The 144,179-nt window shown below is 43.3% G+C and overlaps 9 protein-coding genes across 9 annotated transcripts; 1 reads left to right on the top strand and 8 right to left on the bottom strand.

Annotated features, from left to right (window-relative positions):
* Positions 1–19,204: 19,204 nt before the first annotated feature.
* LOC311224625 (gamma-crystallin M3-like) lies at positions 19,205–20,059 on the top strand (the record flags this gene model as incomplete). The annotated part of the gene is made up of 3 exons (XM_084309665.1): positions 19,205–19,219; positions 19,359–19,598; positions 19,781–20,059. 3 exons carry the CDS (start codon positions 19,205–19,207, stop codon positions 20,057–20,059), a joined length of 534 nt encoding a protein of 177 aa, XP_084165791.1.
* Positions 20,060–70,880: 50,821 nt separating this feature from the next.
* On the bottom strand, positions 70,881–71,672 carry LOC311226171 (gamma-crystallin M1-like; the record flags this gene model as incomplete). Its single annotated transcript, XM_084311542.1, has 2 exons — positions 71,418–71,672; positions 70,881–71,162 (listed from the first exon to the last, which is right to left on the bottom strand). Exons 1-2 carry the CDS (start codon positions 71,619–71,621, stop codon positions 70,881–70,883), a joined length of 486 nt encoding a protein of 161 aa, XP_084167668.1. The 5' UTR covers positions 71,622–71,672.
* Positions 71,673–78,647: 6,975 nt separating this feature from the next.
* LOC311226072 (gamma-crystallin M2-like) lies at positions 78,648–79,998 on the bottom strand (the record flags this gene model as incomplete). Its single annotated transcript, XM_084311449.1, has 3 exons — positions 78,648–78,920; positions 79,516–79,764; positions 79,990–79,998. The coding sequence occupies 3 exons, from the start codon at positions 79,996–79,998 to the stop codon at positions 78,648–78,650; spliced, it is 531 nt and encodes a 176-aa protein (XP_084167575.1).
* Positions 79,999–83,347: 3,349 nt separating this feature from the next.
* LOC311226170 (gamma-crystallin M2-like) lies at positions 83,348–84,818 on the bottom strand (the record flags this gene model as incomplete). The annotated part of the gene is made up of 3 exons (XM_084311541.1): positions 83,348–83,623; positions 84,168–84,410; positions 84,804–84,818. The coding sequence occupies 3 exons, from the start codon at positions 84,816–84,818 to the stop codon at positions 83,348–83,350; spliced, it is 534 nt and encodes a 177-aa protein (XP_084167667.1).
* A 2,034-nt stretch (positions 84,819–86,852) lies between these two features.
* Positions 86,853–88,802, bottom strand: LOC311226071 (gamma-crystallin S-1; the record flags this gene model as incomplete). The annotated part of the gene is made up of 3 exons (XM_084311448.1): positions 86,853–87,122; positions 87,885–88,127; positions 88,794–88,802. The coding sequence occupies 3 exons, from the start codon at positions 88,800–88,802 to the stop codon at positions 86,853–86,855; spliced, it is 522 nt and encodes a 173-aa protein (XP_084167574.1).
* A 2,409-nt stretch (positions 88,803–91,211) lies between these two features.
* Positions 91,212–92,140, bottom strand: LOC311226172 (gamma-crystallin 1-like; the record flags this gene model as incomplete). Its single annotated transcript, XM_084311543.1, has 2 exons — positions 91,901–92,140; positions 91,212–91,484 (listed from the first exon to the last, which is right to left on the bottom strand). The coding sequence occupies exons 1-2, from the start codon at positions 92,093–92,095 to the stop codon at positions 91,212–91,214; spliced, it is 468 nt and encodes a 155-aa protein (XP_084167669.1). The 5' UTR covers positions 92,096–92,140.
* Positions 92,141–94,828: 2,688 nt separating this feature from the next.
* On the bottom strand, positions 94,829–99,843 carry LOC311226070 (gamma-crystallin M2-like; the record flags this gene model as incomplete). The annotated part of the gene is made up of 3 exons (XM_084311447.1): positions 94,829–95,107; positions 98,203–98,445; positions 99,832–99,843. 3 exons carry the CDS (start codon positions 99,841–99,843, stop codon positions 94,829–94,831), a joined length of 534 nt encoding a protein of 177 aa, XP_084167573.1.
* A 1,371-nt stretch (positions 99,844–101,214) lies between these two features.
* c9h2orf80 (chromosome 9 C2orf80 homolog) lies at positions 101,215–107,587 on the bottom strand (the record flags this gene model as incomplete). Its single annotated transcript, XM_084310513.1, has 8 exons — positions 101,215–101,348; positions 101,637–101,746; positions 102,320–102,407; positions 102,657–102,734; positions 102,888–102,978; positions 103,313–103,395; positions 104,081–104,162; positions 107,547–107,587. The coding sequence occupies 8 exons, from the start codon at positions 107,585–107,587 to the stop codon at positions 101,280–101,282; spliced, it is 642 nt and encodes a 213-aa protein (XP_084166639.1). The 3' UTR covers positions 101,215–101,279.
* Positions 107,588–109,191: 1,604 nt separating this feature from the next.
* Positions 109,192–132,557, bottom strand: LOC311226068 (uncharacterized protein; the record flags this gene model as incomplete). The annotated part of the gene is made up of 8 exons (XM_084311445.1): positions 132,191–132,557; positions 130,274–130,449; positions 126,502–126,579; positions 120,979–121,031; positions 120,703–120,761; positions 119,987–120,008; positions 118,644–119,008; positions 109,192–109,217 (listed from the first exon to the last, which is right to left on the bottom strand). Exons 1-8 carry the CDS (start codon positions 132,261–132,263, stop codon positions 109,192–109,194), a joined length of 852 nt encoding a protein of 283 aa, XP_084167571.1. The 5' UTR covers positions 132,264–132,557.
* Between the last annotated feature and the right edge of the window lie 11,622 nt (positions 132,558–144,179).

Here is a 144,179-nt window from a genome sequence, read left to right as displayed (position 1 = left end):
GCGATTATCAGCGCACGGCACGAGCGTGCGTGCGCACACATATACTATCGATCATCTAGCGTTTATTTGAAAACGATTCATAAATAGGCCGACAAATGACAACGTTCTGGAATATTCCAGTAAAAGGCGATTATCATAGGCATGGGTTGTTTTTCCCCGGAAAACGGGTGATTTTCAAAATGCTATCAAACGGAAATGAAGCGATAAAAATACAATCTGCCTTGCCAATGTTGACTGGAAAATTTGTCTTTGATAAGCGACATAATTTAAAACATAGATTAGGCGATATTAACGTTAACATTGGCCGTGGATGGTGGCATTCAACGGGGTAAAAAGGAAAACACAGCTGGCACTGAAAGTGTTAAGGGCAACTCGTAGTGGCATCTATATGACACACACATTCATGACATCAACCCCTGTGACGTCCGGCCCGCCCAGGCATTTTCCCCCCGGAAAAGCTCAGGGTCCTTCGGGGTACCAGAACTTGTCTTAAACTGATCCGGTCCGGCGCGACCAGGACAAGTCCCGTGCCCTTGTCACGCCGCCGCTCCCAGTCATAAGAGGGGGGTAGGTACGCGTGTCGATCCAAAACATCACAGAGGGCGCCACCAAGACGGTCAGTACGCAAACGCACCGCTCCCGGTGGCCCACCTAACAGGCGTGAAACCCCCCTGCCAATGTTTGATCTACTCCGTCATCTCCCCCTGGAGATGTACGCGAGTCCTCGAGTCTAACCTAGTGCACTGGTGCTCGGTAGAGACAGAAATCTCCTTCCCAGCCGACCGCATAAACCTAAAAACGTATTTCATGAAACACACACAACCCTCATCATACAATGAAGCTGTCAAGTTCACTCTTACCATGTAAGAAAAAACACTGGCTTAGGTAGAGAGAAAGGACATAAGCTCCTGGCTAAGTGCTAGAACACAGGCCTTGCAAGTTATACACAACAGCAACCAAGCATATTTCAGAGAAATCTGCACAAACTCCCAAGCAAGAAGGCGCCCCCAGCATTTGTAGCTGTGGGTTTATATAGCACACGTCGTATCCCCCAAAATACAGTGAAGTAAATACATGTTTAAAAAAAATATATAGAGCCGAGCTTAAAAACATACATATATACAAATAAAAATCCCCTACCCTTCCCTCCCACCGAGAGTCGTACAGGATTGTGTTCCATGAACACAACCTTTGCGTATGACTCCCTCCCTTGCACCACCGGATATCCCAGAATGATCCAATTATCCTTAACATTCCTATGTATACCATAGGATCTAACACTCTAAATTCTACCATAAGTAGAATGTCGACTGTGGCTTGGCCACTTTCCCGTAAAATAAAAATTTAAATAAGATAAAACTAAAAATAAAGACCAAAAATAAGCTTCAATTATCATGCCCTAATCACTTACATTTTATATGAACTTGTGTAATTTATAGTAATCCATGAATAATATGGAGGTATTGAACTGAAGAGAGAGCCTCAATAAATCAGAGAAAATGGATGAAAAAAACAAGTAAAAGGAAGAGAACATTAACTTAGATAAATACTTCCAATTAATAAAAAGCAGTTTTTAAATACGTATATGCAGCATTTCCCCTGACCGGGGTGGGCGATGATCCGTTGTGTAGAATGATATTTCAGCCGGCCGCTGCTATGATGGTTCTGTGGTTCTGCATCTAGATGCTGTTGATTATTCCCCCGAGGGGCTTCTGGTAGAATGACTGACCACGTATAGCTGTTATTCCAGAATGTTCCCTATATCAAAGAATGCTTTAGATGTTCTAGATTATTCCAATATGTCGTTTTTACATTGTTCGAATGTTCCAGTATGTTCTGGTGTGTTCCAATTTTGAATCCAATATGTCCGCAATAATAGAATCCCGACGGGGAAAGCATTCAATAACTCTGAGCACGTAGGTCTCTCTGTCCCAAATCCTCGGTTCATTAAAGATTATACTATATGGTGACCTTGCATAACAGAGATTAAAAGGCCATTTATACACTATCCTGCGTGTTGTGCAGACAAGTATTTGGCTGCATCTTCAGGCGAGTTGAGGAAAACCCTTGCTCCTTTTTTATCGACAATGCGAAGTATTGCAGGGTATGTTAATAGGGGTCTGTATTTCTCCAGATAGAGTTGAGACATCACCGTCTTGAACTTGGCACGCAGGTCCACTACATCACGACAATAATCTTCAAAGCAGTGTATTGGTACATCCATGTATTTCAGATTGCCTTTCATCCTGCGAGTTTCACGAATAATCATTTATTTTATTCTGACTTGGCGCAGGATTACCAATATCACTCTGGGTTTAGCGTTATTGCCACTGGATCGGGTCCCCAATCTGTAGCACTGTTCCACCTCTGGTACTTTAGGAAGGATCTCTGTTCCCAAGATTTTCTGTAATTCTGTGGCAAACTCTTCAGGGTGAGCACATCTCACTGACTCGTCCAGACCGACTATACGAATATTCAGCTTGCGTTTTTGATATTCCATCTCGAATATTTTGGCTTTCTGTTCTTCATTGATTCGCTTAAGCTCCATCGTTATATCGCTGAGCTCCGTATTGATTTCTTTGTAGTTTCCCTTCATCTCATCAGTTAGGTTAACGTTGATTTCCTCTACTTCTTTGTAGATTCTAACGAAATTTTTTTGGTGGGCTTCCATAACTGTTTCCAGAGCCTCGGTGCGTTTAATATGTGCATCAGCGTCCGCTCTCAGCGCTTCTATTTTGCCTTCAATAGATTCTTTAATAGCATCTACTTTTTGTGTTATTGTCTTCTCCATTTCCTCCATTCTCCGGATGATATATTCGGTGTCTGCGGAGGTATTTGAAGGGGTTGAACTTGAAGCGGCCACTGTCAAGTCTATATTTTCTGCTGTTTGCCGCACAAATCCTGCTTCCTGCGGCGGGACCTCTGCGACTGTTTTTGGTCTCGCTGTGTCTTTCCTTGTGTTTGGCATCTCGATTCTTTTGGTCAATATAGTTAGTTAATAATCTCAGTAGATATATACGTCAAGATTTAGACGCATTAATGGTTTATAAATATGTTTTTAAAACGAAAAAAAAATAACGGGTGAGCAGCTGTGTCACATGCGACTTACTCCATTCTAACGCTAAACCGGAAGGCTCTCAACGGGACCTCACTAGTGGGATGTATATCTATTATTGCCTCGCACTCTAGAAGCATTACCAAAAATTACACTACAACATGTATAGATTATGGCTAGTTTGAATATAATGATATGGATCACCGGGGGAATAAATAACCAACTCAAACGCAAAAGCGTGCTCACACTGATGAAAAAAGAACATGTGGACATTGCTCTGCTAAGCGAAACGCACATTCTAGAGAAAGACATAGATAAATTAGCGGACAACACATACCATAATATTAGTCACTCTTCTATTGGTACGAGAACTCGGGGTGTAGCAATAGTCGTTAAACGTAAGTTGAATATTGTACTAAAGGGAGTATGGTCTGATGTAGAAGGTCGGATAACTATAGCTAAGATTGAACATAAGAACAGGAAAATAGCGTTGGTAGCGGTATACGCCCCAAATTTGTACGAAGAAGATTTCTTCACTACACTAACCAATGCAATGTTAGACATTCCCGATTACTCATTTATAATAGGTGCGGATTTTAATGCCATCTGGAACCCAAGGATGGACAAATCTTACCTCGCCTTTTCCAGCGAACAAAAGAATTCATCGAAGGCATTAAAGGATTGGTCGAAGATTACAGGTGTAAATGACTTATGGCGGTTACTTAATCCCACGACCCGAAAGTACTCTTGTCGATCTGCGAGACATAATACATTATCCAGAATAGATTATGTCTTTGCATCACAGAGACTATTTGATAATTATGAAGTGGAAATGATACCCAACGCACTATCAGATCACTGTTATTTACTCCTTAAAGGTACATTTGGTATACTATCCTCCCGAGCCCCAAGATGGCGATTTAACTCGTTGCTGCTTAATAACAAGGAATTCATTACACAACTCAAAGAAGCTCTTATAGTATTCCAACGGGAGAATGCAAACTCGGTGCAAGACCCCAGAATATTATGGATGTCGGTAAAGGGAATGATCAAAGATTTCACGGATAGCTTTTCCTCCAAAATGCGCAAGAATCAATGCACAAAACTGGCTGAGCTGGAAACGCTTTACTCAACGTTATTTAATTCTCTAAAATACAACAACTCAACTCGACTAGAGAATCAAGTTAACGTACTAAAAATAGAGATCAATGCCATATACAGACAACAATCGGAAATACAAATACGCAGCACAAGACAACAGCAGTACTCCCATGGTTCCAAACCTAGTCACCTATTAGCCATGCGATACAGAATTAATGCAAAATTTGCAGATATAACTACCATTAGAGCACAACAAGTACTTGTAACAGATCCTGTAAAAATAAACGATACATTCAAAGAATTCTACTCCGACTTATATAAATCAGAAACGACCTTCGATCAAAACAAAATGGACACATATCTTAATCAAATTATTCTCCCTAAACTTTCAGAGGATGACGCTAAACAGTTAGAAACACCGATCACACTAGAGGAACTCAAGAAGGCCATAACCGCAATGCAAAGTGGTAAGGCTCCTGGAAGAGACGGTTTCCCATCAGAAATGTACCTTTCTTGTTGGGACATAATTGGTCCCTTATTACTAAATATGATCTTATACTCAGTCAAGGAGGGGAACTTCCATAAGAATGACAATATTGCACTCATAACAGTCCTCCTTAAAAAAGACAAAGACCCCAACGAGTGCGGTAGTTATAGACCTTTAAGCCTCCTCGGAACCGATATCAAACTGTACTCTAAGGTATTAGCCATCAGATTACAAAAGCATATGACGTCTTTAGTTCACCCGGACCAAACTGGCTTCATAAGAGGCCGCCTGATCTCTGATAACATAAGACGAATACTGCACGTACTAGAGGCCGACAAGGATGACAACATACCTAAGGCGATGCTGTCCCTGGATGCTATGAAAGCCTTTGACAGGCTGGAATGGTCGTATCTATGGGCAGTATTAGAAAGGATGGGGTTAGGAAAAGGATTCATTGATATGATTAAAGTATTATACAAAGACCCATCGGCTATGATTACAACAGGCACAATCATCTCCAAAATCTTTCCGGTATCACGCTCTGCCAGACAGGGTTGTCCTCTTAGTCCCGGACTATTCAATCTATCATTAGAGCCTTTAGCACAATATATAAGACAATCCCAATCCATAGAACCAATCGTAATCAAGGGCACACAACAAAAAATTTGTTTATATGCGGACGACGTAATATTGTTCATGCAAAACCCCAACACCACATTGCCTCATCTGCTCAAGTTGATTGAGGACTTTGGTGATTTATCGGGATTTAAGATAAATTGGCCGAAGTCGGCTTTCCTTCCACTTAACACCCCTGCAAAAAATGATATAACTCTCCCAGGAGAGATACCGATGGTAAAACATTTCAGATGCTTGGGAGTGGAAATATTCCCCACCATAAGACAAACGGTGAAGCACAATTACACAAAAATCCAAAACAAAATCAAAGACGACCTTGATAGATGGGCAAAACTTAAAAACACAGTACAAGCACGGATATCAATAGTTAAGATGGATGTACTACCTAGAATCAACTTCTTCAGTTCAATGCTACCGTTACCCCCTCCAGAGGGTTACTGGAAAAGATTACACTCCTCCACATACAAATTTATTTGGAATAACAAACCACCACGTATAAAAAGATCCACCGCACAGAGAAATAAAGCAGATGGTGGCATGGCATTTCCAGATTTTTTCCAATATTTTAAGGCGTACACATTAAGACCATTGACAACATGGTTTGACCCCCAAGCATTAGTATCCTGGAGAAAATTAGAAGAAAACATAGTAGCCCCACATAGACTGAAGGACATAGCATACACTAAACTATCAATCAAGCACTGTGAACGAAAATTTGGCCCCATAATTACTCATGCGATCCGGATATGGCGTGAAACACAAAAAGAAAAAATCCAAACCCACATAAATGGCACAATCATACTCCCTTATTCAATAACAATGCACTCTTAATTGAAAAACGACCTATAAGATTCCCTATATGGGAAGAGCAAGGCATACACTCATTAGGGGATGTTTTTAACAAACAGGGTTTTTGTAGTGATAAAGAAATACGCAAAAAATGTAATCTCACCAAGTCCACATGGCTTTTTTACAAACAGTTACAGCTATGTTTGAAGCAGTGGCGTCGTTAGCCCTGGGCTTCCGGGGCTTTAGCCCCGGATGTTTTTCTCCTAGCCCCGGATCCAAAAAAAAAATGTTTAAATTTTTTTTTTTTTTTTTATGTCAGCGTTCCCATTGTCTGTGCTGAATGTTTGTTAGTGTTTGGTATTTTTTGTTGGTTTTTAGTACTTTTAAACATCCATTTTTAGTAAGTAGTTTTCATTTGATCCTATAATTTTTTCATTCACCGATTTGTGGAATTTTCTTTAGTGTCCTGAAAGGCGCCTTATAAATCAAATACATTATTATTATTATTATTATTATTATTATTATTATTATTATTATTATTATTATTATTATTATTATTATTATTATTATTATTATCATCCAGGAGGGAAAAGTATTGTAAGTAAGTAAGTAGTATGTTCCTCAATCCAAAGGCCATTACATATGGCCTTTGTCCTGTCATACATGTCCACTGCCATCTCTGAGGTGCGATAACCTTTGAGTGTGTCCTGCACTGTGCTTTTAAATAGTACAGATATTGAAGATGTGCACTTTAATGCAGCAGCACCTGGAGCCATCCATACCCATGTCCAGTGTCCTATAATAAGCTTTAATCGAACCCTGGTTCATTTCCTCAGATAGTCCGGTTGGTTTGGGGTGGTGTGAAAGCTCATTCACTCTTGCAAGTGAACCCTGCTGCGGTTCATTTGAGATGTGAATGCAAAGCGGACCAAAGGCAGGAAAAGACCCAAAAATCGAATCTTTTTTTTATGAGAAGACTGAAACATATGTATATAATGAAACACACAATACAGTTTTTTTCGATTGCCTAAGCATGATTTTGAAAACGGGGCCCGGTGTTTCAAAACACACAATTAGCACAACCACACACACAATTATCAGAACACATCAGATCCTTTGCTAAATTAAACACTTGTCAAAACCATACACCAATTTATAAAAAACTACATTTTGTTACCATATGAAACACACGTTTCATACGACTTCATTCTGTTTGAACCAGTTACACACACTGCTGTGCTTAACCTAAAACACATTTAGCAATTCTACTTCTCAGTGATTAGAGTACTGTAAGTGAAGTACGCAGAGAATGTGCAAATATACAATAAATTCACCAAACACTACACAAGACCAATGCTGTGATGAAAATATAATTTATTTATCTACATATACCCAAATCAATGATGCAGACTGATGAAAAAAATTACATTTTCTCTCCATATACTCAAATCAATGATGCAGACTGATGAAAATATAAATGGTCTCTCCATATAACCAAATCAGTCAACATTTCAACATGGAGAATCACAACAATACATGTCCCAGTTTTCATGCTACTATGTGCATAACACTGTAAGCTCAGCAAATATCAGACAAACATAAAATACTGTATCCAGTACAGGTTAAAATTACAGTAAAACAATTTTTTTTTGAAAAAATGTAAACAGAAAATACTAGACATTATCTCTTTGCCTAGCTGGATCTGGCAAGATAATTTTTTGTTGTGATTCTCCATGTTGACTGATTTGGGAAAATGGGAGAAAATGTATATTTTCATCAGTCTGCATCATTGGTTGTCTTGTGTAGTGTTTGGTGGATGTATTGTATATTTTCACATTCTCTGTGTACAGTACTTCACTCTCCTTCCATTTTGGTTGAAAACAGGTGAACTCACCTGCTGCATTTTTATAGTGCTTAAACCTGATTGGTGTATCTACAATTAAGCAATGGTGTGTTTGTGCATCTGATGGCTGTGTTTAACCTATTGGCTCATATGTGTGGTAATTTGACATTCTGTGTCTAATGTAATGCAAGTGTGTTAATGTTTTGCAAATCACTGTGTATTGTTTTGCAAAAAGTGTGAGGCTGACATTGTAGGGGTGCAAATCTGGGCCTATATTTTGCTCCTTGAGTGTAAGGTTTTGATAATTGTGTAATACTTTTGATTTGAGTGTTTATGCAATTGAAGAAAACTGTAAAGACTAGAGATGAACTGTTTATTTATTTTGTACATAGGCTGTGCATATGTTTGTTTGTTTGTTTGTTTATTTGCTTATGTGTATGATTCTTAACTGTGTTTTTATTTTGTTATTGGTGTATATGTGTGTATGTATGTACAGTATATATATATATGTGTATATGTATATTTGTACTCCTGTTGGGGCTTCTTGGACCAGATCAATGTTTTATCTGGCTAAATAAAGGTTAAATAAATAAATAAGAAACTGATGATTTGGTCCTGTTAACTTTGAATTTTCTATGGGGACTGCCCAGATCCCTCACATGGACCTGGACCTCACTTTGAGAACCTCTAGTGATTCTAGTTATTCAGTATTCATCTCTAATTACTCTAAAATCGCGTATTTCTTTATTGAAAAAAAATATTGATGTAGCCTCCCCAGCATGCCACAGCATAGAAGAGGATGCTGGCCACAACAGACTGGTATAACAGATATATGAAGTAAGCATATTATGTGAATAGAATAGAAGTACTTAACCCAGCAATGAAACCACGTTGACAGACCACGGACAGAAGACTGTAAGGAGCTGATCCGTGGCCTCGGTGGTGCACGTAGAAAAACGTTCAACCACATGCACGCTCCTCACCTGCCTGGCCACGCCCACATCCGCTCACACATAAGTGAGGGGGTGGCCACCCCCTCAACCCCCCGGGCTGAAGCCCCCAATGTTTTCTAACCCTAAAAACGCCCCTGGTTTGAAGTCTCACGGTGTTCCATTATACAGACCAATTGAACACCACAGATACCACAAATTCTTCTACGAAAGAGAGACATCGAGAGGTTTTGTTTCAGAATTTTATCATCAATTACTAACGTCCTCGTATGAAACCCTCCAACTAGACTCTGTCTAGAGGAGGGATATACCAGACCTGGAAAATGACTTTGATTGGCAAGGAGCCTGGGCAAATGTCCGACTTACATCAAGGAACCCGGATCATCAACAAATCAATCTTAACTATATTCACAGGACATACTTGACTCCTATAAGACTGTGCCGAATGGGGCTTAAACAAGACTCCAAATGCTCCCAATGTACAAATGGGGAAGAAGGGACATATATGCACATGTATTGGGACTGCCCACCAGTTAAGGCATTCTGGAAAGATGTGACCCAACAATTATCAATACTCGTATCTTGGAATATACCTGTACACCCCTCGGTATTACTATTGAATGATGTTTTTGAGTTTGCAGTGAATCCACAGCTAAAGAGATTGGTTTTATCGGGTATCACTGTAGCTAAAAAGCTGATCGCATCACGCTGGTTTCAACCGGAAAAAATGTGCCGTAAAGTTTGGTTTCTTACATATCTCGATGTGATCTATCAAGAAATATCTACAGCAAGAATTCTGGGTCTCAATGAATCCAAAATGTCAATGTGGTTAGAAGTGGTGGAGAGAATAAAAGCTATCTTAAAATAGTAGTGTCTGGTTAGGTGCGAGGGATAGTGGAGGTACTTCTCAAGGTGGGGTCCGGGAGGGGGGGGGTTCGAGCTGGAGCATATGTGTGTAGGTTTTTTAGATAACAGGTATTAGGGGTATATCTTATATAAGACAATTAACTAAAATGTGATCTCATTGGATGTGCTCTGACAATTAATGCTTGTATATCTTATCGTGTGTTGTCATGTTTGTTTATGTGTTTGTTTAAAAAAAAAATACAAAAAAATACAAAAAAAATATATATATATATATATTTTGAACTTTTTTCCCTCTCCTTTTTCCTCAGTTTTTCGTTATGCCAATTCCCAATCCCCTTCCTGGTCGCTGCACACCTACCCCCTACAGTCGGTCTGGTAGAGTGGAGGCTATCACATGTGTAGCCAATCAAACGCTTCTTTTCACCTGGCAGCGCGGACTCTCACTGAGAGGGTGTAACGTGTGGAAGGATCACACTACCCCCCTTAGATCCTTTCCTCGCTGAGCAAGCGCCCCGACCGAACTGTAGGAGTCGCTGTTTACAGCGACCAGGACCCACCCACCGGCTTTCCCACCCTCTAACACTGCCAATTGTGTTAGTATGGCGGCCGGCCAAGCCGGAAGCAACGCAGAGAGCTGGGCTCGATACCAGTATCTCCTGCATTGGTGGCGAGCGCATTTCCCACTGCACCACCCAGCCGCCCGCAGTAAACACACGTTTTGTTAACCAAAAACATTCCCCCCTAGGAGGGACCAAAAACATTTGGGGGGGGGGGGAGGGAGAGTGGGGCATAAGTGGTAACATGTCCTACCTGACCCCCGGGTGCAGGACGATTGGCCGCAACAATGGCTGGTCCACCTCGTTGACGAGGCCTCTTGCTGGCGGGGCCAGTAGTGGCGACGGCTGGAGTCCTGCTCCGGCGTTTTGCCCACATCCTGCGGCCGGCCGTGGTGCAGGCTGACGACATCCTCTGCCAGAGATGACGCCGAATCAGAATGTCCAGGGCCCGCTAACTCCTCACGGCTATTGCTAACGGTTAGCAACAAGCTAACAGCTAACTCCAGGCTGACGGTTAGCAATCAAGCTAACGGCTATCCCTTAAAGGCCCACCGACCAACGGCCAGCTACCGGCTAACGGCTAGCTCTTACCGGCCCACCGTTAGCTACCGGCTAACGGCCAGCAACTGTACTACTACTGAAGCTGCGTAAAGATGGGGAATAGCGATGCAGACCTGGTCACTCCAGATAGCCGACTGCCTCTTCTTTAGCCCAAAGAAAAAAGGCAGACAACGCCCGCCTCCCTCACAGGACGGCGTTGCCAGAGATACAGTGAAGCCCTGTTTATGCGGGCCGCTGCCGCCTTAAGCTTGTGGATAAAAAACATGCAAGCTCGCATCCCTCGCGCCGGGAGGCCAACCCACTATCTTTTTGATAGGCGGGGGCCAACGTCCAGTGCGGATGGCAGTGGGCATCCCTCCTCAGAGGCGGGGACTTGAACCCAGACTCGGAATCGGGGCTCCCAGGAAGACAAAGCCTCTGTATTCGTGGGGCATCAAACAAGAACTCCCCGTCCCCTCCATGCAATACCAATTGTCCATAGGATGTTACCGGCTAACGGCTAGCTACAAGCTAACGGCCAGGCTACAGGCTAACGGCCGGCCATAGGCCAACGGTTTAGCTACCGGCTAATGGTTAGCTACAGGCTAACAGCCAGTTACTGTATCTCGGACGTGATGGAGAGGTAACAGAGGAATCCTCGCCTGGAGCCGGCTTTTCTGCGGGGCCGTATGCCTGAGCAGCCGACACAGCACAACTGACACATCTGTTTAGACCGTCCGCCCCCGCCGCTCACCGCTAATTGACGTGATCGAGCAGAAGCGGAGAGCCCGCGTTGCAAGACACCGCCCACCGCTGGCGGGGGAACTGCCCAGCGACGCTCACTCTTCTCCGGGCGCCACTGAGGCTCACCTGCCTGCCACAAACGTTGAGCAGGCAAGCGCCACTACGCCCCGAGGAAGCCCGAATGTGAAGCGCCGGTGGAGGTTAGTATAATCCTCTAGACTCTCCGGTGGTGACGACATTAACCTTTCTTTCTCCCGTAAATTAGTGAGAGAGGGAAAAACAAAAGACAACGCCAACACAGCTCCTATACCTAAACTAACTACTTAAAGCACTGAACTTGAAGAGGTGCTATACACGGACTTCACGTGGTGAAAGTAGGGAAGGAGCTGGTAGTATGGCCATGGCCCGCTTATGTGTGAGCGGATGTGGGCGTGGCCAGGCAGGTGAGGAGCGTGCATGTGGTTGAACGTTTTTCTACGTGCACCACCGAGGCCACGGATCAGCTCCTTACAGTCTTCTGTCCGTGGTCTGTCAACGTGGTTTCATTGCTGGGTTAAGTACTTCTATTCTATTCACATAATATGCTTACTTCATATATCTGTTATACCAGTCTGTTGTGGCCAGCATCCTCTTCTATGCTGTGGCATGCTGGGGAGGCTACATCAACTCAAGGGACACCAACAAGCTCAACAAGCTGGTGAGGAAGGCTAGCTCCGTGGTGGGAGTCGAGCTACCTAGACTTGAGGTGATGGCAGAGAGGGGGATGATAAGGAAGCTGGCTGCCATCATGGAGAACCCCTACCACCCCCTCTACGACGAGCTAGTCAAGATGAGAAGCTCGTTCAGCCACAGACTCATTCCCCCCCGACACTCAACTAACCGCCTCGGACAGTCCTTCATACCAGCGGCCATCAGGCTCCACAACAGTGGGCAGCGACTAGCAGCCTCCAGGCTCCACAACAGGGGGCAGCGACAGCGACTGCTACCTGACATTGACCTGGGACTTATAGGAACCCAAGGAGGACAACCTACACTACCTTAGGCTTACTGCACCCTATGTGGATACTGTGATACTGTGATACTGGGAATAATGTATATTTCAGTGGATACCGTGATACTGTGAATAATGTATACTCAGTAGATAGTAAATTATAACACTACCTCATGCATACTGCACCTTAAGTGACACTGTGAATAATGTGAATATTCCTCAGCTAGTCAGATAGTAAATTATATTGACCATATTGATCAAATTGTTTACACTGCCTGTGTTGTTTTTTACTACCTGTATACTGTGTTGTTTTACTACCTGTACCCCCCCCCCCCTCCCCCCCATGCTGCTATGATGCCTGAATTTCCCCAAGGGGATCAATAAAGGAATATCTTATCTTATCTACCAGTGGAGGTTTCTCTATGATAACACGTGAAACACAAATTCACTCATAATTCATAATTATTATTAATTTACATATATATATATATATATATATATATATTTATTTTTTTATTATTATTATAATTTTTTTTTATTAGAAATGTTTTCCTCTGTAAAAAAATGCCAGTGAATTCTTTTTTTTTCTTAAAAAATTGCCAAAATTGACAGCTCTGAGCAGGCCTGCACTGCAGTAATGACTGCAGTATATTCGTGCAGATGGCTGCACAGGTTGACCCAGGATTAAATAAATAATAAATAATAGCCAATCAAAATAGGCTATTAACGTCATCTAAGCACGGTCTGTGCAGTTAACCCTTAGGAGTCACGCTGGAGCTTTGAACCCGTCGGCGGACAACAAAAGAAATTCGAATCCCTCTTAAATACTCAAAAAGGACATCTTTTCAGAAATCGATAAAAATAGAAAAATTGCCATTTCTAGTGCTTTGACATGTAAGGTATACGTCCCCCAACTTGCTAAACCTAATACGACTTGTAAATACGTTTAATTCTTGCTAGATGGTATGCTTGTAATAATCTCCATTTGCGATAAAAACTACATCGCGCGTCACATCCATGGACGCGTGCACACACCAACAGCGCATAGGTGTTAATCACTGAGTGATCTAATATGCATATTCTTCAGCGCGAGAGGGGGGGGTTGTGTTTCTCACTGTCTGTCGTTGATAATATAATCTGGTCCTGCATTATTATTATTATTATCATTCTCTCTCGAGAATACACGGGACCCGACAGAATGTTAATTTATGTATTAAAAGTAGTCTTATGCTTTTCATCCTCGCCCGTGTATATACCCACGTCGCGCTAAAACAACATAAACTACTGTATGGCAGACAGAGTGCGTGTGTGTACGAGTTATGAGTTATCTCGCAGTTCATTCAAGCGCGCATCACGGTCATGACAGCTCTCTAGAGTAGAACGGTGCGCTCACAGGGGCGTAGCTGGAGATTCTGGGCCCCATGAAAGAAACAATTTGTGGGCCCCCCAATCTATTAAAAAATTTGGGGCCCCCAATCTATAAAAAAATTTGGGGCATTTGCTGGGCCCTTGGAATCATCCTAACCCCCCCCCCCCCCCCCCCCCCAGCTACTCCCTTGCATACACACACACACGCTCTCTCTCTCTCTCAAACAGAGAAATCAAAAGAAATCAGTACATTACAGAAGGAATTATACATATACTGTAGACACCATATCACTTAGTGTGATACAGAACAGGCAGATACAACCATGAGGAGACACCTATTTTTTTTTATACATGTGCATAATTTTATTTTTTTTGAGATTTTGCCTAAATTCATTGTGGTCGCGCTCTCTGCCAAATATCATATGAGGCACCTTGTATTACTATTGTAATCCAAAAGTGATATATAGGGTTGTTCATTGTACAATACAATTGATACAGTTGATGTTTCTTGTTGATTATTATTCTCTATGTGTTTTTAATAAAATTGTGTGATATTCTATTCCAGTTGTCTTTGGTCTTGTTTTCTCTGGTTATGATCATGTTATTAGTGTGTGTGTGTAAAAAAACTAATTAATAATATAATTATTATAAATGTCGCTCTCTCTCTCTCTCTCTCTCTTGAAATCTACAGTTACACATTGCTGTATTTAGTGAGGTAAATGAGTACAAGACATGTTTCACAGACACACACACACACATACACATACACAGACAGACAGACACACACACACATTTACATTTACACATTACATTTACATCTAGTCTAGTTTGCTTTTTTTTTTATATGGTACAGTACTGTAAATACAGACACAGACACACACACACAGAAACACACACACACACAGGCTAGGCCTCCTGCTGGGTCCATTCACTGGAATAACAAAGGAATGACTGGGCCTTTGCTCCAGGTGTGAAATGGTTCTAGTGACAATGATCACATTGAATTCTGGGAGTGTAGTTCTCTCATCAGATAGCTGAATGAACTTGGATCTACTTCAAGTCCTATACTGAAAAGGTGTTAGGATTTTACCAGAATGTTTGATAGGACATTGATTGAAAACTATCGTCTCAAATTTGACAATTGATGGCTTATTTTGAAGGTATGAATCTGTAATTTTATATTATGTAACAAAAAAAAGGGGGAAATTCTCAGGAGGAGGAGCTCTTTAGGTTAGACTCCTAAGGGCTCTTGCCATTGAATGGGGGATTGAATGATTGACAGCCCTTGACATCCAATACACGGATGTTGAATATGATTGGCAGCCTTGAAAATCCAATCAGAGGTTGCTGCATTGCACAGTCAAAACGGGTCCAGCTGCAGGTCCGTAGGTTAGGTTTAGCTGGGGCCAATCTCAAGTTTCTTTATTGTGAAAGAGCAAGCTAGTAGTTTAGTAAGCTGTACAGCTATAACAACACAGTAGGCTAAATTAAACTTTGCGCCAACATTAGGACCGAAGTATAAACCAGCAACTGAGCAACATGAAGAAGTGGACTTATGCATCTGGATCAGAAAAAAAGTTGTGGATGAAAAAGTAAGTAGGCTACAGTGTTTGTAAAAGCTCAACTCAAGTCAAGTCAAGAGTTTTAATTGTCACGGCATACAAGTATACAATGAAATGCGGGTGGTCTTGCCCGCAACGATGTGCAATACAGTGGTACAACATATAATAGAATCCAATAAAAAAAAAAACATTGTGCAATAAACAGGTAACAGGTAACATGGTGTGACATCTCGGTATCTGTACATAGTTATTTACAGAGCATATAGGACATGCTAGGTAGCTTTGGTAGTGCAATACACTGTTCCTGTTATTCTAATTTAAAGTGGCCTTTCCTTTTGGCCATAAGTGTGCGACATGAGTGTGTGCCCGCTCATTTTAAAGTGTTAAGTGGCTGCTAGTGTGTGTGCTAACAGTAGCTAGCCAGCTTAGCCTACATCACAATGATGATCACCAAGCTAACTTACTGTACACACTGTAGGGCTGGGCAATTAATCGAAACAGAATCGCGATATCGATTCATAGACCTATGCAATCTCATTTCTAAGTTATGACGATTTTTCTTTTATTAAAAAAAATGTTGTATTTTTTTTTTTTTTTTACTTTTTAAATTATTTTATCTGGGTTGAACATGATTTGTGGAACTCCCTCTGGTGTTGTGGTCGTGGTATTCACTGACCTTTGGGAAGTATTTCGACATGCACATGGGTATCTTAGTGGTGTAGTGTATCTTGTAGACCAGGCCCATTGCAAGTTGCTGTACTCTGTCGTCTACTCTAAGCCATCCTAGGTTGTCAAAGTGGGCAGGGGTGAGGTGGGTTTTAGGAGTAAGGTCAAGCAGTAGTCTGACCAGTTTGTTTTGTGATGTTTGTAATCTTGTTTTTAGTGCCTTTGAGGTGCTTTGGTACCATGAGGTGCAAGCATAGTCGTAGTACCCTTGAATGAGTGCTCCTGTTAGAATCTTCAAGGTATTCTAAAGACTAAATGTCGACTAAAGACCGTCAACTAAAGACTCACTTCTTCAACCATTATCTGAAATGATAAAAAAAAAAAAAAAAAAAAAATCTAACCCTGACTAACCTTACTGTCATGCACTTGTCCTAATAAACTAACCTACACTGTAACACGCAACACTTTGATGAACATTTTTACTCAGCTGATAGAGTTGTACCCTTCTTGCTGTCTTGTCGTACAGAACTTGTAAGTCGCTTTGGATAAAAGCGTCAGCTAAATTACTAAATGTAAATGTAAATGTAAATTCTTGTTTACCAGAGAGGAGATCCGGTACAGGAATCTAGTTCGTTGGTTGACTTAGTTTTATTACATTGGATCCCATTTTGTCACAGGAAAGATTTGCCTCTATAGGATGGAACCCAGGTAGGTAATTTCATCTTTCCTTTTAAGATAAGATAAGATATTCCTTTATTGATCCCCTTGGGGAAATTCAGGCATCATAGCAGCATGGGGGAAGGGGGGGGGGTACAGGTAGTGAAAACAACACAAGCGGTGTAAACAAATAGGTCAATATAATTTACTATCTAACTAACTGAAATATATTTTCACAGTGTCACATAAGGTGCAGTATGCATAAGGTAGTGTTATAATTTACTATCTAACTAACTAACTGAAATATACATTATTCATTATTCACAGTATCACAGTATCCACATAAGGTGCAGTATGCATAAGGTAGTGTTATTGTCCTACTTGGGTTCCTATTAGTTCTAGGTTGATGTCTGGCAGCAGTCCCTGCCCACTGTTGTGGAGCCTGATGGCCACTGGTATGAAGGACTGTCCGAGGCGGTTAGTTGAATGTCGGGGGGGTATGAGTCTGTGGCTTCCTTGTCACCTTCACCTAATATGTTTTGATCTGGTCAGGTGTGCTGTCACCTAATATGTTTTGATCTGGTCAGGTGTGCTGTCACCTAATATGTTTTGATCTGATCAGGTGCGCTGTCACCTAATATGTTTTGATCTGGTCAGGTGCGCTGTCACCTAATATGATTTCATCTGGTCAGGTGCGCTGTCACCTAATATGTTTTCATCTGGTCAGGTCCGCTGTCACCTAATGTTATTATGTTTTCATCTGTGTCCACTGACCACTGACACACAGTGGGGGATGTTTTAAAAATATAATTTAATATATAATATAATATAATAATTTGTGCTTCACCTAAAATTTTTGTCAGCAGCCTCCACTGATATCCACTCTATTCACACATATGCTTACCACTTGTATCTATTGCTATGTCCGCCCACTACAATCACGCAAGCTGTCTAACGCCTGTCCCGTCTCCCTGTCTCCCTGTGAGTTGCTGTCCCGGAGTGTTGACCGGAGTGTCGGACGTCCCGCGATGAAGGCCGGGAGGATGCGACCCTCTCTGCGTGCCCTCCTGTCTCCCTGTCTCCGGCGGTCTCGTAGTGGTGACCGGAGTGCTGGACATCCCGCGATGATGTCGGGGAGGTTGCGACCCTCTCTGCGCCGCCCCCCATCTCTCTGTCTCCGGCTGTCTCGGAGTGATGACCGGAGTGTTGAACGTCCCGTGATTAAGACGGGGAGGACGCGACCCTCTTTGCGTCGCCCCTGTGCCTCAAATAGATTCGCTATCAGCTCTATCTTTAATCTCCAAAATGTTCAGTTGCTATCGCTATCAGCTCTATCTTTAATTTTTCAAAATGTTCAGTTGATATTGCATGCACTCAACTGTGTTTCACTACACACATGAGTGCATGCTTACCAACTGTTAGTCTGCAACACTACTATCACCGACATCTAAGAAGGGAGATCCCCCCTTGAATGGCCCTTCTAAGGTTTCTCTCCTCCACACTGCCTGTGGAGCATTTTTTCTCTATTGTTAGGTTTTAGTGAGTTTTTCCTTACCTTCGCGTGGGGTATGTCTGGGAGTGCTTGCATTCTATTATTTATTTGCATTTATTTTTAATTTGTTGGACCTTATGGTGTTCTTGTTTTGTTCTTGACTTATTGTTATGTTTCTTCTTGACTTGTTTAAAGAAGACGTGTCCGGCCCATGGGGACATTAACGTGTGTTGTCGGATTTTATTTGATTTCATGATAGCATATGATTAAAGGGACAGATCCAATAGAGCAGAGCGGGTATGTGCTATGCTATTGGGTGCCTGCTGTATAACCACTCTGATTGATCTGGTGATACGTTCTTGACTTGTATTGTGTCTTGGGAGTAAAGCTGTGTGTCTCTCCCGTCCTCCCCAATTTTTTAACTCACAAGCCACCACTGACACACACATTGGGGGATGTTTTAAAAATATAATTTAATATATAATATAATATAATAATTTGTGCTTCACCAAAAGATTTGGTCAGCAGCCGCCACTGATGGACAGGTAGTCTAAAACTCTAAAAAGAAAATTGTATTTGGTCTGGATTCACTGGAAGCAATGTATATTTGTGGAGGTATCCAAAGAAAGGTACATTTATGAAAAATGCACCCTTCCCCTGTTATTCAATGACAGGAACAATACAAAGCTGGGCCTCTTCTCACAAATGCAAACAGCCGCAAATAATGACCGGTTGAAGGCCACTTTGTTCTGTACAGGGGCCTCTGTTCCATGGTGCTCTGTCAGGACTTTGAACAATAGGGCCTTGTATTCTTTTGGTGTCAGCTCAGGTATAAAAGAGACAGACATAGTCATAGAGACAACAGTGCAATCGTTTTTGACTAATACATAACCGCAATCATGACCATGGGAAAGGTGTGTGGAGCTTTTGAATAATTTCCAAGATGTTTAGCCTCATACACGTTTATCGTTAACAAATGGTATATTACACAATCCATACATTGTTAGATGTGCGGTTTTCAGTCGCCATAATGTTGTCCTATTGTATTTTCAGATCATCTTCTACGAGGACAGGAACTTCCAGGGTCGTTCCTATGAGACCAGCAGCGACTGCCCTGAGCTCACCTCCTACCTGAGCAGGTGCAACTCCTGCAGGGTGGAGAGCGGCTGCTTCATGGTGTACGATCGTTCTAACTTCCAGGGAAACCAGTACTTCGTCAGGAGGGGAGAGTACTCCGACTACCAGCGTATGGACATGAGCGACTGCATCAAGTCCTGCCGCATGATCCCCATGGTAAAACAAATGGGCCTGTTTATTTTCAATCCACAACACAGCTTCTATACCAGAGCAAAGCTTTTAGTAAAAAAAAAATTAAAAAGTAGCTAAATATATCGTCAGAAATGTATTGAATATCTAATACTTGGAAGGATGATGGAAATATGTTGTGTTTACTTGATTTACTCCTCCGTTTACAGCACAGAGGACAGTTCAGGACGAGGATCTATGATAAGGAGAACTTCGGAGGTCAGATGCACGAGGTGACAGAGGACTGTGACTCCATGATGGATCGTTACCGCATGTCCGACTGCCAGTCCTGCAACGTGATGGACGGCCACTGGCTGATGTACGAGCAGCCCCAGTTCAGAGGAAAGATGATGTACATGAGGCCTGGAGAGTACAGGAACTTCATGAACATGGGCATGAGCGGCACCAGGTTCCAGAGCATGAAGCGTATCATGGATTCCTGTTATTAGAACACCAGTGTATATAATAAAGGAGTTTAAATAAAAATGTAGACATTCCCCTTTCAATGGTTTCAACAGTACTTATTATTCAGCCATCGGAGATCAGCATTATCATTTGATTGTTGGGATGTTCAATAACTCATTTTATAGCAGGAATTCTCATGACACCATGCAAATAGCGGCACGGTGGTGTAGTGGTTAACACTGTCGCCTCACAGCAAGAAGGTCCAGGGTTCGATTCCCGCTTGGGGACCAGGTTTCCATGATGCCAGTTACCCAGGTGGGGTATCTCCCAGGCCTTTCTGTGTGGAGTTTGCATGTTCTCCCCGTGCTCGCAAGGGTTTCCCCCCCGATAAGATAAACCCAATGGAAAAACATGCACAACAACAAGATCGCTAACGCTGTGGCGTCCTTGACGAAGACGGACAGGAGCACTTGGATTGGTCCCCTGGCGCGGCTCACGTTGACGCCTGTCTGCTCCCGGCTGCCCTTGGGGGGGAAGGACGACGGGATGGGTTAATCGCAGATACGAATTGCATGCATGCATCGCATGTGTGCCAATTGATGACCTCGGAGCAGGTCCTAAATTATTATTATTATTATTATAACAATATCATAGTGAGAACGTGATGAGTTCAGTGCTCAGCCAACTAGAGGAACTGCTGTTTCTACCCTGGCTGTACTACACATCCTGAACCTGGTTTAAACCTCGTAATACTATAGAGCTACACAAGATTTGTAGTACTCCATAGTATAGGGTATAAAGCCTTTAAACATTTATATATTTATGTATTGTATTTCTATTCACATAGAATTATGAAGGTATATTAAATTATGTATTTATATATGTTTATTCGTTATAAATATATATATAGTAAGTGAAAGATATTGTGCACATTATGAGTAGAAGATGTTTTCAGTAGTTACTTGCCAATCAGGTCTAAACTGAACAACATTCTGGCAATCAGGTCTAAACTGAACAACATTCTGCCAATCAGGTCTAAACTGAACAACATTCTGCCAATCAGGTCTAAGCTGAACAAAATTCTGCCAATCAGGTCTAAGCTGAACAAAATTCTGCCAATCAGGTCTTAGTTGAGAGACATTTTTACTTAAAAATATATGTATATATATATATATATTTTAAATATATATATGTTTGATTTGAAGACGTTAGATGGCAGTTGAAAACTGTCAACATTTAAACTTTCAAATTAAATATTTTACTGGTTCATCATTCCAGATGATTTCCCCAAGGGGATCAATAAATGAATATCTTATCTTATCGTATGATGCACATGATGATGATGATGATGATGATGATGTACAATATTTATGAGCCTTAAAGATTCTGTAGTCAAGGTGCGGCTGGGTATCGCAGTGGACTAAGTACTCGCCTACCACCGCAGAGACTCATGGGATCGAATCCAGTTGTCAGCGGTACCTCAGTCATCCCTACGAACACAATTGGCAGTGTTAGCGAGTGGGAAGACGGTCGGGTATGTGTACTGGTCAGTCAGGGAGGGGATCTGGGGGAAATAGCGTGAACCTCTGCACGCATTACGTTCCCCCAGTGAAACTCTTCGTTGTCAGGTGAAAAGAAGCGGCTGGCGACTCCACATGTATCGGAGGAGGCATGTGGTAGTTCTACACCCTCCCCAGGCCGTCAGTGGGGCAATGCGCGCAACCACCAGGAAGGGAATTGGCATAACGACTAAAAGTTTTTAAGGCCAATGAGATAGAAAAATATAATACACTCTCACACTGGAGTTACTGAAAAAAAAGAAATAATAATAAGGAAAATGCATTGTGTTATAGTTCATCACCACTGACCCAATCAAAGTTGTGTAAATGTTATGAAAAATATGCTACTCCCAAGACATCACTTTAGTCACTTGTCCAAATACTTATCCACACCAGCCCTTCACTTGGCTTTGGATAAACTAAACCTCTAATAGGTAGAAGTATACTTTGGTTTAACATAACATAAATCCCCCTGAAACAATACAGTAATCACCAGACAAGAGAAGTCATATCAATAGTTATTTAAAATCCCATTTCTTTCATAGATTTCTGTATTTGATTCGTTTTTATGTGAAGTGTCTTTGAGATATTATATGTAAAGCTCACTTTGAACCCCATTATTTACCCATTAACAAATTATTCTGATATAATTGGAAATTTTATAAATTCACGAATGAGAAGTGCTCAGTCAAAGTTGAATAAATATCTATCATTAAAAATTGCAATTTGTTTGAAATCTTACACTTGAAAGTCTTGACCTTGAGGATTTTGTGTTTGTGACAAAGCGGCTATTCTCTCTGCTGACAAGTAAAACAAAATATCTTTTGTAATTTTGCAGTGGTGCTATCTTTTCAAAACGGCTGACTATTGACCAAAGACAATTGATTACCATGACAATATGTTTGTGTTCCAAGAGGCTATAAAAGAGCCGTGCTCACCGGCCGGCACAGCAGCGTGACACACAATGGGGAAGGTAAGGCATGCTGTTGTGCTTAGAGCAGGCTTTGTTCGCCACAACCCTGTACATGGTTTGCTCGAGAGAACCAGACCACATGTCATACAGCTCATATAGTTGTCCATGCTTTTAGTTTAGTTTAGTATAGTTTGTTAGGATCCCCAACAATTGCAGTAGCTATTCTTCTCTACATTGTGACAACATAATACTTACATCATAACATAATACAGTACAGTAACATTACAAGTAAACAGGACAAAGGACTAGTACACACACAGAGAGACATAATACTTACATCATAACTTACAAGTAAACATGACAAAGGACTAGAGACTTGGACTAGTACACAAGATGAGCTCTAATATACACTAATCCAATATCCTATAATCGAACTATGTGAAATAGCTAAGAATACTATATGCCCACACATTTGTTCATACACACCTAATTTAACAGCTAATTTATGTTGATAATGTAATGATGTTGCAATGCATACTGTAAGCCCCAGTACAGAGTATTTAACCCCGTAATTGTAACTCACATTTACAATCACATTCGAAAAACATTAAAAAAAATTAAAAAAAAACATTAATCATTTCAATAGTTTCTACACATATTTTGTTCAAATATCCCTTGCTAAAACATGCTGTACATTTTTTAATTTTGTTTTTGTTTTGTATTTTACTGTTCAGGTAAAAGCTAAACAGACTGCCCCTTTAAACATGTTTTTTCCATGCTTGATATTCCATAGATCATATTCTACAAGGACAGTAACTTCCAGGGCCAGGCCTATGAGTGCAGCAGTGACTGCACCGACCTGCACTCCCACTTCAGCCGCTGCAACTCCATCCAGGTGGACAGCGGGAGCTGGATGGTGTACGAGCGCAACAACTTCACGGGATACCAATATTTCCTGAAGAGTGGAAATTACCCAAATTATCAGAAATGGATGGGCTTCAATGACTGTGTTCGATCCTGTCGCATGATACCACAAGTGAGCCTCGATACTTTCCCTCTCTTTTGTCAAATTCACCTGTGATCTGTCTTGTGCTCAAAGGCGCGGCATGGGGGTGTTCATAGAGAATTTAAAGTATACAGCAACAAGCAATACCACTGATTACCGTTGCTACCTCAGCTAACGTTACATAAAGTACATAAATTACTACTGATTACCATTGCTCCCTCAGCTAACATTACATAAGTTACATAAATGACTACTCACAGCCCTCCAGGCATTGCTGTTCATATCTCGGTCGTGGTAAGACCTGCTCGTACAAACGTGCCAAAATTAGCCTCCATTATCGATTGGTTTGTTTTGCTGTCGATTTCTCTTCAGATACCTCAGATTTGTAATCCTCCCTCCCCTCGGTTGATTTGATTGGTCCGTTGACAAGAAGGTGCCATTGACGCCTGTGCGCTCCGCAGCTAAAGTTTAAACTTTTTCAACAGAGAGCACCCGAAAAAGCGCAGCTTCAAAAACGCAAGGCGCAACAAAACCATTAAAAACAATAGAGAAAAGGTGCAGGTGCATTAAAAAAGGCATCCAATGTGATCACAGCTTTAATTGCCCACTGTGTGTAACGCTGAAAGCAATGGTTGAGGAAAATAAGTGATCACTCCGTAACCCATCTTCTCTCACGTGTCCACAGAACGAGGGACCCCACAAAATGCGGATCTACGGGCGCCCTGACTTCAGCGGCGAGATGAAGGAGATCGCCGAAGACTGTCCATCCCTCCAGGACCATTTCCACTCCAGCGACATCCGTTCCTGCAATGTCATCGAGGGACACTGGCTCCTCTATGAGCATCCCAACTACAGAGGCAGGCAGTATCTCCTGCGCCCTGGCGAGTACAGGAGGCAGGGTGACTGGGGAGCCATGAGCTCCACCATCGGTTCTATGCGACGTATCGTTCCCTCAAACTGAGAGGCTTTTTTTGTGATGCAATCCTCAAGTTTAGTTTTTTGTGATTAACTGTAAGACAGTAATAGGAAATTGGGTCAAAAAATAAAACAGTGTTGTACAGTTGAACAAATCCAGGCAGTTTCAAGTTTGTTGTACTGTGTGTGTGTGTGTGTGTGTGTGTGTGTGTGTGTGTGTGTGTGTGTGTGTGTGTGTGTGTGTGAATAACCTGAGTTAACATACATCTACGTATGTTATTAAGTGAGATATAAAATGAGGTATTGATGTCATCTATTTTTTATGAATCTCCTCACAGTCCATACACTTTGAGTATCAGTGGAAACTACTACTCCTGCACATCACTATATAGTCAAATGAATAAACATATTTTTAAAAAGGTCATGGTATACGCACACTGCACAAGATTTTGGAATGGGGAAAGTTTTTAGTCCTTATTGGCAGCGTGTGATAGTGAGGACCATTAGTAGGGTCATCTGTGGCACTTTTGTGACCGTGGAGAGCGAAGGTCTGTTTCTCAATGGATTTGTCATCTAGGAGGGTTAATAAACTAATTTAGCCGGGGTGAATTTTTTTTAAAGGCGGGGAAAATTCGTGAGAGACCAAAATCCAAAATGGCTGCCGTGGAAATGAACTTTTTAATGGTTTGACCTTCAATGATGCACAATACATGGTTTCAGAGCTTATTTTGATCAAGGAATACATATTTGGTGTTTATATAATGATTTGACCTATTGTCGACCTTCAAATGCAAGATGGCTGTCAATTTTGAGCTCCAAAATGGATTTTTCTCAAAATCGTCACAGAGCCTTTATATTAGGCTCTAATGAAAGCTCTGCTCATGATGAGTTGAATAATATACAGTATAAGTACAGGGAAGTAATCTCTGAGGTCAATAAAGTCAATGTTTGTGTGTAAACAACAGTTACTGATTTGTGGTTTTCCATTAAATAGGGTAGGCTACTGAGAATATGGTGTCCAGTTCATACCATCACATTTTCATAATGAACCAAAAATTATTTTGCACTATAGCCTAACATAAAATAGTATTCTGTATGCAAAGCTAGCAAGGTTAGTTGCTTGAGCCGAATTTAACCCTTGTGCGCTACTTATTTATTTATCTTACTTTGGTGTTAACAAAAACTCTGGGTCCGAATGTACCACCTCACTGGACAGCGCACTACCACTGCTATCAACCTGGGCGTAAATGTCCATGGCATGACAAGGAGTAAAGATAATAATAATAATATAGGACCTGCTCAGAGGTCATCAATCGGCACACATGCGATGCATGCATGCAATTCGTATCTGCGATTAACCCATCCCGTCATCCTTCCCCCCCCAAGGGCAGCCGGGAGCAGACAGGCGTCAACGTGAGCCGCGCCAGGGGACCAATCCAAGTGCTCCTGTCCGTCTTCGTCAAGGACGCCACAGCGTTAGCGATCTATTGTTGTGCATGTTTTTCCATTGGGTTTATCTTATCGGGGGGGAAACCCTTGCGAGCACAGGGAGAACATGCAAACTCCACACAGAAAGGCCTGGGAGATACCCCACCTGGGTAACTGGCATCATGGAAACCTGGTCCCCAAGCGGGAATCGAACCCTGGACCTTCTTGCTGTGAGGCGACAGTGTTAACCACTACACCACCGTGCCGCTATATAGTAGACACTCTGTACAAGAGTGGTGTCTGCATCAGCTATGCAGATACACTGCTCCTCTATGACCACTGGGCCCAGGGTAGATCCACCAGTGGATGGGTCAGCTCTGCAGCGTGCTCGCTCTGTGATACATGCACTGTCTCGTGTAGACAATCATGGTACAAGACCACCACCTGAAAAGCAGCATGTTCCAGGATACAGTGGTGCCCAGTTCTGCTGTCATCCACCACCCAACAAGAGCAAGCCTTACTACCACACAACATACAATGAACCTCCAAGCAAGTCAGTGGTGAATGACATCATGGTGAAACATGTGGAGGCCATGCGGCTGAAGAATATTCCATTCTCCTTTCTTGTTGGTGACGTGACAACCTACAAGACGATCACTCAGCTCAAGGCGGAGAATCCAGAAATGTTCAAGGACATCATCCCAATCCTCGGAGCTTTCCACCAGCTGATGTCCTATATCTATGCCATCTACAAGAGATTCAAGGGCTCTGGAATGGCAGACACTCTGGTTACAGCAGGGGTAGTAGTGGAGGGGTCGGTAGACCAAGTGTAACCCAGGGTCCAGATTCATAACTAGCATAGGAACATAAATAGTTAATGTTAGTAGGTAAGAACTTTCTAGAAAGTAAAACATTCTAGGACCAGACTCCCCAGAACCCCATAGGATTGTGATAATGTAGTCCTGGGATAATATGCACAGGGACGTGCATTAGGATAGAAGGGGAGAATGTAACCCAGGGTTCAGATTAATAATTATCATAGGAACATAAATAGTTCCTGTTTATCTGTGAGCTACCACTTCCTGTTTTACCATGAGGTCCCACTTCCTGTATATAGAACGTAAAACAGTCTAGAACCAGCGTATGATGTCATGATAGAAGGTTCTGGAACCTTTGTGATATCATCCTATGATGTCATATAGAACGTTCCGGAACATCTTGGTTTCCTATAAAAACAGCTAGCGCTCCAACAGCCAACTTCTCTTTCCGCCTCGACCTCCGAACCAGCAACATCGACCAGACGGACCGGACTAACCAACCGACTGAAAGCAGCAAGTCTCAACCAGCATCCCGGAGCAGGCCAGACCACCCATCACCAAGAGTGCTCAGCTGGATAGATACCCGATGGCGAGCCAACCCCGGAACATTTGATATACCTCCAGACTAATGCCAGCCTGATGTGAATACCCATGATGCTCAACTATTGCTCAACTATTGCTACACCAACAGTCCGGTAGGATTGAACTGAACGAGACTACAAGGACTTCCAAGGGAGTCGATCCCGTTCATCTTGTGTTATTTTGATATTGTATTTTGTATTTGATTTGATTTAACTTGATATATGGATACGGATATTCTCCTATAAGAATTAGAGAGTAAAGGCTTAACCACTGTATGATGTCATAATAGAACCTTCTAGAACATAGAATCTTCTAGACCGTTTGTGGTGATGTCATAATAGAACATTCTAGATGACATATCGATTATAGCAGAATCACTTCCTGTTTGTGGTGATGTCATAATAGAACATTCTAGATGACATATCGATTATCACCTGACAGGGGTGATCATGACTTTCACAGATGGATGGAGTATGGTGGAAGATACCCACCTATCCCCTCTGTCCATAACTCAACTCATCATGAGCAGAGCTTTCATTAGAGCCTAATATGAAGGCTCTGTGTGACGATTTTTAAAAGAAAATCCCTTTTGGAGCTCAAAATTGGCAGCCATCTTGCATTTGAAGGTCGACAATAGGTCAAATGATTATATAAACACCAAATATGTATTCCTTGATCAAAATAAGCTCTGAAAAAATTGTATTGTGCATCATTGTAGGTCAAACCATTAAAAAGTAAATTTCCACGGCAGCCATTTTGGTCTCACGAATTTTCCCCGCCTTTAAAAAAAAATACACCCGGCTAAATTTGTTTATTAACCCTCCTAGATGACAAATCCATTGAGAAACGGACCTTCGCTCTCCACGGTCACAAAAGTGCCACAGATGACCCTACTACATGTAGACTCAACCATTAAATTACATGCTTATTCCACATTGGAATAATTGGATCTACACAGTCCTTATTCCAAACTATTGAAAATCACACATGAGTGCACATTATTAAACACTTTGACCACAATGATAAAAGAGAATGACCACTTTCAACAGAGACATTTTCTTTGTATAAGATATTTCTTAGGGCATTTCTGCTTTATTCGGACAGTGAGTGACAAGAAATCAGGGGTAGAGAGCAAATACGCGGGTAAATACTGCGGCATGGTCATGCTCGACCTCCAAAAGGCTTTCGACACTGTCAATCACTCCATTCTGATTGACAAGCTAAAAGCAATTGGTTTTGATAGTCTCACCACAAAGATTACAGGATGTAATATACTCCAATACCCCTATATCAAAATGCCAATTACGATATGTTGCGATCATATCCCACGTGATTCAAATGTGGCGTAATGTAGAGAGGTCGTGTGTGGTTAAATGCCCGTGGCACCTCGACTCTCCAATTTTTCATAACCAGCAACTACTTGTTGGGCACAAACCTGCCGTGGGCCCAGGCGTTGCACCCACACCCTTTTGTCTGGCTTATCGGTGACAAACCACAAGAGGGTTTGTCTCAGATTTGTATACAGTTTTAATCAAATCCACATATAAAAAGTTTACATTAGATACAGTCTGGCGAGGGGACATCCCAGGGTTAGACCCTGAGTTTGACTGGGATGACGTTTGTGTGAGGAGGGGGTTCTTGCGGAGCCCAATAGCAAACACAGGATGAGAGAGAATGGAGCGGTTTAGGGTGTTTAATTAGGTACCAGGCATTGACAAGGCAGATAGTGAAATGTACAGAGGAAGGTCACTCCATGTGATCCCAAGCTAGGTCCAGGCTGGTGACGTCCATGGGTGGGGGGTAGACCGGGGGTGTGCCATCCTACACACAGAGAGAGCAAGGTTAGGTAACAGTAAGAAGCATTTTGTATGAAAGTATTCTGTACTTCTGTATGACAACTATTAAAGAACTTGAACTTGAACTTGAACTAGAACAAGGCAGGTTCAAAGACAGTGGATGTGAGGTTGAGTCGTCGTACCTAGGTAGGCAGTTTAACACTGCGACGAGGGACGACGGGTGATATAGGGGCTGCTTGATGAGGGAATCCCTCACAGCCGCGCTGATTGACGCTCGTCTGGCAGCGTGGGAATGCTGCAGCAGGAAGCTGCCCAAAGTGCCCATATATGGGCGTGGCAGGATGGGGGCAGAGGAAGGCCCGGGCCCTGACCATGACAGTTTGGACAAATGTTATATTAGCCTCCCGCAACCCTAATCACCAGCAAATAAATTTTAATTATATTCATAGGACGTATCTCACACCTAGGAAGCTGTTTGCTATGGGACTGGTGACCGACTCTCAGTGCACTTTGTGCTCTCTAAGGGCCACTGGCCACTGCATATGTTCTGGGATTGCCCACCAGTAGCCCATTTTTGGAAATCCATAACTAAACTCTCAAACATTTGTAAAATAACAATTCCACTCACGGCAGCAACACTACTTCTAAACTATATATCATTACTACCAGCATCCATACAACAAAAAAATAATCATTCTGGCAGGTGTTACAGCAGCCAAGAAGCTGATAGCTATGAGATGGAAAGAACCTGAGAAACTCACAATAATGAATTGGTCTCTGACATTGCTGGATGTTATTTATTTGGAGATCTCTACTGCTCGTATAGTTGGGGTGGGACAGGCCAGCATTGAGCTGTGGGCCGTGGCGGCCGAGTAGGTCAAGAGCACAATGTAGCGGCAGAGTGGGGGAGGGGGTTGGTACTGGGGGGTCCGGCGGTCGTGGGGGGGGAGTGGGGGAGGAAATGTCTAATGTCTAATGTCTTGTGTTGTTTGTGGTGTTTTAAATGTTTACTCTGTATTTGGTATTTTGTATTTATTAGTTAAGTTTTGATATTCTCTATTTATTATTTCTAATTGTCTTGTTATTATTATGATTATTGTTGAAGTTCTGTCCTGTGTATTATTGTTATCACTGTGTTATGTTGTGTTGTTTAAGGGGTTGCTATGGGCGTTGGGCCGTTGCGTGCCAGCGCTCTGTTCAATGGGAATAAGTTCAGGTGTTTGCAGTGCTAAACCTATATTAAATAGTATAGCTATGGATCTAATAACCACGTCGATTGTCAGTGAGTTTCTTCCGGTCAACATGCAAAAACAGATAATTTTTTCATCCATACATTTCCGTTTTATACCATGGTGAATATGAGTATAGTTTTAGAATGATCCAGTGTAATCCCAAGAAACTCCAGCAAACAGCGCTTCAATGCATTTCATTAGAAATCGTGCCATTTCTCGCCTGATTATTGAATCATTATGAAATCAACGCTAGATTATCGGTATTATGTTTCATCATGCATGCACGAGAGGGGGGGGGGAGTCGGCCCTCCGTGCTTTGATTGCAGCCAACGGGACACGGCACACACACACACACAGACACACTCTGCGATCGCGGCGGAAAAATCATCGGATCAACGCAAGATTGGTAACATATAGTCCTTACCTCGTCTATGATGTACTGCAAAAAGAATAATCCAATTTTCTGATCGCCATTCCAAATATTGATCGCGGTCGTGTGTCCAACGTTCATCCACCAAAACACAGTGCTCCAGTGTCCCCAATCCATGTGTTATAACATTACTCATGCCCGAGAAGGAAAACCCGGACCGGACTTCTTAGATCGATGCACAGCCCAAACCAGAGGGATTCCAATGATGTGCAATACCGGCCACAAGGCGTTAGACGGCGGTATTGGCCGTTTGCGATCTCAGAGCCATTCCCAATGATAACATCAGGCTGGATGGATGAATTATGAATGGATATAGCGAATAAAAGAAATAAGATAAGATAAGATATTCCTTTATTAATCCCCTTGGGGAAATTCATGACACACACATACAGCTTAACGTCTCATAAATGATATTAACACAATCATTACATTTTTACAGTAACAATGGCACAGCATAAATTCAACAGACATGTACATTTGTTGAACATGTCAGCATTACAGGAGGCCTGAGACACTAACGATTAAATAACGATTAAAACCTGACTTTTCTCGGGTTTGGCGCTCAGCGCATGGCGAGTTAAGACGAAATATGTCGGTCTGGCGCCGAATGTGTTAATTGAACATTTAAAATTGGAAAAAATTATCAAAAAAATATATGTACACCCGTGATTAACATTCACATTAAATGCAAAACTGAAACCCATCTTCTCATACAAAGAAAATAAAATGAGAAAAATAGCAAAACATACATGGCAGACAAAACAAAATGTCACTACTTGGCACAAGTTGTCACACATCCAGCCTGCTCCAGCCCATTCTAAAACAAAACTATGAACTGGAGTTAACCACAGGATAAATCTCTCACCTTGTTAGCTTGCGAACATACATTCCGCACATTCCAGACATTCCACAATCCTAACGCGTGTGGTAGTTTTAGCTGACACGTTGTCAACAATGAAATAAGTCAATGAGCTTTCATACAATTGAAACTTGGTCACAAAACATTACATAATTATTCACAAAGTATAATCAACATTGATTGCATTTTAAAGTAATTTAGAACACTTTTTTTTATCAAGAAATGGAGCAGAGAGTTGAAAATCTACCCACATGCCTCATCTCTATTGACTGGAAAAGGGACAGAGGCAGGTCTTAAACTTGAATTTGTCCACCAAAAGTAACAAAGGGGAGGTGATAGGTGAACAATATATAGGGATAACTAAAAACCACAGCACTATTTAGCTGATATTCAATAATAAAATAATTAGGCTTCGTGAAGAATTAGGCTCACAAATATTTTTGAGTGACAGAACAATAGACCGAAATATAATGTTTACACCTCTGGTACAATGGCAAGTGGAAGCATTATTAACCATGTTACAGATGCATGGACCTAACAATACGACATCAGAGTACAGGGGAGAGTACTAGAGAGTAAAAGTAATAATCAAAATAAACTAAAGGAAAAGAAATAAAAAGGAAAAGAAATTTTAAAATAAATAATAGAAAGATTGCTCAATAGACCACACATCTCCGCAGGCAGCATGCCCTTGTGGGGCAACAGTGGCTCGGGAGGTAGAGCAGTCGTCTGGTAATCTGGAGGTTATTGCGTTTATCTGATAATCATCAATAATGAAAGGTAGAATTCAACTTTCAGAGGTTTATTCAAAAGAAAATCCATTGCAACGGGCAGAATATACAGTAGCGTGGAGACGCCAAGACATTCTGCCAAGAACAGAAAACAAGCATCTTATATATCGTCACTAAGCCAATGAAATGGCTTTTCAGAAAATAATATCAGACCAAATAAGGACACAGGTTTTTTAGAATAGCAGACTTAAAAGAGGGTCTAGAATTTCAGCTGAGTTCAACAGTTCTTCGTTTTAGAACACAGACTCTCGTTGTTGTGAAGGATCAGATTAAACCGAATATGTATATTTATTTATATATATATATTTAATTGTATTTGTATATCGTTTGATATCCCCTGTATATTCCTTGTACAATATGCATTGAATATCCCCGTTTCTACTAAACAGCCCATAATAGTTTCATTCTACCATTGGACGAGAACCTGGCGCCAGGTTGCCATACCCCTAGGTCCAAGTTCAATCGTGCCGCCTAACATGTCGAGGCAACCCCCGGTTCCGCGCAGTAATATGCCCGGCGAAATACGAATGGTACTATTTGTTCATAGCGCATATATATATGGCGCTCGTAAAGTAGAACTTTCTTTTAGTCCAGTTCTTTACCCTCCAACAGAGTGACAGACGCAAAAGCCTCCCCACGACGCACGTGCGGTGTAGTAAGGCCTACTTGGCCCAGAATAGGCATTGAGATATCGTGTAGATTAATAGTTGAATGGTCATAGTTTGGCACCATACCGTCGAGTTGGACGTATTCTATTAAGCTAATAATAGTCTATTTATGTATGGTGCATCGTTCGGTTCGAGTTCTACAGTTATCAGTACCCCCATCGTTCCTGACGTTATCTGGACGCTTATCCAGGCTGGTCAGACCCCTAGTGGTGATTGCATCCGAGGAGCTCCGGGTCAAGAGCGACTGGACCTGTATATTGGATTACTCTACCCAGGCGACGGCGAGCCTTCTACGGCTCTTGGATTATGCTTTGTGTGCTTTGATTATTCCATGGATAAAGGCCAACACTGCCGAGTGTTGGAATTACCCCCCGGAGAGGACTCCAGGTGAGGCGGCGCTCTACACGTGAGGTCGCACCACGTCTCTCCGTTGTGGACCGGCAGATACCGTTCCACAGAGGGTCCAGCTGTATTCGTCTGCGGCCCGAGGTTCTGTGGGCACCGTGTCCAAGACTTTGGATTCTCCCAAGACACCGTCGGCCAGATGGGATACCGCCAGCGGCTTCTCTAACCCCCCCCTCCTACTGTCTTACAACCAGCGGGACCCCCCCCCCCCTTAGTGTATCCAGCTATAATCATTTAAGTACCATCGCTATCGTTTCCTAAATATTCCAGGTTGTATACTTACTCCCTGCGCAACCAGAGATTGGACATTCAATGTTGATTTACCTACGAATACTCATTTGCCATAAAAGTGCATATTCAATATTTCAAATCATAAATGTAATTAAGTGAATGTTGTATACACCTTTTGCTGTATTAAATATTCGATTTGGTACATTTGTGTTGGTTCGTTTCATCAGGTGGGAAAGTGTTCATCATACTTATATCTTGTACTGGGTGGCCAGAAGTTAAAGTACATGAGGTAGTGGTATTAAATATCATATCTAACAATACAGTCAGGGAATTGTACCCCTCAGTTAAAATTGGTCCTTCGAGCCGGAGGGTAACTAGTGTAATATTAATATAGTGTTATTAATATCGAAATGGCCTATGATGAACACTCCACGAAACGATCCTCCTAACCTAGAACGCCCGCGGCGCAGACGACAGACACCTCAGTACTTCGAGGCTTACACTGTCAGTCAACTACCTAGCCTTCGACAAACGGTAAACGTAGTAAAAGTAGAAAGTAAAATTATGTCTGACCTTAACGACCAGGTTTCCCCGACCACAGAGGCCCTAGTAGGTCCTAATGTAACTGACCAAGCCCACGGTGGGGACCAGGAGGGAATTGACATGCCTTTACCCCCCGCCACTACTCAAGAAGTAGTCCCCGACAAGCCCCGGGAGGAAGACAACCCTACATAGAGAGAACTCTGCACGGAAGAAGAGGAGGAGAGCGCCGAGGAACTAGAGCTCCAGGACTCCCCAACGAGTACCCCCAGGAGCGGTTCACGCAGGAGCGGCTCACCTCCACTACCGCCTTCCCCCAGCGAAGCGGAGAGGACACTACAACAGGCGTTCCTCGTCAGCCTGACAGCCTCTACCGAACGCGATCGGCTCCAAGCACAGACGCTTAGCGAGCGCGAACGTCTCCAAGCACAGGCGACCAGCGAGCGCGAACACCTCCAAGCACAGCAACGGAGCGAAGAACAGCGCACAAGTCTGGAGATGAGACGCTTCCAGATGGAAGAGAATATGGCAAGAGACCGGGCCGACGCCCAGCGCGCCGCTGCCGGTGCCCAAAGAGAAACAGAGCGCGCCGCCGCTGCCGGTGCCCAAAGAGACGCAGAGCGCGACAGACTACAAGCGCAACTAATAGAGCAGCTGATCAAAAGGACAACTCCCTCTCCCTCCGCCAGGGGCTCAAGGAACTCGTCGAGACAACAGTCAAGAGCAGCGTCACCGCAACGAGCAAGCAACCCTGAACTTGACCAACAGACCGAGTCTAGACCCCCCGCAGATCCCCTTCCCATACCGGTCCAAGCGAGACCCAGCTACAAGGAAGGAGCGGCCTACACTGCGGAGAAGCTAAATAAACGATTACAGGATCTGGAAGATTTGATAGAAGAAGAAGAGGGAGAAGAGGAGAACCAAGCCCGACGACAGCACAGTACTCCACCGGACCAGGAGGTCCCATACAGTCCAGGCTATACCCCCGCGGCGCTGCGCTACAGACCCCCGACTCTATTTACGGGTGAGCACGACGCACGACCAGCCCCGAGAAACAGTACCTGGACCAGCGGGCCATGGTACCCTGCCAGTACCAGCCCACAGCGAGGCGCTAGAGGGGACTCGCCCAGGAGGTCTCTCCCCCAACGCTCGCCGATGTATCAGCCATCCACGGCGTCATACAACGCCACGCCGTCATTCCCAGACTTCGCCTATGAGAGTCGAGCACAGTACACGGAGCTCCGGATGTGCTTAGAGACAATGATGGTGGATGTCGCTGATGAACGCCACAAGTATGCAATATTATTGAAGCACCTGAAAGTACCGCGAGCGCACAATATAGCGCTAGCCTATGCTACCTCCTCGACCCCATACACAGCGGCCCTTGCAGCGCTGGATCAAAGATATGGACGTATATGGGATTACGTAATCCAGGAGATAAGGCATATTGACCGCCTACCCCCAGCCACAGACAATCGCTCACTGGACGACCTGTCAATCAAAGTGCAGTCCCTGGTGGGGATGCTGGGAGCTCAACGGGAGAAGGGCATGCATGAGCTGTACACCAACTCTAACGTTGAGAGGATTTTGGAGAAGCTGCCACCCGCAAGACAGGAGCGCTTTCGGCGGCAGAGGGACTACCGAGATCCCGACGGCCCCGAGCCATCCCTCCTTGATCTGGCCGACTTCCTGGCGAGAGAGGTCAGCAGCTTACGACTGGACACCTTCGGGCGGAGCACGCCAAGCTCCAGAGAGGGACCCAGGAGAATAAGTGATGGAAGAAGATCGGTGACTGTCATGCACCAATCAGAGTCAGTACCGAGCAGTAAGAGTCACAGCACCCCCTCGAGAAAGGAGAAGTGGAAGATAGCGTGTCCCTACTGTGAGAAAGAACACTGGCTGTCACAATGTGACTCATTCACAAAGATGAATGCAGAAGAAGTGAGCCAATGGATAAAGTCCAACCGGCGCTGTTATCGATGTGCGCGGCCCCACATGGCAGCCGAATGCCGCCTAAAGAAAAGGTGCAGCCGGTGCGATGGAGCCCATCTAGATATACTACACGATAGTAACGGAAGACGGCCTATACCTGCACCACGGAGCGGCACCAAGGCAAGTGTCATGTACATTGACCCCGCCAGCAGCAACGGAGCTCAAGTGCTCTTAAAGGTAGTCCGTGTGACATTGAGCTACCAGGATAAAGTCATGGACACTTACGCCGTCCTTGATGACGGGTCAGAGAAGACCCTTCTGCTCGCCTCCGCTGCGACTCAGCTGGGACTGCGGGGGAGCAAGAACGAAATGACGATTCGGACAATAAGAAGAGATTTAAAGACGATAAAGGGCGAGAATGTCTCCTTCACCATCGCAGCCAACGGGCAGCCAGAGCGACGGTACAAGATCACAAATGCTTTCACCAGCCAAGAAATAGGACTCTCGCAGTACACCTACCCTGTCACCAAGTTGATGGATAAATATGTGCACCTGCGCCAATTACCTATCCCGCTCATAGACGGCGCTACCCCGACCCTGTTGATAGGCTCCGACCATGCAGAACTCATAGTCCCGATTGACCGGGTCCATACAGGCCCCCGAGGCTGTCCTGCAGCAGTCGAGACCCGCCTAGGATGGACATTACAAGGCCCCCTCGCTAAATCTCTCAACCGAACCGCAGCCACTAGCTGCTTCCACTCCAGAACGACAGAAGAAGACACCACTCTCCTGCAGCATGTCGAGAGGCTATGGACCCTAGAGACAATGCCCTTTAAGAACGAAAAGAAAGACATTCGCTCTAAAGAAGACATTTACGCCATCCACCTACTCGAGGAGGGGACAAAGAGAGTCACAGTCGGCGGAGTGATGAGATACGCAACTCCACTCCTGAGGCGAGAGGGAATGCCCCCCTTTTACGCAAAGAAAGACGCCACGGAGCGCTATCTACTGAACACAGAGCGGCGCCTAGCCAAAGACCCCGCTCAACAGAGTGTGTACCGAGCTGAGATTGAGAAGCTAATCACAGCGGGACACGTAACAAAGATTGACATTAAAGAGGCCGATCAGACGACCGAATCATGGTACGTGCCGCATCACAAGGTCCATCACAATGGCAAGGATCGCATTGTGTTTAACTGCAGCTACCAGATCGGATCCCAAAATCTGAATAAAGAGCTCTTGCCCGGCCCCACACTCGGCCCCTCCCTACTAGGCGTGCTACTGCGCTTCCGCCAGGACAAGGTGGCTATGAGCGGGGATATCAAAGGGATGTTCTTGCAAGTGAGACTAGTAGAGGAGGACAAGCCTCTGCTACGGTTCCTATGGAGAGAGAGGATCGGAGATGAGAACCCATCCATCTACCAGTGGGAAGTACTCCCCTTCGGAACCACATGCAGCCCGTGCTGTGCTACATTTGCACTACAGAAACACGTCACAGAGGACCCAGCAGCAGATGAAGAGGTCCAACACAGTGTGAAGAACAGTTTCTACGTGGACAACTGTCTACAAAGCATCTCGACTCAAGAAGAAGCCGAGGCTCTCCTAATCAAGTTACGCGCCTCCCTAATCAAAGGAGGCTTTGATCTCAGGCAGTGGGCCAGCAGTGACCCGCACGTATTGCGCAGCCTCTCCTCCGCAGACAAGGCTGCCAGCAGCGAGACCTGGATGGCGACAATCCCAGGAGAAGCCCAAGAAATGACACTAGGATTAGTCTGGCGCTTCAAAACAGACTCGCTCCACTATAGACACAAACCCTTGGCTCCAGAGCAGGGAAGGTCGGCGGCGATACCGACCACCAGACGGAGTGTGTACAGAACACTCGCCAGACAATATGACCCGTTGGGATGTATTCTACCTTACACCACCAGGGCAAAGATGATTGTACGAGCACTATGGGACAAGGACCAGGGCTGGGACGACCCAATACCCGCACACCTTGCCTCAACATGGAGAGAGTGGGAGACGGAACTCCGCTCACTCCCAGGTGTCAATATACGCCGCAGCTACTTCCCATCCACAGTGAGGCCAGAGACATGCGAGATTGAGCTACACGTCTTCAGCGACGCCTCCGAAGTAGCCTACGGATCGGTTGCCTATTTGCGTGCCCAAGAGATGGGAGGAGAGATACACACTGCTTTCATACTGGCCCGCTCAAGAATAGCCCCACGTAAGCAACAATCTATCCCACGTCTAGAGCTCTGCGCAGCCCTCGCAGGAGCGCATCTAGCCACGTTAATCCAACGTGAACTCACCATTCCGGTGCATAGAACAATCTTGTGGTCAGATTCCACGACAGTACTCACATGGATTAAGTCTGATTCATGCAGATACAAAGTCTTCGTGGGAGTCAGAGTCACCGAGATTCAAGAATTAACAGAAGAAGCAAGCTGGAGGTATGTGGATACCAAACACAACCCAGCTGACGTCATCACCCGGGGAATGTCCCTGGATGACCTAACCCGTCGCAACATCTACAGTGACGGACCAGCATTCCTCCAGCTCCCGGAAGGAGATTGGCCTACGCCCACCCCGAGGGAAGCAAGTAACGAGGAGGCTGAGAACAAGAAGCCTATGTTCTGTGGACTGAGCACTGTCGCCTCCACAGACCCGAACATAGATGACTGCATTACCCTAGAGAGTGCGCAACAAAGAACATTCCTGCGGCACCACCCAGAGATTCAGTCCACCACTGACATGTCAGCAGCTGACTACGAAGAAGCAGAACTTCTTCTACTACAACGAGCCCAGAGAGACTCGTTCCCCGATGAGCTAGACTGTCAGGGAGGAAACCCCGTCCCATCAGACAGCAGACTGATTCACCTGGCACCAGAGAGTGACGCACATAATCTCATCAGAGTGGGTGGTCGCCTGCGGAGAGCCCCCGATCTACCAGATGACATTAAGCACCCGATCGTCTTGAACAGCCGACACAAGGTCACAGAGCTGATCATAAAGAAATACGACGAGGATGTGCACCACGCAGGAGCAGAGAGAGTCTTCGCGGAGATCAGACGTCGTTATTGGATATTGCAAGGGAGAGAAGCAGTACGGCGCTTCCAGCGAACCTGTCTAGACTGCCGTAAGTGGCGCGCGCAGCCCAGCATACCACGGATGGCTGACCTACCCCCCTGTCGCCTCCGAATCGGCGACAAGCCATTCCACTCCACAGGCATGGACTGTTTTGGCCCGTTGTATATAAAGAGAGGAAGAGGCACCGAGAAGCGGTGGGGTATTGTATTCAAATGCATGACCACCAGAGCGATACATATCGAGCTCCTTCCGACCATGAGCACAGACTCATTCCTTATGGCCTTCCGGAGATTCATATCACGGAAAGGACAACCGTCTACATTGTTGTCTGATCACGGGACCAACTTCAAAGGCGGAGAAAGAGAGCTGAGAGAGAGCTTCCAAGCTATGGGCCCAGAACTTAAGACCCACCTCGCTCCAGCCCAGATTGACTTCCAGTTTAATCCCCCGAACGCACCCCACTTCGGTGGAACCTGGGAACGAGAAGTACGTTCTATAAAGACAGCCCTGTATGCCGTACTCGGAGCCCAGACTGTGGCAGAGGAAGTCCTAATGACAGTCCTCACGGAGATCGAGGGAGTATTGAACTCAAAGCCCCTCGGTTACGTCTCCAGTGATGTAGCAGATGTTGACCCAGTCACCCCCAACACACTCCTAATGGGGCGGCTGGACCCCGCGCTACCCCAGACAATGTACAGGCCTGAAGAAGCGAACGGCCGAAGAATGTGGAGGTACAGCCAAGTACTAGCTGACAAGTTCTGGAGCAGCTTCCTACTTCACTACCTACCGTCTCTACAGACCCGCCAGAAGTGGGTAAAAGAGAGAGACAACTTGACAGAAGGAACAGTCGTCATGATAGTTGACCAGTCACTCCCCAGAGCTATGTGGCCGGCTGGCCGCGTAAGCAAAGTGATCACCGGTGCCGATGGCAAGGTCCGAGCAGCTGAAGTACTCGTCCAAGGGCGCACCTACACACGGCCCGTGGCGAGGCTCATAGAACTGCCCCGACTCCCAGATACTATCGATGATGACCATGACCCTATGACTTTGTGAGTTGACTGACCCTTACAGCGGACCTTGAGTGGAAGACAGTGCGGTTAATCTGTCTCTGCTTAGCTAATTAGGTGGGACTAATTAGGGGGCGGCTGTTGTGAAGGATCAGATTAAACCGAATATGTATATTTATTTATATATATATATTTAATTGTATTTGTATATCGTTTGATATCCCCTGTATATTCCTTGTACAATATGCATTGAATATCCCCGTTTCTACTAAACAGCCCATAATAGTTTCATTCTACCATTGGACGAGAACCTGGCGCCAGGTTGCCATACCCCTAGGTCCAAGTTCAATCGTGCCGCCTAACATGTCGAGGCAACCCCCGGTTCCGCGCAGTAATATGCCGGGCGAAATACGAATGGTACTATTTGTTCATAGCGCATATATATATGGCGCTCGTAAAGTAGAACTTTCTTTTAGTCCAGTTCTTTACCCTCCAACAGAGTGACAGACGCAAAAGCCTCCCCACGACGCACGTGCGGTGTAGTAAGGCCTACTTGGCCCAGAATAGGCATTGAGATATCGTGTAGATTAATAGTTGAATGGTCATAGTTTGGCACCATACCGTCGAGTTGGACGTATTCTATTAAGCTAATAATAGTCTATTTATGTATGGTGCATCGTTCGGTTCGAGTTCTACAGTTATCAGTACCCCCATCGTTCCTGACGTTATCTGGACGCTTATCCAGGCTGGTCAGACCCCTAGTGGTGATTGCATCCGAGGAGCTCCGGGTCAAGAGCGACTGGACCTGTATATTGGATTACTCTACCCAGGCGACGGCGAGCCTTCTACGGCTCTTGGATTATGCTTTGTGTGCTTTGATTATTCCATGGATAAAGGCCAACACTGCCGAGTGTTGGAATTACCCCCCGGAGAGGACTCCAGGTGAGGCGGCGCTCTACACGTGAGGTCGCACCACGTCTCTCCGTTGTGGACCGGCAGATACCGTTCCACAGAGGGTCCAGCTGTATTCGTCTGCGGCCCGAGGTTCTGTGGGCACCGTGTCCAAGACTTTGGATTCTCCCAAGACACCGTCGGCCAGATGGGATACCGCCAGCGGCTTCTCTAACCCCCCCCTCCTACTGTCTTACAACCAGCGGGACCCCCCCCCCCCCCTTAGTGTATCCAGCTATAATCATTTAAGTACCATCGCTATCGTTTCCTAAATATTCCAGGTTGTATACTTACTCCCTGCGCAACCAGAGATTGGACATTCAATGTTGATTTACCTACGAATACTCATTTGCCATAAAAGTGCATATTCAATATTTCAAATCATAAATGTAATTAAGTGAATGTTGTATACACCTTTTGCTGTATTAAATATTCGATTTGGTACATTTGTGTTGGTTCGTTTCATCAGGTGGGAAAGTGTTCATCATACTTATATCTTGTACTGGGTGGCCAGAAGTTAAAGTACATGAGGTAGTGGTATTAAATATCATATCTAACAATACAGTCAGGGAATTGTACCCCTCAGTTACACTCGTCTCCTGGCTAAACAGGTGGCTGTTGTGAGTCCATAGGAATTTGATGACATTCCTTGTGTGAGCACAAATATAATTGCCTTGTGTTGGCATAATAGCCAAAGTCTCACAAGGTTCCTGGTTCAATTCCCGCTCCTCCTAGGCAGCATGTCAAAGTGTCCTTGAGCAATTGCTCCCGATGAGGAGGTTGGCACCTTGCATAGTAGCCTCCGCCATCGGTGGGTGAATGTGTGAGTGAATGGGTCAAATGTGAGGAACAAATTGTAAAGCACTTTGGATAAAAGCGCTATATAAATGCACCATTTACCATTTACCCTCGTGGCCCTTAAACCAGTTGGATATGCATAATTGTTAGACGTGGAGTCGGCGACTGGCGTGGGCGGAGTATGCCCACAACACCCTCCTATGCTCATCCTGTCATGGTCCCAGCCAGGGATCATGCCCGGACAATATGAACAGTGGTTTTCTGCCGCCCTCTGGTGGCCAAACGCAGCAACTCCAGATACGGGACTCTCTATGGCATTTTAGTCTAGGTCTGCTGAATAATATTGGTGCTGTGTTTTATCTGTTCATGTTGTGTGGTGCGTTTTAGCTTGTGTTTTTAAAAGGTTTATCTTTTCATGTTCCTTTAAAGGTTCATCTCTTTTACATATGTTTTCTCTCTAAGCGTTAATACTTTACTTGTGTCCCTTTAAGGCTCATTCCTTACACATGTATTCTCTAAGTGTTAATACTTTACTTGTGTCCCTTTAAGGCTCATTCCTTACACATGTTTTTATTAGTGTTAACATCTTTACATATGTTCCTTTAAAGGTTGTTCCTTTTAGATATTCCTTTACACATGCTTTTATCAATGATGTGAGTTGTGTTTTACTTTGCCTTGTGTTCACCAGCCTGACCTGATACCAGCTGGCACTTGTTAGTAATCACGGGCTGTATATAGAGCTGCCCGTTCCTCACATTCATTGTCGCGCCATTGTATTGCCTTGTTGTATTGTTTTTCATAGTTGTGTTCGGTCACATACTCACCTTTTGTCACTTGTATTTCCCAGTGAGTCCGTTCCTCTCTTAGTCCACATTCTTGCCAGCTCTGCTGAGTATTGTTTGTTTTCGGGTTTTGCAGTTCGCTTTTGTTTTGTAACAGTTTCAACGTGTATCCTTGTTTATACAACGGCATGCAAATTTCTCGATTCTGATTGGCCATTAACACGTCTTTATTGGCAACAATCCACGCTGCTGGCCCAGGACCCGCCCACAACCGACCCACATCACATCACTCCGCCGGATCACAAGAAGGTGGCCAATAATCTTTACAAATGGATATGTTAATGGCGACTAAACGACTAAATATCAAGCGATTCTGTCACAGCGAATGTCTTAGTCGTTTAAACAATGTTGGATGATGTAATTGATGGGTCTTGAATCATTCTGTAACAAAAGAAAAATCGCGGATTGATTGATGGATTAATTTGCGATTTTTTTTTCAATTTCTTTTTCCTTTCCAATGTCAGCGCTCGCTCTAGTCTCCACCCACCGCCACACACCCCCCCCCCCACACACATACACACACACACACACACACACACGCACACACACACGCGCACGCACACGCACGCACACACACACACACACTCTGCCTGCAACGCGGGGGATAGTCAGAGAGCTGGGTGCTGCGCTGTTCTAAGTGAGCATGGCCTATTGAGTTGATTGATTGATTGATTGCTAATTTTATTACTGTACGCTTGGTTTCCAACTGGTTAAGTTTAGGCCCTCTACAGTAGGTTTAAAAAAATAAATAAAAGAATCGGGCGAAGAAAACGTTTTTTTCCTATAGGGCAAAGAAGACTTTTTAATTTGTTTTACCTACTTTATATAGAAGCATCTAAGAATGAAGTTCTATGGAAAGTAGGTCTGCATTCCCTTAACAATTGTGTGTATTGAGCCGTACTGTATTGTACCCATTCTGCATCTGGTAATAACATTTTCAATCAATCATTCCAATAATACACAGTTGGATGTGTTAGTTGGTTGGATGCACTTCAAGCTGCTTCCACATGAGGCAACTTCTCTCAATCATTCCAATAATACACAGTTGGATGTGTTAGTTTGGTTGGATGCACTTCAAGCTGCTTCCACATGGAGGCAACTTGTCTTTTTTGTAGTTGTGGGAACTACTTTTTCTGGCGGATGGTTTTTTCAATAAATCTTCGATTAATGTGTGTTTATTGTATAGAAATAAGGTTGGATGAATCTGGCAGTTGTATAAAAGCTTTACATCACTTGCAGTCGTGATTTGTGACCAATAAACCATGCCTAGGGGGGTCTAACGACCCTCGGCTGCGCCTCGGGCCTAACGACCACCCCTAGGCATGGTTTATTGGTCACAAACCACTCCTGCGCGTGATGTAATGCTTAATTGCAACTGCTCAGTAAAAGCCTGTTCACTTTATCCCGTCGCCTCAGCCTCTTCTCTCTCTGCTTGTGTCTTGCATTTGGGGTCTCCTCTTCTATACCACGCCGAACCTTCACACATCCACTGGCCTGTCCCCATTTCAGTCCCAATATGTGTCAGTTTCAGTGTCAACCCCCCTTTTTCCAGAGCAGGAGAAGGAGCCGGAGGTGCCTTCCATCCAAGCCCACGTTGGTCGCTGTTGTCAGACCTGGAGGCGGGTTCGGGCCGTGCTCCAGAAGGCTTCGGTCAGGTCCCAGCATCAGGCCAACCGCAAGCGCCATCCGGCTCCGATCTTCCGTCCAGGACAGAAGGTATAGCTCTCAACCCGGGACCTTCCCCTTCGGGTTGAGTCCAGGAAACTGGCCCCCCGGTTTGTGGGTCCATTCAAAGTGGTGCGGCGGGTGAACCCAGTGGCATACAGACTACTACTCCCAACCTCCATGCGGGTTCACCCGTCCTTCCATGTGTCGCTTCTGAAGCCCTTCCTCACCTCGCCCATGTCCCCGACAACTCCCCCTGTCCCTCCACCCGCATCATTGATGGACAAATGGTCTACACTGTACGGAGGATCATGGGTTGCCGGCGGAGGGGTAGGGGGTATCAGTTTTTAGTAGACTGGGAGGGGTACGGACTGGAGGAACGATCCTGGGTGCCTCAGAGGGACATATTAGACCATAGTCTGATTAGGGACTTTCGCCAGCTACATCCTGAGGCACCCAGGTGAACGTCAGGTGCTGTTTTTCGGGGGGGGGGGGGGGGGGGGGGGTGTACTGTAACGTTTGGGGTTTGCTCTGCTCAGTGAGCGAGCCTCTAGTGTTACCTGGTGGGTAATTGCCATGTCTACCTGTCCCTGTCTTAATTACACTCATTGGTACCTGGTGTGGCTCGTTAACACATTGTCCGCCATGCATTGTGATCGGTATACATTATGCTTCATCATGCGTGAAGGAAAGGGGGGGGGGGTCGTTTATAATTCCTTGATCGTCAGTAGCATATTTTTTACTATGGGTTGATACGTTGATCAGATGGATTGCCGTGAAATGAATAAACAATCGGGCTGAAAATAACGTTAGATTACTCTTACCATAGGGCGGCTATGTGGCGTAGTGGGCAAGGCGCTCGCCACGAATGCGGAGACGCTGGGCTCGCCTGTTCGAGCCCAGCGCTCCACATTGCTTTCAGTTTAGCTGGTCGTTCATACTAATACACATTGGCCGTATTAGGGGGTGGGAAACTGATGGGTGGGGATCGGGCGTTGTGGACAGCGACTCCTACAGGTCGGTCGGTGCGCCTGCGCAGTAGAATCAGGAAGTGTCGGGGGCAGCGTGAGCCTCCCACGCGTTACTCCTCGCCACTGAGAGATCGAGCTGCGCAGGTGAAAAGATGCGACTGCTGTTACCTCAAGTACCGGAGGGGACTTGTGCTATGTATGACTTAGTCCACATTTCAGCCGGCTTGTGGGAGGCAAGAAACAGCGTTCGTGACAGGGGAGGGTTGGATTGGATGATACGAAATTGGGATGGGAGAAAATATAGAAAATGGGAGAAAAAGTGGATAAAAAAAAAAGATTACTCTTACCATTCGCCGATGAGACTGGAGGAAAAATATTCCAATTATTTGACGTCGATCTGCTAGATCCATTTCCCGTTTGTATGACGCAATAAACGCCGAAATCATATTGATTATTGCGCTTCGAAAGCGATCACAATGCACTCAAGTGTGTATCTAGATCCACGCTACAAGATATTACTGCCGGAGGAATTTCCTCGATGCACCAAGCGCCACTTCCGGTTTGGCTTGGAGTGTAACTCGCCCGACATCCACCAGGCGGCGGTATTGAGGCGTTGCAATATCAGACAGGGTCCAGCTGCATCCCCGGAGGGAGGCTGGATGAATTATGAATGCCATGGCGAAAAAATGAAATATTGATCCCAAAAACGAGTTAACTCGTTTCTGGCACACAACGCATGGCAGGCAATAACGAGTATACTCGTTTTTGGCCGACAAAGTGTTAATGTCTCTTCATATTCTTCCCTGTGTCACACAAACCCTGTCAGTCGATCACCAAACTGTCCGTGAGTAATACCTACATGTGTAAGCCTTATCACTCCTTGCCACGGAGGATAAGTATGTTCGCTATGTGTCTTACTGTAGTTGTCGTGTCACTTTGATTGCGAATGAATTCGTTATTGAACGTTTATATTACCCTGTGTATGCAGCACCGTCATTTTGGCGTGTTTACCATTTAATGTGTTTTGGAGACCTTGCTTTCTCCCCTTTATTTTCCCAGATTTATTGTGTAGATTACTTTATGTATTGTGAAGATTATTTAACGTGTTTTGGAGACAGATTTCTCCCCTTTTGTTTATCCGCCATCGTATGCGTGTTCATTTCTCTACTCAAATAAAAGAGTTGCTCATTGTTTGAAAACCAACACCTGCCTATCGTTTTATCTGTTCTGCACTGCACCTGGGTCCAACACACCTACCAAACCGTAACAATCATGAATCATCAATTTATTAACACTTTCAGCGCCATAAACTGTCCCCATCTCTGCCGCTAGAAGGCCAGCTTAAAATGGTCATTTCCGCGGTGTTTCATGATGTTTGCAGAGCTGTGTGTGTGTTCTGTATTATAGCTGTGGAGACAATGGTGTGGCTCATTTGACAGACACTACTTGTAGTCCAACATGGAAAAAAAGAGTTTGTTTAAGCATTACATCACGCGCAGGAGTGGTTTGTGACCAATAAACCATGCCTAGGGGTGGTCGTTAGACCCCCCTAGGCATGGTTTATTGGTCACAAATCACGACTACAAGTGGTGTAAAGCTTTTATACAACTGCCAGATTCATCCAACCTTATTTCTATACAATAAACACACATTAATCGAAGATTTATTGAAAAAACCATCCGCCAGAAAAAGTAGTTCCCACAACTACAAAAAAGACAAGTTGCCTCCATGTGGAAGCAGCTTGAAGTGCATCCAACCAAACTAACACATCCAACTGTGTATTATTGGAATGATTGAGAGAAGTTGCCTCATGTGGAAGCAGCTTGAAGTGCATCCAACCAACTAACACATCCAACTGTGTATTATTGGAATGATTGATTGAAAATTTTATTACCAGATGCAGAATGGGTACAATACAGTACGGCTCAATACACACAATTGTTAAGGGAATGCAGACCTACTTTCCATAGAACTTCATTCTTAGATGCTTCTATATAAAGTAGGTAAAACAAATTAAAACGTTTTCTTTGCCCTATAGGAAAAAAACGTTTTCTTCGCCCTATTTTTTTATTTATTTCTTTTAGCCTAAACTTAACCAGTTGGAAACCAGGGGTACAGTAATAAAATTAGCAATCAACCAATCAATCAATTCAATAGACCATGCTCACTTAAAACAGCGCTGCTTCTCTCTCAGTCTGACTCCCCCGCTGTTGCAGACAGGAGTGTGTGTGTGTGTGTGTGTGTGTGTGTGCGTGTGTGTGTGTGTGTGTGTGTGTCACAGTGTGTGTGTGTGTGTGCGTGTGTGTGTGTATGTGTGTGTGTGTGTGTGTGTGTGTGTGTGTGTGTGTGTGTGTGTGTATGTGTGTGTGTGTGTTTGTGGGTACGCCAGCGTCGGACAGTGTGAGAGAGAACGCTGCAGTCAGTAGAAAGTAGGAAGGAAGAAATTTAAATCAATCAATTAATCAATCAATCAATCCGCGATTTTTCTTTTGTTCTAGATTGACTCAAGACCCATCAATTACATCATCCAACATTGTTTAAAGGACTAACACATTCCCCTTGACAGAATCGCTTCATATTTAGTCGTTATGGTGCTTTCAACATAACCATTTGTTGTCCGCGATCTTGTTTTCTCCCGGAGTGAGCCGGGGAGTGATATGTGATTCGGTTGTGGGCGGGTCCTGAGCCCAGGACCGTGGATTGTTGCCAATAAAGACGTGTAAATGGCCAATCAGAATCGAGAAATTTGCATGCCGTTGTATAAAGTTTATTACACGCTGAACATAGACCATTTCCGAAATAATCCAGTCTTTTTCCATAGATTGCGAGATAGGACGCATTATATGCAATAAACCCGAATCGTTCTGGTTGATTCCCTGAAACCCCAAATACTCCCAAATCAAAGGTATATAACACGTACATATGTACCTTCACAAAATCATCAAGGGGGGGGGGGGGGGGGGGTAGTCTTACCCTGAAAATCCGATCGTTAGAAAAAGCCTCGTTTATGACCGGTAAAGTAAGGCCCAGTGGTTCCCAAAGTCGGGGTCGCGACCCAAAGGTGGGCCGCGAGCAGCCACGGGAGGGGCGCGAGATGATAAAAAAAAAAAAAAAAAAAAAAAAAAAATCTTTTCAGGCCACTGAACTTAGAAGCAGGCCAGGACAGTATTTCTAGTTGTATTCTAAAATTCTATTCTATTGTATTCTAAAATGTGACTATATGGTTTTATATTAACTTAATAAATAAACAAAAACGAAAAATCTACTTATTTCAACGAACATTTCAAACTAAATAACAGATTATGCACATAAAACGCTGAAAACAACCGAAGCAACAATAGTATTTTAATGAGGCTATTATTATTATCATTATTATTTTGCAACAAGTTAGCCCTCTCATAAATAGCACATATAAATGAATAACTAACTTGAACTAACTTAATAGGATTGAAGTGATTTGGCTTAAAAAATCGGTCGCCTGGCAAAAAAAAAAAAAAAAAAAGCCTGACGATGTGCATTGGGCCGCGGCTCTCTGACGCCTTATTTTCTGGGTCCCAGCCTGAAAAGTTTGGGAACCCCTGAAGTAAGCCACTGTGATCGTTACATAAACATGTTTCACGTTCGGTAAAATAGACATGGGGGGTCCTTACCTTAGCTAGAAGGTAATCCAAAAAGAATAATTCCAATGATCCCATCGGCGATCACGATTACGCAACCTGAAAATATGGCTATTATTCAGATGTGCTGACTTGCCTTTTATCTCCCCTTTGTGCACAAAGACATGTTGACTAGTTTCCATTGATATTCTCACGAACAATGACGCGGGTGTCTCCTTCTTCTACCGGCTGAAATATGGATTATAAACGGCATTACTGGATCCTATTCTACTATCCTTTTCCCTGTGTGACTAGTAGGCGGTACCAGCAGGGGGCGGTGGCAGGCAGAGAGTGTACGGGAGAGAGGCAGGCAACGAGGAAGAGGGAGTCACCTGGAGGAAGGAAGAACCGGAAGCTCTCTTCAGCTTGGGATGAACGGTCGCAGCTACAACGGGAGGTGCTTTGGAATAGCCCCGTTAAAGAACCACCAGAGAGCCCCGCCGGAGCGAGCGACGGGTTATCATAGGAGTATCCGTGATAGTGCGTGAGTAAGAGACACTGAGCCCCAGGACTGACGTCCATAGATATCGGGTTATAGTAGCAGCGTGACGGTATAATTAGCATGCTGCTAACGGCTATATCAACTCCAGTGCAACCCGAGCGCGAGGCGCTAAAGAAGACCGGTGGTATAGTCAACCACGTTGCGCCACAGTAACCGTGTAGCAGGTGGGCTGTTTGGGACCCAGAGTGTAGCTTCAGTGTGAGTGAGGGCGAGTTTATGGATGCGCGCCGTCGACTCTACACCGGCTGTCTGCAACCGTTCTGCACCGGCTGTCTTCAGGCCAACACGGGAGGTCGTCCCGACCGGCAGAGGTCGCCAACACCCAGCACACACTCTCAGCTCACTACTGCCCCTGCTCCAGCCCCGCTTGCTACCACCCGCGACGAGAGCATTCGACGCCATCTTGCCACCCTGTTGTGACTTTTTGATAGTAATATATAATTTGAACAGCTTGAAATATATCATTTATTATTGTAGCAAAAGGTGTAATCGAATTGGCATAAATATGTTTTATAATAGCCTAAATGGAGATTCACGTTAAATTGTTTATCATATTGTTTAGAATTAGATTGCATTATAGGACTGTATTCTGTGGCGCACCATCTTTGCCCCCAGTGGGAAGTCAGCTGCGCGCAGGCCTATAGCCACACGCTTCAACGCTAATTAGCAACCCGTGCCACCTGTAAAAGGGTGTGTTTGATCCTTCGGGAGAAGTTAGTTGAAAGAATGTTTGTTAGAATAAGCTATGCCTCGCTGCTGCTCTGCTCTAGAAAAACCTGTAAAGGGAGAAACGAATTAAATGGAATGGAATTGAGAACTGCATTTCTGCCTCCTGGTCGTCAATGAAACATGAAGAACAAAAATTGTGAAATATGAATAATCATACGTGTTTAAATAAGAAGAGGATTTGGAACAGTTTATTGTGCAAACAAAGTGGTGCCGAAACCAGGGAGAATTTAAGTATATTCTACACGGACGGACTAATTGGATAAAGAAGAAGAATGACTGAACTAACAAGATTGAAGGCTATCCGAGGAGCAATAAGGACGTCTGTAACCAATTTGCTGAACAAGATAGACGAGCAGATAGGAGCAGAGGCCCCATGTCTGCCCGACTTGGAGGAAAGTAAAGCAATATTAGTCGTCAAGGAGACGACTCTAAATGAACATGATCGGGACATTGCAGCAGCGACGGAGGAGAGGGACCTGGTCGAAGAAGTGACCACGGCTCTGGACTATATGGACCGAATAATCAAAAGGAAAACTCGGATCAACAGGTTGGTGCGCGACTCTCTCATAAAGACAGAAGAGGAGCGACAGAGAAGAGTGAGCGAAGGGAGCTCACACTCATCAAGTAGATCGGATCATATCAGACTGCCGAAATTGATAATTGGAAAATTCAGTGGTGATATAAGCCGATGGCAAGACTTTTTGAATCAATTTAAAGTGTCGTAACGTGTATTCTCAATGATTCTATGTATAGCTATATGATCGTTCTCTAGTGTATAGTGGAATAGCTTACAGTACCCTGCTAATTGTACTCACACGTTTTCGTAAAGTTTCATTCAAAGGATTGGAGACGGAGTCAGCGCTACCGATGAAAACAGTCTGACCGTTGCTTTATTGAAAACAACAGCATAAATTATCTCGTTTCACAGCTTCAATTATTTCTATCGCTAAGCAGCTCGTCAGAAGAGTTTCCTAGTTGGTAGCATCTCTGTTCTCGTTCAGTGTTGGAGTTTCCCAGGTTTGAGTCTCAAGCTGCTTTGCGTCTCCGTCTCCTCTGTTTCAGTTTTCGTCTCAGCGCTCCTCCTCTCTCCTATTTCATGCCTGTGTTATATAGGAGAAAAACCCTTCCCCCTTTGGTCGAGTCCTTGAAACGTGCTGTCACGTCTCAAAGACTCCAGCGTTCTTCTCATTGGCTAACGCCCTGTGTTGCTGTCTCCACCTCCATGTAAGGAGGTAGACTATCTTTTTCTGGCTGTTTCTTTTAATGAGACGGATTAAAATCGAATTGTTTGATTAAACCCTTTTTCCAACACAGTTCAACATACACAACTTTCCAGAACATGAAGCATTTCATACCTAGAAATACAGTACTGTTATCTATACATTCATTACATACCAGCTTTGCAAATACAGTACTACTGTTTTGTTTGATTGAAAATGAGTCAAGAGAAGGCAGTACTGTTATTTAATAAGGAATGAGTCAAGAGAAGGCAATACTGTTGTTTAATATACCAACTAATTAAGTAGGTTGTTAAGTTTACTTTGTTTAGATAATATGATTTAATCTAACTTAGCTTTCTTACCAGTTATTTTTATATAATTCACAATGGTACCTTTTACCTTTCTCAGTGGCCAATCTGTCTCATTCTTAGTATTAAATTGCTTGCGTCTTCTTTCTGCTTTTCATACATTATCTTTTAATTAATGACTATTTTTAGTTTGGAGTTTAGCTTTTGCTCAATTGTGTAATGCTTAATCTATTCGGCCAGCTGCCTTTCTATTTCCTCCAGGGCCCAGTTCGGCTGACAAGGTTTAACAACTTCTCTGACCTCAAACTGTATTCTAAGTTTTATGATTGGAGCTGGTTCCTGTTTCTTTAACAACCTTATCTCTCTCTGACAGAAGGTTCTGCCAAGGGGTTTTTTCTCACCATTGTTGGTTACTAGCTTTACCCTAAAAATACACAAGACCTCCTGTTTGATCACCTCAATATAATCTGGAGGGGTCAGTTTATGACCTTAGCGCAATTCTACTTTGTTGGGTGTGGCGAGAATGTGCTAACCATCCAAGGTCTCCTTCTGACGAGCCAGGGTATTTTCTGCTTACCAGCTGTGACTTGTTTTCTTTGAGATCCTGTTTCTTAAATTCATTACTTAGCACTAGATCATACATTTTTGATTTAATTAATTTACGACAGTCGATTCACAATAACACCACCCTGAGTTCAGCTGACAAGTTCAGCTATTTGAAGTCATTATTGACAGACACGGCCGCAAACGTAGTCGCAGGATTATCCTTATCCGACGAGAACTACGACAATGCAATTGCAATGTTGATGGAAAGATTTGGCCGTAAAGATTTGATCATAAACGCACACATGAACAAGCTCCTTAATCTAACCCCTGTAAAGAGTGCCACGAACATTAACGCACTAAGGAGATTGTATGATGACTGTGAAATACAAGTGAGGAGTTTAGACGCACAGGGCGTTGTATCGGACTCATATGGAAGTCTACTGTGCCCGATTCTCATGAAAATGATTCCCGAAGAAATAACCCTGGAGTTTACGCGTGTTCAGGCTACAGGGTCTGTATTGAAAGTCAAAGACCTAATGACATTCCTGCAAAGGGAACTCGAGAGTCGGGAAAGGACAATGAACTTGACACAGAGAAAGGAGACTCCACCTCCACCCGCAGACAGTGTCTGGGAAAGGAGGAGTCGGCGGCCCCAGCGCGCGGGCGCCGCATCGACATCTACATTTTACGCAGCTGATAATGAAGATGGAAAAGCATGTGTATTCTGTAACAAAAGCAATCACAGGTCAAAGGACTGTTCAGAATTCACTGCTGAGATCAGGAAAGAAAAATTAAAGGTACAGGGCAGATGCTACAGATGTCTAGGTGCCAGGCACACTTCTAGTAAATGCAAAGTGCAGGGAATGTACTGCGAGGAGTGTAATAGTATATGGCATCATAGAACAGTGTGTACCAGACAGAAGGGCACACAGAGTAATGTTAGGGAAAAACCCACAGATGCTGTAGTGTCAATTGTCCCAACATCAGAAAGGGGCACAGTTCTGCTGCAGACAGCGACTGTATGGATTGAAACACCCACACGCAGCCAGATAGTGCGGTGTGTTATGGATGGGGGTAGCCAACGCAGTTTTATAAGAGAAGATATCTCAAAGGCTCTAAATCTACCAGTAGTAGGGGAGGAGGTATTGAACCTGCACACATTTGGCTCGCTAGTACCCAAACGAATAACCTGTAGGAAGGTGTCAACATTAATACAATTATTCTTCTATCATTCTTATGTGTTGTAATCTCCTCTAGTCAGTGGCAATACCAACAGCTATTTCTGACCAGGCCATGCAGCTGTTGGTAGGAAGCACAGACAGAGAAGGCAGGATTTGGCCTACTAAGATAAACTAGTTACAGTATGCATAAATATATGATATAAGAATCAATCTACTGTTCCAGTTATCCATTGTAAGAATGTATAGACAACCATCTACAAATATGTATACTATTACAAAATGTGCTGTTTACTGTATTAAAGCAGGCCATGGTCATATAGAAATGCACTAATTCGACCCACAGTATGTCCTTCACAAATGAACCACCTGTGACAAAGCTAAAATAGTGATGTTCTCGGTTTACAGTCTGTCTCCTTGTTTAGACGTGTTGCATGGAGTATAAATTGACAAGGGAGGAAGCATTTGGACACACGTCTTTGCGAAGCTTGAGCTAAGTACTGATTTTGTGTCCACTCCACAGCTGTGATGTGTATTCTCTGTAATATTGTTTTATTCACTCTGTAATAAATCTTTGAACCTAAAACCTTCTCCTTACCGTCTCTCCAAGGTCAAATTAACTGAACCCGACAAATTGTTGGCCAGTACGGGTATTTGGCTTCTGGAACGAGACGGCACTCGTGGACAGGACTGGGCGGCACTCATTAAACGGATCCGTCAGAAAAGGTAAGCATAGCCTGTTATATCGAAATCTGCATAGGTTAACAATAGTATGAGTGTCTCCCAGTGCCTGAAACCGTGAGTGTTCTCTCCATTATATTTACAAAACATTTGGATAACAATTTGGTTAAAGTCAGATTGACATTTTCCTAAAGGAGTGAATAATCAATATTATATTCTGATACTGTATAACCCTGTGATGTGCTAATATGTATTTTCTTGGGACAGTGCCAGAAGACCTTTTGTAAGGCCGGGGATTATACCTGAATAGTATTATATGTTAAAAAGGTCTAGAAAAGATGCCATAGTGTAAACCGAAGACATAGTGTAAACCAAAGTCCTAGAAAGACAGGCCTGCTTGAAAAGACAGATATATGACATAGTGTAAACCGAAGACATAGTGTAAACCAAAGACCTAAAAGGATATAGGCCTGCCTGTAAAGACAGAGATATTGGGCAGACAAACATTGAATGCAGGACTGATTACGTTTGGGGGTGCGGGCAGTTTACGGACATATGGATTAATATTACCTTTGTCTTGTCCTGGTACTAGTCTCCTATATTGTCTCAGGACCACTGCAATTCATGTCTGCAAAATAAGCTTAGACTGTTGTAAACCTATTTAAACGGCATGACTAGGGAATAAAGGAAAAAGTACTGGGTAGGTGTTATATTTCATTTATGTTTTGATTGTGTGAGCAATAGCTCAAAGCAGTGTGTTTTAAACCTAAACGGTGTCCATGTTTTTGAGAACCTTATGGAAACCTTGCGGTGCTAACAAAAAGGTTTTTCAAAAAAAGGCTGATTGACTGAATACAATTTCAATACAATCTGGCTGGCCGTTTTAGGTAGTGATCTGGGGGAAAAGTGGGTGGCTTAAACTGGGCTGATCTTAACAAAATACTTGGATGAAATGAGACATTCCTGATCTATTTGATCTATTCAAATATTAATGGAAGAAGTCAAAAGCATCCAAGAATTTTAAGATTACACTGTGGACGGGGTGGGAATCTTTAGAATTAGCTGACTGGCGCGGAAGTTTAAAATTGAATAAACAGAGAGGGTTGGCAAGGCAAAAAGTATTTGACCTACAACGGTCATAGGCTGTGTATAAATAGTATTTCTAACTAACTAATTGAGACCTATATATTTGACAAACTACACCCTACTACTTATGATATTCAACAAGTTTTCTTTTTTACAAAAACATACACAGAGAACTTTTATCTAAACATAACAGGCATCTGTAGTCTCACAAATCCTATTTATAAAACACACACACACACGTAGGAGGAGACCCCCTGCTGTCTAGCACGTGCTATTTAGGACACACACACACACACAACGTGCTATTTAGGACACACACACACACACACACACACACACACACACACACACAGTCTTACTTATAATATATCCCACACACGCTCATTTGCAGTATACAACATTAGTCTCAATCAAACCAAGATGGCGGATGTTGAAGAAACCACCCAATCTGTACTACAGAAAGTGTATCTACGGCTCGATGTGACCACAGAGCCCCAAGACAGAAGTAAGACAAGGAAGACTATGGAGAAATTGATAAAGAATTGGCAGATGAGGAACCTCTTCCCCCAGAACGAAGCGCCGGCTCCTTCAGGGGCAGACAGACTAAATGTGTTTAACCATGAGCAAGGGGAGCTTTCCTTGAGGACTATTGCATGGGAGAAAGGGGGAAGGCACAGAATGGGACCAACCAAAACAGCATTGGACAAATCCCTGAAGCAGATGGCAAAAGTGACCTGTCTCCTAATGCACATTAAAAATGTGACCCCAATATCAGCAGTCTCTGTCTGTCCAGTCTCTATAGAAGACAGGTCAGACATTTTCACCCCGTTACAGCCTCAATTTTGCTCCACTCCAAGCTCAAATTCCTCTGCCCCTCCACTATACCCTAACCCAGCCAACCTATTAGACACAACACCCCCAGAGTATACACCCCCCACCAATGCATGCCTTTTCCCTCAACAAACACAGGCCCCCATAATCCATATTACAAACGGGATCCTGGAAGTAGAAGAGACCAGTAAAGACAGGGAGCTGACACAGCTGATCCATGATATCCGAGCCCTCAAACATAACACCACTGAAATAATAGAGGCCTGCAGGGAAGGGCAAGCAAGCTCCAGCGATAAGGAGTGACTGTCAGGCCCAAAAGGAAACATGACACCAAAGAATGTAGATGCAAGGAGGAGGAAAAAGGTGGAAGCTAGGACATGCTACAGTCCGGGCAGCGACGCATACAGGACCAGTGCAGGTACTAGTCAAGCTTCAAAGGAGCTCTCATCTGGAGAAAGTGGGGGAGAAGAGAATGGATACGCGGCCGATGCAGAGCCATGGGACAGAAACAATGACGTCAAAGAAGTAGAGGGGGTGGACAAAGTCATAGTGCTAGAAGGACGACTGAAACTACGAGGTGATGAGAAGAGCCCCAGAGGAAAATCCCTGGAGATAGCCGGTGGAGAAATGCTATTACAACACACTCCAGTGGGACACCACACAAGAGCAAGAGAAAGAGCCAGAGAGAGGGAGGAAGGAGCAGCCGGTCACAACATGTGCCCCCTTGTGACCTCTCACCATGGACAAGGAGCAGCCGGTCACAACATGTGCCCTCTGGTGGCCACTCATCATGGACTTACTATATACCAGGCCTGGTGCCACAGGGACCTGGAGGCCTTAGTGGCGAAGCTACCCCCGCTGGCCAAAGGAGGGCAGCGATGGATAATGGAGGTTGAGAAATTTACTGCCGGAGATACTCTATGTCTGGGAGATCTCAGGGCCCTGATGGGAAGATTGGAAGGAAGACTAAAGGCAAGAACCATAGATACCCAGGCAAATTGCACTAACTCCCCAGATGAAGATAATTTCAATCAACACAGACAGTTATATTGGGCTGGGGTCCGAGATGTATACCCCACTACAAGGACTCTCTCCTCCCTAGCCAGTCTGAAGAAGGAACAGGGTGAGGAGATACATGCCTTCCTGAAAAAGTGTGAAGAGGTGTGGTTGGAAAGCACAGGAGAAAGACATGATAGCTCCAATGCCACCACCATGTTGTGGAGAAACGCAGTGGTACATGCCCTTCCCCAGGCAGTGCAAGACCGATTGGAGGACATTGTGGGTCTGGATACGAAAGACGACGAGGAATGGAAAACCCACCTCATCCATTATGACAACAAGCACAAGAAAATTCAAAACGACAATGATGAAGAAATAAAGACATTGGGAAAGAGATTGTTGAAAATGCAAGTGGGTGAGAAAGACGATGAGGCCAACAGGGTAAAGAGAGGGAAAAAACAAATGTTGATGGGTCACATGGGGCCACCCATGCAACAAGAAGCTGTGGAAGCTCCAGCCACTGTACCCTCACCCATGCCACCACCACAGCAACAGTGGCCCGCTTACCCCACTCCCATGGCTCCCTATGCGTACCCACCCCCATACCAATACCAGGCATACGGGCCTCCAATGAACAGAGGGCCACCAAGAGGAAGAGGAAATGGGAGGTTCAATCCACCGCCACAACCAACTGGATGTTACATCTGTGGACATGGTGGCCACTGGGCCCGGGACTGTAGTCAGAACATACAGAACAGAGGCGGACAGAGGGGCAACCCTAGAGGAGGATACAGCCCCAGAGGAAGAGGAGGACCTCTGCAACAGGAAGGATCCAGAGGTTACCCGCCGAATGCCTCCCAATTGCCTATGTCAGCATGGGAGACTGAAGAGTGGGGACCACAATGAAGATGCCCAAAGGATCCAACCACAGGTATAGCGGTACCGGCCCACCAAGAACCAATGGTTACCTGTGAAATTGAGGGTGAAATAATACAGCTCATGGTGGACACCGGAGCCGCAGTATCGGTTATCACCAGCCTCAAGGGAAAGTCCCCACCACTTTCCACAAAGACTCTCAACACAGTTGGATACTCGGGAAAATCTGAAATGCAGAAATATACCACGCCATTGGTCACCACAGTAGGCTGTCAAACTCTTCTCCATTCCTTCCTCCACGCACCCAAATGCCCCGTCAACCTATTAGGAAGAGACCTTTTGGTCAAAATAGGAGCTGTAATCCTCTGCTCTCCAGATGGCCTTATCCTGCGCCTCCCTGGAAGCGCTGAAAACCTTACAACATACAGCAGTGGAGAAAGGATATTAATGTTGGGAACTCCGGACACCCCACAAGAAACCACTCAAGTCTACTGGAGTAGGCTACTCACTACTGGTATTGACACCCCAGAAATACAAAGATGTTACATGTTATGGAAACCTTGGATAAACACCCTGGGAGCATTTGGGCCCCCGATAGACCCCCTTCATCTTACCTACAACTACCTCAGACGACCTGATGAGGAGTATCAACAAGCCTGGGAAGAGGACAAAGAAAATAATACTGAGAAGATACAGATATCAGACCTCTATGTGGGACAACAAGGAGTCGCTGCACAATGCCTACTCACCCCAGAACAACAACAGTGGTATGTCCTGGATGAAGAAGCCACCCCACACATCACCCTAGCGGTAGCAGTGGGACAAGAAGCAAGGTCACTGGGCCATATGATGAGAAAAGCCCTGGCCAGCACATGGTTACCCACCAGGTCACCCAAGCTCTTCGTCAATCCTGAAGGCACCATGTGGAGAATCCTTCACAACGGCACTGATCAAGGCCAGTTGGAAAAACAGGAATTAGAACGGGACCATGGAAGAGAACATACTAACCATCCAGACACGGAAGAATGGCTGCAGAACGTCCCACATACGTTATGGACCACCGGCCCCTATGATGTGGGACTAGTGGCCAATAGAGAAGTTTCAGTCACCCTCAAGCCAGACCAAACCCCCTGTTGGAGGCCCCAGTACAAACTCAAACCAGAACAGATCAATGGAATTGATGACACCATCCGAGGACTCCTAGAAGTTGGAGTCTTAAGACACACCACATCTCCCTGGAACACCCCCATACTGCCAGTACCCAAAGCAGGAAACAATGGATGGAGAATGGTCCATGACCTGCGAGAAGTCAACAATGCAACAGTAACAGAAAACCTTCCTGTGCCTGACCCCTATGTGGCGCTGCAGAACATTGATCCGTCACATACCCACTTCTCCGTCATCGACTTGGCAAATGCATTCTTCTGCCTGCCCCTCGATCCAGAAGTTCAAGATATGTTTGCCTTTACCTATAAAGGACTTCAACTCACCTACAATAGGATGCCGCAAGGCTACAAGGGTAGCCCTGGACTATTCAACCAAGCACTGAAGAAGGACCTAGACACCCTGGCACTGCCGGAAGGAGTCATTCTGATTATGTATGTGGATGATCTGCTCTTGGCTGCCCCCTCTGGTGAGACCTGTCTAAAAGCCACCTCCGATCTGTTGATATTCCTAGCCAAAATTGGCTACAAGGTTAAAAAGGAGAAAACCCAGATAGCAAGACGAACCGTTACTTTCCTTGGAAGGCTCATCTCAGCAAACAGCCTGACGCTGTCCTCATCTCAACGAACCTCCATCCTCACCCATGGGAAACCAAGAACAGTGCAACAGATGTTGGCTTTCTTGGGCTTGACCGGTTACAGCAGATCCCATATACCTGACTATGTGTCCCTAACTCAGGCCTTGAGGGACATGATTACAGAAGCTGGCAACAGGAACCTCACAGCGGTACTGGATTGGACACTGGAAGGAGAAGAAGCATTCACCCAGACCAAACAAGCCCTGGCACAGGCTGCTCACCTGTGCACTCCAGACTACTCACAACCATTCTACTTGGATGTTTCTGAAACAGAAGGGGTGGTAAACGGAGTTCTGTTTCAGAAAAAGGAGGGGGAACGAAGGATACTAACATATCATAGTTCAAAACTCGACAACATCGAAAAAGGTCAAGCAGGATGTACAAGACACCTGGCGGCACTCGCCAGAGCCATTGAGAAGACAGCTCACGTGGTCATGTGCCACCCCCTCAAAATAAACACAACTCATGGAGTAGTCGCATTCCTGAGCTCCAAAGCCTTCACCTTCTCGCCAATCAGAAGAATCAAGGTTTCTGAGACCCTCACACAACCACACATCAGCTATGAATCAGGAAGAGTGAACATAGCCACCGGACTAACATCAAAAGACCTGGAACCACATGACTGTAGTTACATCGCCCAGAAAGATCTGAGAATCAGAACAGATCTACAAGAGGAACCACTACCAAACCCAGAAAAGGTCATGTACAGTGATGGATGCTGCTACAAGGGTGAAACAGGAAACGTTGCCTCCTACGCAGTGGTACAACAAAAAGGTTCCCAAACAATAACTCTGGAAGCAGCCATCATACCACAACCAGCCTCAGCACAACTGGCGGAGATCAAAGCCTTAACCAGAGCACTGGAATTAAGTGAAGGTGCCAGAGTAAACATCTACACAGACTCAGCGTATGGCCATGGAGCCGTTCATGTCAATGGACCCCAGTGGATAAGAAGAGGTTTCATCACCTCCCAGAAAGCACCTGTCAAACATGCAGAAGCACTCAGAAAACTGTTAGCGGCTGTACTGCTCCCCCGGGAGGTAGCCGTTATAAAGTGCAAAGGACATCAGAATTCGACCTCACCCATAGCCCGGGGAAACGATGCAGCAGACAAAGCGGCCAAAAAAGCAGGAGGTTACACAGGACAGATGGTGAGCCTCCAGGAAGAAAACAGACCAGAGCTAACTGAAGACAGCATTAGAGAAATGCAAAAAGAAGCAGGACCTTATGAACAAAATCAATGGGCAAGGAAAGGAGCCCAATGTGAAAAAGGAATCTGGAGGGCACATGACGGCCGCCTAGTAGCTCCCGCAAAACTATGCCAGCTACTCATAAAACAGGCCCATGGCCCCACCCACGTCAGCAGACGGAGAACCACCAAGGAAGTAGAACTACAATGGTGGCACCCTTACATGAAGGACATGATAGAAAACTACATTACAGATTGCGACACTTGTAATGCATACAACAACAAAAGAACATACAAGCTCCCCATGGGAAGGTTCCCTGTCCCTGATGCACCATTTAAGGAAATTTGTATTGACTACACTGACATGGGGGCTGAAAACGTTGTAAGGGGCTACAGATACATACTGGTGATGGTGGATAGATTCACCAGGTGGGTTGAAGCAATCCCCTGTAAAAAGGAGGATGCTGGATCGGTCATTAAGTGGCTAAAAAATGAACTAATTCCACGGCACGGTGTCCCCCGGCTCATAAGGTCCGACAATGGGACTCATTTCACCAGCCAAAAGCTAGGTGAGGTGGAAAAATACTTAGGAATAGAACACAAATATGGCAGCGTTTACCATCCTGCCTCGCAAGGTTTGGTCGAGCGAGCAAATCAGACCTTGAAAAGGAAGATAGCAAAAGCTTGTCATGGGACAAAGCTGAAGTGGGTGGATGCCCTGCCTCTTGCATTGATGTCTATGAGATCCTCTCAAAATGAGAAAACTCATCTCTCCCCTCATGAGTTAATGACAGGGAGACCAATGCCAGGCCCACCTAGAGAGGGAGTGTGTGAACCCACTTTGAACATATGGGAGATAGAGGTGGAAGATTACCTAAAGGCCCTCACTAACATCACTCAAGTCTTGTCTACACAGGTTCAAAGATCCGAGGAGGATCAGGAGGAAGCAGATAAGACTCCTGTTAAGCCTGGAGATTGGGTACGGGTTAAAGTTCACAAAATAAAGTGGACTGAACCCAGGTGGACAGGGCCTTGGGAAGTGGTTGAACACACATCCCACGCCCTGAAAGTTAGATGAAAAACAGGAGCTCATTGGCACCACCTCACACATTGTGTACCTGCACAGGCACCCTCTCGAACAGTCGGAGAGATTAGAACCGATTTGGCTGCGCTGGAACAATCAAAGTAATGACAATTTGGCTACTTGATCAAGAACTAACAGAAACGGCGTAAACGGACGATATTGAGTCTGTAGATACCTTAGACATAACTCAATCCACAATTCTCACCCCTCCCCAAACAAAACACGACCAACAATTATACCTCACTCAGTTTGTTATTTCCGCCTGTCAAAAGGGCTCAGCAACCTCCACCGTTCATTCCGTATTCAGGAAAGTCTTCATGTATCACCAGGAAAGACCCCTGTTTATCAGCATGTTCACGTAACATAGCCCTCCATAGCCTGGCCCCCTACCTGACTGATAATGTGATCTCCTTCTCCCCTACCGCCCCACCCGTTTCCCTCCGGTCCTCTTCCACTCTTTCCCATCATCCAAACTTAAAGGTTTTGGTGACCAGTCTTTTTCATGAGCTGCACCCAGACTGTGGACCACCCTCCCTCAGACTGTCCGTGACTCTCCCTCACTCTCCACCTTTAAAGCCAGACTCAAAACCTACCGGTTCGCATAGAACCTTCCCTACCCATAACCACCCTCCTCCAACCTACCACCTCCCTTTCCCCTTCCCTACTTCCTCTCCCTCACCTGCCCCTTCCCCTCGGCTTCCTTACTTCCCTGACTGTTCCCCTACTGGACTCTGCATCTGTTACTTGTTTACCCGTGGTTAAAGGTCCTCTGTCCTCATACTGTTGCTCATTCCCTGTGATTCTCTGTTTCTTTGTTTATTTGTTTTTACTCGCGGTCAGCGTTTTTGGGTTCTTGAAAAGTGCTTTATAAATCAAATGTATTATTATTATTAATAACATGACTAGAACCTGTTGAAACAGTATGAAAGAACACCAGTATGAAAGAACACCAGATGGGAAGTGAATAAATCGGGGCCATTGTTTCCAAATCAAGCTTGCCCTACTGGTAAAATGAAAGACGAGTTGAGTGAATGACATGGAATGGATGGAAGGTGATAATGATAAAATGCAAATAATCTAATTATTATCAGAATAATTCCGAGATCACTCACGTGAAGAAGATGGGTCCAGCGATAAGAAGATTTTTTCGTACGTTTATTGCTATATTTTTGCGCCCTACGCAAAGGAGGGATGGAGTGTGACCTTCCAGGCATGACATCCCTTCTTCACATTTTTCCGCGGTTTTTGGTGGTATTACTAGATGTGACTAATGCATTGTTGGCATGCTGCAGATGTGTTTTCTGTGTGGAACACCACATATTTATTTCTTTATACTGCAGATGTAATATACGGTTGTTATATGGATGTTTTCATTAGTTATTACACCATGTATAATTGCCAACCATACGCCAACGTCAGAAGCTTATGCCTTATATTTTACTGCCTATGCGGTCTCACCCATTGTGTATTAAAAAATACCTTCGTCTGGACAGAGAGATGGTGAGTAGAGTTTCCCCTTGACCAAATCGTACTGTCCCGCAGGGGTTTTCGCTCTCACACAATAGGGTTGGAGGATTTGGCATATCATATTAACTTCTGTTATGGTTTGGTAATTATTATGGTAGGTTTGTGGTTTTCAGTTGTTCACACCATAAAATTGGTGTGAAAGGAGGGATTGTCAACATTAATACAATTATTCTTCTATCATTCTTATGTGTTGTAATCTCCTCTAGTCAGTGGCAATACCAACAGCTATTTCTGACCAGGCCATGCAGCTGTTGGTAGGAAGCACAGACAGAGAAGGCAGGATTTGGCCTACTAAGATAAACTAGTTACAGTATGCATAAATATATGATATAAGAATCAATCTACTGTTCCAGTTATCCATTGTAAGAATGTATAGACAACCATCTACAAATATGTATACTATTACAAAATGTGCTGTTTACTGTATTAAAGCAGGCCATGGTCATATAGAAATGCACTAATTCGACCCACAGTATGTCCTTCACAAATGAACCACCTGTGACAAAGCTAAAATAGTGATGTTCTCGGTTTACAGTCTGTCTCCTTGTTTAGACGTGTTGCATGGAGTATAAATTGACAAGGGAGGAAGCATTTGGACACACGTCTTTGCGAAGCTTGAGCTAAGTACTGATTTTGTGTCCACTCCACAGCTGTGATGTGTATTCTCTGTAATATTGTTTTATTCACTCTGTAATAAATCTTTGAACCTAAAACCTTCTCCTTACCGTCTCTCCAAGGTCAAATTAACTGAACCCGACAAAGGTTAGAGTGTATCTGAGAAATATTCGAACCAACCAAGCAGTGGAACTAGAACTGCTGGAGACGCCACTGGTGAGCACGTCATCAAACCTGACAACAGCCAGTGAGAAACTGAGAGGAACGCTGCACAAAAGAGGAATGCAACTTGCTGATACCCCAGTGAGGGGAATGGAATCAGAAAAGCTTGGAATCTTGATCGGAGGTGATCACTATTGGAAAATCGTCACTGGACGAATGGAGAGACTGGATGACGCACTAGTTGCGCTCGAAAGCAAGTTTGGATGGTTAGTGCAAGGAACTGTCACAACGGCGATGATGTGTGTCACAGAGACTCCAGACGTGGACGTGATGCTCGTGAGCATGGGAGAGGAGCAAGCGCTTTCAAACCAGTTGCGCAGCTTCTGGGAAACTGAATCCCTCGGAATTGACATGTCAAAAGAAGGCCGCGCTGAGAGCGCAGACGCTGCAGACGCGCTACTGAAATTCGAGGAGTCAATCAAATACACGAACGGGAGATATGAGGTTCGGTTGCCATGGAGAGAGGAACAGGTGATCATCGCTGATAACTACGCCACAGCTGAGAGTAGATTTGCTCACCTGGTAAGAAGATTCCATAGCAACCCCGTACTGTACCATAAATATAATGACGTCATCCAAGAGTATCTAGCCGAGGGAATAGTAGAAATAGTAGAACAGGTGCAGCCCAAACAGTCAGAGAACCCTATCTACTATTTACCCCATCATGCTGTAATTAGAGATCAAAGAGAAACTACTAAATTAAGAGTAGTATTTGATGCGTCTTCACATGGAAGAGATTGTCGGTCTCTTAACGAGTGTCTCCAAACCGGCCCCAATTTAAATCCAGACCTGTTAGGCATTCTAGTCAGATTTAGACAGTATAAAGTGGCCCTCATGTCAGACATTACGAAGGCCTTCCTTCAGATCTCTCTAAACGAACAGGACAGAAATGCACTGAGATTTCTCTGGACCACCGGAGACACATTGTCAATGGACCAGATCAGCATTCTGAGAATGACACGAGTTCCATTCGGAGTGTCCTCCAGTCCATTTCTATTAGCAGCCACAATTCGTCATCATCTAAAGAAATACGAGAATAAATATCCAGAGGTCGCAAAAACCCTAGATGAGTGTCTCTACGTAGATGACTATATCTGCGGTGCTCACACAGTAGAGGAGGCTTTAAAAATCACTCAAACAACCAAGGAGATCATGTCTGAAGCTGGAATGGATTTGTGCAAGTGGAAAACGAATTCAAATGAGCTGCAAAGAGAATGGACACAACAAGTGAAAAATGAACAGGTGGAAGTCAAAAGCCAAACGCCAATGAAAGTGTTAGGGCTGACATGGAGAACAGAAACGGACGACTTTGTGTTTGAAATGAAGGATTTCATTGAACATTTAAAAGATAAAAAAAACACGAAGAGAGGAGTTCTCCAATCCGCAGCACGAATCTTTGACCCAATAGGTTTTTTATCCCCATTTAGCATTAGGGTAAAATGCCTGTTCCAAAAAATGTGGGAACGGGGTCTCGACTGGGACGCACAGCTCCCAGATGACCTCTCAGAAAAATGGAACCAGTGGTGCGCTGAAATTCCTGATTTAGGCTCTATAGCCATAAGCAGAAGTTACACTTCAGAACTACAGAATAGTGACGACACGCTTTTAGATAAAGAGATCCACATATTCTGTGATGCGAGTGAAAAAGCTTATTGTGCAGTAGCCTATTTGCGCACGACAGATATAGATGGAAAATGCGCCACTAGTCTAATAACGGCCAAAACTAAAGTTGCTCCATTAAAGAAAATCACCCTACCTCGACTGGAACTGATGGGAGCTTTGATAGGGTCTAGACTAGGAAAGTTTGTATGTGAACAATAAAAAATGCCTGAAATCAAGACACACTATTGGACAGACTCAATGATCGCTCTCCATTGGATCAAAGGCACGGCTAAACAATGGAAGCCGTTCGTTCAGAACCGAGTGATCGAAATTCAGAACCTGACCCTCCCAGAGAACTGGGGGCACTGCCATGGAGCAGAGAACCCGGCCGATCGCGGCACACGGGGCTCCAGCGTAAAGACGCTAAAAGATGACTCTCTGTGGTGGCATGGGCCACAGTGGTTAAGAGAGCCAACCGGAAAAAGTACGTCAAAAGATGATATTGATGAAGGAGTGAATTTGGAGGAGTGTGTGGTGCAAAGCCAGATAGTGAAAGAGGAGAAAACAAGTATGTGTTTGGGCCCGCTATTTGACCTGGGAAAACACAGCAAACTCAACCGAGTCCAGCGCGTCACAGCGTGGATGCTGCGTTTTACAAACAATACACAGAAGAAAGAAAAAAATAAATCTGGTCCGCTGTGCGCAGAGGAAATCACAGAGGCGGAGAAATACTGGACAAAACTCTCCCAAACAGAAAGCTTCCCAAAAGAACAATCAGATTTGTTAAATGGAAGAGAAGTGCATAGAGGCTCAAAATTAATGAGCCTAAAACCGTTCATGGATAATGAAGGGCTTCTGCGCGTCGGAGGACGGCTTCAGGAAACCAACTGGGATTACGCACAGAAACACCCTCTCATACTGTCCGGGACTAACCCCTTCTCCTTGCTGGCCATTAAGAGAGCGCACAATGATGTATTCCACTCTGGTTTACAAGACACCTTGACACAGGTGAGAGAACAGTTTTGGATATTAAGAGGACGCCAGTTGGTGAAGAAAATGATAAAACAGTGTCTCGTCTGTCGAAAAAGTAAATTAAAAGCAGGCCAACAATGTAGTCACCCTGTCACCCTTGCCCAAAGATAGGGTGACAGAGGCCCAGCCGTTCGAAGTAACAGGTGTAGATTTCGCAGGGCCATTATATGTAAAGCCCCAGAATAAAAAGGCATATGTAGCTTTATTTACTTGTGCAGTGACAAGAGCTGTGCATTTAGAAATAGTATCAGACCTCAGCACAGATTAATTTCCTTTGGCCTTTAGACGATTTGTGGCCCGACGAGGAATCTGTACCACGATATATTCAGACAACGCAAAAACATTCAAGCGTGCAGACAAAGATCTGAGAGCTATGTATAATTTGATAAAAGATACGAAGATACAGGAGTTCTTTGCAGGGAAAATGATCACCTGGAAATACATAGTAGAACGGGCAGCTTGGTGGGGCGGGATGTGGGAACGCATGGTGAGGTCAGTGAAGGTGTGCTTAAGAAAGGTGTTAGGAAAAGCGTTTTTGACATTTGAAGAGCTTCAAACGTTGCTTACTGAAGTGGAGGCTGTTGTCAATTCAAGACCCCTCACCTTCATACACGCAGAGTGCGGCGAGCCTGCTCCGCTAACCCCAGCCCACTTCTTGGTGGGACAGAGACTCACGACCCTACCTCCACTGCCCACTCCCCCCAATTACCACGCTAATGCTGACGCAGCTAAGCTCAACAAACGGTTACAATACCGTCAGAGACTGATCAACGGATACTGGATTCGATGGAAGAAGGATTATTTAATGGAGCTGAGATCAGCACACACAGCATCGAACAAGCCCAGCACATTCAGGGTGGGCGACCTGGCTTTACTGCACGAAGACAAACAGCCAAAGCATATGTGGAAAATGGGTCGCATTGAACAGGTGTTCGTAGGACGGGACGGAAAGGTTCATTCATGTTCGTTAAAACTCCCCAAGAATCTGGTCCTGAAGAGACCGGTACAGCTGCTGTACCCCTTGGAACTAGAAGAATGATGACACCATGGGAGCTCATCGGGGGGGAGTTTGTTGTGACTTTTTGATAGTAATATATAATTTGAACAGCTTGAAATATATCATTTATTATTGTAGCAAAAGGTGTAATCGAATTGGCATAAATATGTTTTATAATAGCCTAAATGGAGATTCACGTTAAATTGTTTATCATATTGTTTAGAATTAGATTGCATTATAGGACTGTATGCTCAATGCTCCGGATCTATTACACAGTACACAATGTGGTGCAGCCTGCGGGCGAAGCTAATGGTTGCTAACTACAGTTCATAAGGGGTACCCCAAACATTACATGCCGGCATTAGCATAGGACATTTTTTCTGGTACAGTGGGCCCACATTTTTGGTTTCCTTTAAGTGTGATAACGTGTGGTTCTTTAATAATAAATTCCCATTTAATTAACCCTTTACCTGTGGGGAGGTTACAGACCTGGTGCATCATAAGTAAAGCCCTGGGAGGTATTATTCTCACCATATAATTAAAGCCTGCTAGAGGTATTAGACATGGTACTGACCCAGACGTGGGTGATGAGACAAACACATTGAAGTATATTATTCCTGATGCTAACCCAGAGGTGGGTGCATAATATACGTGTCTATAAGGTATTGAGTACACATGGAGCTATAGTAGGACTACAGTCCATTAGAGCACCCCTATTCATCCTTGTAACTGAACAGTACCAAATAACAGTAAAGACTTAATTGGGGTTCTGTGTGCGTGTCCATTCCTGTGCCCAGCATTAACTCTTTTGGTGTGGGTAACGTATATATGATCAACCCCTTCCTATTCCACCTTTCCCTTTTTATTGTAAGTTCTCTAGTGTCACAGAGGGAGGGTACTGCTTGCGGGGGGAACCCAGGGTATTTATTTACAATTCAGTCACTAGGTGTGGGAGGGTTAAAGAAGCAATTGGGGAACGTGGGAGCGTGTTGGGGAGTACTGTTGACCGCCCTGCTGCAGGGGAGGAAGACCAGAGTACCAGACCAGGTTGGTAAATCCCGGGCCCCATCCACTCCAACTGCCAGCCTCCAGTTGAAGCTCCAGACTCAAAGACGGAGTTGCAGTCAGACAGAGCTCTACTGTGTCTCGCTACCCAGTGATTGTGCCCACCCGTTCCCACTAAGCAGGGATAATCCACCCTGCTACATATGTAATTACACGTGTTTACGGGACACTATAGGTTTTGAGGCGAGCAGATCTGCTAGCGATTGCTTTGGAAGAGCTCCTCCCCCACAGAGCGAGCCTCGATAGTCCGGTGCATTCATTGACTCTCCTGTTGCCTTTCTATCCGAGTTCAAAAGGTAGGCCACCTGGTGATATTCGATCGGTATTGCAATTCCAACGTAGTTAAATGAGCCAGGGACGGCTAGAATGATCCGGATGATGATTTAGAATGGGGATCAGAGGGGAAATATCAAAGGATCTACAAATGAATTTACTCGTTATTGGGTTCAACGCTTGTGGACAATAACGAGTGTACTTGTTATTGGCGCTGAATGTGTTAAGTTAGTCCTGTGTAACAGTGTTGGCTGGTTCTTTTGTTCTTTGTCTTCATTATATATTTTTCATATGTTATTCTCCTCTCCTTTGCCTTCTTGTACTTTTTTTTGTTCTTTCTTTTTTTCTTGTTATTGGCTCTTGTTGATGTGTTTTGAACATGATATGTCTATTTTTTGTTATAGTGTTTGCCTTATGTCTCTGATCTTGTTTTGTGTTCTTTTCTTGATCATATTTACATGTATTACATTCATATTTGATTATGGACATTGATGGGATGGGAGTGGAACTTTATACAAGCCCTTTGGGCTTCGTTCCCTCCTAGCACTGTTTTTAAATAATGTGCTAAATAAATAAACTAAACTAAACTATATTAATGGAGGAATGCTGTGTGATTGAATTGATGAATATTAGCGGTTATTCAATGTACAGTATGCATTGTTATTATATATTTTTTTGGTCCACTTTTTCTCCTTATTTTTCTATTTTTCTCCCATCCCAATTTCGCCTCACCAATTCTCCCCTCCCCTGTCTCGAACGTTGCTAGACTATGCCTCCCACTGGTCGGCTGCAGTGAGGACCAAGCCTTGCATCACGTGTCCCCTCCGGTACACGAGGAGGCAGCTGTCGCCTCTTTTCACCTGAACTGTGCGATCTCTCAGTGGCGAGGAGTAACGCGTGGGAGGCTCACGCTGCCCCCGATACTTCCTGATTCTGCTGTACAGGCGCACCAACCGACCTGTAGGAGTCGCTGTCCACAACGTCCAATCCCCACCCACTGGCTTTCCCACCCTCTAACACTGCCAATTGTGTTAGTATGACGACCGGCCAAGCCGGTAGCAACGCCAAGAGCTGGGCTCGATACCAGCATATCCTGCGTTAGTGGCGAGCGATTTGCCCACTGCGCCACTCAGCCGCCTACATTGTTATTATATTAATGGAGGAATGCTGTGTGATGCTATTAGCGGTTATTCAATGTATACATTGTTATTATATTAATAGATGAATACTGTGTGATGCTATTAGCGGTTATTCAATGTATGCATTGTTATTATATTAATAAAGATGAGGCCGCAATGTGTAGCTGCTTTTGTTATTAAGTACCAAGTACAAAACACCAAAAGTAAAGAAGTGCTTGCCACAACATGCTTATGAATTACAGGTCACATTTATTTACTTTTATCAAGTACAGATTTGTCTAGCACATGTCGGTGATACGCTTCATGCTCTGGAACCTCATGCCACTCATGCCCATCTGCATCTCCCTGAAGCTCCTGTACTCGCCGGGCCTCATGTACATCATCTTTCCTCTGAACTGGGGCTGCTCGTACATCAGCCAGTGACCATCCATCACGTTGCAGGACTGGCAGTCGGACATGTGGTAACGATCCATGATGGAGTCACAGTCCTCGGTCAGCTCAGACATCTGACCTCCGAAGTTCTCCCTCTCGTAGATCTTCATCCTGAACTGTCCCCTGTGCTGTTTGGGAGGAAGGAGATGGGTTGCGGTGTTACTACTAGTATTGACACATTTTAATCAGCTTATCATACCTAGTAGGTGTATGTAAATATGTATTTTTCAAATATATTGATCATTACAGATGAGTGGAAAGCACTAAGTGTAAAGACTGGACAAATGTATCTTTTCCCAAAAATAGTATTACATACTGTAATAATGAATGATATACTGTATGAACATCTAGTAGTGCTGTAATTGTCCAGCGAGGTCTCTTACCTGGGGGATCATCCTGCAGGACCTGATGTTGTCGAACATCATTCCCATGCTCTGCATGCGCTGCATGTCGGGGTACTCTCCCCTCCTCATGAAGAACTGCTGGCCCATGAAGTTGTTGCGCTCGTACACCATGAAGCAGCCGCTCTCCTGCCTGCAGGACTGGCACCTGCTCATGTAGGAGGACATGTCGGGGCAGTCGCTCATGCACTCATAAGAACGACCCTGGAAGTTCTTCTCCTCGTAGAAAGTGATCTGAAAGAGGGAAAATCATGGGTTACATTGTGAAATGGTTACATGGCTGTGAAGCTAATCCACAAACAGGAACTGCTGTCAAATGTGATGAGGAAATAAAGATTTTTTTTTAAATGTGTGGATATATTCAACCAGATCCCATTACCTTGCCCATGATGATGGTTTAGGTAGGCTGCTGTAGACCTGTAGTGCTGTAGGTGGATGGTTCAACTTGCTCTGCCAACTCCACGATTCCAGGGACATTTTATACAAAAGCCAGGGGGCCATGTTGTGTTGTTATTCAAATTTGAAAAACTGATGAACTAGCCATGTGGCTTTTTGATGAACAGGGCTTATAATCATGTTACAATGGTTCCCCATCCATACATTTCTGGCAGCAATGACCCCATTGTCTGTTACATTATACACGTAACCTTTGTGCAGAGAATGTCCCTCCGAACATTCTCTGCATATGGCCTGATAGTCACAGAGAGAAAGGACATGACATGAGCCCTGTTTCCATATCTCTGTCGATCCCGCAGGAGATCCTAATAAAAAAACAAGTTGTATAAATATAAGTAAGGGTAAATATGATGATATCTTATCACTAAATCTATCAGCTATTGATGTTACTGTAGACAATAGAAAGGTCATCGTATAGCCTTAGTTATATCTTGATGAATTTTGGATATACCCCCCCCCCCCCCTGATTTGATTATTTTTGGTGTAAATTCAGTTGTTTGATGTAGCAGATTCATTTATGCATAAATAAATTGGTTACACTTTCAATAATGATTATTAAGTACTGAGGAATTAACCAGGAACTACTGTGTAAGAAACAGTTGATAAACCATCAGTTACTCAGGTCTCAGACCCGACGGCTCAGTGCAGGGAAATCCATCCAGAATGACTTCTACTTACATTTACATTTACATTTAGTCATTTAGCTGACGCTTTTATCCAAAGCGACTTACAAGTTCTGTACAACAAGTCAGCAGGAAGGGTACAACTCTTACAACTGAGTAACAATGTTCATCAAACAGTGCTGAAACGTGGGTGCTGCAGTGTTGAGTGCATAGTAGTAAATATTATTAGTATAGTACAAGGGTTCACAAACTTTTATACCACGACCCCATTTATTTTTTAATCTTTTTGGCGACCCCACACTTAATATATTGCGTAATTTAAAATGTGGAAATAAGGAATATCAAAATAAAAGCACACGTTGAACTTGATCATGCATATCTATTAGAACATTTTATTACAGCACTATGTTATCAATGAAATTAATGAATATTATCAATAAAAGCAACGGAATTGTTTCTGTATACACATTAAAAAAATTTATTTAATAAAAAAAGTGGGTTCACATGCGCTTTTCAAGAATAAAAAATCCGGCCTCACAGAGGTATGTTGATGCAAAGGGGACAAGCTTTCTCAGCGCAGCATTACACAACACTGGGTACTCGTTCCAGAACTTTGAGGGCCTGTCCAGTGAACTTGACTTTCAGTAGCTTGTCACACGAAAGATCAATGAGCCTCCTGCTCAGATAGTGGGCCTGTTGCGTCATGCGTAATGAGCGATCTTGGATCCAGTTGTCCAAATTGTCCGTGCTCTTTTTCGGGAAATTAGTTCCGAAATTGTTCAATGAGCCCTTCTATGTGGCTACAGATGATGGGCTTCAAATAATTTTTTGCAACATTCTGTTCCTCCAAAAAGCCATCAAGCAGAGTAAATACCCCAAAATCTCTGCTGATTATCCTAGTGCCACAAGCAGAGTTTCTTAATCCAGCTCTCCATTTTAGCTGCAAGTCCAAACAGGTCTGTGTCCCGACCTTGTAGTCCCAGATTCAACGCATTGAGGTGGTCAAAGATGTCAGCTAGATATGCCAGCTGTGCCAGCCATTCATTATCAGCACATTTCTCTGTCAATGAGTTGTTTTTGTCTGCAAGGAAAATCTGCACTTCTTCTCTCTCTCCGCGCTTCTGACAACAAACCTATCCATTGCGAGTGTCCAGGTTACACACAAAAGACCAGACGTGGTCTCCGTGATCATACATGCGCAGGATGTAGTGAGATGTGTATTGGAATACTGTGCGTCGGCCTCCGTTGATGAAGGGGCGAGACATGGCAAATACACACAGCTGCCAGGTGGAAAACTCTATCTGAGTTGGGCTTGTCTGTTTTTCTTTTGTCGCCTACCTACTTTGGGTCACGACCCATAGTTTGAGAACCGCTGGTATAGTAGGTAGAGTGCATGATAGTATAAGACAGTAAGAAGGTTAGTGTAGAGCGGAGGGGTCTTGAGGGTGTGTAGTTAGTTAGAGACCATTGACCGGAGGTAGGTTGGAGCCGTTCCCTTCGCTGCACAATATGCCAGGTTGAGGACCTTGAAGCGAATTTGTGCGGCGATGGGGAGCCAGTGCAGGTCCCTAAGAAGTGGGGTAACATGGGCTGACTTTGGTAGGTTGGAGATCAGACGGGCGACTGCGTTCTGAATAAGTTGAAGAGGCTTGGTGGTGGTGGTCATTGGACCAGCGAGCAGTGCATTGTAGTAGTTGAGGCGAGACATGAGTTGGGTGGCCTCTTTTGTCAGGAAGGGGCGGATCCTTCTGACATTGCTCAGGAGGAACCTGCAGGTTCTGGTTGTTGCGGCGATGTGAGAGGAGAAGTTCAGCCGGTTGCCAAGGACTACACCAAGGTTCTTGGCGGTCAGGAACGAGGCTACAGCTAAATTCTCCACTGTGATGGAAAGGTCGGTCAGCGGGAAGGATTTGGCCAGCAGTTAAAGCAGTTCTGTTTTGCTTAGGTTCAGTTTGAGGTGGTTGGTCGTCATCCAGGCAGAGATGTCGGACAGACAGGCTGAGATCCGCTCAGAGACATGGATTTAATTATTGTACTATGTTTTAATTATTGTTGTGCTCATGTCACCTGCCCCAGAGACTACAGTTGAAAATTAGCCAACTTGGCTAAACTGGCATATTTACAGTCAAATGTTCCTTAATATGCACTGTCTCTGTATTTTAAACCAAAAAAAAAAAAAAAAAAATGGATATCTGAGGGAGGAAAGGAGAGGAAGAGTTGAGTATCATCGGCATAGCAATGATACGAGAAGGCATGAGACGTGACAATGTTACCCAGAGATTTGGTGTAGAGGGAGAAGAGGAGGGGTCCAAGGACCGAGCCCTGGGGGGCACTCTCCCGAAGGGGGCGGGGGGCCAACAGGGACCCTCTCCATGATACTCGGTTGTTGAGGTAGGATGTCAGCTATGCCAGTGCCGAGCCAGTCACTCCCATTCCTGCAAGAGATGCGAGGAGGACCATTTGACGCTAGAGCAGCGAAGGTGAGCGCTGTATTGAAGCACCAGTGTTCTAAATATCCTCTGTACACACTCCAGAACTTTTTGTTTAGATTAATTAGTATTATTTTTAATACGATTTTTGTAAACATTGTCACTTTAACACATTCAGCGCCAAGGACGAGTTAACTCGCTTTTGGCCGCCATGCGTTGAGCGCCAAGGATGAGTAAACTAGTTTTTAGATCTTTTATTCGATTTTTATATTCATTATTTACAGGTTCACGGACCTCGGTGTTACCATAGGAAATCATTCTGAGATTCCGAGAGTGCAATACCGGCCGCATCCTGCTAGGTCGCAGTATCGCCCACCCTTTGAAACCTTATTTCACACCGTGTGTTACATCTGAACCCCTCCGGGTGGATAATTTTGGTCCAGGCAAGCCTAGCGGTTCACCCGATCACAGCTCAGCTGATCAGCGTGTGTGGTGTTCAAAACGAATGCCGTTGATGACGATCAGAGCATCAAAAAACGACCCCCCCCCCCCCCCTCCCCTTTGATGCATTCATGATGAAACATAATACCTATTATATACCTTTGAATTGGAAATAGTAGCGTATAATTCACATAGCGCCCTATAACTCAGTTTTTCAGGAATTAGCCCAGATCACTCCTAAACTATACAATATTCACCATGGGATAACGAGCGAACGTATACATGAAAAAAAAATTCTCTTTTTTGCATGTTCGACGGGAGAAAGTAACTGTCAAATGACCATAGTATTGTCTCCATAGCTATAATATAGAATATAGATATAGCTCTCCAAACATAGTGACGCACAGTGAAAATAGGCTATGGAAAGCTGGCGCATTAGCTACGGATAAGGGTAATGGCTGGCGCTGAAAGTGTTAACTGCCAAAAACTTGTTTTTTGTACTGTAAATGAGAGCTATTTTATTGCACTACTTTTATTCTGTGATTTTATAAACTGTGATTTCTATAGTTTTTAGACATGTTATGCCTATTTTTATGTCTGCACTTTATGCATTGCTCTTATTCTGCCAATTTTATGTACATTTTATGCCTATGTTTATTGTATGTCTATTGTACTGATGTGAAGCACTGCAATTCTGCAAGACTGCAATTCTTATGAAAGGTGCTATACAAATATGTCTTTTTATTTTATTATTATAAATATTATTATTATTATTATCATTATGAATATTAACATATTGTTTATCAGGGCATCATGGTGGCTCACCAAGCTACAACACATACAATACCATATAACCACAATATCCTGGGTTTGAATCCAACCCTTGACATTTGTTCCATTTCATCCGCTTCTCATGTTTACTGTCACTCTATGTGTCTCCAATAAAGCAGAAATCCCTCTCTTATTTGTGCCCCTAAAGTAAAGCATCACCACTTCTCAATGGGACACTGCCAGCTGCACTCACACTGGAGTACTTAGAGGAAAAATGTCCTGTTTCTACCGTTAACTATTCTGTCCGAAAAAAATGCTGGCTGCTTCACATTTCATTTAATTAAATTTATATTTGTTTTGTTTTTTGTATTTGTTTTTTATTTGTATTTGTATAGTACATTTTACATTTAGTCATTTAGCTGACGGTTATATCCAAAGCGACTTACTGTACAAGTTCTGTACAACAACACTTGAGTGCTACAGTCTTGAGTGCATAGTAGTATAGACATATTAGTATAGTAGGTAGTAGTATAGGCAAGGTAGATTCCTTAGTAGCAAGTGCATACTAGTAAAAGACAGTACAAAGGTTAGTCGTTTTTTTATTTCTTTATTTCTTTATTTCCTTTTTAATTTCAGATATTGATTGAAGAAGTGTGTTTTCAGTTGACCATGGAAAATTGGGCAGGTTTCGGCTGTCCTGACTGTGGTGGGAAGTTTGTTCCACCATTGTGGAGCGAGGACCGAGAATAGGGTTTGGTATGGTATGGTATGGTATGGTATGGTATGGTATGGTATGGTATGGTATGGTATGGTATGGTATGGTAATGGTAATGCAAAAAACATGTTTCATAACAAAAGCACATCTCAATTTGCACATTCCACAAGCAAAAAGGAGCATGGAAAAGAAAAGAAAGTTTGCCTGCCCCCTTACTCAAAACAATAAATAAACAATAAAAATAGATGGCCTGTCAATTACAATTATTTAACAATCAATACTTACAATAACACCTCACCTCAACCTAGAAGTTTTGACGCCACTTGTGACTGAATATGGACTTGGTTTGGCATGACTTAATTGTTTGTAATGTTTTTCCTTCCTTGTGCAAGACAATTACAGTAACTGATATAGAAAGAAATTATGGCATATACTGTATAATGTCAATCATATTTTCTTTACAGTGTAGCGTTGTTGACAACAACACAATTTCTTTGTGTCTTATCTTATCCTATATATTGTAATGTAAGAAACATAGTAAAGTATTAATGAAAGAATATCGCAATTAGACTAGATGTTTTAACACGCTTGAAATAAAGTTTTGCTAAATGGAAAGATATCACTACGATCACTAATCTTGAATATTGTAGGTTTTGTGCTAATAAAAGAAAAATTTAAATATGAGAATACCATGAATGTAATCATCATGGTTTTGTTGTTATGATCACTGTGTACAGTATACATGATGCAGTCTTGCTAACAGAGGATTGGTAATTGAATGTACAAATATTATTAATATAATACATAAGCCTAGTCATGTAATTTATATAATACTACTACTGGCTGCCTACATTATAGTGAAAATTATTTCAGTGTATATTTGATCAACAAGTGGGTGGTTCTAAGACCAGGAAATGTAAACAGTTATATGATGTAAAAAGAAGAATCAATGCCAATAATGCTAACAATTGTAATCTTTATTAATTAAGAGATTCCATAGGGTTGAAGTACCAAAATAAAGATGAACCAAGAAGAACTAAAAATCATATAAATGAACTAGATGCTAACAGTCTGTCCCCCTCCTAAGTCAATAGCTGATGCCTGCTGATATACAGTAGATACTAGATATAGATAGCTCTCTTTAATCTGTTGGGGGAGGTTATGTAAGTGTCTTTTATATATATATATATATATATATATATATATATATATATATATATATATATATATATATATATATATATATATATATATATATATATATATATATATATATATGTATATACAAATAAATTATATATATGTTTTTTTATATATATAAAAATATATATTTATATATATATACTGTATATATATTTATATATATATATTATTAGTATATATTTTTTTTTTATGTTATATTTTTTTATTTATTATATTATATAAATATATATTAATATAATTTTATGTTCTGGAGGATATGGATGCACATAATCAATTACTGCAGATGTTTATTGATTTATTTACTCTTTATGATGGGCTACACTTATTGAACTATTCTAAATCAGTAATAAATGAACGTTACCTCCGTAAAATCTTTTTATCAACGCAACTCTAAAAACATTCCTTGAAGGCAACAGAATAGTATGTCACCAACACATCCTTGTACTGCTTCGATACACTTTAAAGCAGTCGAGGACATCTTAGAAGGCAAATAGAAGAAAATGCAATTCACAGAGGGGTTAAAAATTCAACATCTTTAATAAAAAATAATTTACAGCAAGTGTCAGCGTAGCGGCTAGAAGTCTGTGACCCTCCTGAAGGAGCCCACGATGGCGCAGGTGGCGCACCACTCGCGGTACCTTCTGTACTCCCCGGCCCGCAGGAAGTACTGTCTGCCTCTGAAGTTGGGGTATTCGTAGAAGATCCAGTAGCCGTTCATCACGTTACAGGAGTAAACATGGCGGTGGTGGAAACGGTCGGACACACAGGGACAGTCATCCATGAACTCCATCATGTGACCGCTGAAGTCGGCCTTCTCATAGATCCGCATCCTATATGAACCACGATACTGTGGGACCAGTAGAGGGAGAACACTTAAAATGGCATCTGAAGTCTCGTCAAATCGATAATAAAAGAAATCTAAAAATAAACCGTCATCAGATTATGTGCCGTGGACGGTACAATGGCGATGTTGTCAACATGTAGCAGAATTCTTGGTGTATGTTTAATTATGCTAAATAAAAAAAAAAACATTATCCATAAGACATACAGTATTTACTCTTATTCACACTCTGACCCTCATGTTGTAGTAGTAGTAGTAGTAGTAGTAGTAGTAGTAGTAGTAGTAGTAGTAGTAGTAGTAGTAGTAGTAGTAGTAGTAGTAGTAGTAGTAGTTAGTACTAGTCGTTTTTTATTCAGTCATCACACACAATACAATAATTCCAGACTGTCAACGTTCTTTGATTTTGGCAGTGACTGAAAAGGTACAGGCTGAAGCATAATGCTTATATTCGCCTGTCCTATATTCTTATCAAATGTATAAAAAAAGAATAACTAATAAAAATAATTCACACTCGTAACCTTAAAAAATATAATCTATAGCTATACATCTACCCTACAGCTATATAATATGTCAGCTCCCTCACCAAATTATAGGTACTCACCATTGGAATCATTCGGCAGGAGCGGATACAGCTGCTGAAGCCCATCCAGCGCTGGTAGTCGGGATACTCTCCCCTCCTCATGAAGTACTGGTGGCCCATGTGGTTGGGCCTCTCGTAGATCATGAAGCAGCCGCTCTCCACCCGGATGGAGTTGCAGCGGCTGAAGTACGAGTGCAGGTCGGTGCAGTCGTTGCTGCACTCATAGCTTCGACCTTGGAAGTTCCTGTCCTCGTAAAAGATTATCTGTGTCGAAAGAAATAATAATAATTAAAGATAATAATAATTATTATAATAATAATTAAGTATCATGAGCAATAGGTTTTAATGGCTGAAAGAAAAAAAGGTCCCAGGGAATATAATAATAGTAAAAGTTATGTGTTCCCACATGAAACAACACAGAGAGTGGACTGATGGTGGACATGGTGGCCACGGTTTACAGTTCATTTCCCCCCCAGAGAGAAAAAAAGTACTTACCTTACCCATGGTCTCCGTTGGAGAGATTCCACATGTTTTCAGTGGTTTTTATACTGCCTCTCTTCACAAACAAAGTATTGTTATTCAAATGCTCACAGTTATAATTGAAGGCTACTGGCACATGTAAACCTTTTTGTCAGAGGAAATATGGATTTGTATTTGGGAAAAAAGGATAAATAATTAACAGGTTTGGTGTTTTGACACGTGTGGACAAAGGAAAAGACTAGTATGGTGTCCACACGTCCAGTGGACAATGGCTACAGAACAATATGGAAACACCCCTTTTAGCATTAAATATGTTGCGTAACGGAGCAGGAAGCCATTCGCTCTGCCTACCTGCTTAGCAGCCCCACTGTATGCAAATAAGTAAGTGTGTACATGGACTATTGCATTGTGTACTACTTTGAACATATAGGAATTGTCATGGTTTGTATTGTACATGCTCATACGATGTATATATTAATATAATTTTTAATCAACTTGTATGTAAATCCTCTACTTTAATTACTACAATCCCTTCCGTTTTAAGCTTCTCCTATACCACTGACGTTCCAGTCTTTGCGTCCTCATATCTGGCAAACAGCTGTTGATGGACTACAATTCCCTTGCTCTACTACTGCCGTACTTGACTCTTTCAAGCGTTCCCCCAGAAATATAACCCAGTATGATTTTCTCTGTGATCTGCAGGTCAATGTGAGCCAAGTAGGCTAATGACTGAATAAATTCATCACGTTTTTGTGTTCTCTTGATTAAGCGACAATATTTAGAATTTAGGTTTCAATATTATCCTTCTAACACACAAATATACAGTACACATAGTTCTACTCTGAAAGCAGCTATGTTATATAATGTTGTTGTGACCTCTGTGTCCATGGTACCTAAAGGTAAACAAACATAGCCTACTGTACTTTCTAAGGTGATGATTTGAGGCCTGGTTTTAAAAAGAAAAGACAGAATACATTACTATGCCTGTGGCAATGGCTAATGGGGATCCGAATAAACTAAACTAAACTAAACTAATTGATTATCTATCAATTAGACCAACAGGGATTTAATGTCAGGTGACCGTATGGATTATTTTGTTAATGCAGAAACCAAAATGCATGTAACTATAGATTTCTTGCCATGTAAACATTTGAATTTACTCATGTAAAGTCCAACAATGATTTGTAAGAATACGACTAATCACAAACGGCCTCTGATCACATACCTTTTCTCGTGGCTATACATAAACATAATATCAATGGGTATTTCACCCAAAAACAAAGTTGTAGGTGTCATGCTCGTCATACCAATATCCAAATTGTGACCATGTGTCATTAATTTGAGAGGAATCTAGGGAAATGCAGTTGAAAAGGGGATTTCCCCCACACTGAAAACATTATTATTATTATTATTATTATTATTATTATTATTATTATTATTATTATTATTATTATTATTATTATTATTATTATTATTATTATTATTATTATTATTATTATTATTATTATTATATATAGTATTATATATAGTATTATATATATATATTATGTAATTATTTAATATACATGAATTATGTAATTATATGTTAATAATAATGTAAATACATTTGTAACAAAACTATATGATAACCCCATAAGTACAGTAATTATTAGTATAGTATATTAAATATAGTGCCAGGGTATAAGCATGGTAAGTTATACAAACCATATGACTTTTGACATTCAACATATGTATTCATATTATTAAAGCACAAAGCAGAAAATAAAATATAAGAATTGTGTGCTGTATAAATCATTTATTATATATATATAATTTACAATATTTTTTTTTTGATAAACTTGTTCTCCCATTTTCTATTTTTCTCCCATCCCAATTTCGTATCGGCCAATTCTACCCTCCCCTGTCTCGAACGCTGTTAGGCCATGCCTCCCACAAGCCGGCTGCAATGTGGACAAAGCCTTACATCACGTGTCCCCTCCGGTACTCGAGGAAGCAGCCGTCGCATCTTTTCACCTGCACAGCGCGATCTCTCAGCATCGGGGGTCTGCGTGGGAGGGACACGCCGCCCCCGTCGCTTCCTGATTCTGCTGCGCAGGCGCACCAACCGACCTGTAGGAGTCGCTGTCCACAACGTCCGATCCCCACCCATCAGCTTCCCACCCCCTAATACTGCCAATTGTATTAGTATGAACGACCAGCCAAGCTGATAGCAATGCGGAGAGCTGGGCTCGAACCCAGCGTCTCCTGCATTGGTGGCGAGCGCCTTGCTCACTACACCACCTAGCCGCCCTTAATTTACAATATATTTGAAGATATTTCCTACAGTCAGAATCAGTCAGAATAAGAGTGTGAATCACATCATACTGTATGTATCAAGCATTTACAAGGAAAGAGAAGAGAACAATCGATTAGCGTAATAGATGGTTAAAGTAACCCTTAATAGAAATATTTAGTACTTTATTGAATTATGTGCCATGCAACATCAGTGTGACAATGACATATAGATGATGATTTATAGCCTTTTCTCACCTTTACAGTCAATTCACTGCCACTCTTCACTCAGCACAGCACAGCCGTGTATATAGTGGTCCTCTTTCATCGTAATGGTATGGATGGAGTTCTGCTAATCCCATCTGGGGTATGAAGGGGGAAATCTGGCTTTGTTTATGCCATATGCTGATGCACGGTAGAGATTAGACTGTAAGAGCTAACCATTTGTCTATTTGAGGCTAACATACTTTAGCCCACATCTGAGAGTGGAATGTAGAAATCAGAATGTCTTTTTCAACTTTGGAAGTGTATATGAGAGAACAGGCCCACACCTGGGCGAACACATTTTGGGAGTTGTGCTGGCGAAAATCTGCTTCCTCAGTTAATGTTGTGGGTTTATATCCATATTGTGAAGTTTGAGTTACATGATGTGTTTTGTAATGTGGACCTGTGAAGGGATTTCCCCAATGGGATCAATAAAGGAATATCTTATCTTATCTTGTCTAATCGTATCGTATCTTATCTTATCTTATCTTATCTCATCTCATCTCATCTCATCTCATCTCATCTCATCTCATCTCATCTTATCTTATCTTATCTTATCTTATCTTATCTTATTAAGCCCTTGGAGATATGTAACTGTGATAACGGGGAATACTAATAAACTCTACTTGACTACTTTCTCACTACAGTATCTCTCTCCGAGTCTCTCTCTCTCTCTTTCTATTTTTCTCTCTCTCTTGCATTCAGACTCACAAACGCACGTTCACTAAAAACTAGCATCTGAATAGAATGAGATGGACACGACCAGGAAGTAACGTTATGTTAAGCAATCAGTGTTTATTAGGAACAGAGAGACGGTAATTAAAAAAACAATAGGGCTTTAGTTGGAGTCGGTGATTCTTCTGAGGGATCCGATCCTGGGGCTCATGCTTCCCCAGTCGCTGTACCTCCTGTACTCGCCGGGCCTCATGTAGTACTGCTTGCCCTTGTAGTTGGGCTGCTCGTACATCAGCCAGTGGCCGTCCATCACGTTGCAAGAGTTGACGTCGGACATGCGGAAGCGGTCCTGAACGTTGGGACAGTCATCGCTCAGCTCCTGCATCTGGCCGGCCATGTCGGAGTGGTCATACAGCCTCATCTTGTAGGACCCACGGTGCTGCAGCACAGGAGGGCAGACTCACGGTTAACACCCTCAGTATGATAATAGGCTTGTTAACCCTTTCACTACCAAAGGGTTAACCCTTTCACTGCGACAATACAGAAGGTTAACCCTTTCACTGCCACACGACAACGGTTAACCGCCTGTGGTGTGGTAGTGAAAGGGTTAACCTTCTGTAGTGTGGTAGTGAAAGGGTTCATTGAGGTTTATTGGTTGGCGAGATACTGTATGTGCCACAACTCCATTATTGGTTTGTTGTTTCTTGATTAACCAAAATAGACATACATGTAGCAACAAACTAGTAGCAACAAAGATGTTCAATCACAAAGTCACATTCATTCATTCATTCATTCATTCATTCATTCATTCATTCATTCATTCATTCATTCATTCATTCATTCATTCATTCACTCATTAATTCATTCATGACAGTATTATACAGTATTTCACAGTGTAATACTGAAGTGTATCATCTCTGTCCTTTACTGTAGAGTACTACGGTTCTCACTCCAATCCCAGGCCTCCCGTCTCTATCACTTACCACGGGGATCATACGGCAGGACTTGACAGAGTCATTGAGACCAATCATGCGCTGGTTGTCGGAGTACTCTCCCCTCTTCAGGTAGAACTGGTTGCCCATGTAGTTGGGCCTCTCGTAGACCATGAAACAGCCACTCTCCACCTTGATGGAGTTGCACTTGTTGAAGAAAGAGTGCAGGTCGGCACAGTCACTGCTGCACTCATGAGAGCGCCCCTGGAAGTTCCGGTCCTCGAAGAAGATGATCTGCAACGGGCAGGGGAAAAAATACCATGATATTTACTTTGACCAAATATCTTTTACATTACCGTGTATATAATATTCCAGTGGTCCATCCGATGAAGGCAGTGTAGCAAATAGCAGGCGATGCAGGGAAATAAGCATGCCCAAAAACCCCAAAACCATAAAAAAGACATGCATGCTAGGTATGTAATACTACTGCCATTGCACTTGACCAAGGTACTGGCATTATAACTGAAGTTGGTCCCAGGGGCGCCGCACTGTGTGGCTGCCCACTGCTCCTAAACAGTTAGGATGGGTCAAAATGCAAGAAGACAAATTTCCCCAAAGGGGATTAATAAAGGTTCAACTTAACTTAAAATATAGGATAAAAAAATGAGAAAATGACATGTTGTTTACCTTGCCCACTGTCATGTTGGCGTCAGGCTGTGTTACCGCTCAGTGCTGTCCCTCAGCCGAGCCACTGTCCTTTATAAAAGGAAATCGAGAGACGGAACGAAAGGGCTGCTCTGTGATTGCACAGCATAAAGTATTGTCATTCAAATACATCCCTCATGGTGATGGTGGCTGGGGTGGGGGTACGCGCTGTGGGTGGTGGTACGTGCAGGGGTGGGGGTACGCGCAGGGGTGGGGGTACACGCGGGGGGGGACGTGCGGGGGGGCTGTTTACATATGGACGGCCCTCACTGTGTAACGAGCTATTGTTCTTTCCTAGCGTTCATCACAATTTCATCGAAAACCCTACTGTACGCTCGACCGATAAGCTGCGCATTGCACAGCATCAGCAAATACTATGATCAGGGCCATATACACTATGGCAGACACATGGAAGAGACCCTATAGTATGGGCTACTGAAATAATAAAACATACAGGATTTTTCTTTTATTATTATATATATTTTAATCTTGGTTGAACTGTTTAACAACATTCCAGACATGCAGAATGAAAACATCTTGAGTTTCACAGTATCCAGTCATATGAAAGTCATGGTCGTCGTACATCAGTTATCAATACAGTCATACAGGGGCGGCTACGTGGCGTAGTGGGCAAGGCGCTCGCCACGAATGACGGAGACGCTGGGCTTGCCTGTTCGAGCCCAGCGCTCCACATTGCTTTCAGTTTAGCTGGTCGTTCATACTAATACACATTGGCCGTATTAGGGGGTGGGAAACTGATGGGTGGGGATCGGGCGTTGTGGACAGCGACTCCTACAGGTCGGTTGGTGCGCCTGCGCAGTAGAATCAGGAAGTGTCGGGGGCAGCGTGAGCCTCCCACGTGTTACTCCTCGCCACTGAGAGATCGAGCTGCGCAGGTGAAAAGATGCGACTGCTGTTACCTCAAGTACCGGAGGGGACTTGTGCTATGTATGACTTAGTCCACATTGCAGCCGGCTTGTTGGAGGCAAGAAACAGCATTCGTGACAGGGGAGGGTTGAATTGGATGATACGAAATTGGGATGGGAGAAAATATAGAAAAATGGGAGAAAAAGTGGATAAAAAAAAATCAATACAGTCATACAGTGAAATTAGTCCGGCTTTATACGTGGACGCCTTACCGCTCTGCGCGTCACTGTCAACCCGGTCCGTCTTTGTCACATGCTGTATTGTAAAGCAAACATTACAGTACTCATACAACCAACAGAATACTATGTCAAGTCATGACACTTGATTATTACCAAAGGAGATACAACATTTGAGGTATATCATATTGTGTTAATCTTCAGAGCGGATTCCATTTTGCCGTTCGTTTATAGCAGCGATGAGTTTTTTATCAAGAACAGAGCCTTATTGTTGTCCGGTTTTCTGATTTCCCACTGTATGCAGAATGCTTCCCAATAGATCCCTTATTAATCAAAAATATAAATATCAGAGGAGAATCTATCCTTACTGGTATCAATATTTCAAGATATTCAATATTTCAAGATATTTTATTCTATTTTTATTTTTACTTCTCCACTGTACTATAATTCTATGACCTGTACTATGTCTTCTACTACCTGTACCTCCCCTCCCCCCCATCCCCATCAATAAAGGAATATCTTATCTTATCTTATATGAAGATCATATATTTTTCCTTGAAGGAGAATGACCAGATATAACAAAAACCAGATATCGACCATTCTTGTGTCCCTGTCCGTGATCTTGTGAGTAGTTATCATTGACCGTGTACTACTAAACAAAGTATTTTGACATTAGAGTTGCGACTGATAATTTTTTTTTTTTATAAATAAATAAAAATACACTGTAGCACTCAACACTTTGATGAACATTGTTACTCAGCTGATAGAGTTGTGCCCTTCCTGATGACTTGTCATACAGAACTTGTAAGTCGCTTTGGATAAAAGCGTCAGCTAAATGACTAAATGTAAATGTAAATGTAATGACTGTCTGGCCATATCTTCATATATAGAGTGTAGGCCTACAAAGAGAGGTTTGTCTCTGAGCTCACTAGTCCATGATGCGTCTGATGGAGCCCACTCTGGCGCTCCGTCCACCCCATTCGCTGAATCTCTTGTACTCGCCGCGCCGGACGAGGTACATCCTGCCCCGGTAGTTCGGGTGTTCAAAGAAAAGCCAGTTGCCGTCCGAAACATTGCAGGAGAAGATCTCGTTCATGCGGAAGCGGTCCATGAGGCTGGGACAGTCGTCCACCAGGTCCATCACCTGACCTCCGAACTCGAGCCTCTCGTACAGTCGCACATAGAATGACCCGGGTGCCTGGTTGGGGGAGAGGGAAGTGGGACTGCTTAGCTATGCTCTCGATCATTAACCCTTTCACTACCACACTACCAAAGGGTTAACCCTTTCACTGTGAAAATACAGAAGGTTAACCCTTTCACTGCCACACGACAAAGGGTTAACCCTTTCACTACCACACTACAGAAGGTTAACCCTTTACTACCACACTACAGACCGTTAACCGTCTGTAGTGTGGTAGTGAAAGGGTTAACCTTCTGTAGTGTGGTAGTGAAAGTGTTAATAATTCCTGTCATAATCACAAAATCTGACATTTTATGTGATTTTACATAAAGATTGCCTTGAGGTTTATAAATCTGTCTGTAACTATTTCGTTTATAGACATGTTTTAGCCATATAGGCCTATCTAATAGAAGTTATAACTATGTGACAGCAGAGTTATTATAATTCTTTTTTTATTGATCTTTTTCCCCCCTTTTTCCATACTTTTTCTGAGCAGGCGCCCCGACCGACCTGTAGGAGTCGCTGTTTACAACGACCAGGATACATACCCCACCGGCTTCCCACCCGCTAACACTGCCAATTGTGTTAGTATGGACGACCGACCAAGCCAGAGGTACCGCTGACAGCTGGATTCGATCCCAGTGTCTCTGCGGTGGTAGGCAGGTGATTAGTCCGCTGCGCTACCCGGCCGCCCGTGACAGCAGAGTTATTAATCATTTGCAATGGTTTAATCATACTTCAATATTGTTGTTACTGATTTATCCAGGAAATGGAGCTCACCATGGGAATGATGTGACAGGAGCTGATAGCATCGTTGGCACCCATCCAGTTCTGGTAGTCAGGGTACTCGCCTCTCCCCAGGTAGTACTGGTTCCCCATGTAGTTGGGTCGCTCGTAGATCATGAAGGAGCCGCACTCCACCTTGATGGAGTTGCAGCGGCTCAGTTGGCACAGAAAATCCATGCAGTCATTGCAGCAGTCATAATGGCGCCCACCAAAGTTCTTCTCCTCGTAGAAAACAATCTATAATGATGTAAACGATGCCTTGTTGGTGAAAAGATGGATTTTGTTGCATGTAAATCATGTCAAACCTCTACAAATTCATCAGCTTGGCGAATGATTTTCCATAGGCTTTTTCCACAAAGATATGAACACATCTGCTAATGATTTCCAATAAGTATTAAGATTAACAAATTAATAAATAAGAATTATTACACAAACACTTATTACACACACACTGCTGCTACTTACACTGTAGAAAAAATAACATATACTTTCTATTGTATAGTTTGTATAGCTAGAATATACGTTGTGTGTTATTTTTTGTTTATAGTTTATAGTTTTTGTTTGTATAGATAGAATATACGTTGTATTATGTTTACAAATCTACTACGGTTGATGAGCTGGGAAAAACAAGCATCTCATGTTTTTCTGAATGTATGTAAAAAAAATAAAAATAAAAAAAAAGATGTGACAATGAAATAATCTGAATCTGAATTCTTAGTATTTCAAGTGAACAATTGAATTATGTGGATAGCTGACAATAAAGTCCAAGAATTCAAATTAAAGACACGTCTTGTCGTACTTGTTTACTTCACAATTATAGCAGTTTTCCCATAATCACAACATCACACAATCCTTTATCCCCATCCCTGTGGCATCCCCATCCCTGGACGGTGCCAAGTTTACCTTCCCCATTTCAGCTGGGTCGCTTGTGCCTTGTCGTGTGTGGTCCGTCCAACTCTCCGAAGACTCCCATGCACCTGTCACATATATAGTGAATGTAAAACGCAGACTCTGCAGGTGTCATTCATATTGAAATACCCAGTGATCACTTGTTATGAGATACATATGTTCTTTGTTTTTGTTTTTTAAAGAGCAGGGATTGGTCTAATGTTTTGGTGGGAAGTCCTTGTTTTGAAGGTTGACATGTTGGCCTCTGTATATATGTGTGCTATTCTTTTAATCTATTTCCTGGTTAGTAGGCCCAATGCTGTGGAAATTAGGAAAATTAGGTTAGGCTCAGTTTTAATGGTTAATATTCTTGCCAGACAGTTATGTTTAAGCCTAAATTGAGGCCTACTTTAGATGGAGTACTGTGATGATTTCATGTGTGATGACACCTATGCATATCAAATATTGTCTTTCTTCCACTGACTTACTAATATTCTGTACTCTCTAGTTAAATGGAGGGGGAACAGAAACGCAAAAAGAAAAACGTATGTATTCACTTAATTTCATATGAATTAATTTGTATTAATACATTTATGTATTCATATTAGATTAGCCATATTCATATTCCTGGGACCACACACTGACCACTAACTGCTCCTAATAATTAATGCTCTTCTGTATATATTATACAATTACAAACATTTCCATCCAACACTAAAGGAACCATCCCTGACATGCACATTTAAAGCTCCAACAACATTAGATGATGTTTTTTGTACTATAAGTAATAAGCACAGATTGTTGAAGGCTCTGATTTACCAGAAGAAAATTATAGTTTTCAGCAACGTTCTCAACCAATCACACCATAGTGTGTCTTAATCCAATACCCACAAATTATATAGCTTACTGTATATACAAAATAAAAACCAGTAAAGCTCTAATTAGATCTTATTAGATACATTTAAAACGTATGCTCAACTGTCAAACACTGTCAGCCCTTCTGTTGCTAATCAATTTGAGAGCGGATGAGTTATTTCATAATTGCCTGAAATGTAATATTCATGTTGCATTATCCTTTCATTTTTATAATTTGTGTGTTTCATATATGTCCAAAATCTCGGAATTTTTGTTTTGACCATCTTATGTAATAGGCCATAATATCATAGTTTTAAACGCATGGCTGCCAGGTATTACACATCAGAGCTAACTGCACCTGTGAGCTCTGGTATACTGTATACAGAGCTACAGATTCATTCAGAACTGCCCTCTGGTGGTGCAGGGATTTAATCATCTCAATTTAAATTTTGGCGGAACTATCAAATACATCTGGTATTTATTTTTTGTGACTATTCAACAGTAAAATAAAGATTGTTCAAATCATCAACAGAAATGGACTGCACTGAAAGTATACTGATCCCCTACACTCATGATCTCCAACAGAAATGGACTGAACTGAAAGTAGAATGATCCCCTACACACTCATGATCTCCAACAGAAATGGACTGAACTGAAAGTAGAATGATCCCCTACACTCATGATCTCCAACAGAAATGGACTGAACTGAAAGTAGAATGATCCCTACACTCATGATCTCCAACAGAAATGGACTGAACTGAAAGTAGAATGATCCCCTACACTCATGATCTCCAACAGAAATGGACTGAACTGAAAGTAGAATGATCCCCTACGCCGTCGACTAAAGACGCACTTCTTCAACCATTATCTGAAATAAAAAATAAATTAAAACCTAACTAACCTTATTGTCATGCACTTGTCCTAATATACTAACCTACACTGTAGCACTCAACACTTTGATGAACATTGTTACTCAGCTGATAGATTTGTGCCCTTCCTGATGACTTGTCGTACAGAACTTGTTAGTAGCTTTGGATAAAAGCGTCAGCTAAATGACTAAATGTAAATGTAAATGTATGCTCATGATCTCCAATGGAAATAGACTGAACTGAAAGTAGATCCCCTATGCTATATATTTGTTTCATCTTCTCCGGAAATAATTTCTAAAAGAACTTGCCTATGGTGCTTCTAGACTATCATTTTCTTTATGGTATGTTTTCTAATGAGTTTTTTTTTTTTTGTGGTTGGGATGTTTTTGCTTTCTATCTCTCAGAAAGGTGCAGTGACTAAAAGGTGGAAATGAGAGCCGGTCTGCAGTGACTGAGACTCACCTACAGCACTGTAATAGATAACACTTGAGTCTGTGTGGTCAGTGTCAAAACTGCTGCTAGCGCTTTATTCAAGCCTCTGATCAGAGCTAAGATGTCAGGCCATGAGCCCGCCACGTCCACACTGGAGAACGTTCCCTCCATGCGCAGAGAGCAAGAACAAAACCCAAAACACTTGAGCACTGACACCATTTTATTCAGCGTGTGAAACAAGGCAAAGAGGAGACATCTCACGAGGACCGTTCTGTCTTTAGAGATCCATGAGGCGTCTGAGGGATCCGATCCTGGGGCTCATGCCTCCCCAGTCGCTGTACCTCCTGTACTCGCCGGGCCTCATGTAGTACTGCTTGCCCTTGTAGTTGGGCTGCTCGTACATCATCCAGTGGCCGTCCATCACGCTGCAGGAGTTGACGTCGGACATCTGGTAGCGGTCCTGGACGTTGGGGCAGTCCTCGTTCACCTCCATCATCTGGCCTCCCATGTCGGAACGCTCGTACAGCCTCATCCTGAAGTTACCACGGTGCTAGAGAGGACAGAGAGGGACACAGGGTCACTTTCCAACAGCCGCAGAGCCCGCCGGGCATGGACCCAGTGGGACGTCTTCTGTTCTGAGGAGGGCTTTTCTGAGGATTCAGGCTTAGGCTACTTTACTTAATTTATTTAGATTCTAAGTGTTATTGACCATATTTATTATAATGTATAATATAACTGATAGGGCATACAGACCTCATCTGCACCTTTGATCACACTGCCTACTTGCTCATGTGCATATATTCACAGTTAATTATATTGTTTACACTGCCTATTTGTACTTGTCTGTACTACACGTCAAATATGAGACTACAATCACTAGACGTGTGACTCGATACGGCACGGTTGAAGGTCGTGCCAGGGCTGTTGCTGCTGAGCGTGAACCTGCCGTTATAGAGAGGCCCTTACCATGGGGATCATGCGACAGGACCTGACACAGTCGTTCATGCCCATCATGCGCATGTAGTCGGAGTACTCTCCCCTCCTCATGAAGTACTGGTTGCCGCTGAAGTTGGGGCGGTCGTAGATCATGAACATGCCGCTCTCCACACGGATGGACTGGCAGCGGTTGAACATGGTGTGGAGGTCGGCACAGTCACTCATGCACTCATGGTGACGGCCGCCGAAGTTCTTGTCCTCGTAGAAGATGATCTGAATAGGGAAGAAGCAATTCGCATTTAGCCGAGAGACAAAGCGATACTAGCTAGCTAGGGGAGCATGTCTATGTTCCCCGGGTCCTATGTTCCCCGGGTCCTATGTTCCCCGGGTCCTATGTTCCCCGATTGATTGATTGATTGATTGAAAATTTTAGACCACCAGCCCTGATTCCAAACTCTAACCTTAACCAACTTCGAAAGAGGGCCTAAGCTTAACCAGTTCGAAACAAGGCGGACATTAATAATTAATAAAATAATAAAAATGTATAAAATGTTCAATCAATTAATCAATCAACCGGGGAACATAGGACCCGGGGAACATAGGGATGATCCCCTAGCTAGCTAGCGGTGCTAGCTGACTTCCCCAACCTTTAGTTCACTTTAGACAATACCTTTCGACTAAATATTGCTTAGAAACGGGGATAAATTAGGAGTAGAAAAATATGACATCGCAGAAATGTTATGGTGCACTCGCTTGTACAATTGTGCAAGTCTCTTGTAATTCGGAAAAGGGATTTAACACACAAACCTTGCCCATCATGATTGCAGCTGTTTGTTAGGCCTCTCGTTGTGGTATGGCTTGCAAAGTAGCGGTCATGCTTATATACATTACCCTGAGAGCATTGGTACCGCTGTACGTGTTGTTATTCAAATCAGGCCTGGTGTCAGCAGAAAGGTCATGTTACAGCCGCGGCCCAGAGCCAGGCTTCCAGCAGGAGCCACGGCATTCACAGGCTGGACAGGTCAATAGTCACCGTGGAGTCCTTTTTACCCATCTCTGCGTTGATGTCATTCACATTCATTATGTCGCAAAATAATCTAATCTCGTCAAACGTTCACATTCGTTTATGAACATCTGTTTATCAGCAATTACATTTCCAGTAGATGTTTCCTCAGATATGGCGGTTTGATAGATTACAATTAACATATTATGTGGTGACCATATATATATATTTATTTATTCATCAATTTAGAATCAAATACACTGTATTCTTACCATAACTAACTAATTATGTCTTTACTACTATGCACTCAAGTTTCAACACTGTTTGACGAACATTGTTACTTAGCTGAAAGAGTTGTACCCTTCCTGCTGACCTGTTGTACAGAACTTGTAAGTCGCTTTGGATAAAAGCGTCAGCTAAATGACTAAATGTAAATGTAAATAAGTACGTTTGTAATTTAGTTTTATGCACAATAATTAATTTGATTCAAAAAACAAAAGAAATACATGAAATTCCCAGCTTTGTTTGTCGGGCCCCTTGTTCTGACAGGGAAGTCTGCCAACGAGGCATGTTTTCCCCATGTGGAGCTGCACCCTGCGTGACCCCTGCGTGACCCCGACCTATAGGACAGAGGCCCCCAGCGGCGCTTGGTTAATCCATTGTCAGATGGATGTAGAAAGAAAAGAAAGTGTCGCATTCAAGCGGTAAACAGGTCAAACCGTAATCATTGAACGGAGCCAAGGTTATGACACTGCATTTGTAAGGCCTTGGGTTACATGTGTCTTGTTGTGTTTGTGTCTGTATAGGCCTCCTAGATTAAAATTCAGATTATTTTATTGTCACAGCTTTTTTAAATGTACATACATTCAGAAAAATGCTTATTTGTCCCGGCTCCTCAACTGTAGTAGATTGTAAACATAGTACACAACATAAATAAATGTGTATACGTTTTGTATATAAAACTATGAAACGTTTGTAACCTTTGCTAAATGATATACTGAATTATGTTTTTTTTTTGTGTAAATAGTGTAATGTAAAAATGTTAGGCAATTATAAGCCTCGGCTTCAGCCTACACCTTTTTGGTCATTTTATTTTTTTTCGTTTTTTGGGAAGTTCTACTACTATGCTTTGTAAAAAAATTAATAAAAAAAAGACAGAAATAAAATCATTCATTCATATTCTATCTATACAAACTATAACTATAAACTAAATAAGCTATAAATAAACTAAAACTATAATCTAAACAATAAACAACATTCCATCTATACAAATGATACAATACAAGGTATATGTTAGCAGCAGTGTGTGCGTGTAATAGCTGTGCTTGTGTGGTGTGTACTGTAAGTCACTTAAGGTGCTTTTGTGTGTATATGCTCATGTGATAATTCAGTGTCTGTCAGTAGTCTGTTTGCCCAGTGGAAGTAGCTGTTCAGTGTTCTTTTGGATGTGGACCTGAGACTGCGGTACCGTGAGCTCAAACATTTTGGATATTACTATCCAAAAATATAAAATATCTCCATTGGAGTTTGGCTCATTTTGAATAATTGTATTCAGCTTTATATATATATATATATACACACAAACTATATACACACACACAAACTATATACTGTATAGATAAGGCACATGAACCCGTTTTATGAACCAATCAACTGAATTCATTGAAGGTTTATTCACAAAAAGACAAAAAAAGGTTTACAATAGATTCATTTATTCAGAGTCACTTAAAACCATTTCATATCCATAAGCCAGTGTCAATGACTTTAGCATGACCAAAATCAGACGTGGCATTCGTGTATTTGTATCATGTAGTAAAGGCACATTCTTTAATTGACAAGCCAGTGTCAACATAACATCAGAAGGTGTTTCTTGATTCATCTAAAACGTCCACTGAATCGAGATTATTTTCGTCGAGATATCATCTGAAGTATAGCTCCAATGATTTAATACCAGATTAGAAATCAGTGAGTCTCTTGAGTGACCCGGTGGTGGTGGCACAGGTGGCTCCCCAGTCGCTGAACTTGCGATACTCCCCAGGCCTCATGAGGTACTGGCGGCCGCGGTAGTTGGGCTGCTCGTAGAGGACCCAGTAGCCCTCCACCACGTTGCAGGAGTGGACGTCGCGGCAGCAGACCTGCTCCTGGAGCGACTCGCAGTCCTCTGTGAACTCCACCGTCTGACCCTGGAAGTTGGCCCGCTCGTAGACGCGCATGCGATAGGGACCCTCGCTGGTCTGGAGATGATAGGAGAGAGAAGGGTACAATGTCAGGGGCTGGAAGTACAGAGGCGCAAGTAGACAGGAACCAGGTAGACGGGAACCTGACCCTTATTCCTGCCCTGCTTCCTCACTCCTTAGGTGAAAGTGTGATTCAAACTTTGCATAATGGCAACGACGCTTCCTTTCAGGAGGTGTGGGCCCCACTATTAGACTATTTTCCTGCTGAAATTTCTCGGATCCTTCTAAAGGCCCAATGCCCCATTGTATGGGCAGACTTAGGATAGAATATATATATATATGTATGTCTACATGTGAATGGGCTCGAGGCAAGTGCAATACGGTACAGTGCCCGTCTTGGTTTGCTTTCCTTTTTGCTTGTTTTTCTTTTTGATTTGTTTTTGCCTGCTTATGGTGTGGTTACTTCTATTCTGCATTGAACATTGTACATATGTATATACTGAACACTGTCTACGTACGTGACTTCTATTTTTTACATGCTATATTATTTTATTTCATACTTAGCGTTTTGTCTAGCACAGTCTCTGGAGCGTAACAGAAAGAAGCATTTTGTATAAAAGTATTCTGTACTTCTTTATGACAACTATTAAAGAAACTTGAAACATGACTCAGTCTAGTCTCGAGTTCACGAGATCCTCCCTCACTCAACTGTTCCGATTTAACGGTTTCTGTGAAATTTGCATAACTAACGCCCCCTCTATGGTTGACAGCGACAGCAAACAGAGCAGGCAGATAGTGTAACCCGACACTTCCTCAGAGCAAGGCAGACAACAAGCAAGTGAGAGAGAGAGGGAGGGAGAGAGGAGCTTCTGTCGGGGAAACAAACCCTGCGCGAGGACGCAGCAGTAGCACACTCATTTACACACAACCTGGACCTCGCGGGGAAGCAGCAGCAGTAGCACATACTCATTTACACACAACCTGGACCTTGCGAGGAAGCAGCAGTAGCACATACTCATTCAGTGTTTATGGGCGGAGCCAGGCCAACACAGCCTGAAATCCAAAGTGAGAAAAATTTGGCTTTTGAGTACTTGATAGAAATAGAAAACAATGATTTTTTTTTAATAAAAGCTTACAGATTTCTTCAATAGACTCACAGGAATTGTGTAAAGTTGTCCAAATAGTGCTAGGAATAGCAATGCATGTCCCCTTTAAAGCTGACTGAGGCTCACTGAAATTCAAAGCTGACCGAGGCTCACTGCAATGTACTTTATGTTCACTGTGGAGTAGATTTCAGCGAGCCTCGTTCCGCTTGTACGGGCAGGAGCGTGACCCCATTGACTTTGCATTGGTTTGTCGCCAACTATCCGAAGCCAGTGTAAGGAACAGCGTAGAGACCGTGCCGAGAAAGAACTCTACCGATCGACAACATCATTGGTCAGTAAGAAATCAGGCTAGGGTTCCAAAGAAATCAGAACTACCCCTTTAACCACCTACATACTGCTGTAAATAAATACATCACTGATTTAGTCATTTACCCACATTTTATTTATCACTACAGACTGGAGTTTGTAGTTTACCAACATTTTATTTTATCGCTAGATCATTTGTTATGATATTCGATAGTCAATACTCCGTCCAATTTGCTGCTCCCAGCAGGTGGAACAAGATGCAAAAGACTTTGAACTTTTTTTTAAACATTTTTTATAGCATTTTCATCTTTTTCTGGCCACGCAGGACCGATAGAGGGAGAGAGGGAGAACGGGAGGAGAGGTACTGTAGGGAAGAAATGCGGCAAATGGTCGCCGGGACTGGGAAACGAACCCGGGACAACAGCTTCGCGACTCAGCGCGCTATATGGTGTGCTACTGGAGCACCCCCAAAGACTTTGAAAATTGATTGTTTGAAGTGCGTTTTAAAATAATTTCCCTTACCTCTGTGATGTATATATCGTTTCTTTTCTATTTTTAAATTTCTATCTTTATTTCTTATTTTTTGTCCCCGCTCCCCGTTACCCTTCAAGAGCCCCTTTTGTCCTCTCACCAGGCCAGCATTGTAAATAAGAATTTGTTCTTAATTGACCTGCCTGGTTAAATAAAGAAACATATTATATTATATTATATGGTGGGAGACAGTGATTAATTCACCTGAGATTGTTACTTTTTCTTTAAACGTTTGTGTTTGGAATCGTATCACATAACCCTAAACCACTAATCAACCCGAGAGAGCCAACACTCTACAATGCAGATTTAGATGCCAAACGATTAGATAGGACCTTTACTGTAAGGTTAGGTGGAACTATTGCCATCTAATTTCTATCCATCTAGTCCCGTTAACCCGTTAACAGAGGTTGAACATAAAGGCCCTCTTAGTAAAGTATTAGACTGTGTGTAAAGAGAACTGTGTACTGTAGACTAACTAAGGCTAAATCGGAGATTTTATTTTTAGGCCATATCGCCCAGCCCTAACTCTAACCACGTTCATTTGTATGGAACAAGCATGTAACCTCATGATCCAAATGGTCCATAATAGTGAGGCCCGTTTACACTGAACCATTAAACGATGTGCTTTTTTCCCCTTAATTGAACATGGTTGAGTCTACAATGATCCCCATTCCACACGATCAAACCTCTTACTGAGATGACCTTTTTAAGGTGTGTAACCATTTTGGGCACAGTCTAGAACCAGTGGGGTCATTTTGAGTGCCAGTCCAATAACATATCCATTAAATCCCATTCAGATTCTGGGACAACTGTGAAGTGAGGAGAATTTTGACCCAGGCCAGGATGAGAAGGCCTGCTCACGGGCTAAAGGACACAAAAAAATGTCTGTTCTTTATTTCAAGGCGTCCCTCTCGTTCGTACCAGTGCTTTCATTAGTTAACAGCACTTGATGAACTGCCCACGTTCTCTCTCTTTTTTAACCCTTTCACTACCACACTACCAAAGGGTTAACCCTTTCACTGTGACAAGACAGAAGGTTAACCCTTTCACTGCCACACGACAAATGGTTACCCATTTCACAACCACACTACAGAAGGTTAACCCTTTCACTACCACACTACAGACGGTCCTTTCACTACCACACTACAGACTGTTAACCCTCTCACTGCCACACCACAAAGGGTTAAAAGAACAGTGCGTGTGACTCACATAAGAGACGGTGCAGCATGAGTGGACGGAGTCGTTGTAGCCCATCCAGCGCTGGTACTCGGGATATTCCCCCCTGGTCAGGACGTACTGGTAGCCCGCATAGTTGAGCCTCTCGTACAGCACCCAGCAGCCGCTCTCCACCTTGATGGAGTTGCAGCGGCTGAAGTGGGGGTGCAGGTCGGGGGTGTCCGAGTCACACTCATAGGAGCGGCCCTGGAAGTTCCTGTCCTCGAAGAAAGTGATCTGTGTGCGGAAACATTTTAGGGTGACATTTTGTATGGCGTTACCCTGAACGCCATGTTAGTATCGGGTGTTAAAGCACTATAGTTAACCACAAACCTTGCCAATTATATTTTTGAGGCTGTGTTTGCAAAGATTCGTCTGTAATGGTTTTAAATTAAACATGATTGTTAGTCGTTAGTGTTTTCCATAAGGACTTTACCAGCCTTGAGGAAGGAGGATAAACCTGTAACGGTCATCCTCCAAAAATTCTAAATTAAACTTGATCGGTGTCATAAAAACCGAACCTTAGTCAATGCTTTATGATTTGTAACGATCACCTAAATTGAGACTCACAACGCTTTGTGTTTAGTAGGGCTGTCCCCGACTAAGGATTTGGATGGTCGACTAGGATTGGCCAAAATTTGCCGTTAGTCGACTATTGGTTGACTTAAAAAAATATATATAGGCTATATAATATATATTTTTATTTTTGTATCATTCCATTTGGGCTGTGGGGGGTGCTTAATGTCTGAAGGAGTCGACTGAAGGCTTCTTGTCCTCTGCAAAAGCATGCAATTGGTCCACTGATGGATACATCTTGATATTTGTCTAGTACAGTGTGTTCATTAGATGGGTGAAATCCTCTTTCAGTGCCTCTGTGCCTGTTTTCGTAGGCAGTTAGCCTCTGGTATGCGTGCCATTAGCGTTAGCCACGCTTCTATTCCTCTTTTCTTTTGAATTTTTTTTTTTTTATTATTATTATATTCGACTAAGAGGTTGGCCAGACGACTACGGCCCCTTTCGACCGATTAGTCAACTAATCGATTAATAGGGGTCAGCCCTAGTGTTTAGTAGTTGCGTTAAGCGGTTATCTTTAGGCATCTCAAGTTAATGCCAGGATTTCTTCCTTCACTGTGCACCAGTCCAATAATTCAGTATTCAGTTAAATACTTTCCACTCCAACACAACTGTTGAGTCTAAAATGTTCCATGTAGATCTACCTGATATCTCATTGTCCCTCTTTGCAAGGTTATTATAGTTGAAAATAAAATCAAGGCAAAAAATAACTAAGGCATGATAAAAGTAAGCTGAATTACGGAAAAGAAAACTAAAGAGAAACTATCATTCATACTAAAATAACTAACTTCCAAAACGAACTGAAATAAAATAAAATGTGAATTATTTTCAGAATATTACAATAGTGTGAGCGGAGAGTCCTCTAGTTAATTAAGAATAAACGCAGATTAAACTACCAAAGCTACATCCATACATGATATAACCATTTCTGTCAGCAAATTAGAAAATGTAATTGTAAAAATGCACCGTAAGTCCGTAACCCATTATGAGTATCCCATTCAGCGATGCCATTAAGACAAACAGGGGGCACAGATAAACAAGCTATCTTACCTTACTAGTCATCCTGCAAAGCGTGTTGGAGCCGATTCCCTGATGAAAAATGGTGGTCTCTGAAAGCAGACGTCGAGCCCCACTATATAAACCTCAATCAAAAGGGTTTGCAGATCCCACTTTATTTGTTATTTTAATGACTGGGGATTTGACACCCTGCTCTGGCTGCCAGCAGTCTTGATCCTGGGCAGTAAAAACCCTGATTCATCACAGCAAATGCCCCAGCAGGCACAAAACTGACCCTCCATGCCCTCTTGATTGATAGAGACCACTTTATTCACTAATCCATCAAACTGGGATGAATCTTTCCATGCGGAATGTCAGAGGTCATCACAAACCGCAGCACGGTCTTAACTGTTGGCAACAGAAAAGGGGTGGGAAGGGGAACGATAGTGAGCACCCAAACAGAAGACAGGAAGAACGAGGAGAAATGTGTGGTTCGTGGCACCATCAGTAAGCATCGTAATTGTCACTATAACAACAGGTCTGGTTGTTAATAGTAGTCATGGTAACAACAGCAAAAGTAATTACTCTGCATCGTTACACATCATTTATTATCAAATTCACCCCGACATCTGACGGACATACTCTAAATTATCACATGAGCATACACACAAAAAAGTTACTTACACACCACACACCCATACTGCTGCTATTAACACTGTAGAATATATATATATTTTATTTATCCACTGTAAATATACAAATCCTTGTATTGTAGTTTGTATAGATCGTTGTATCTCACATGTTTCTGATTGTATGTACATTTAAAAAAGTTGTGACAGTAAAATAATCTGAAATATGGAATTTTGAAATCATTGCTACAGCGATCATCGCTGTGCCAGTCGGAAACAGTATCACAGTACAAGGTAAACTCTTACAGTAGGATATATTATAGAAATAGTGCCAATATCATATATACGTGCATTCATCATCAATAGAAGCTAGATGGAAAATCAAATGATAATGGAGGAATAATATATTTATTCTCACCTCATATCTATCCACACCCGTCTGTATTTACCTGCAGTTATTTTATATCTGTAGATTCTATATCTATACATATCCTACTCTTACTAGTTACGCTGCAGGCCAGTATGACCACTACCACACTGTCTTTATACCTGTATCACTGTACATATTAATACTACAACTATGTACTTACATCTGATAGCACTACACTCAGTAGTACTCATTTATATATACCAAGTTTAATCACCTGTACATTGTATATTACTATTGCATTTTACTGCTACATTTGCACTCTGGTTGGATGCCAAACTTATTTTCGTTGTACTGTACTTGTGCTGTATGATGACAAGTCCAACACATAATTGAATCTAAACTAATAGGGCGTTACACAGCTGGAACTGGTGAGATTTCCCCCCTATGAGTGATAATAACCGTCAGAGATGCTGTCAGAGATGTACTTGGCTTTGGTCTTCGCCTCAACCATGTAGGGACTCTTGGGATCCTTCATAGTGTTCCGTTTCATTATCATGGCACTCTCCACTGTCCTGTGGGAGGAGAGGGGGGTTAGAAATAAGTTCTGGTTTAATCCACCGGGCGGCAGTAGAGGTCTTCCATTCACCTTTTAAACCCTGCAAACCTCCACTCCAAACCATATAATTTCAACGACGACAAGTTTGTTATAATACAACTTTTTTTTGTTCTGGTTATGTCCATCTATTCTTCTATTATGCTTCTATAACTGCTCATTATGCAGTCTGTATGAAAATAATGACAGATAATTGGACATCATTTGGTCTGGTTATTGGTACAGAATACTGAGGCAGGCTACTCACACTGAGGAAGGATTGAGATGATGAGGAGGATGAAGACTGCGATGTAGGTCTATGTCCAGCAGGGGCGCTGGCCTTCATCTTCTCAGAGAGCCACTTTTCCAACTTCTGAGCTGGGAGACAGCCAAAAATAAATTACATTTAATCATATATTAAAAATGTATGTTTGCTATCGACAGATTCCACTTCATCAAAATGGGCACTTCACCAAAATACAATGCAGATTTATTTTGCACATAATCTCACAGACATCAAAAAACACTAATTGAAGAATGGAAAGTTTGGACTAATGGTGGTGTTAGGTTTCAATAGGTTTCTTCCTCTATGGCTCATGAATGTGCACAGCACATTAGAAAAGATTCAAACAAAAGGTATTCGAGATACACTAATTCTAATATTGAACGTTTGACCTGATGGGGGCACTAGAGTAAAGGTCATAGGGTCACCAAAATCAATAGGGTTCATCCTCTAGGGTGCACCACAACTCTTTTGGAAAAGATTGGAATGAAAGCTCTTCGAGTTATCGTGTTTATAATAAAAAATCTTACATTTGGACTAATCAACGTGCGTGGGGTCTTGAGCTTCCAGAGGGTCCATATATGATTTCTATACAACTGTGAGGGAATAAAAATACTGTATTGTTGAGGTATGTTATTGAGTGAACACGTACATATTCATACACTTACTGTGTTTCCTGGAGTGATCCACGGCCTTGTAGGAGCCAAGCATGGCTAATGGATGGTAGGATAAGGAGAAGGGATGTACAATGGAGCTCTATAGAAGCAGAAATATGTAGTTTCTACATCACATCACCTACAGTACGTGTGAAGCTAATGGTTGATAAAAATACAGTTTCCTATTCAAAATATAAAAGCACATGTACAGTAATACTACAGTAATGATGTTGAAATGCTATAATTGTTCTGCTACAATAGCAGACATATACATCAACCGGTCTCTGGTGCACACATGTAGCCTAAGTTGAAAGGTTACAAGCATGCTCAGTAGGCCTATACAGTGGACCTTGGAATGCTGGTTGGGATGTGCGGCAGATGGCTTGCAGCTATACAGAGCAAGGATTTCTTCCACAGGCAAACTATTCTGGAATAGGAAAGAAAAAGGCAGAGAGGGATAACACAAAGACCACGTCATCATGTCAGCCACCATTACAGGAAGAGAGAGGAACCAATAAATATACAGTATCAAACATTCTGTTCCTTCAAGGAACCGCTGTGCTCTGGTGTTATCACTTACCAGGATCATCCCAGCAAAAGAGGACAGGATCATAGCTTCTCTCTCTAGGTGGTTGGGGTACTGGTCACTTCCTGAAGTCCTTGTTGCCCCACTGTGCGTGTGTGTGTGGGGGGGGGGGGGGGTAAAGGAGGGTGGGTGAAGGAGGGCATTGGACAAAAATGGGTTATTTATTATCCAATAGCTGTTGGTATAAATGAGTCATGTGGCCGTGTTGATTTACCCAGGAGTATGCCCCAGATCAAGATCAGGGCTGTGAGTTGGATTTTTGACTCCAGCCACTTGTAAACATCATGTATGAATGTGAATTGTATGAAAGACCTTGGGTTGACCAGCGTTATATAGCAATAAAATGTTACAATTCTTCTGAGGTACAATACGTCCAAGGACTAGTGGGAGCACCCTGTGTTTTAGTGCAAGCAGCTTACATGACGTCTGTGTCCAGCATGTCCTGACCCTCCTCCTTGTCCAACCACCAGAGGGCAACACTAATGGCAAGGTCATAATGGGCCTGTCACACACATGAATACACCATAGTGAGTTAGATACCATTATACCTACACGTTTAATTAGGTTGATTGTCAGTGAATGTTTATTAGATAGGATGTTTAAGCTTTAATGATTTCAAATGCCCTGATAAAGCATCTTAACTGCTTATCCCTCACCTCTGAATGAAAACTATAATGCAGGATAAGATAACTACTAACCGACTCGGCCAGTCCTTCGTACCAGTGGCCATCAGGCTCCACAATAGCGGGCAGGGACCGCTGCCAGCAGCCGGAGAACCAACGGCAGCAGAACTCGAGAACTACTAGGAATGTCTGATCATGCCACCTAACCTGCACGGACTAGTGTATAACGTATATCATGCCATAAGTACCTTATGTATACTGCACCTGTGTATACCGTTTACTTTACTTACTCATAGTATAGATTCACTGTTTATTGCACATATTTATTGTAACTGCACCTTTGATTACACAGTTTACTTTCTCATATTCTTATATTCAGTTGATTATATTGTTTACACTGCTTGTTATCTTTACGTTTTATTGCCAAATTGATGTCTTCTACTAGTACCCCCCCCCCCCCTCAATGCTTATATAACGCCCAAATTTAAATGAAGGAATATCGTATCTTATCAGGCAGGTGAAACGCTGTGATTCAGGTCAGGTGTTCCTCTCCTCATGTCTTACCAGGTCATCCAGCATGGTGGAGATCCCTTTCCCTTTGGGGTCGAAAGCATTCTCTCTGAGTCTCTGCCCAATGTAAGCCCCCCTGTTGAGATGGGGAAAACAATATCAGTGTTTGTGACATGCGATTCCCAAGTCATTCTTGCCTCGATACAAAAAAATTATTCTTTGCCAATTTATCACTGCCATAGGCATTCCAGTGCATCTGAGAAATGAGTCTTATCCCTTTCACTACCAATGGTTTAACCCTTTCACTGCGACAATACAGAAGGTTAACCCTTTCACTGCCAACCGCCTGTAGTGTGATAGTAAAGGGTTAACCTTCTGTAGTGTGGTAGTGAAAGGGTTAAACTCCATATGAACCGATGAGTCACCATAACTGATTCAGATTAGCTAGAATGTGTCAACTGGGGTAAAGTTGGTTTGATGTTGGCTTTTCACATAGTCAACCTATTGCTGTCTTCAATACCTCTGTCCCTTTGCATGTGCAGAGGTCAAAATCTGTATTTTTTTTTTATCCACTCCTTTTTTCCGTTTTTCTCCCATCCCAATTTAGTCGTGCCAATTCCCCCCTCCCCAGTCTTGATCGTTGCTCGCATGTGCCCCCCACTGGTCGGTCGTAGGGAGGGTTGAAGAATCTATCTCATGTCCCCTCCGATACATGCAGAGTCAGCCAGCCACTTCTTTTCACCTGCCAGCGCGGACTCTCATTGGCGAGGTGTAACATGTGGGAGGCTCACACTACCCTCGACATCTCCTGTCCTTGCTGTGCAGGCGCCCTGACCGACCTGCAGGAGTCGCTGTTTTACAACGACCAGATTACCACCCATCGACTCCCCTCCTGCTGACTCTGCCAATTGAGTCAGTATGACGTCCGGCCGTGATGCATCGATACCGGTGCATCACGCGTTGGTGATGAGCGCTTAGACCGCTGCGCCACCCAGCCGCCCCAAAATCTGTATTTTCATACTTTTTTATTTATTTTAATTACTATTTCAATCCAATAGCATTACAATGAAATAACTTGCTGGTTTAATTCTAAATATGCTCCCTCAATGGCAATTACTTTCTTCTACTATTTATCACCATTTAAACTTTAAAAGGTTGCCAATTGTTGTCCACCCTACCCGGAGTATAAAAAGGGATAGAGGTATTGAAGATAGAAATGAAATGTGTCGAATGATGTGAATATCCAAAATCAAACCAACTTTATCCCAGTATTATGTGTCACTTATTTTCTGAAAAGTATCTGAGGAAGAATTCCTCTTCCTTTTTTAACACAGTATTAGGGCAGAAAAGAGCAACTTTTCAGGAAAATAATGTCCAGATGTTAATTGTGGCATTTTACTCAAGTGTTTTGTCATGGGTTAATGTGGTTTTAGACACCAAACCGTAGCGATGGTGAATAACAAAAAAAATAAACATTGTTCAGTAATGGAAAAACATTATGAAAAACGTCCTTTTGTATTTCACCAACACTACTGTCTCAAGACATCGAGGACAGCTTCCAGGCTAATGAGAAAGCGGGGGTAGTGTACCTGGACCTGACTGCCGCGTACGATACTGTCTGGCACCGTGGACTCCACCTGAAGCTGATGAGGATGGTACCTGATCGGCATATGGTGAAGTTTATCATGGAGATGCTGTCTAACCGCAGTTTTGTCCTACACACCAGCGATGGCCAGCGCAGCAGGCTCAGAAGACTGAGGAACGGTGTCCCACAGGGGTCAGTCCTTTCTCCGATGCCGTTTAATATTTACATCTACGATCTCCCAGTCACAGCATCCAGAAAGTACGGCTACGCGGACGATCTTGCCATCATGCTGAGAAGACCCACATGGAAGGCACTGGAGGACGGTCTTAACCAAGACATGGACATCCTAGTAGCCTATCTACAAAAGTGGCGCCTACAGCTCAGCACCAGCAAGACCGTTACAGCAGCATACCATCTCTGCAACAGAGACGCCAAGAGGGAACTGGAGGTATATGCTGACCACAAGCGTCTGGAGTCCCAGCAAGCCCCTAAATACCTTGGCGTGCGTCTGGATCGGACACTGTCCTTCAAACAACACCTCGAAGATGTCAGGGCAAAGACAACATCAAGGGTTGCGCTGATCCGACGCCTCGCGGGTACAACCTGGGGAGCCACTGCCAAGACCCTTCGTATATCCACCCAAGCCCTGGTCTTCTCGGCAGCGGAGTACTGTGCCCCAGTCTGGAGCAGAAGCCCACACGTTAAAAAAGTTGATGCGGCTACTAACAACGCCCTCCGGATCATCACTGGATGCCTGAAGGCTACACCCGTCTTCCTGCTGCCAGTCCTTGCAGGAATCGCACCAGCTGGCCTATGACGAGAGGCTGCCACTCTCGCCCTAGCAAGGAAAGCAGTGAAGCATGACTGGCACATCCTACACAACACCACAACAACAGCACCTATGAGCAGACTCAAGTCCCGCCACCCCTACAACAAGGTGGCACAAGAGATGCTCCGTTCCACCACTGAGGACCTATCCAGAAATGGATGGCTGGCGGCAGCCTGGAAGAGAGAGTGGGAGAGTGCTGGGCCAACCCATATCCACCACTACATCTGGGATCCAGGAGATGGCGCCACAGGAGACGATCTTCCACGCCGGCAATGGGTTCTGCTTAACCGTTTAAGATCTAGGGTCGGTCGCTTTAAAGCATCATTAAAGAAGTGGGGCCTGGCAGACAGCGCTGCATGCGAGTGTGGAGACCCTGAGCAGACTGTTGACCACATCCTGACCATCTGCCCCCTATACAAACCACCCTCGGAAGCCAGCCTCTTTGATGTGGGACCAGAGTTAAGGGCATGGCTACAAGATACGGAGTTGGACCTCTGACGTTACACGAAAGAAGAAGAAGAAGTGGTTTTAGACACCAAACCGTAGCGATGGTGAATAACAAAAAAAAAATAACACTAGGATTCGCCTGTTCGAATCCAGCTCCCGGCGTTGCTATCAGCTTGGCTGTCCTCTCACGCTGATACAATTGGCTGTATCAGGGGGTGGGAAGCTGAAGGGTGGGTCCTGGGCGTTGTGTACAGCGACCCCTACAGTTCGGTCGGGGCGCCTGCTCAGCAAGGGTTGGATCTGAGGAGAGATAGTGTGGCCTCCCACACGCTACACTCTCCCCGGTGAGAACCTGCGCGGCCAGGTTGGCCTGCCCCAGGCTGCACATGCGTCGGAGGAAAGCATGTGACAGTCTCCGGTCTCCCGGACCAACAGTAGGGGAAAGTACGCAACAACCAGGAAGGGTGGGATGGGAGAAAAATCGGGAAAAAGGAGGGGAAGAAAGATAAAAAAATAAAAATAAACATTGTTCAGTAATGGAAAAACATTATGAAAAACGTCCTTTTGTATCAAGGCAACAACAACTTGGAACCCACAAACACTGGTATTGTCCATCAAAAAGGCCATATTGTATTCAACAACCTCTTGGCATTACTCACAGGAGCGCCTTAATGTCTCTTTTCAGTCGTCTTGTCTCCATTTTCCGATAGGGTCTGTAAATCCTGCAAAGAGATTCTGTAAATGTACAATATATTCCTGTGGACGATGATAATCATTTGAGATTTAGAGAAAAGCTTGATGATAAATATCCCAGAGGTAGGTCATTGTTTTTTTTTTTTATCTACTTTTTCTCCCCATTTTCTATTTTTCTCCCTTCCCCAATTTCGTATTGTCCAATTCTACCCTCCCCTGTCTCGAATGCTGTTGGCCATGCCTCCCACAAGCCGGCTGCAATGTGGACGAAGCCTTGCATAACATGTCCCCTCCGGTACTCGAGGAGGCAGCCGTTGCATCTTTTCACCTGCACAGCGCGATCTCTCAGCGGCGAGGGTCTGCGTGGGAGGGACACGCCGCCCCCGTCGCTTCCTGATTCTACTGCGCAGGCGCACCAACCGACCTGTAGGAGTCGCTGTCCACAACGTCCGATCCCCACCCACCAGCTTCCCACCCCCCAATACTGCCAATTGTATTAGTATGAACGACCAGCCAAGCTGGTAGCAATGCAGAGAGCTGGGCTCGAACCCAGCATCTCCTGCGTTGGTGGCGAGCGCCTTGCCCACTGCGCCACCTAGCCGCCGGAGGTAGGTCATTGTTGACCTACTAGAGACTCAATACTGCACAGCATGAACCTGACACCACTTCAGACACAGAGACAACAGCTGGGACATGTGATAGGATCAGGATGACTGTAGAGCACTTAAACCCACTGAAGTATTGAATTTGCTTAAAATGTGCAGTTGAAATTGAGTGCTGTAATGCCAGTAATGTCATAGAATGGTCTCTGGATTCATTTTGAAAATGTACCTTAACCCTTTCACTATCACACTACCGAAGGTTAACTTTTCACTACCACATAACAGTCTGTAGTGTGGTAGTGGAAGGGTTAACCGTCTGTAGTGTGGTAGCGAAAGGGGGGTTAACCTTCTGTAGTGTGGTAGTGAAAGGAATGACCTTCTGTAATGTGGTAGTGAAAGGAATAACCTTCTGTAGTGTGGCGGTGAAAGGTTAACCTGTAGTGTGGTAGTGAAAGGTTAACCTTCTGTAGTGTGATAGTGAAAGGAATAACCTGCAGTGTGGTAGTGAAAGGAATAACCTTCTGTAGTGTGGTAGTGAAAGCGTTACTTCTGTAGTGTGGTAGTGAAAGGTTAACCTGTAGTGTGGTAGTGAAAGCATTAACCTTTTGTAGTGTGGTAGTGAAAGGGTTAACCTTCTGTAGTGTGGTAGTGAAAGGGTTAAACAATGTAATAGCTGGCTAATGAAAGATGCATAGCCTCATACTCACCAGTCCTCTACAATCACCACCAGTTGTAACTTGTGTCCAGAAACAGTAGGCTACTGTAGGTTAGAAATACAAAATCGACTGTGTTGCTGCAGCTTGACAGCAACAGCTACCGGTATTCTTTCTATGGAGAACCTGCCTTGAAAGGCAGTCTGGCACAAAAAGATATCCAGGTTCTCAGGCTTCCCAGGTGAACAGCCTAGTCTGAATTATTTATGCCTCATGCCCCCATCAATCAGCGTAGTACCGAAGCGGAGTGAAATACCTTTAAGCTAATAACATTGTATGCCTGTCAGAATAATATTTTAGATCTTAATCTTGAACCGACAAGCTACAAAAGACACAAACAAAAGACACGTGGGTTCCAAGTCATTCTGGCGTTGATACAATGGTTATTTTCTGCCAATGAACCACTGTCATTGGCTTCCATTCTACCTGAAAATGTGTCTTAAAACACCACAAACTGAAGTCACTACATTTGACCATGCTAGCATCTTATGTCTCATTTGCTTTCCGAAAGGTTTTGCCATTGATACAATACAGTATCTGAGGAAGAATTACTCTTTGTGATATTTAAGACAATGACAGTAGTGGATTGGCAGAAAATTACTTCAAAAAAAATTTCAGTAACGGACTAACGGTACAAGATCATGAAGAAAGAAGAGCACAATCTGCTGAGATGTCTGAATAAAGCATTGACAACTTGGAATTAGATAGATTACAATACAAATCTTTATTAAAGAACAAATAAAATGTAAATAAATAAAAAAGAAGACTTTTAAAATTGACTCCTCTGGGATCCCTTCCTCTTGAACATTGGAGAACTCAGCAAATCGCTGAAGTTCTCTCTGCTCTGTGTTTTGCTGTAAAAAATAAAAAATAAAAAATTAGCAATGGTATATACAAATGAACTACGGGTCAGCACACTGTAAATCATCTTAGGCTTCAGCGTGTCGTGGAGAGTTGCTATTTGGATGCTTCGGCATCTCAGGTAGAAGGATAATCTAAATCCAATGTACTCTTCTCTTTTGTAAAGAAAAAAAATATATAAAAGCCTTTATTTAGTAGTGGTCTAACCCTAGCCACAATTAAAGCAGGTGTTGAAACTGATAAGGTCTTTGCTGTGAGTTTTGCAAAGTAGATATGATAGACAGTACTTGATATGGTATGGGTATTTCATGTGTGTTTTTGTATATGGTTTGCATTTAAACTCCTGAAATGCATGGCCAATTAGATAAATATGTATCCGTTGAGCAGGATTATGGACATCAGTCTTGAACAATCAAGATGACAAGGAGTGATTTCTAGGGTTGGACATCGTTTAGATATTTTTTCGATCCAAAAAAAGAGACCGTTGGGCGGCTAAGTGGCACAGTGGGCAAGGCGCTCGCCACTAACGCAGGAGATGCTGGGTTCGAGCCCAGCTCTCTGCGTTGCTACCAGCTTGGCTGGTCATTCATACTAACACAATTGGCAGTGTTAGGGTTGGGAAAGCTGGTGGGTGGGGTTTGGACGTTGTGGACAGCGACTCCTACAGGTCGGTTGGTGCGCCTGTGCAGCAGAATCAGGAAGTAACGGGGGCAGTGTGAGCCTCCCACGCGTTACTCCTCGCCACAGAGATCGCGCTGTACAGGTGAAAAGATGCGACGGCTGCCTCCTCGTGTACCGGAGGGGACGCGTCTATTCGAAAGGCAACCGGTTTATGCGTTTTGCAAATCTGATGGTGGCCACTGACGTTTCTGGTCATGTGACACGCCCATTTCCGCCTCGACCAGCAGCAAACTACCTAACGCCTAGTTTATCACTGGTTAAGCTTAGGCGACTCTTTCGAAGTTGGTTAAGGTTAGAGTTTGGAATCAGGGCTGGTGTTCTATCGCCATGCTCTAAGACAAACTCTAACCTTAACCAACTTCGAAAGAGTGCCTAAGCTTAACCAGTGAAAGAACTTGCCGTCACACGATTGGTGCGACCAGAAACAGCAGTGGCCAATCAGAGCGCAAAACGCGAACGAGGAAGCATAAACCGGTTGCCTTTCGAATAGACGCGGAGGGGACACGTGATGCAAGGCTTCGTCCTCACTGCAGCCGACCAGTGGGAGGCATAGTCTAGCAACGTTCGAGACAGGAGGGGAGAATTTAAGGGAGAATTGGCGAGGCGAAATTGGGATGGGAGAAAAATAGGAAAAAGTGTATATTTATAAAAAAAAAAAAAAAAAAAAAAAAAAAAAAAAGGCCGCTGTTGCATGACAAATGTGAGTTCAAGTGGACTGACAATCAGGAAGAGGAGTAGGCATGACTGAAAACCACTCACCACAGAACCAGTGCTTGATCCATCCCAAAAGACAAAGATATCCACAGACAATGGAATTAGAGCCGTGTTGCTACAGGCCAAGGGTGAAGATTGGAGGCCAGTGGCCTATGCATCAAGAATAATGACCACTGCTGAATGTCGCTATGCACAGATTGACTAGTATGAGAAATTCCAATTACGTCTAAATTAAGAAAAATCTTAATTTAAACAAATCTTGGGCGGCTAAGTGGTGCAGTGGGCAAGGCGCTCGCCACTAATGCAGGAGATTCTGGGTTCGAGGCCCAGCTCTCTGCATTGCTACCAGCTTGGCTGGTCGTTCATACTAATACAATTGGCAGTATTAGGGGGTGGGAAGCTGGTGGGTGGGGATCGGATGTTGTGGACAGGGACTCCTACAGGTCGGTTGGTGCGCCTGCGCAGCAGAATCAGGAAGCAACGAGGGCGGCGTGTCCCTCCCACGCAGACCCTCGCCGCTGAGAGATCTCGCTGTTCAGGTGAAAAGATGAGACAGCTGCCTCCTCGTGTACCGGAGGGGACACGTGATGCAAGGCTTGGTCCACATTGCAGCCGACCTGTGGGAGGCATGGCCTAACAGCGTTCGAGACAGGGGAGGGTAGAATTGGACAATACGAAATTGGGATGGGAGAAAAATTGAAAATGGAGAGAAAAAGTAGATAAAAAAAAAAGACTGACAAGACCCAAGTCGAGTCCCAAGTCCTAACCGTTGAGTTTTGAGTCCTAAAAAAGTCATAATACGCGCTTCACCAAGAAATTTCATTATCAACTTGTTGGCAAAACATAATCTAATTTCTATAAATGTAATAATATTCAGAATCAGGGTTAGTCTTACAACTAGATACATTTGGACAAGAGCTGCTTGCATTGGTGTTAAAGTCAAAGTCGAGTTGCAAGTCTTTTTTGCTTTGGTCAAGTCAAGTCTATAGTCATCAAATTCTTGACTCGAGTCTGACTCGAGTCCAAGTCATGTGACTCGAGTCCACAACTCTGTTAATGAATAATTATTTTTTAAATATATATTTTACAAGACAATAGAAGATATAGGAAATGTCCCTTTTTTATATCTGGCATCATGGCAATCGTCAATCGCCAGGTGCCGATTTGCCGAAACTTCAAGGGATGAATGAATGAATGAATGAATGAATGAATGAATGAATGAATGAATGAATGAATGAAAACTTCATTTAACAGATTGCAGAATGGGTACAATACAGTACGGCTCAATACACACAATTGTTAAGGGGATGCAGACCAGAGAAAGACGTTTGTCTTGTTTACATCAGGGTCCCCCATTTTCAATTCATAGTGACATTTATGACATACACAACATACGTGACATCATGACATTTATGGCATAGGGACATACATGACATACAGGTATATAGTACTGTTACATTTGTGATGTACATTCAGGTGAAAAGATGAGACCGCTGCCTCCTCCTGATGCAAGGCTTGGTCCACATTGCAGCCGACCTGTGGGAGGCATGGCCTAACAGCGTTCGAGACAGGGGAGGGTAGAATTGGACAATACGAAATTGTGATGGGAGAAAAATTGAAAATGGGAGAAAAAGTAGATAAATTTTTTTTAACAAATCTTTATTAAAGCTAAAAAAAATAAAAGCACTAAAAAGTAAAACGACTTAAATCTAGTCAATTAAAGAAAATTAAAAATAACTCCTCTTCACCTCTGGGATTTCTTTTTTTTCTTTTCTTTAAAGATCGGAGACTCCAGTAAACTGGTATCGGTGAACTCGTCTCCACGCCTCATTTTGCTGTTTAAAAAAAAGAAGAATGATCATTTAGCAATGGTATATACAAATTAACTAGCGGTAAGCACACTAATGTAAATCCATCTCAAATCAGCACACTGTAAATCATCTCAAATCAGCAGAGGTGAGGCTTCAGCTCGTCATGGAGACGTGCTCTTTGGATGCTGCAGCGTCTCAGGTAGAAAGATCTAAATCCACAGTACTCTTGTAAAATCAAAAAGAAATGTATTTACAATTTAAAAGGAAAAGCCTTTTAGTTTAAGGGATTTGAGAAATTCCAGTTATGTCTAAGAGAAATTAAGAAAAAAACTCAATGAGACGTCACCATGGATTCAAATGCTTATAATGAAGCTACAACGCTGTGATTTTGACCGGACTGCACTCTGTATTCTAAAGTTAACTGGCTGTCCTTGACTGCTTCATTGGTACACCTTCATTTATAAAGCAATTATTGGTCAGCTCCCTTTTTACCTCGGTTCATACCTCACCATCACATCAAACCCATTTTACAGTTTACAATCCCAGGACTATTTATATGCCTCAGTACCCAGAACCCACAGAGTTTGGGAAAAGGGCCTTCATGTTCTCTGCTCCCTCTGCCTGGAATAGACTTCAAAAAACTTTGAAACTGCAGGCCCTCACTACCATATCTGATTTTAAAGTTCAAATTACAGGCATTTTAAAGAATGAGATGGGAGAATGTCGATGCTTCACTGCATAATGGTGTTATATTTTATAACTTTACCTTCTCTCCCCAGCAACATCCTGCAAAGCCTCACCTTCCCTCCTATTTACCTATACCCTCCAATCTCCCCCAATCCCATTTAATCTCGTTTGCTGCAGCTAAAATGTATCCCCTTGCCCCACTTTGCCTTTTATGTCTGTCTGTTTTGTGTATTTGTATGTTTGTTTTGCTGCCATTTTGGCCAGGTCTTACTCGAAAAAGTGATCATTGATCTCAAGTGACACCTGGTAAAATAAAGGTAAAATAAAAATGTACATCTGATCATTGAATCACTACCCGTGTCAGACAGGAAATCAAGGCAGATCGCAGCTGAAACAGAAAAAGATGCTTACAACGGGTCTATCAAGGTGTGAGGGTTGGCCTAGAGGCGAAGGTAAACACTACTACAACAGAGGAGAATTGAGTTAATGGGCTGCTACTCAGAAAATAACTAATTGTAATTCATGAGTCACTGAGACAAGGGTTGCCGAGAAGAAAGGTGCAAGAGGAGAGCCAGAACAGCAGTTTATTGGCCAGGGATTAATGTAGACATTGACAGGATGGTTTCAAGCTGTGAAACCTGTCAAAAGCATCACACCAAAAGAACCTATGGCAATGACTGACTTACCAGATGAGCAGTTGGGACTGCCCCGTTACACCTGGAGGGGAAGAATTACCTGCTGGTAATGGACTACATTTCAAACTATCAAGACATGGCGTTGCTTCCCAGCATTGTTAATCCAACATGTGAAATCAAGTTTTTGCAAGCATGGAATCCCCCAAATAATCTACAGTGGCAATGGACCATGTTACAGGTGCAGAGAATGTCTAAACTTTGCCAAAGAATATGAATGAATGAATCCTCATTACATTGATATAGCGCTTTTCTAGACACTCAAAGCGCTCCCCACAATGTAAGGTGGAAATTGGCTCCGTCACCACCACTGGTAGCACCCAACTTTGGGCTACGCAGGCTCAATGGCTGCCATACATTGGCACCAGGCACACATCACACTACACCAGCGGTTCTCAAACTACAGGTCACTACCCAAAGTGGGGTCGGGCCCGGGGGTAGGTAGGACAGTTAAGACGAGCCCAACTGAGATTTCCACCTGGAAGCTAATAAATATGCATGATCAAGTTCAACGTGCGCTTTTATTTTGATATTCCTCATTTCCACGTTGAAATTACGCAATACATTAAGTGTGGGTTCGCCAAAAAGATTCCTAAATAAAATGGGGTCGTGGTATAAAAAGGTTTGAGAACTCCTGCACTACACAATGGCTGAAAGGCTCAGGAGACAGGGATTGAGATAAGACAATTAAGGGGAGGGATGATTAGGTGGCCTTGATGTCAGATTTGGCCAGGATAGGTGCCCTGGGTTCTTTAACTCATTCAGCGCCAATCACGAGTATAGTCGGGTTTTAATCGTTATTTCTTTTATTAGCGATATCCATTCATTTTCATCCATCCAGCCTGATGTTATCGTTGGGAATGGGTCCGAGCTTGCAAAAGGGCAAATACCGCCGCCTACGTCTTCCAGCTGGTATTGCACCCCATTGGGAATGGTGTAGTTTCTTTTCTGGGACGATCCGAGCCGTGCGGGCAGGGTTTAAATACTCAGGCGAGGTAGGCCTCAACAACGATGGCATGGAACAGTAACCCCGCCCGCCCGTCAGTGTGTAACGGTCGGTAATGTGGTACGGACCTCCGCAAGCAGTATTTGGAATGGCGATCAGATAATTGGATTATTTCTTTTGCATTACATCAGATACATTACAAGGTAAGAACACTATATAAAAATTTGATCATTGATCTGATATTTATTTCTACCCCGATCGACGCCGTCTCTTGTGGGTGCATGTGATGCTGTGTGCCGTTGGTGGCAGGAGGGGGGGGGGGGGGGGGGGGAGCCCCACGGTCCAGGGCTCTTTTCATTCTTGTACGAGGGAGGATAATAAGCATTGATTTCAGGAAGATTCGATAAACAGGCGAAAAATGACGTGTTGTGTATTCCACTAAAGGGCTATTATCGCATCTTTTCCTGGGATTACTAGAAATCACCAAAATCACCTAAACCCCCCCACCTACCTCCCCCCTTTCTCCCTCTCTGGTTCTCACTCTTCCTTTTTCCCTTTCTCTTTTTCCCTCTCTCCCTTTCATTCTCTCCCTTATTTATTGTTGTCCTTGTATACTATTGCTACTGTCATTTTGTATTTTATTTACTTGTATGCATGTACATAACCTTGTTTTTGTTACAGCCTCCCACCCCCCCTTCCCACAAAAGGCCTTTGCTTTTTGGACAGGCTTTGTATATAAGAATTTGTTCTTAATTGCTTGCCTGGATAAATAATTTTTTTTTAAATAAAACATGTCGATTGGAAGCAATCGATGGGTGTATTAGACCCATAGCTATAATATAAGATATATATATATTTTTTTTTTAAATCTTTTTCCCCCCTCCTTTTTTCCGATTTTTCTCCCATCCCACTGTTAGTCGTTATGTCAATTCCCAACCCCCTTCCTGGTTGTTGCGCACTCCCCCCTACTGTTGGTCCGGGAGGCCGGAGACTGTGACATGCTTTCCTCCGACGCATGTGCAGCCAGCCGGCAGCCAGCCTGGCAGCACAGATTCTCACCGGGAGAGTGTAACGTGTGGAAGGTCACACTACCTCCCTCCAGATCCTACCCTCGCTGTGCAGGCGCCCCGACCGAACTGTAGGGGTCGCTGTCCACAACGCCCAGGACCCACCCATCAGCTTTCCCACCCCTAACACTGCCAATTGTGTTAGTATGAACGACCAGCCAAGCTGATCGCAACGCCGAGAGCTGGATTCGAACCCAGCATCTCCAGCATTGATGGCGAGCACCTTGCCCACTACACCACCTAGCCGCCCCTGTAAGATATATTTTAAGCACTCTAGTGAACAAAGCACCCCATTGACTTAGTGCTGGCGTAATGAGTTAACGACCGAATTCAGCCAGGACCTCGGTTTAGCATCTCATCCGAAGGACGGCACTCGCAGCTGTATGGTCATCACCATAACAGGGGCATTGTTACCGACAGTCCAGAGGACAGAGTGCCCCCTGCTGGACAACACCACTTTGACTTCACAACAATGACTTTCAACATGTCTTTCAGCGACGTCCAGCCTGTAGTGTAAGCCCAGTCCAACGTTACAGCTGCAGAGAATATGACTTTTCAACATATTCTTTCAGCAACATCCAGCCTGCAAGCCCAGTCCAACAGTAAAGCAGAAAGAGGAGCTCACATAGTAATAAAATGGTAAACTGGTGCATTTATATTTTATACAAAACGCTTTACAATTTGTTCCACACATTTTACCCATTCATTCCCACATTCTCACACCAACGGCAGAGGCAACCATGTAAGGTGCCAACCTGCTCATTGGGAGCAATTAGGAGTCAAGTGTCTTGCTCAAGGACACTTTGACATGCTGCCCAGGAGGAGTGGGAATCGAACCAGGGAACCTTCCGATTACCAGATGACTGCTCTACCTCCTGAGCCACTGTCGCCCCGAGACTTGGACACAAAACATTTTGTATTGACAAATGTTTATTGGCCGGAATGCTGTAGTAAGTTTGTTGACAATGTTTATTGTTGAATTGATTGTTATACATCTATATAGCTTACATCAAAAGAAAAGGGGATGTAGTGATAAGAGCTAATATTACCCCTCACCACTAGATGACAACAACAACTAGTACTCTTACCTGTACACCCATTTCTAGAGTCAACTGCAAGGAATTTCTTTTTCAGACATCTTAAATGATTTTCTGTTGTGGTTGACGTTGCAACATTGGCCATAAAATGCTAAGTAGAAGACTAATAGGATAGTGATTCTTAGGGCTGAAAGATCAGACATTCGGGTCATGCCATAAGGCACATTCAAACATCACAAATAGTTTGGGAAGTCCTTACCTCTTGAGCGTTGGCTCCTTATAACTAACTACAGGGTTACGTCTCCTTGTTAGTCTTGCATCGCCCTTATCTGGGGTCGAAATGGTGTTGGTCAACGATGTCATGGCTCTGCCTGCTACAAAACAACATGATAATAAATAGCTATACCAATGAGACAAATATTAACCATAAATGTAGCCAAGAAATCACAAGATAAAATACCTACAGATCCCTTCACCAATGGGTCCTCCCATATTTCACTGACCTCCCCCCTACCATCCCAGCCTTCCTTCTCTCCATCCCCAAGTCTAGCCTTTGCAGCTTTAGGGACAGAGCCTTCTCCAGGACAGTTCCCAGGCTCTGGAACCCTCTCCCAAGACATTAGAGACAGTTTTCCAATCCCACCTCAAGACACATCTCTTCTCCACCGTCTTCTTCTGACCCCCTTACAGAGACTTGTGTTCTGAGCGAACCGGGAAGCTTTAGACAGGCAACTAATGGCAGAAACCGGGTCATAAAGTTTAAACCATAACATGCAGGCAAAGAGTTACCCACCTCCAAACAATACCATGGTCCTCCAGAATTGTGAAACAGCCGATAGGGGGCTTTACCTGTGAAATGGCTCCAGCGAGTAGTAATATGGCTTTTTTCAAGGAAAAATAATTGTGCCAAGTGATAGCAGACACCAAATTTCTGGAGGTCGATGATTCTGTGTTAGAAATAGGTAACCATTTTGCCTGCATGTTGTGGTGTGGATTCATACCTTTTGGTTTCAAGACCCCGTTTCCGTTCTGGCCAAAACTACTTGGATTTAAACGTTCTGGTTAGCTTGGAAACCGGCCAAAAGCCCGATGCGGTTAAGTACGCAGATAGCTTTGCCCCACTACTCTACTGGCAAGTATTTCATAAAAAGTAATGTCCAAAAATTAACCCTCTTAACAAGTAATACACATACTACCACACCTGGAGAAGCTTCAGCTGTGACCGCAGTAGGCCCATCATGTGAAGCTATACCGTCACCACAGGCACTGCTTTCGTCATCCAAGAACAGAAGACAATATGAAACATCCTGGTAGGGCCTGAATCCTTGGGTGCTGTAGCTCTTTTTACTAGTCTTCCTCCTGTTATTCACATGGCCTTTGGGCTCCTCGTTCTGTGTGGTTTTCTTCTTGCTGGACCGGACCCTATCCTCTGTCCGGGCCATCTTAGGTTTCTGGACCTCTGTAGCTCTATGATCCGTGATAAAAGCATCACTTGGGTGGTGAAATGGTGGCATGTCATGGTTATGTTTGCTCAAGTCCTCTGGAATGTTTGCTGGTTCCTGGGTGGCCAACCAGGAGCGCTTCCCTGTGGTCCATGCTTCCTCAACAACGTCATCCCTGTGCCCCATGGGGGGAGGGGTTTGTTCACAAACGTCCTTGACCACATGAACATCCTTAACCGTTACCAATTCTTCTGCCACAGAGTTGAAATGTGGCTCTACGGCACCTGGTTCTGATGCTGCATTGTTTGACAGGGGGCTATCCTTGGTCACTGAAAATAAAAATGTCTCCCTGCATCTTCTGAGGTTCCTTGCAGAGTCTGTACGTCTCTCACTTCTCTGTCTAGTGGTCTCAGGTTCACCGACATTGAGGGGAGGGCAGCGAGTGCCCCCCACGTCTGGCTGTGTGGCATGATCATCCGCCAGGACATTATCCAAGTCATTTTCTCCTTCAGATTCATCTAATCCGAGTTGCAGAGCTTTGCTCCTCCCGCTTTCGCTGGGAATCGTTTTCCTGCCCCTTTGAGATGGTGAATCACTGGGTATCACAAAGGGGACTGCTTTGTCCAACTTTGACACCACATATAAATTCACAGAGCTCCTTCCCTCTGGATTTTCATCCTTGCCAACTCGTTTATTTTGCTTATTAACTTTGTATGTCTTTACAAAGACTCCGTCTTTCATCTCGCATCTCTCTTTCTTCTGTTTTGGTTTGTCAGAGTTCTTAGACCTGCCTGTTTTCTTGGGCTTTGTTTCAACAGTGACTATCATTTCCGTTATTTCGGTTATGGTCATCTCCATTGGTGTGTTGAGATACGTAGTCCTGTCCAGCTCATTACAATGTTCTGGTACAGCCAGTTCAGTATCTGTGACAGAGTTACTTGGATGACCGATAACGTTGTCAGGAACAGACGGCTGTGGCTTTTCAGACGTGACAACAACCGAGGAGATAAGAGGATTCTGAAGACGGGGGACTGGGTGATCAGATCCAGACTCGGGGAGTAACTGTGAAAGCTGTGAAGACTCCTCCTCTAGGTTATTAGAATGGCAGATTGTTTCTCTTTGACCACATTGTCTATCCTTGCTGCTTAAGTGCCTTTCCATATAATGTGTGCCGTCTGTGAAGATAAGATATGGGGTGGGGGGGGGAGAAAGGTCATCAGTTTCAGTGAAAATTACAGTAGATCCATAGATTAATAGGGTGTTCAGTAGGGCTGACCCCGATTAATCGACTAATAGGAGCCGTAGTCGACTGCCAACCTCTTAGTTGAATGCAAAAATATATATATATATATGGCTAACGCTAATGGCGCACATACCAGCGAGGCTAACTGCCTAAGAAAACACTGAAAGAGGGTTTCACCCATCTAATGGATACATCTTGATATTTGTCTAGTCTAGTGTGTTCATCAGTGGACCAATTTGCAAGCCCAAATGGAATGATAAAAAAATTAAGAAATGTTATTTTTTTTTGCATTCAGGGGGGGTCAAAATCCTTAGTCGGGGACAGCCCTAGTGGTCAGAGTCAGACTACAGGATCTCAATCATCTTCAATGGAGGGAAACATGAAGCTACAGATGCACTACTGTGACTACCTGGTACCAGCACACAGCACTATGTGATGGGCATGCAAAGCTACAGACCCATGCTTGACCTTCACTTATTTATTGACTATAATGTTCCAAATACTTGTGAGGTCCACTATCTATGCTCTAAAAATCATATACTTGTGAGGTCCACTATCTATGCTCTAAAATCATATAATACAATGTGAGAATGTGCACTAGTTATTCAAAATGTTAAACTATTCACTCTGAATCCCAGAGCGGTGTGTAGAGCTTTTCTTTTCAGTCAGGTCAACGCTTGTTTGTCTACAAGAGAAAGAGAGAGGGGGTGGGGGTCAATTAAAATGCACTATATTTTAGGCTTGCCAGCCAGAAAAATAATCTTGCATTATTGAATTAGTGTAATATTTCTTCTGGTTTGCAAGGCTACTAAATCTTAGCATTCAACACAAAACATCTCAAATCAATCAAAAACTGTATTTGATTTTACATGAGCACATATCTAGGTGAGAAAATGTCCCACCTCTCCATCTGAATATAGTCATCGTCTGCATCAGGAACTGGCATACTGGCATCCTAAGTGAAATAAATAGTCAAACAGAGTGCAGAATCCAGGAGTTGCCCAACTTGTTGCCCTGTGTCACTGTCTAAGCTCTAATTCACAACATTCTGACTATATGCATGTTCTTGAAGAGTTTGAATCCAACATTTAATTTCACATGTAAATCAAGATTTTATAGGTATAATACAATGCAATGACATTTTAGCGTTAGCCATATACAGTTGAGTAAATTAATTTTGAGAATTTTAAGAAATCCTCCAATACCATATTTTGGTTCTCTGTGGGACATCCCTTTTATTTACATGTTGATTGAGGCTTTAACATGTCAACCACAGTTTAGTTTAATTTGATCAATTTCAACACTTTTTTTTTCAAGTGTAATACAAATGTGACAGGACTGATGTCAGCCAGCAATTATTGAATATATGCATTTAAAACCTTAGAGCAATTTGTTCACAGTACTGAGTCTTTTCTAAGTGAATTTTAGGCACACTCATACATTTTTATATATTGATTACTAGGGGTGAAACGGTTCACAAAACCCACGGTCCGGTTCGTATCACGGTTTTGGGTTCGGTTCGATATACATTGTAAATATATATATATTTAACTCCAAAAATACCAGAATCAGCATAAGATATATATAGCCTAAAAATAATCCAACTTTTCAGTTATTCTCAAGGACGTAGTCATGCAAAAACTGAAAGAATGAGAGTTTGACATCAGGCACATCATTTTCCCACGAGGAGGAAGTTACTGACCTGTCCTTTTTTAATGTAACCTGTCCTGCCTTAATGAAATCCTCTCCTGGGGAGATTGATGCAGCCCACGCCATCTAGTGGTTCAACAATAACATGTGAACTGCATCCAAATGTCATTTCACAGTGAGCTAGAGATTTTGGTACAGCAAGAAGGGAGACATTGCTGATTTAAACAACATTTATTAAAAAACACAGACCGAACTGACTGAAATATAGGCTACATTTAAATATTAACTTAGTGCACTGCAAACAAACACAATAATTAAACCTTTCTATTTGTGGCCACATTATAAACAAAGGCCATCAATCAAAAGTATGTTGCATGTATATGCTCAACCAGCACTTTCCTTTCTTTAAAATAAACACAAAATAAATTCCCTGATTGTCAGTGGAAAGATTACTTTTCCGCTTGAAATTAAATTGCAGTATTTTAAACAAAATGAAATATGGCTGGAATTCTTATCAAAAGTTAAAGTGTCACTGTGTTATTTAAAGGGGAACTATTTTACTATTTCTTTCACTATTTGGGCACTTTTACACAATTCCTGTGAGTCTATGGAACACCTCTGTAATATATATATATTTTTTATTCATTGTTTTGTATTTCTAATCAAGTCCTCAAAAACAGCATTTTTCTACCTCAAGATCTCAAGCCGTTTTGAGCTGACTGTGTGGAGTGGGTACAGAACTGTGTGCAGCTCATCTTGTATCTCTCCATTATCATGCAGCGGTGTCTCTCTGACATCACAAATCGCGCACATTTTCAAATGACTCAGTTCAGTGAGGGTGAATATTGTGAGAGGATAATTGGAAGAATGCGCCAATATGAGAATTTTGAGACATAGATCATATTAATATAAGTTCACATAGCTAGGAAACAATGCTAAACACTCAAAAAGGCCATTTATAAGATAGTTCCCCTTTAAAATAAATAACCAAACAAATTAGAAGGCCATCAATATAAAATGCAGCATAAATCAAACTAATACTGTTCATTCTATCTTCATGTTCTTCTGCAAGAAGATGAGTTTATCCACATTATCTGCCAAGAGACGAGATCTACTTGCAGTAACAATGTCCCCTGCTGTAGAGAATACTCTCTCACTTGGTACAGATGTACCTGGGACAGCGAGGTAACGTCGTGCCACCTTGCCAATGTGAGGATATTTCTGTTCATTGATTTTCCACCATGCAAGTGGATCTGCATCCACAGGAATGCAGCCTGTGGCCTTGTATGAGGTGATTTCCTCCTTTGTGATGCTGGACAAAGGCTTGGTGGTTCCCTTCTCTGTTGTGAAGATCTCTCCAAATAGCTCTGCCATGGCAGATTTCTTCTTGGGAGGAGATGGTGTCTCTGATGCCTCTTGCTCTGCTGCTGAGGATGAACTGGCTAAATGGGCTTCACTGGGTTGACCCTGTAGAATAAAATGAATAGCATAGTAGTTTTGAAAATATTAGTAACAACAAACTTTCATGGCAGCAAAGAAACTAAAATTATTCTCTACTGGGCAGTGGGAAAAAGAGAATATTGCAAATGCACAAACATGCCGCGTTTGGTTTTGTTAAAAGAAAAAAAAGAGCAATGGTATAATGAATATGATGGCATTGGTTACGGTAATACAAATTACATACAATTTAGTTATATTAAAAAAATACCACAATACCTGCTCTTCAGTTTCAATAATCTCTTTGGTAAGATCGCTGTATATCTTCTGACGAGAGGCTTCCTCCAGGTAAGGCAGGGACATGAACCTTGGATCCAGGGCTGTGGCTCTGTGCAGATAGTCCTGGAAATTAGGGTCTCTGTATCTGCCTTCCAGGTCTTTAATGATGGCTGCCTTGACGTCTTTGATGGTGGAGCTGTCCTCATCGCTTGGTGTCATCGATTTCAGTATCATCTTCTGCAGGGGGATGATCATTGACAATGATGTTTTTTTTTCTGTGCTCATGAGGGTCGTCACAGTCTTCAGAGGTTTGAAAATTTTAATGAGGTCCTCTGCCAGTTTTGCTTCACTGTCAGTCAAGACAGCAATGTCCTTCACATTCTTTTTGACATCTTTGTCCATCAGGGCAGAATAGATGGCAGCCTGCTGTTCCACATAACGCTCCAGCATGTCATATATGGTGTTCCAACATGTAGTGACATCATGAATTAATTTGTGAACAGGCAAATTACAGCATTTCCTGCTTTGTTTTCAGGACATGAGCAGCTGTTGTGCTGCGATGGAAAAATGCAACCACCTTCCTAACCCTCCCCAGGAGTCGGGATACTTGGTGTATTGAGACTGCATTATTGGCTGCTAGATGGTGTGTGCAAAGCACCCAATTTGTGGCCCCAGTCCAGCTGTTGCATTGACTGCATTCACAATGTTCCTTGCATTGTCGGTGGTGACGGGGATTGTGATGTTGCCCCCTCTCCAGTTTCCATTCCGTCACTGCTTGTGTCAGTGCTTCAGAGAGATGCTCACTTGTATGGCTCGCATAAAGGGGGCGGGTCTGTAACACAGAGCTTTTAATCTCCCACTCCGAAGTAATGTAGTGGGCAGTCAGTTAAATAACTTTCAGTAGCCCTGGACTTCCACCCATCTGTAGTAAGAGCTACGGAATCTGTGTCGGACAATTCTTTCACAATTCCGCATCGTGTCTCTTCATACAGTCCGGGAATTACCGTGTTGCTGAAGTGTCGGCGAGAGGGGATATTAAATCGTGGTTAGAGTACTTTAATCATGTGCCGAAATCCCGCATCCTCCACGACTGAGTAGGGCTGCATATCTTTAGCTTTATACAACGGCATGCAAATTTCTCGATTCTGATTGGCTGAAACAGTCAAGTTACACGTGGGTATTTGTAATAACCAACGCTCTTGGTCCCAGGACCCGCCCACAACCGAATTACTATCAATCCGCCGTGCAAGTTTTTAGAAGTGAAAGCAAGATGGCGGACACGCCGGACAGTAAACGTTACGAAAGGATATGTTGATAGACTAAATGAAAAACGATTGTCACTGCGAATGTGTTAGTTTCTTAAACAATGTTGGATTATGTAATTGATGGGTCAATTGTGGAACAAAATAAAAATCGCGCGAATTGATTTTATTTTTTTACCTACTTTCTATAGAAGCAGCTGGGAGGTGCACTGTTTTAAGTGAGCGTGGATTATTGTGCTCATTTTATTACTGTCCACCTTGTTTCCAACTGATTAAGCTTGGCGACTCTTTCGAAGTTGCTCTCTTTCAAAGTTGGTTAAGGTTAGAGTTTGTCTTTAGAGCAGGGCGATAGACCACCAGCCCTGATTCCAAACTCTAACCTTAACCAACTTCGAAAGAGAGCGACTTCGAAAGAGTCGCCAAGCTTAACCAGTTGGAAACAAGCAAACAGTAATTCAATCAATCAATTCAATAATCCGCACTTCCGAGCTGCTTCCACATGGAGGCAACTTCTCTATTTTTTTTTTGGGAACAAATTTTTCTGCGGATGGTTGTCAATGAATCTTCAATTAATGTGTGTTTATTGTATAGCAATAAGGTTGGATGAATGCGCCAGTTGTATAAAAGCCATTACACCACGTGCAGTCGTGGGTTATGAGAATTAGACCATGCCTAGGGGGGTCTAACTACCCTCGGCTGCGCCTCGGGCCCAACAACCACCCCTAGGCATGGTCTAATTCTCATAACCAACTCCTGCGCGTGATGTAATGCTTTAATAAAGCCCCCCAGTGCCTTCGTTATAGCTTTTGCCCTGTTTGACTTGTCACTCAGTGACTGTTTAAATGCCTCGGGGAGGAGTTGTTGTTGTGCTTTCTTCCCCGACTCTCTTCTTTGCGCTGTCGATGGACACACTAGGGTGATGTCTCTGTAAATGCGCCAACATATTGGACGTGTTGCCGCTAGTATAGGCAACACGTGCTGCACAATGCCTGCTCACAGTCGCAGTTTTATCAATTTCTTTCTTACCGTCGTCAGCATAGGTAATAGTAAACCCGTAATGCTCCCACACAGCAGAACGAAACGATGCTGGTGGATATTCTAACTGTGCTTTGTCTTGTCCAGTTGCCATTTCGACTGACTTTCTATAACTGTCTGTAACGTGTAACCTGCTGCTGCAGCCGGCCCTTCACCTCTCGCGCCCCTTCACCTCTCGCACCAATTAATGAAGAAAACATTTTTAAATAAATGTGTGCATCCTCGCAACCGAACGATACGCACCCCAAACCGTAAAGGGGTCGTATCATACGGTTTACAGTTCGAATGCATACCGTTCCACCCCTATTGATTACCAATTGTACAGCTTGATGCAGCTACATATAATAATAATAATAATAATAATAGATTCTATTTGTAATGCGCTTTACAGTTGCGGGGCAAAACTCAAAGCGCTACAGTTAAAATAACTGAAAAACTAGCGAGAATAAAGGAAAGAAAGAATATAAAAATAGGCAAGACTTAACATAGAATAAATAAAACTGATAAAAGAAATTGGTAAAAGAACATAAAATGTGTGGAGCAAAATTTTGTATAAAAAGTCAACAGAAGGCTCTACTAAAAAGGTGAGTTTCGAGGCCTTTCTTGAAAGCATCCAGTCTGTGGTGCTCTTAGGTAGTCAGGGAGAGCATTCAACAGACTGGGAGCGGAAGAGCAAAAAGCCTGATCTCCCATAGTGCAGAATATAGTCCCACACATTCCACGCCAATACACACGCATGCACAGCGAGAGAGGTTTCCTTACGATATCAGAAGAGACAAATTCAGCCACTCTGCCAAAGTGATGCAGAGCACTGCAGTGAAGGTCTTTCAAGATTAAGATCTGTGAAAAAAAAACAAAAAACATAGGCCATCAAATACAGGTAACAGCATGAAGTTCAGCCACAGACTCAAAGGCCATAATTCTAGACTTATTCTGAACCATGTAAACTTAGCTCATTCTGAATGTGGAAAGACAATATGGGAAACACAGTTTTTATATTTGTGGAACAAATCTCAAGGCGCTACAGTGTAGAAGAACATAAAAACTAGTAAGTGTAAAAAGAACATAAAATGTGTGGAGCTAAAACTAGATAAAAATAAACAAAAGGCTCCATTAAAAAGATGTGTTTTGAGGCCCTTTTTAAAAGCATCCACGGTCTGTGGTGCTCTCAGATGATCAGGGAGAGCATTCCAGACTGGGAGCGGACGAGCAGAAAGCCTGAACCGCATGCAGTTTGGTTCTCGGGCGTTGGAGAAGGTTTGCCTGGCCGGAGGTGTTGTGAGGAGGATTGAGGGGTGATCAGTTCTTTAAGGTAGAGGGGACGTTTCCATGGAGGCACTGGGAGCCAGTGAAGGGACTTTAGGACGGGTGTGATGTGGTGGTATTATCGCACTCTCATCAGGATCCTATAGCAGTGGTCCCCAAACCACGGCCCAGATCCGGCCCGCCTCCACATTTGGCCCGGCCCTAGAGCTTTTAAAAAAAAAAAAAATTTTTTTTGAGATGGCAGCATCCCCATTGTCTGTGCTGAATGTTTGTTAGTGTTTCATATTTTCTGTTGGTTTTTAGTACTTTTAAACATCCATTTTTAGTAAGTAGTAGTTTATTTGATCCTATCATTTATTCATTCACCGATTTGTAGACTTCTGAAAGGCGCCTTATAAATAAAATGCATTATTATTATTATTATTATCCAGGAGGGAAAAGACACTGGATAGTAGGGACTGCATCTCTGCCCGTCCTGGCCAGGAAACACTTTGCAACTGATCTCCTCTGGCAGTAGTTGGCTATTGTAATGTGTGGCGAGGGGTTGCAGCAATTCCACTGAGAGAAACTGGTCTGAGGCTGGATAACATGCCTGTATGCCTCTCATAAGCAGCGATGCGTTCTTCATGGGACGGTGTTACGAAGGATCAGATTAAACCGAATATATATATTTACTACTTGATATATATTGCATAATATTTGTATATCGTTTGATATCCCTTGTGTATTCCTTGTACATATACACGGAATATCCCTTTACCTAGTACAGACCATAATATTTCGTTCTCCTATTGGACAGCGGTCCCTTAGGCGCCACTGCCATACCCCCAAGGTCTAGTTCAAAGTCACCGCCAAAGACATGCCTGGACATGAACGGCTCTGCGCAAGAATACGAGACAGGAATAAGGCTGGTACTAGTTTGTTCACCTAACGTATAAATACGGCGCAGGTGAATACAGAAGTTAAGTTACCCAATAAGTTGAAGCCTCACCCACGATACAACGTGCGGTGAAGTATGGCCTGTTTGGCCCCAAATAGAGCATTGAGACCGCGTGCGAATTAATAACTGAAGTATCAGAGTTTAACGCTGTACCGTCGAGTTCGACCTATTCTATTAATTCAGTAATAGTCTATTTATGTATAGTGTATCGTGCGGCTACCGTTCTACAGTGACCAGCATCACCAACGTTTCCTCGTACCAGCTAGTGTGCTTATCCAGGCTGGGCAGCTTACCCTGGCGCCTTCACCCGAGGAGCCCTAGACGAGGACCGTGTGGACATGTACACTGGATAACCTACCCGACGACTACATAGCCCTTTTCGGCTGGATTATATTTGCTTTGGTCCTGTAGCTGATGGAGCGGAGAATCGTCTACACCCACAATTGTGTGGGATTTACCCTGTGAGGAGCAACGTCGAGCCCGCCTCTAAGAAGCCTGAGGCTGGCTAGCTTTCTTCCATGCGGAGCTGCATGCCGGAGAACAGCTGTTATTCGTCTGCGGATCAAGAGATTATTGCACCGTCTCCTGTACTTGGAGTCTCCCTATTCTTCGTTGACCCAGACTCTACTACCGACAAATCCTCTCCCCTTGCTGGCCTACAACCGGAGGGACCCTACCAGTATCTCCCGCTGCCTTACTAGTGTACCATAGATATAATTCCTAAGATACAGGTGGTATTCATTATCTCCTGCGTAATATGATAATGGACTTACGTTATTGATTTACTCACGCACATTCTTTCGCCTTATAAGCGCGACCCTACGTAAAGTATTGTTATATACTATCATTGCTGCTAATAAATATTATTATAACCCAGTTTTGTGTGGAACCGTGTCATTGTGGGAAGTGTTCATCTGATATACCCGTGTACTGTATGGCCAGTAGTAATGTACATAAGACAGTAGTGGTTTAATGATACCATACTTATATAATACAGTCAGGGAATTGTACCCCTCAGTTACAGACGGGGTTGCACTCCGTGCAGCTAAAGATTTTAGCAGAAGCGTGTGCACGCACACAGGAATGCGCTGCACTCGCCAACTCGCTATAAGTACCCACCTGGGCTACTTTGCATATCGTCAGGTGTGTTAAATACGTTCTCAGATACATGCACACCTAACTTGTGAATGATATATGTGTTACATTCCATTCGTAGAGGCAATTAGGCACCGTCTTTAGTCTGTGCTCAAGCGAGGGGACATTTATGCGCATGCGCGGGAGCGCGCGTGCACGTGGCGTCATTAGCGTGCGTGCAACCAGAGTTCATATCAGGAACGCACCGCTGCTCATAAGTTGTTCTCCAACTCATGAGAACCTGCTCTCAAGCTCTTGCAGCATTCTGTCGAGGACTGGATAGAACAGTCTCTGTCTCAGCTGATCTCCTGAGCTGAGGTCTGAGCTTGTGCCACAAGATGACTCAACTACATACTCGTCCATCCTTTTCTGCTTCCTCCTTTGGCTGGTATGTTCCTCAATCCCAAGGCCATTACATATGGCCTTTGTCCTGTCATACATGTCCACTGCCATCTCTGAGGTGCGATAACCTTTGAGTGTGTCCTGCACTGTGCTTTTAAATAGTACAGAGCTAGAGCTAGGTGGTCTGTAGGTAGGTACTGTATATTTATTTCATAAATAGTGTTATTTATTTCATTAATAGTGTTATTATTTATTTCCTGACTTTTTTTTCTGTGAAGATCCCGGAAAGGGTTATTAATATTTGGTTATGTGTGGCTTTCTGGAAAACAATAAATGTTTACGTTTAGGCACCCCTGCGATAGTCACACTTTCAGTTACAAACTGACCCCGGCCCCCACCAGAGAAGGGAAAAGTTTTGGGGACCCCTGCTATAAAGTATAGACAACCTATTAGTTGACTAAGAATAATAAAGTTTTATATTAAGCCAACGATCAAGTTTTATTGAATGTAATTTGTCATGCATGCTCCTCTGTGCAGGATGGATATGCCACAGAATTTAGCCAATATCTAGGAAGAACAGATTTGATATAAAAAGCAAGACATGTTTTAGGAATATTTTTGTACATAAGTGTACAAACATGACATGAGAAAGGATCTATTATACCACTTCACTGAGTCTCATTGGAACACGTCTGGTTACAAATAAATAAGTAACTTCTGCACCTTCTGCATTTTCTTTACGTGACAGCACTCGACTTTAAATGCTGTACCTCATGTTAAATAAACACAAATTCAAATTCTTCAGATTCCAGAGTAGGGGTAGGTCTGTGAAAGTGACACATCTTGACCCACCAGATTCTTCTGCTTGTGTCTCCCATTGGCTAGGTCCAAGTGTAGAGACTGTACTTCTTTCTGCAGGCACACAATCTCCTTCTCCAGGTCCCTGCCTCTCTCTTTCTGAAACTGCAGGCATGTTGCCAAGGCCTTGTTGTTGCTCTTCAAAGAAGCCTTCAAGAAGGAAGACGTGTCTGGGGAAGGGGGTGATAAAGGGAATTCATATTAATAAATGCATTGTATAGAGTTGTATCGAGTGATATCCATTCTTCCTGAAGCCAAATGTTTAATGTCTGAAAACAATAACTTGATGTAACGTATACAGTGTTTCCCATTAATTACCTAGACTGTGGCGGCTCAAATGTATGCTCTAGTCCAGACCTGGGCATTGTACGGCCCGCGGGCCGGATACAGCCCACGGGATGATTCTGACCGGCCCGCGAAAGATTACATGATAATAATTTAAAAAAATTAAAAATTAAAGATTTTTTTTTTTTTTTTTAACTTTTTTCTTTTCATGTCAACGTTCACACGCACAATATACGCTTACCTAGGATTTGACTTGATTCAACAACAAAGCAGTCGGGGCAAGGCGAAAACAGTCGAAAGTGTGGTTATTTGAAGTTTGGATTTCTTTTTTCACAACTGAGGTAGGTAGATTACATTTTTAGAGACTAAAGTACAGAAAAAAGGTACCGTTGGGTACCAGTATCGATTCACAGGTACCGTATCGGTTCAAAAAGGTTGAGGATGAAATGCAGCTGGTTTCCTCTCCCTTTACCTGCAGTGTTGATAGTGCACCCACTGATGTTCAGCTTGAACTCATTGACCTGCAGTCTGATTCACTACTGAAAGAGCACTTTAAGTCAGCATCACTGCTAGAGTTCTACTCTGCTCTCAAGGAGGAGAACTTTCCAAACATGAGGAGACATGCTCAGAAGATGTTGGTTCTCTTTGGATCCACCTATATGTGAACAGACATTCTCAGTCATGACGTTTACCAAGTCCAGGTACAGATCCTCTCTCACTGATGAACATCTGGCAGCTGTGCTTCGCATCTCCACCTCAGACATGCAACCTGACTTTGATGGACTTGTTAAAGCTCAACAGAGACTGGATTTCTCACACTGAATGAAAAAAAAAAGAACTGAAGAACACTAAAATGTGGAAATATAACAAGTGAAATGGGACACTTGATATTTTTTTTTTCTTTTTTTTGCACAGTTCTGAAAACATTAAATGTTTAATATAGGCATGTAGAGTAAAAAAGGCTACTGGGACACTTTATGTCTTGTTTATTTTTGCTATAAGATGATGTGGTGTCTTTAGAAAGCTAAGAAAATCCTTGTTTCAATAATATATGAAACTCAAAATAATAATATTTGTATAGCACTTTTTCATACATGCCCCTTGTTATTAATGTTTCATATTTTGTTTATCATTTTGAAATAAATTCTATTTGAATAGATATTTTTGAAAGCTAACCTCACCTTTTAATTGCCAAATAATAACATACACTCTTACCAGGGGTCAAAACAATGCCATTTACTGCTTTTTATATAGAAATAAAATGTATATTATGCATAATTGAGTTTGGAATTTTGGCAAGGCCCTCCAACATATTTTCAGTTGCTCATTCGGCCTCCCGGGAAAAATAATTGCCCACCCCTGCTCTAGTCGATTGTGTTTTGAGCACAAAGATCATAGATCTGGCGTCTTTATATTGCTCTCAAAGTGGAGCAGATTGATGCATTTAACTTTAAAATGTAACGTTACACACAAAAAACAATTATGGGGGAGCATGGCCCCGGACTTCACACCCACCACCCACAGTCTCACAAAATCCTGTGGGAAACACTGCATAGGTATAACAGTGAAAAACATTTGTAAAATAGAAGTTCTGCTCCCATTTCTTCCCACACCCAGATTACTCACTGAGAGACTTGTTCTTGACTTTTGATGCCACAACTGCTGCATGAGTCTGCTTGGAAGGCTTTGAGAACACCATTTTTTCACCAACGACAATTACTTTCTTGATGCGTGTCTATGGGGATGAACGGACTGGAAGAGCACAGGCTTAGCTGATGTTGGTTCAGTCGTGGAGTTAGCTCTGATATGGGGTAACGATCAACTATCAACAAGAGCTAGCAAGGTTAGCTTACAGACTGTGAGTGTAAGTTACAGTACATCGGCAAGTAATTAACGTTAACGTACGACCTAGCTAGCTCTTGTTGATAGTTGATAGTAAGCTAACCTAACTTAGGTCAACTAGCTTGACTAACTAACGTTAGCTAACTGAGAAAGAAAACGAAAAGAAAAACAAAGTGTATATTGGGACCGCGATCGTTCCGTCTCTAGGAACCACTACAGCGTACGCCTCATCGATTGTGCTCCTCGATGCAGACTGGGCTCTGATTGGGGCATTACCTTCAGCCTGGCCTCTGACAGTTGATTGGACTAATTTAGCAGGAGAAAGCCACCGGCTGCTAGAGTCACGCCCTCCTATGACAGGGGTTTGATTAATTGATTGATTGATTGAAAATTGTATTAACAGATTGCAGAATGGGTACAATACAGAGTACAGCTCAATAAACACAATTGTTAAGGGGATGCAGAAAGACTTTCGTCTTGTTTACATCAGGGTCCCCCATTTTCAATTCATCATAACATGCATGACATACATGACATACCATACGGATAGACAGTAGGCCCTACTGTTACATCTAGACATTTATGACATACCAGATCTACAAATAGTACTGATTATGAGTACAAAAAGAGTTTACAAAGATAGTATACATTTGAGGGGGAAGAAACTGTACATTGGAGGAGGTTGGGTAGGTGGTGGGGGGGAGGGTTGGGTAGGTGGGGGGGGGGGTGAACTCAGCTGATTGATTCAGAGAGAAACAACCAAATTAATACACAATTGATACTCACTTCTTTCACACAGCTAAATCACAAGTGTAGTCTGACTCAGCTCCTCAGTAAAGGGAGACAAATATTTTTGCTCCGTTCCTGTCCAAGAGCAGAACGACTTGTCGTTAATTTTTTGAAGGGGGCGGACGGTTACTCAAGTTCAAGTTTTGTTTTATTTGTCACATATAATGCACAATACAGTGAAATGCTTGGTTCTGCATGAGCCCCCTAGGATTGTGCTTCATACAGTAAAAAGTAAAAATAATAAAGGTCAAACACTCTACAAAATGTACAAACTAAAGTACAAAATGCAAACAATAAAGTACAAATGCAAGCTTTAGGGATGTTACTTGGTTTATCAGTCTTAAATCAAAATATTTGGTTTATCCGCAGAATAAATAGGATAAGATTTGGATCAGATTCAAACTTAGATACTTAATGAAAGCATCTGGAAACAAAGCCTCAACTTGTTAAATGTAAAATACATCATAAAATGTATGTATGATATTCAACATGAGTGTGATATAAAGTGTTAAGTGTCCACCAAAGTTTGAATAAAGAAATATAGGCCAATATTAAGGTGACAAGACGTCCCGGATTTTTGGTGACAGTCCATCTGTCCTCGACCATATCCTGTCCCCGAAAACGTCCCTGATTCTTTCTTACAATAAAAAAAAATAAAACGTGTATATCTTCATTGCGTTGTAGAAGACAGAAGGGGACATTTGTTTCTAAATGAATCATGCGTATTGCAATGTCGCATTAAAAATGCAACCTGGGACATTTCAATCTTCAATAACTTTTTTGTTTGTCAACTTTTAAATCTCAAACCACTGCCTTGGTGGACAGTGACACCACTTGAAGCTTTCACATAAGTTCATTTGACAAAACGCACTTAGCAATCCCTTAAAATAAGCATCAGTGACCTAATACATTATTTAATTATGAGCATGCATAAATTGCAAAAGCTTGGTCATTTAAAAATAAATTGCCATCAAACCACTTCATTATGCCATTTGAAGAGCTAATGCTTTGCAGGCAAGCATTAGCTCTTCATCTTTCATGTGCAGTATTGTTTTTTTTTCTTTCTTTTATACAATGTCTTTTTTTGGATGAATGTAATAAGTTAGGTTGTTGTATTGTGTATATACTGAATATGTGTACAGCATACGTGTGTGTGTGTGTGTGTGTGTGTGTGTGTGTGTGTGTGTGTGTGTGTGTGTGTGTGTGTGTGTGTGTGTGTGTGTGTGTGTGTGTGTGTGTGTATGTGTGTGTGTGTGTGTGTGTGTGTGTGTATGTGTGTGTGTATGTGTGTGTGTGTGTGTGTGTGTGTGTGTGTACGTGTATGTGTGTGTGTATATAGTGTGTGTGAGTGTGTATATGTATGTGTGTGTATGTGTATATGTATGTATGTATATAGTGTGTGTGTATATATATATATATATATATATATATATATATATATATATATATATACTGTATGTATACGTGTATATGTGTGTGTGTGTGTGTGTGTGTGCGCGTGTGTATGTATATTTGTATGTGTATATATTGATATGTGGGACTTCGGAAGACTAGCTGGTGCCATTGGCATCAGCTAATGGAGATCCTTTTTAATAAACAATAAACAATTGACCTCCCCTTCCAACTTCCACAGCTGTTAGTGTCACAGGTCAAACTAAATCGACATTTGGTGTAAAGAACAGGGTGGACAGACACAATGGGTGAAAACAAGATATCAATCTTTATTGTACAAAGAATTTTTTGTATGTACAGCACAAACAGCCCAATGGCAACAGTAGCCACAGCTAGCCAAACTATGCTGGCTACCACAGGGGGCAAAATAACTGCAGTAGAAAAAAGTTGGTTACGGCGACCAATCTTTCTTGGTTGTTGTAGCAAAGGGTTCAGTCAGCTTGTCAAAGGGGAGCTGAATGAGTGGCGTATTTGTTCACAGTTCAACATTCAATAACAACATATAAAGCATATGCACTGACATCCTCATACAACATCCACAGCTGTTTGTCAAACATGTCAGTGACCTAATGCCTTATTTAAGGGATTTTCATGCTTTAAAATGTAATAGCTTGCTCATTTAAAAATTAAAAAAAAATATATATAGTGTGACGGAAATGTTATCTATGTCCACCTGTGTTAAATCTCTGTACAGCTTTGACTAGTTAATATGATCAACTAGTATACTAGGCAAAGACACTAAGCGACAGTCTCAGTGTCTCATAAACAACAGCCAAGAGGGCCAGGAGATATGAGAGGTCCACGGTTATTTTCAACTCCAGTTCTAGTGTGAAATCATAACAAAGCCATAGACCCATTCTTTGTTATGATTCTTCTCATCTTTATCATATCTGGTATCTTATGTACGTCATGTAAATTATGTATTTAATGTACGTCTGACCAAAGTTCTTTGTCACTTTCTGGTCAGACGCTCTTGTGTCTCTGATGATAAACTGATCACTTTTTCTATGGCCATGGAAACATTGTATTTTTATACAAATTGACTCAATCTGAATTTATACAGCTTCACTGTGTGGCTCATTTGAATATTCCACAACAATATATTGTCATCAAGCCACTTAGTCTTAAACTAACAGCTGTGGACATTGTAAGAGGATTTCAATGGCTTATGAGAAGTGGTTTGATGACAATATCACATGTTGACATTGATCGACCTGGACTTGAAAATAACCCAGGTTCCCAAACAGAGACACAGACTCTGCAGATTAATGAACAGAGGTGGGACCAAGTCATTGTTTTGCAAGTCTCAAGTCAGTCTCAAGTCTTGGTACTCAAGTCCCGAGTCAAGTCCCAAGTCAAGACTGACAAGACCCGGCGGCTAAGTGGCACAGTGGGCAAGGCGCTCGCCACTAATGCAGGAGATGCTGGTTCGAGCCCAGCTCTCGGCATTGCTACCAGCTTGGCTGGTCGTTCATACTAACACAATTGGCAGTGTTAGGGGTGTAAAGCTGGTGGGTGGGGATCGGACGTTGTGGACAGCGACTCCTACAGGTCGGTTGGTGCGCCTGCGCAGCAGAATCAGGAAGCAACGGGGGCGGCGTGTCCCTCCCACGCAGACCCTCGAGAGATTGCGCTGTGCAGGTGAAAAGATGCGATGGCTGCCTCCTCGTGTACCGGAGGGGACACGTGATGCAAGGCTTCGTCCACATTGCAGCCGGCCTGTGGGAGGCATGGCCTAACAGCGTTCGAGACAGGGGAGGGTAGAATTGGACAATACGAAATTGGGATGGGAGAAAAATTGAAAATGGAGAGAAAAAGTAGATAAAAAAAAAAGACTGACAAGACCCAAGTCGAGTCCCAAGTCCTAACCGTTGAGTTTTGAGTCCTAAAAAAGTCATAATACGCGCTTCACCAAGAAATTTCATTATCAACTTGTTGGAAAAACATAATCTAATTTCTATAAATGTAATAATATTCAGAATCAGGGTTAGTCTTACAACTAGATACATTTGGACAAGAGCTGCTTGCATTGGTGTTAAAGTCAAAGTCGAGTTGCAAGTCTTTTTTGCTTTGGTCAAGTCAAGTCTATAGTCATCAAATTCTTGACTCGAGTCTGACTCGAGTCCAAGTCATGTGACTCGAGTCCACAACTCTGTTAATGAATAATTATTTTTTAAATATATATTTTACAAGACAATAGAAGATATAGGAAATGTCCCTTTTTTATATCTGGCATCATGGCAATCGTCAATCGCCAGGTGCCGATTTGCCGAAACTTCAAGGGATGAATGAATGAATGAATGAATGAATGAATGAATGAATGAATGAATGAATGAATGAATGAATGAATGAATGAATGAATGAATGAAAACTTCATTTAACAGATTGCAGAATGGGTACAATACAGTACGGCTCAATACACACAATTGTTAAGGGGATGCAGACCAGAGAAAGACGTTTGTCTTGTTTACATCAGGGTCCCCCATTTTCAATTCATAGTGACATTTATGACATACACAACATACGTGACATCATGACATTTATGGCATAGGGACATACATGACATACAGGTATATAGTACTGTTACATTTGTGACATATACGATATGCAAATCTACAGTACTGTTACCCATAGATCCTAACAGAGAATATATACATATGATGGGGAGGAGACTATACATACGGTGGGGAGAGAATATATACATACGGTGGGGAGGAGACTGTACATTAGGAGGGGGTGGGTGGGTGGGAGAGAAATATACATACGGTGGGGAAAGAATATATACATACGGTGGGGAGGAGACTGTCTATTAGGAGGGGGTGGGGGTGGGGGGGTTGGACATTTACGCCTCCCGTAGGTGCTCTTTAAGAGCGGTTTTGAATGTGGGTAGGGATTCACATTCCTTTACAGTTTTGGGTAGGGCATTCCACATTGATGTGGCATAATTGCGAAACGTGTTTAGTCCCTTGTTTGAGCCGAATCTGGGTTTAACATGATTTGTTGAGCTCCCTCTGGTGTTGTGGTTGTGGTATTCACTGACCTTTGGGAAGTATTTTGACATGTACACTACATGGGTACCTTAGTCATATAGTGTATCTTGTAGACCAGGCCCATTGCAAGTTGCTGTACTCTCTCGCGTCCCAAAGCAGCACTGCAGGGAAAACGGGACTGACCCTGGCAGCTTACACTGGCTACTACACTTGCTCCAAAATGGTGGGGGTTAATTCACACTTCAGTTAATGGCATCTGTCATATTATTATAGTTAAAACGGTAATGTGCACGACAGTGACTTAACCTGTGAGAGGTTGCCTGATGACCATACGTCGAGTAGACGTCCTAGGCAGTTGACATGTATGTAGGTGCCGTGTTGTACACGATAAACCAAACTGGCTCCGTTTGACTGGACATTCTGTGATTTATTACAACATCATGCTTACGCAAGCCCTTCGCACACTACGGAAACACACAAAAAATACTATACCTAGTATAGTGTCATGCAGAGGAAAAGGGCCACGCTTGATACACAGCGAACAACAAGAACCCCAGGGGCTAGGTTAACACTAACAAGCAGGCCAACACACACTCAATGGCCTGTAGGTTGTGGTTCAACATGGAACAGTACTATATGCTCAGTGGGCTGTTCGGCGTAGACCGATTATGACCTTGTCATTAGTGTCGCCTCTGGTGGTTGGACAAGGAGGAGGGTCAGGACATACTGGACACAGTAAGCTGCTTGCACTAAGACACAGGGTGCTCTCACTATTCCTTGGAAGTATTGTACCTCTGTGGCACGGTGGTGTAGTGGTTAACACTGTCGCCTCACAGCAAGAAGGTCCTGGCATGCTCGCAAGGATTTCCCCCAAAAAAGAGATAAACCCAATGGAAAAAAAATGCAGAACAGATCGCTGTCTTGTCCCTGACGAAGACGGACAGGAGCACTTGGATTGGTCCCCGGGCGCGGCCCACACCACAGCCCATGTCTGCTCCCGGTTGCCCGTGGGCGAAGGACAATGGGATGGGTCAAGCGCAGAGAGGCATTTCATCACATATGTGCGTGTTCCTGTGTGTCGCCCATCTTACATGTGTGTGTTGCTGCATGATAAATAAAGACTTCTTGTATTGTAACATTTTATTGTTATAATGGTGGGTGTTGGGACAACCCATGGCTTTGAATTCATATATTACAAGTGTCTGTCTCAATAATCCAACTCAATGCTTTTACACAAATCTGACCCAGGTGTCACAGCTCTGATCTTGATCTGGGGCATAGTTCTGGGTTCCTTGGGTGGTGTGAGTTTAGGGGGGTGAGTGTAACGGAGGTCCGTGAGTATATCCAGTCACAATGGACTTCATGTGTTGTGAAGTGACTGTGGCACGTAGCGGTAATGCAAGTAAACTCACTCCCCCTTAAAAGGCCTCCAGACACATTACCAAGAAGTGAATTCACCTCTTGGTATAGTGGTCTGCAATGTTGCCCACGGCGTGGGAGACTGGGGTTCAAATCCCACTCAGGGCATATCAAATAAGACCGGTTTCACAAGCACTTCAGAAAATGACCAGTACCCCAACCACCAAGAGAGAGAAGCTATGAGCCTGTCCTCTTTTGCTGGGATGATCCTGGTAAGTGATAACACAAGAGCACAGCGGTTCCTTGAAGGAACAGAATGTTTGATATATTTATTGGTTCCGCTCTCTTCCTGTAATAATAGCTGCCATGGTGACGTGGTCTTTGTGTTATCCCTCTCTGACTTTTCTTTCCTATTCCAGAATAGTTAGCCTGTGGAAGAAATCCTTGCTCTGTATAGCTGCAAGCCATCTGCTGCGCACCCCAACCATGCATTCCAAGGTCCAGTGTACAGGCCTACTGAGCATGCTTGTAACCTTTCAACTCAGGCTACATGTGTGCACCAGAGAAGGGTTGATGTATATGTCTGCTATTGTAGCAGAACAATTATAGCATTTCAACATCAATAGTCTTTGCTTGACGAAGAAGGACAGGAGCACTTGGATTGGTCCCCGGGGCGCGGCCCCACGCCGCAGCCCTTATCTGCTCCCGGCTGCCCTTGGGGGGAAGGACGATGGGATGGGTCAAGTGCAGAGACTCAATTTCATCGGCGACCCAAAAAATTGCAGTCAAGTCAAGTCAAGTCAAGAGTTTTAATTGTCACGGCATACAGGTATACAATGAAATGCGGCTGGTCTTGCCCGCGCCGATGTGCAATACAGTGGTACAACATATAATAGAGTCCAATAAAAATACAGTGGTACAACATATAATAGAATCCAATAAAAAACAACAGTGCAATAAACAGGTACATGGTGTGCCATCTCGGTATCTGTACATAGTATTTACAGAGCATATAGGACATGCTAGGTAGCTTTAGTAGTGCAATACACTGTTCCTGATGTTATACTAATTTAAGTGGCCTTTCCTCTGGCCATAAGTGTGCGTGTGTGCGGCATGAGTGTTAAAGTGGCTGCTAGTGTGTGAGCGTGCTCAGCGTGCGTGTCGTGTATGTGCTAGTGTGTGCTTGTGTGTGGATAGTTCAGTTTCTGTGTCTCTCAATGTTCATTGTTCAAGGCTCTGATGGCCTGGGGGAAGAAGCTTAGCCTAAGCCTCTCCGTCCTAGTAGCTGGGGTTCGCAGGCGTCTGCCTGACCTCAGCAGCTGGAACAGGCTGTTATTGGGGTGGTGGGGGTCTTTCATTATCCTGCAGGCTCTGGATTTGCACCTCTTGTTGTATAGAGCCTGCAGGGGAGGTAGCGCAATACCCGTGGTACGCTCGGCTGAGCGCACCACTCTCTGTAGGGCCTTCTTGTCCTGTGCCGTGCTGTTCCCATACCAGGCAGTGATGTTTCCGGTCAAGATGCTCTCTACAGCTCCTGAGTAGAAGGACTGGAGTATCTTCCCCGATACTCTGAACTTCCTTAACTGTCTCAGGTGGTAGAGGCGCTGCTTCGCTTTCTTTACTACTGTGTCTATGTGTGTTGACCATGTCAGATCCTCTGAGATGTGGACCCCCAGGTACTTGAAGCTGCTCACCCTGTCCACGGTAGCCCCGTTAATCATCAGTGGTGTGTGTGTCTCCTGCTGTCCTCTCCTATAATCCACGATCAGCTCCTTGGTTTTACCAATGTTCAGGAGCAGGCTGTTGTCCTGGCACCAACGTTCCAGTACCTCAACCTCCTCTCGGTAGGCCTTCTCGTCGTTGTCTGAGATCAGCCCCACCACCACTGTGTCGTCTGCGAACTTCACTATGGAGTTGGAGCTGAACTTGGCCACACAATCGTGTGTGTAGAGTGAGTACAGCAGGGGGCTTAGAACACAGCCCTGGGGGGACCCGATGCTCAGGGTGATGGTGTTGGAGGTCTGACCCCCCACCCTGACCGCCTGGGGTCTTTCACTCAGAAAGTCCAGTACCCAGGCGCTCAGGGCGGAGCTCAGACCTAGCTCGATCAGCTTGTCCACCAGTCTGGTGGGGACTATGGTGTTGAACGCTGAGCTGTAGTCAATGTGTGTGTTGTGTGTTGTGTCACCCATCGCATGTGTGTGTCACTGCATGATAAATAAAAACGTCTTCAAAAGTCCAGTTATCAGTGAGCGTTATCAGTGAGCTGGATGCAATCCTACCTTGAGGGGAGAGAACAGATGGTGGAGGTAAACGGTACTCTATCCCCCCCTCTCACAGTGAGCTGTGGTGTTCCACAAGGAAGCATACTAGGACCTCTACTATTCCTAATTTATGCAAATGACATGTCGTCAGCTTGTGACTGCAACTTGTTCTTGTTCGCGGACGACTCAGCCCTGCTGGTCTCTGACAAGAACAAGTTACAGGTTGAAAAAACTCGGCAGAATCTGCACCTGGCTCGCTGATAACAAACTATCATTACACCTGGGTAAAACAGAGTCCATTCTCTTCGGATCAAATAACAAACTCAGCAAGACCAACGGCTTCTCAGTTACAGTGGGTGACAATATTGTCACAAGGAAAGATGAAATTACATACCTAGGTTCCATCCTAGAGGCAAATCTTTCCTGTGACAAAATGGCATCCAAGGTAATAAAAAAAGTCAACCAACGAACTAGATTCTTGTACCGGATCTCCTCTCTGGTAAACAAGAATACCCTGAAGACTCTGGCAGGAGCACTCATTCAAGGGTACTACGACTATGCTTGCACCTCATGGTACCAAAGCACCTCAAAGGCACTAAAAACAAGATTACAAACATCACAAATCAAACTGCTCAGACTTCTACTTGACCTTACCCCTAGAACCCACCTCACCCCTGCCCACTTTGACAACCTAGGATGGCTTAGAGTAGACGACAGAGTACAGCAACTTGCAATGGGCCTCGTCTACAAGATACACTATACGACTAAGGTACCCATGTACATGTCAAAATACTTCCCAAAGGTCAGTGAATACCACGACCACAACACCAGAGGAAGCTCAACAAATCATGTTAAACCCAGATTCGGCTCAAACAAGGGACTAAACACGTTTCGCAATTATCCCACATCAATGTGGAACGCCCTACCCAAAGCTGTAAAGGAATCTGAATCCCTACCCACATTCAAAACCGCTCTTAAAGAGCACCTACGGGAGGCTGCATTTCGAAACTGGCCACCGTAAATGTCCAAACCCCCCCACCGCCTCCTAATAGACAGTCTCCTCCCCACCGCATGTATATATTCTCTCCCCACCGTATGCAGGGATGCAGTGGCGGTACCACGGGGTACCACGCCGTTCTAGTAGTTCGCTGAGCAGAAGTACGCGCAATCGCGCACGCACACAAAAATGCGTTCACAATTTCCACTGGACTCGTCGCGCTGTGCGCCAAGTACCCGGCGGCCGGCACTTATCTATCACCTAGACTTTGCATAATAATAGGATACCGATAGCATAACAAAGAACGAGAAGAGCCAAACCAAAATACAGCCTGTACCAATTGGTGGGGGTTTGCTTGAGCTGTGGAACCTCTCACTATGTGACAATGGTCCCGACTGGAAAGATCAAGGATGAGGCATTAAGTTGTGCTTCAGAAGGAAACTGTCCTTCTGTAAACTAAGTTACATTGTTAATTTAGTTTGTATTTACTTTTCTAGTTTAAGTTCATTCAATTAAAGAAATTGTAACTACAATTACATTTAAAACATTGTTTGTTTTTCAACCATATCTGTTGACAATATAATTTCTTTATATATTGAAGGCTACATCCTGCTACCTTTTTCAGCTTCTCTATTTCAAGGCAATATTTACAAAAACTAAACTAAAACTAGTAATTTCCTATACAAACATGTTTCCTACTATTTATTCTGCATAATAATCATCTGTTCTATGCGCACGCGTGCACGTGGCGTCCGGGCAGTTCCCATATTACGACTGCACCACTGACCGTATGTATATTTATCTCCCACCCACCCACCCCCTCCTAATGTACAGTCTCCTCCCCACCGTATGGTAAATATTCTCTCCCCACCGTATGTATAGTTCTCTCCCACCCACCCGCGTCTATGCTTTTACCAACGCATTCGTGTTTCCGGGTTCCCGCTTTGCGCTCTGATTGGCCACTGACCTACGCTATTACGCCCCCCTTTACGCTCTCGCCTGAGACGCGCTGTGAAGCACCTCTGTATTAAATGCCGGTTTATTCATGCTTTGAGGCACAATTCATGATGATGATGGTGGTCGTACTTCAGCGGGGCGAGGCGGTGGGTTTTCCCTGGCTCCGTGCGCCTTGCTGCCGCCGGCTTGTCTCACATGACTCGATCCAGCTCCAGCAGCAGCGGCCGTCTTCCGCCTGCGGTATCCTCCAGGCCCCCGAGGCGGCTCGTTCTTATTATTATCCCCCATTGTTCAGGTCGACATGGTCGCACAAACACGTAGGTTTCAATCACTGAGCTGTCTGTCTGTTGTTGTGTGTCTTCTTAGGTTCGGCTACTGTACATGGAGATGAGACCCCCCGCCTCTCTCTCCATAATAGATGCAACCAGGCGTGCATTCTCGTGGGAAAACCCGAAACAACATTTAATAAAGACGAGTGTTAGTTGTGTTTCCCCATCTACCGTCAACATAAAACCATCCACCACCCGTTGGAGGAGTAGTGGGGGAGAAGAAGAGGAATATTTTTAAATAGCAAGAATTATCGACTGGCAACTCTGTGCTCGTCAGACCTGCAGCTGCTGGTACTGTATGGAGAGAGAGGCGGGGGGTCTCATCTCCATGTACAGTAGCCGAACCTAAGAAGACACACAACAACAGACAGACAGCTCAGTGATTGAAACCTACGTGTTTGTGCGACCATGTCGACCTGAACAATGGGGGATAATAATAAGAACGAGCCGCCTCGGGGGCCTGGAGGATACCGCAGGCGGAAGACGGCCGCTGCTGCTGGAGCTGGACCGAGTCATGTGAGACAAGCCGGCGGCAGCAAGGCGCACGGAGCCGGGGAGAAACCACCGCCTCGCCCCGCTGAAGTACGACCACCATCATCATCATGAATTGTGCCTCAAAGCATGAATGAACCGGCA

This window comes from Notolepis coatsorum (genome assembly GCF_963971535.1).
Source record: "Notolepis coatsorum genome assembly, chromosome: 3".
Classification (NCBI taxonomy): domain Eukaryota; kingdom Metazoa; phylum Chordata; class Actinopteri; order Aulopiformes; family Paralepididae; genus Notolepis; species Notolepis coatsorum.
This window is presented reverse-complemented; position numbering and strand designations above follow the sequence as displayed.